The following is a 142,775-nucleotide window of genomic DNA, read 5'->3' on the forward strand; positions in this document are numbered from 1 at the left end:
TGAAAGAAGAAAAATGTAAATAAGAAATAACGGGGCTATAAGGACAAATATTCTAAAGAAGAATAAGGGGGGAAATGTAAATAATAGATTACCATTAAGCAATTGCTGTAAAAAAAAGGAGGAGTATATATTGTGTGTGTATGTGTGTTATGTTTTGCTTTTTTTTTTTTCTTGTTGGTTAAAAAAAAAAAGGAATTGCTGCTGAGCGCGCCAAAACACCCAGCCAGCAAACTTTGCACATGTAAGTTGTCTGCAGCGAAGGCTAATTGGCAGGAACTTTGCACCCCTTCCTCCTACCCAACTACACCATCTCCTAGTTAGTCCCGAAGATACCTGGAGGAGACTGGAACGGGGACGCCACGGTAACTTTCTCTTGATCTTCGGCCCTGCTAGGGCAATAATGGCTGTGGGCACAAGAGGCAGAGGGGCGGAGCTGCTGCAGGTGAGGGTATGAGGGGCAGCGGTGGCCGGCTGCTCCCCATGCTGTGGAAGCCACGGGGCCTGCTCTACATGGGGCTGCGCAGGGTGGGTGGTGGTGCTGGCGGGGTGGCTGTAGGCGGGGCAGTTGCAGGCGGGGTGTGTTGATGGGCTGCCCCTGGGGCCGGAGCTGGCGCAGCTGATGCTTTAGGAGCCGCAGGACCCACTCTACATGACGGGGCAGCAGTGCTGGCAGGGCGGCTGTGGGCGGGGGCGCAGCATGTAAGCATAATTACAATATAAAATGTTATTGTTACAAATGTTTTTATTATGCATTTATCATATTATAGCGTATTCTGTATTATTCTTGCAATGAATGACATGTTTTTTTTATTTACGATATTTTTTTCTTCAATTTATTTGTGTCCTCCTTTTCATTGTAAAAAAAGTTGGTCACCTTAACATTGGGGAATGTTCAGAATATGAACTTGCTTGCACAGGAATCTAAAGAAAATATAGGGAGTTATGAACTATAAAAAGTACAAAAGAATAATTCAGGTAAAAAAGGGTGGAATTGAAGGAAAATAAAAGTTATTCTTTTGTAAATTGTAGAAATATAATTGTAGAAATGCAATGCCAATGTATGAGACTGTATGTTTAACACAAATGTATTAATGTAGTGTAAATGTAACAATGCAATGCCAATTATGAGAAGGAATGTTTACTGCTTTCTGCTTATGTAGAGTGACCACAAATGGTAACCACAAATGGTAGTCAGCAAAGATAATGAATTATGACCTGGATGGACGGAAATTGGAAGGAAATTGTCAGGATGAACTATTAAGTGTAAAAACAACTTCAAGAATTGCTATGGAGTTGAAAGAGCTTCTTAGATGTGACGTGCACTGTAAAAAGTATAAAATGCAAAGCTTGGAAACTTGTTTGTTGCGCTCCTAGAACCCAATCCATAGGGAAGGATCCAGGAGGCTGCATTTGCAAACACCTCTTTTTATGTTATTCTCCAATAAAACTTTGTTTTGTAAACCAGACTTGTCTTCGTATTTTATCAAAATTTGGGGTTTTTACATCTCACATACTTTTTTAATTATACTTAAATAATTTAAGGTTCCAAATGACTTTCAAAACCTTGAGGGAGGCTAGATCCTTATATGCACCGACAAAGTAAAACGTGACTGTATTTTAGTGTATTCCACATTCAAATAATATAAAATAAATTGAATGTGCTTTGTTTAGTCAGTATTTCAGAGCCCACACTTGTCCGTTATTATGATAAAAGACTTCAGCAACATTTAGTCGAGCATTTGCTATTTCGTTTTCTTTTCTTTTTTTACGGTGGGACTACACTATTGTTGCAAATCAACCTCTCCTGAAACACTAAGCTCATATAAAAACGAAATAACCAATGACTTAGGAAAAAATGCAAAACCGCCGGATAGACTACGCTCACAACAGCTGAGCGACGCGAGGAAGGCCTTCAGCTCAGGGCTCGGTAAAAGCAGAGGGCGGCGTCTCCCAGTTGTTACCTCAGCCCTGTGCTGAGGATGCCCAATCACATGACTTTTCCGAAGGGCGTGGTTGGGTGCGAAAGCCCACCCTTCTCCAGCGTTGACTCGCGGTGTCCGCGAGCGGGAGGTGAGGGAGAGTTGTGGCGGCCGTTGATGAGAGAATCAAGTGGCGACGTCCTGAGCGGTAACGGCAGCGAGTGAGAGAGAGAAGCCGAGAAGAGCTGCGTGCGCGCCAGACAGACGGGGGGACGTGTGCGTGGTTTTCCACCAGCAAGGGACAAAGAACAAGCATCCTGACACGCGAACGGGATCCTCTCGACTTACAAAACCTTGTCCTTTCCTCGAGCCTCTGGCTGCTGTGGCCCTGCCCCTTTCCGGAGCCGGAGGGTCCGGAACCGGTGGATCACTCCTCCCCCTTGCCTCTGGACCCCTAGAAAGAGAGGTAAGGGGGCGGGACAAAGGGAAGCATAGCACCAATCTTGTGTCGCTACTCAGAAGGCGAAGTGTTGCCCCACCGAACTGCGTCGCAGCCCGGTCCTGTGGGGAGGTGTGGGCGGCGAGGCAGACTCGTCCCTCAGCGGAGCTTTTGGGTAGTCTTCCTGGTGTGGGTGCCGCGTTGCATGACCTTGGGCACGTCTCTCGGTTCTGCGGCTCTCATAGGTATCAAAGCGAAAAATATTTTAAGATGGTGATGATTCAAGTTGCGTTTCGTGACGGCTTGGGATGTGAACAAGAGTTTTAATAGCACAGCTCTCCTGCCTCTTCGTATAGATTGGTTTCTTTTTAATAATTTTTGGTTGTGAAAACAAAGGTGTCCCCATTATCGCCCCAGTGTTTTGATAACTATAGATACCGCAGGGTTTAATAGTTTCCGTATTAAAGATATGAGATCAGCTTTCTGCCTTTTAAAGCCTTAATACTGGGGCATTGAGTCGCCAATAAATTTAATAAAAATGTATAATTCAGAAATGGCTGTACATTAATTTGCTGCAAGAGCCGTGAGTAAGTGAACTAAGTAGGCAGATATATTGTGCTAACTCAATTGCACAAAAGCAGCAGACCATGTTCCTATTATTGCCAATACCAGATAAAATTGTCAGTCATATAATTTGACTTGCAGTACTATTTTCCTTTTTACGGTATTAATCAGTGCCCAGTTCTGCATCACAACAAATAGCTTATTCTGCCAAGATACATTGCAATATTTATAAGTCATTATGAATAGATGTAACTTGATTGCATAGAAATGTATGTAGAAGCAAATCCTTTTGTTTCTGTGCTGCTTGTTTCCATGTTTGCCATAATTTAAAGCACGTTTTTAATAGTGTTTGAAGGTATAATCTAAATCAGGGATCTGAAACTCAAATTATTCATTAGCTTGAAGGCAACAGTAATGAAGCTTTTTTATATTTCATGATAAATATGTCTACTGAATTAAATATAAAGAGCATCACACTATACGATTAAACAAAAATAAATATGTTAAATACATTTTTAAAAGAACACAGATTGATTGTTAAACAGACCTACAGTTTTGTTGTTTCACTTTGGCCACTTGTTCTAGCATTGTTTTTTTTCCTTAGCCAGAACACCAATGTTCAGCAAGAGTGTTGTTAAAAACATAAACTTGAATGTAACCATGTAAAATGTGGCAGCATTTATCCCCTCAGGAAAAACAACAAAGCCTGAATATTATATCCGGTTCCATAAAAAAATAAAAATAATATTGGGAATTTACAAAGACAGAAAAAAATATTTTGTCTTTATTTTTACTTATCACCTAATAGTGGGAAATGCAGCTCACTTTTTGATTGCTTTCAATGAAATTCAGACTAAAAGGTTACTAATAAAATACATTATAGTACACAGGGGGAAACAGCAATGGCTTTGGTATTTTTCAGTAATAATTAACAGGGATGCATGCAAGTTTGGAGGGGAGGCTATCAAGTTAAAAATTTGAGCCTAAGCCTCTGAGAGGTTTGTCATCTGTGGGAGGCGAGTATTCTAGACGAGAAACTGGGACCAGCCCCTTGAAGATTCATAGTGGTAATTTAGTGTCAGAAAAGAGAGAGGGCAGTGTTGTGCTGAGAGACTCTATCTGAGCATAGTTCCTAAATGTTGCATGAGTCTTGAAGTGATAATTTTGCAGGCTCCAAACAGCAATGGAGGGCTTGCAGAAACTGTATCAGGAGTGCATCTTCCTGCTGTTTGGGTGAGAGTGGCATTCTGTCCTCCTTCATGCAAGGAATCACACTTCCCGTCACAGTCAAGTTCTTGAAGACTTGGCGAAGATGCTGCCTTCTATCTCTTTTCTGAAGCAGCAATCTGCTCACATCCTATCTAATAGTGTAGAACAGTGGTTCTCAACCTTTTTAATGCCACGACCCCCAACCGGTCGTAAGTCGAGGACTAAACTGGTCATAAGTCGAGGACTAAACTGGTCGTAAGTCGAGGACTACCCAACCGGTCGTAAGTTGAGGACTTTCCCTGCCTGGGAGCGCTGCACATGTGTGGTGCCGCCCCCTGCGCCAGCCGAGGTGTAGCTGGCAAGCGGCAGAGACGGAGCAGGCCAACCACCGGCTGGGTCATCAGCTGTCCCAGCCCAAGGGAGGTAAGGCACCCACCGGAAAAGGGGGAAAAAATGGCGGACAGTCTTGCTTGGCGACCCCTGTGAAATGGTCGATCGACCCCAAATGGGGTCGCGACCCATAGGTTGAGAACCGCTGGTATAGAATACTGAATCTTTCCTGTCCCACGTTTTTCTCCTCTGGCTAGAATGGTTGAAGGAAGCCACCAACAGTCCCATATTTAGCTATTTGGCTAAATGCTGTTACTGTATTGTCTGGAAATGTAACAGAAAATATCTTTATTATGTATCTAGCATTTGGACTAGAAGAGCATTAAGTGAATCCAGTTTTCTTCATTGACTTTGCTTGTCAGAAGCCAGATGTAAAATACATGCTGGTTGCCAAATGCCCAAATTTTGATCACATGGCTGTGGGGATGTTGATAGGGTCATAAGTGCAAGAACCAGTTGTCACTTTTTTCAATGCTATTCTAACTGAATGATCATAAAATGAGTGATTGTAAGTTGAGGATTACCTGTACAAGGAATGACATTTTTCTATTATCTGGCAAAGATGTAGTTTTCAAAAATGAAACCAGTGCTATGAGAATGTTGAAAAACATTAAGGCAATACATATAAAAGATATATGAAAAATACTGAGCTAGGAATGTGGTTACTGTTCAGCATGTCACCATCATTCCCATACATATCTCTAAAGTAATCCATCTGCCTTTCTCTCATTTCAGTTTCATCCAAAATCATGTCATTACTTTCATTCTTATTTCTAATTTTCTTTGCTGCTTGTATAGCCCTTTTAACCTCCTTTCATACAACTCTTTTTATCATTTTAATGTCTTTGATTCTGGTTTTTCTCTATATACAAATCTTTAACACTGATCTTTTGCAGAAATAATACTCAATTTTTCTTCACCACAGGTTTTCACTCCATAGAGCCATCAAACATATATTTTTAATATGACTCCACACTTTTGTGGCACTTTGCAATATTTTCACTTTATTCCAAGAAATTTCCATATCTTTCTTTAAATCTACCTTCCCATTCATTCTAGGAAACAAATTAATGTTTTTCATACTGGACTCATACTTTTTTTTCTGACATTCATTCCTTCAGAAATTTTTAATGTGTATTCCTTCCTACATTGTCTCTAGACACTACCAAATAATGGTCTGCCCATATTCAGAGGTTCATACTTACCTCTGAATATGGGCAGACCTCCTTCATTAATTCTCTAACTTTCATAAAACAGTCAAATCATTCATGCTGTTACATTTATTTCTTTGCAATATATGTGTGTAGATTTAAATTTAAACTAGATATTCAAAGAAATCTTTTACTAAACAGATCTGAACCTATTAATATTCTTATTTATTCTTAGTTTTGTGAATTACCCAATCATTTTTTTCTATATAATCTCTGTTCCATTCATTGTTGCAATCCACATGCAAGCTAAAAGATAGTGTCCCCATCCCTGACTGCATTTATTCAGAATATTGGGCAATTTTCTTTCAATCCTTGGTTCTTTATCATTATTCATGAGAGTATAACATGTAATTATCATCAGCTTAAAAAATCTTTCTTTCCTACACACCCACTATAGTTTAGATGATACAACTTCATATATTATATTCCTTTTGCTCATAATTAAAATATACTTTCATTTTCAGGTGTATATTCTACATGATTTATGTAATATAATTTGATATAATTTAATTTATTGGATGTTGAAACCACCCAATTCCAAAAACTGGCTAGCTGACAATATTCAAAATACGTAATTTAAAAAAACATGACAAAACCACATCAATAACATTCACAGAAGATTCAGCAGGATATCCATAAGCATCCTAACTCATTCCTAGAAACAAAGCCTGGTCTCAAGAGACTTGTAGAACATTTGGAGGGTGGGAGCCATCCATATCTATGGTGGGCATGTTACTCACAGGGCAGGGGCTGTGATAGAGAATGTATCAGAATATGACAATGTTTAAAAGAGGGGGCATGGTTCACCTAATTATTCAGTTTGGTTATATTCTTCCCCTTTGACTTTCACAAACATATAAGACCTGTAAAAGCAGAAGAGAACTGAAACAAGACACTTGTGCTGCTGCTGATGTTACCTTGCCTGGTGACTAAATATTCTGGAACTGAACAACAGGCTTGGAGAACAAACACCACCAACATCTACCACCCAAGCTACAAATATTTTCTACCATGTATAATATCTATTTTTTATTTTTGTTTTTATTTGCTCATTCATTTTCAGTAGCATTTATTCCTCTTACGTGACTTAATCTTCATTTGTCAACAGATAGACCTATTAATATTAATACCATTTTACCTTTACCATATATCATGGCTTTGTTGAACCAAGCCTTTCATACAGTGTTTTTAATAAAAGGAAGAATTTACCAGACTTAGGTATATCAAAACCACCTACTATGTTTTGTGCTAACAGGAAGGACACAATGACAGTCACTTTTCTTAAATTCTGGTTAATTTTGTTAATGTCACCATAGTCCTGTCTTACTCAAAACATGCTCATTCTGTTTTCTAATTTGAAGATTATCATGCAAGCCAATATACTGTTGCCAACAACCCATCAACTAGGTGGTAATATAAGTAATAACATTGTAGCAACATATTTAAAATACTCTGGATCTCTGATTCAGTGCATAGCATACGTAATATTAATAACCTCATAATTCTATATGTTTTGTTCTACAATAAGCCTTTATCTGGTGGGCTACCTGTTCCCAATTAAAATCTATATTGAGCTCACTATTTCAGCCTCCATAAGAAGGAACCCTGCTGAATGTTTTTGTAATTATCCATAATGAAGTGAAAAGAGAAGAATGTAATGTCAAAGATTCATCTTAATCTTTCTATGGTTAATAGAAAGTCAATTCTCAGAATCTCAAGATTTCTAAGAAAGAGGAATCTGTATATTCAGGAAATATATAATGTATAGTACTAATCTTAAAATTAAACTTATTTGTTCCAAGCATACAGTATGTGTCATACATCAGATTTTAGAGAACTGTTTGTGTTTAACAGCAATATGTCAACCTGTTGTAATAAGATTGCATAAACTATAGCTATTTACTAGGGGAGTTGATGCAATCTCCTGTGCTGCTGACACTCATAAAAATGGATTTGGAATTGTTATTTTCTGATTAGGTATTGTTAATAAAAGATTTGGTCAGCAACTAGTTTGTGGTAATTATAGATATTATCTGACCTCTCAACTTCTTATTATAAAAAAACAATTTTCCCTTGTAAAATATCTATGCCCATCTCAAGATACTTTTCTTAACTTGTGAAGTAGTGATCATTAATAGAATTTATTAAGATGTAGTGATCACTAATAGAATTTATTTAAGAGATATTTCTCTTAACTTGTGATGTAGTAACCACTAATAGAATATTCAACTCTTCACTGAATATTGATTGGGTAGTCAAGCTTCTAGAATTACTGTTTGAATTGGGAATTCTGCATATACAGAGATTGGTTTTAATAGATTTTGTAATTTATCAAATTTATTATTTGCATTTTTATCAAATGTATTATTTGTTTATTTTATCAAATGTATATGGCCTTTTAAGACTATATTTATTTTAAGATTACAATGCTTAGTATCACAAGATAGCATTCTATAAATTTTCTGATTTCTGATTCTTTTTTCTTCCTGCTTTAAACAGATTTTCACAAATTTTGCAAAGTTGTACCTAAGGTATAATTTATTGAATTTTCCTTTAAGAAAAAAAATTATTTCCCAAAGTTCACATTTCCCATAGTCTTATTTCTTTAGAAAATAAACAAAATCTGGATGACTTGATGTAAATTAAAAGAAAAAAAAAAACAAGTTTCTTGCTAATTCCAAAAGAGGACTAACAAATCTGTAACTATTTTATCCAGAAAAATTATTCTAAAACAGTTTTATTGTGTGTTATAAATGAATTCCCATAATACCATTTTCTAACAATTTATTTAGGACAAAAAGTCCTAAGTTATATTTCCTGTACTGTTATAAACAATCATAAGTTTTTCTTAAATAGGAATGATAACTAGGGCTGCTTTTTAAAAATATCTGTGGTTTCTATGGAAAATGATGAGTGGTCTTCTTTATAAAGAAATGAGAGCTTAAATAAGCAGATAAGGCTCCATGCTGAAGACAGTTACTATTCAATTCACATGAAGTAGAGCTATCCATACACAATATTGTATGGGACATTTTGAATGCCTACTTTCATAAATGCGATTATTTGTTTTAGATATGTCACAAAGGTAAATCCTTGCTCATAAAGTAAATTTTTTCAGGAAAATATATACATGATTTCCCCCCCCCCACTTAATGAATACAGTGTTAGCAATTTTTATCTAAATAAAACCACTGATTAAGGCTGTGGTTTGTTTAACAAGTTTAATGACTGATCATTTGTTAATTTGTGTTTTTTCTCCCAAAATGGGATACAGTGTGCATTTTGAATTATCTGCTTCTTTACAGTATAATTCAGTTTGGTTAGCAGTTGGGAAATATAAGCACCAAGTTAACTCTGAATTAGTTGATATAGTGGAGAACTTACAGAAATGACTTGAACAGAAGACAGCTCCTAGCTATTTTATATGAGCAAATTTATATGGCCACATATTCAAAAGGCAGAAGAGAAAATATTTTCTCTTCATTTCATTGCTGTATTGGATTAAGAGGCTGACATCTCAGTTGCAACTACAGTAGTTACTTTTAGTTGGGAAGGGAATTATCTATGAAAAAAGATGCATAGTTGCATATTTATTGATCTGCTCCTTAGAAATGTTTTACCATAGTCTGTTTTTAATATACTCAATTTAATCTGCTCAGATGAGCATGCAATGTACCATGCAATGATTTCCTGCTGAGATCTGTCTTTTCACCATGATTGCCATGATGAAAGATTTTATGTAACATAATTTCCTTTGGATATTGCTTTAAAAAGTTTGGGGTGAAAATGTGCGGTAGTACTAAAATTATCAACATAGGACTCATGCAGAATATGTTTATAGTGAAGTACATTAAATGCTGTTTGGTATTACCATTGTTTGATACAGAGAATGCCATGCTTTTCAGTTTCCTATGACTGCAGATAGCACAATCAACTTTTTAAGTCAGTAAACAGGATGCTCAAAATTGAAATAGCAAGTTAACAGAGGAAGTGTTACTGAACGACTTTTTGCTCAAGGATTGTTTTGTTGCATTATGTTCTATGGAGGCGTTTATTTTATTCCTTTAAACTATAGAAATCATTCCTAGTATTAATATAACAAGGATTGAGAAGAGCATGGGAGAAATAGATAATTATTCTTGTTATGGAAAAACATAAACTTGCTTTATTTATTTCTTTTCCTTTTTATAATTAATTAATATCTAGAGACAGACTATGGGGAAAACTGGGAGTTATAAATCATGTTTTACTAAGTTTAATTGCAATATTGCATGAAAAGAAGTATATGCAAGGTACATGGATTATTCCAGGAGGTTTTCCGGTTTCTGTACTCATTTTAAAAAGAGGTAAACAAGGGTGTGTCATTGCTTTCCTTCTGTTCAATTGTTATATTTACTGTTAATATTCCAGAACAATGTTTTTCAATCTCAACAACTTTAAGATGAATGAACCAGCATGAAGTCCACACATCTTAAATTGCTAAAGATAAGGGCACCAGCAAAAAAATTTCAGAACCCCTAGTTAAAAGACAAAACACCTGCAATAGAATATTAGTAATAAAATGAAACTTCTGCTTACTTTATTTATACAAATTTATATATTAAAATTATTTAATTTTTACAGAAATGGATGCCCCAATTATAGCACCAAAATGTTTCACTTTTTTCACCTTTTGCTGTACTGTCTGCAATTACCAGCTTGTAAACGATGATCCATATTTTAAAAAATGTTATCATGACATAAATATCTGTTAGGCCTAATAAGAAAACAAGCTAAAATATGCATATGCTGAGGATGAGGACGACAGTTTAATATTATGAAGTTGAAAAATTATGCAGCAGAATCCTCATTGGTGATGTAACTTAAAAAGCATCTTTTACTTAGAAATGCTAATAGCATGGCATGCATAAACATGACATGCAGCGTAATCAGAAATAATGGATTAATATAGCGAAATTAAATTCAATTTTTACCTCACTATAACTGCCTTGCTAAAGACACTTTAGCACCCACCCTCTTCCTTCCTTCGCAAATACAGTTCTCATATATGTTTATCTCATATATGTTTATTCTGGAGGAAATCTCACTCCTATAGGATTTGAAGCACATATACACTGCAGCTGGGCTGTTGAATCCTATGTAGCAGCATTAATTCCTTCATAGCTCAATGGATTTAATCCTGAGTAAGTTTGCACAGTATGCTGCCTTAATAAGTAAGCTGACCAATCAGGACATATCATAAATATACAGAAATGGGCCTGCAACATAAAAAGAGATACTGTACATTGTTTCTAGGACTCTGTAGCTCTTGGGCTTTTAACCTTTTTTAAAGACATCCTGTCTCTTTTTATGTCTTTTAGGAAAGGTGCTAATAAGACCAAAATCAGGAAAAAGATTTAGGTGGGAAGAGGGATTCATCCTGATTTTGTGCTGCCAAGTAAATTAAAAACTCTTACTGGATTTTAAGCTCTCTCTGTGAGGTTAGGATTAGAGTTTTTCACCATCTAAACACAATAGTCCCTTTTAACTTTCTCACCTGCCCTTTAAAATAGCATTTTCTATTTAATGCCTTGGAACATATTCCTTATAGTTCCGAGGCAGGCAGGAAATTTGATGTTGTGTGTGTGCATGTAGGAAGAGAGAAAAGAGAAAATTCAAGTGGTGGTGATGGAAAGGCAACCAGCTGCCTCCTGAATGGATTGCTTGCAGTTTTGACAACAAACTTTGGTGATATGTAGGTAATCCATTTAACTAACCTAATTGGACCCTTCAATAGAGTTAGTAAGTTCTAGCATTGAAAAATTATATATGTTCCAAAACAAAGGCATGTTAATTGTCTTACCAATTAGAAAATAAATGTTATTCACATTGTCAGATCATTGCCTTTTTGAAGTAAATCTTATTATAGTCCTATATCTTTTTTGGGTGGGATCTCTTATACTATTATCCTTCAAAGCAGCTCCATTTTCTCTATCAAATACGTCATAGTTATTTACCACCACCACCACCACCCTTCTTGTTTTGATAGACTGAAGAATGGAAGTACTTTAATGGAAAGAAAAGCTGTGCCCACAGGATGGAAATTGCTTCATTTGAGGGGGACTCTGATAGAGCTTCGGTGAGTAATTTTATACAAAGTAGTTGGCAAATAATACATCTATAGAGAAGGAATTTCCTAAAATACATGCCTATATACAAAAATATATTCCTTTCCATAATTAATTTTGACCAAGGTCTACTTTTAGATAAGAAGTCTCATGCCCCACTTTAAGCCTACCATATATCCCTCAGTAATTTTAGTTAAAACTTTAAAATGAATAAAATATTAAGAAAGCTAGTTTGATATGGTAATTAAAGGAACTGATGTGGAAACCGCAAGAGTATGAGTTCTAATACTTAGGAACTTTGGGCTGATGGTGGCAAAGTGGTGTTCCCAGTGCTCCAAAAGTAGAGTAGGGAGAGCAGGCCGAGCATGCCCTGCTTGATTTCTTTGGCTCACTGAGGCTGCATGCCACTTCTGAAGTGGCGGGCAGCCTCGGGGAGTCTTTCCCCAAAGGCTTCCAGGGCGCTGTGATCTCATGCCCATGTGTGCCTGAAGTCCTGCGTGATCACAGCACCCAGAACCTTCCAGTTGCCATGCAAAAGGTTTGCAAGCCGATGGGACACTTTGAGGCAATGCAATTTTGCTGCCCTAAAGCCTCCTGTTGGCGTGCACTTTTCTTACCGAGACTGGAAGGTTTTGGGGGAAACTCACCAAGGCTGCTCATCGCTCCGGAAGCGGCATGCAGCCTTAGTGAGTCAGAGAAACTGAGCTGGGCATGTTTGTCCCACTCTCCCCGCTCTGCTTTTAGAGCGCCAGGAGCAGACACAGAAACCATGGCAGAGAGGCTGAAGAGACAGCTTGCTAGATCTTCGCATGGTGAGTCTCCTCCCAGCATGGCAGGAAGGGGGGGAAGCAATTGTGGGGAGCATGAGGTATCAGTGAGTTGAGGGAGGCCTTGGGTGTCTCAAGCAGGTGGCCTGTTCCATCACTAGGCCCCCCATGGCCTTCCTCACCCTGAGATACATTATGTGCACTTAACAACCTGCACATTTGATTAGCGAACATGTAGGGAGTTTTCACATTCATTTTACATGATTCACTCCAACGAATCCTCGGGTTACAAATGTAATTGACTGTTATGATTCCGTGCCAGCCTGTGATCCCGGTAGTTAAGTCTGGGAAATCAGAGGCGGAGGAGGAGGGGCCTGGAGAGCCATCAGAGTCGGAAGGAGGCTTTGATGAGCTGCAGGACTTACAGACTGATGAGGAGGCTGATCCTTCCACTTGTGATTGAGCTGAGAGCCAGCTGTGCTGGGAAGATGAGTCGGACTTGGAGGAAGCACAGCTGGAAGACATCAGAGACACTTGTAAACGTAGATAGGTCACATGAGTAAGACAGAGGGAGGCAATGGGGCAACTCCAGGAGAAGAGGAGAAAGCAGTGAAAAGCCACACCTTATGGGCTGCATAACAAAAAGGGAATGTGTGGGCAGGGCTGGTTGCTGAAAGCAACCGTTTGCAAAGAATGTCAGAGTCAAGAGATTATAGTATGTTTATTTTGTCTGAGTTATTTCCTGTTTGACTTGTGCTCCGTTTTTGCTTTTGGACAAGGTCTCTATTGGAAAAGTGTTCTGTTGCTTTGGTTTTCTGGGACAATTATCAGGTCTGTAACTCAAATAAAAAGGGTTTATTTTCCAGTCTACTGTTAAAAGAGGGGTTGTCTTTGTGAAGTAACAAAGATGTACGTAGGCTGGGACAGAACATTGACAGGCTCCATTACATTTGTAACTCAAGGATTACCTGTATTTATAATATTGTTTATATCTATAAATCATAATTTTTATCACATTTTTTAACTTATTATAGATCTGTATTTTTATTATAGTGCTTTCTGAACTAAAGGTCATAATAAAGGCTTTTGATTTTATACAACTGGAGGGGGAAAGTAGTTAACTGGATCTTCTCAAATGTTACTGGATTTATTTTTGGCAATGAACTCAACTTAATTCCAAAAACTCTTTTTGGAGAGCTCCTAGCAAAGGAACTATTAGTTGTAAAAGAATTCTCCATGAATTCCAAATAGAATTATTATAATAATATTTGGCAAATCAATCTGGAGGCTATGAATGTGTTCATTGAATAAACCGACTGAAGTTGAACCCATTTTAAATGGAATTTCCATTTGTTCATTGTGATTCTCAGCTGGATCCATTGCTGTGTCTGCAAATAAGAGGTTCTCCTGTATTCACAATTACTGTTATATGGCTACGTATAAGCCATGAATAGGAGATCTTTTGCCCAGCTTCGGCTAGTATGCCAATAGCGACCCTATGTAAGCAGAATAAACCTGCAAACATTGTGCTTTTATCACCTTGCAGGTGATGTGCTTGCATCACTATCGCAATGTCTACTACTGTAAAGACCCCTGGAAGACTACATTTTGTGCAAAATGTGGCAGCCCACATATTGGCAGGTAGTGACCATCAGGGACATAAAACATTTTATTGGTGGATTGCATTTATAAAATTATAAAGAATTTTACATTCATCTTTGTTAAATTTCATTTACTGTTTTTTAAAGGTCATTTTTCTAACTAATTAAGATCATCTTGAATTTTATTCGTGTGTTCTCTACGCTAGTGATCCCCAAACTTTGTGGCTTGGCCTGGCTTGGGGGGAGAGGGAAATAGGCTGCCCAATCAGGCTGGCGCGCATGTACGCAGCTTGATCTGCATAAGTTTAGCTTCGTGCAGATGTGCATGCACGCCATCCCACTGCTCATGCTGCCCAGTTCTGAATAGGCCAGTGGTCCTCAATCTTTGCAGTTTGGTGCCTGGATGAGGAGAAGCAAGCTGCACAAGTGACAGTCCAGTGCATAGTCAGCTCAACTGGCGCATGCATGCACGCCAACCCGCCGGTCATATTGCCCGGTTCCAAATACGCCACGGCCCGGTAGTGGGCTGCAGCCCAGGAATTGGGGACCCCTGCTCTGAGCTATTAGTTTTTGTGTCCTGCAGATTTGTTAAGCATTTTCTTCACCTTTTTGATCATTAGTAAGCTATATTGAAGAATGCAAGAGTCCATAGTGCCCCATTTTGCACTCCGTTTAACATCTCACTATAATAGATGGAAAATTGTTGATGAGCATAGCAACTATTTATTTGAAACTAAAGTTGAAGGCTTTAATATTTCCTTTAAATCAGATATATTTACTATGATAAGGTATTTCATATCAATGAGACAATTTCACAAAGGTCCAAACAAATTTTAAGGGTGGATAGACACAACTTCTATGGCTGATCCTGAGATCAGGTAATTCATTCAGGGAAGAGGGATCCTTCAAATAGTCAGGCTTTTAAAACTTCATTTATAAGGTATACTAGTATCTATTGTACCTGGAATTGGATCACTATTATATGCTCTAACTACCTATCTCTCTTAAGATTAGCATCTCCTGATCTGTCTTCGAGTACTGTGTTGTGTAGAATGTGTTTTAGTAGTTTAGACTAGATTAAATCTGATTATGAACTATAGGAAGTTCCACAGGTGTGTGTGTGTGTGTGTATGTGTGTGTGTGTGTGTGTGTGTGTGTGTGTGTGTGTGTGTGTGTGTATATATATATATATATATATATAGGATGGCATGGCAGCTGATAAATCATAGCTTTGTCAGTGAGGATAAAAGTTTCTAACAAATAGTGTCACTTGAGATTTGACTCAAGAAATTTCAAACCATGTACTTAGAATGCAAACTGGCAGAATTTCTTTTAAAAAAATCTTAAATCTAAAATTTGAGTATATTTTAATTGGACCCTTGAATAAGTCAAATATCTTCAATATTTATAAATAATATTTATTTCTTGATACCATCTACTACTAAATATGAAGGGAATCCACAATGGCAATTTCAATAGTCAGAATTTTTATGGGAGATTTATAAGATGGATAGGAATGGAAATTGTTGGGAAAAAGTTTAGTGAAAAGTTTTATTTACTTTTCCTTAAACAATGACAGTGATATTTAAAATATAGAGAAGGTTGACAGATAGAGCATTTCTTATGTGGAATCTCAGTCAGTGGAGCTTATAAAATTAGCTGTAACTAAGAGATCTGTTAGGCTAAAATATATATTTGAAGGCACTTGTAGATTATTTATTATTTATTTACTTATTTATTTATGCTGAATATACAGTCCTGTGAAAAAAATGCTGTTCCATTTTGGTTTTCTTTTTGTAAAATAAATGATGACATGGTGATTGGTGTAATATGTCATGTGTTGTTCATCTAAGGTTATATTTACCTACTTTTAAGAACTGCTAAGGGCCAGATGATTCTTACTATCTCCTGATAAACAAACTATAGCATTCAAAGAGGGTGTATTTTCTTTTTCACATGACTATGTATTTAGGGAAGCTGAAAGAAAGTGAGCATTGTTTTAAAACTAGAGGAAGGAACTTCAGCAAACTGTGCTCTACTCTAATAGTTGAAAATGCAAAGGATCTGCAAGTAATGAAAACCATTGAACAGAGTAAAAAACACAAGGCTAACATATTCAGAACTTGAACATACAGTATAGAAAATTCAGGTTATGTTTAACTCTCCATTATATGTTTTCAACATCACTGAAACATAAGCTGTTAAAAAATTCAGTACAGTTAGCTGTGTTTCCTATTTCTGCTCCTTGTCCTTCTTACCACTGTACTTTAGCTCTGAATTCTGGTTGTAAGTCATTGTGGCCAAAACACTCACGTGACTGAAAGTAATTTTCTGGCCTTTTAATAGTTGTTAAGTGAATATGGTAGTCGTTAAATGAACCCATTCATAAAATAACTGATCATTAAGCAAGGATTACCTGTAATCTAACTTTAGTTCACCACCTTAGCCTACTAGTTCACTATACTCCATAACTGTTTTTGCATCTTGGCAACCATCTATCCAACCATATATTCAGCCAGCCAACTGTTCTATCCCAGCCTATTGCCGTCCTTGTTAAAGGCACAAGGACCAAACCCCTGCTGATGCAATAGGCTGGAAACTTTGCAACAAAACAAAACTCTTTTAATATGGTTGACAAACCTGTAAAAAGGTCCAAAACACAAACAGCAAAAGGAAGTCCAAAAGAAACACGATGCAAACAGATGAGAAATCACAAGCAAGACGAACAGAGAAGTCACAAGCAAGACGAACAGACCAGGATTCCAAGAAGCACTTTGCAAACGGTTGCCTTCAGCAACCAGCACTGCCCACACCTCCTCTCTTTATACAGCAGTCCCAAGGCGTTGCCTCTCAGTGCCTTCTCCTTTTTCCCTGGAGTAGTTGCATTGACTGCTGCTGATTTACTCTTGCTAATTGACGACAGGAGCATGCATCAATTAGCAAGTCCATCAGATGTGATTCTTCTGAGTCTGACTCATTCTCCTCACACATCTGAGCTTCATCAGAAACACGACTGGAGGGCCCAGGCTCTGCATCAAACTGTGAGTCCTGTAATTCATCAGAGCCTCTCTCCGCCCCTGATGGCCTCCTCCTCAGACTCAGCTGTTGTGAGCACAGGCTGGCACAGAATCACAACACCAGCCAGCCATCTCTATTCTAAATTCTATGCCCTCCGTACTGTACTTCAATCTCCCAATTTCATGTTTAAAATTGAATATATTAGCAATAGAATCTTAATTCACTATTGACAATATTCTCCAAGGCACGTGAAGGGCAGGATAACTTGGAGTACAAATGAACCATGTGGCACATACATCTTCATACTTCTCAGCATTAACTGCCTAAGGTAGCTGCCTCATTTTATCCAATCTCTAGCTAGCCCTGTTTGCATTTATGGAACGTGTTGCCAAATCCTATTTTCTCTTTATGGAATACTTAAAATGAGTTACTTGAAATTTAACAAGGTTGGTTATCTTTTCCCTCAGTTATCAGTTTCTCTTTCTTTACCCTTTGACTACCCACTCAACATATATTGGAAATTCACAAGAAAATTCCTTCTCAAGTTTTGGAGGTTTGTATTTTGTGTTTGGTGTTAAATGAAAAGTGTCTATTTCTCTATACATAGGATTGTAGGGTTTGCATAATTGAAAGATTTCTGTTTAGTGACTTGTGTTTTGCTTCCATTTAGCGGTCTCTGTCTTGCTTCCAGTTTAATTATTCAATCTATAATATTTCCATCTTCACTTGCTGAATTTGGTGCAACAGAAAAATACATACAAGTAGCAACAGTGAGTTGGTTATTGTTAAACTGAAGGCAGAGTGCTTGTTTTCATTCATTCATTCATTCACCTTTAATATATATTGGATGTACTTTTAACTCAGTGGTTCTCAACCTGTGGGTCGGGACCCCATTTGGGGTCGAATGACCATTTCACGGGGGTCGCCAAACAACGGAGTCCGCCATTTTTTTCCCCTTTTCCTTAGCTGTGCTACTCCCTTTTATTCTATTGGCTTTTGAAAGCCAATAGAATAGACTCTCTTGAATAGAGTCTAATTCTATTGGCTTTCAAAAGCCAATAGGAATTGTCCAGGCTGTCTCTGCCCTGCTGAGCCCGCCAGAAGTCCCATTCTGCAAACGGTGCTGCACCAGTTGAGTAGTCCTCGACTTACAACCGGTTGAGTAGTCCTCGACTTATGACCGGTTGGGGGTCGCGGCATTAAAAAGGTTGAGAACCACTGTTTTAACTACATCTCTTGATGAAGTATTTCTCCAGCATGATGACTAAAGAATCCACCAATGGGTTATTTCAGTCCTCCTGCCCAATCAGACCAAGTTGTCGAGTTGTCACGCCTCCTCATTATCTGGGACCTCCCAGTTTTCATCTTGGTCTTTCGCCCATGAGGACGTGATATCTTGACTCTCTGTCATTTGGAGCAGGTCAGACTAGATTTTGCAGATTCATTGGTGGATTCTTAAGATTAGGAGAATTAGTAGAGATTATTTTCCTTTCTGGAACTTCTGAACTAGTTTCCTTCCCTTCAGCGATAGGGTAGGACTCCTCTCAAGGACTGGGGGGGGGGTGGCTCTTTCCCTTTTCCGAATCCAGCAGTTTGCTGAATCATTACAAGAATTCTTACTAAAAGAAGTGGGGAGAGTTTTCCTTGGTGCAGGTTATAGGGGGATTGCTTGTTTACCTTTCCAGTAAGCACGCATGCTGTTCTTTTGTCTGGTGGCTGCCATTTTAAAGCCTCATGGCTTCTTCTATGACCGGGCTCGGTCAGGGATCCTTATAGCGGCCGCCATTTTGGATCCGCGGAACACCTTTTTGACAAAATTTTGATTTGCTGCAACATCTCTGAGGGGCTTGCTAGAGCGAGCGACGGGGGAAATCCCTTTTGCTGACTTTCTTATTTGCTTGTGACTGCCGCTGAAGAGGAGGGAGCCTCGCGGTGCGGCAGTGAGCATTTTCGCGCCTAACAGCTGTTAGGTGCGATTTCCAACTCAGTTCCCTGAATAGGTAGAAAGCCTCGAATTTAGCCCCATTTGATTTTAGCTACTTTGGACTGTATTGGAGGCTCAGCTTAGTCTCCTCTTCCCGTTCCCTTCCCCCTCCCATTCTCCCTCACGAAACCTAGAACATCTGCCATTTTGGGGACATATTTCCTCTGGGCAGTGACCATTTCACACCCAGGCTAGGACGCCATTTTGTGTGCAAAAAAAGGGCTTGTTTAGCATAGTTCATAGAACTTTCATACATTGACATCATTTGTATTAATTTCATTTTGAGCCTTAGTGTTTCAGAAACTACCTCCCTATTAAAGACATCTGTTATCACAAGACTGTGGATTCAGCAGCGGCACCGGTCCTTCAGGCCTGATCGCCATATTGCCTGTCTGCCCTTCTGCATCTAGTGGCTGCTTCACGATCCTGACCATCGCCACTATTGTAGGACACGTGTGATTTCACCAATCATTGCAGAGTGACGGGCGCTTCTGCGCCAAGCGTGAGTTCAGGTTAGCCAGTGAGCCGACTCAGAACAATCCACGTGAAGTCAGTCCCCCTTCACGGGGGTCTCTGACGTCCCTTGCAGACTGAGTCAGTCCCAAAGTCACCTTTGGGTTGCATCTCGATTGAAATGGCAAAAAACACTGAGCCACATCCTTTGGACATGGACATCACCCCCGTCCAAGCTGAGCTGGCACCAGAGGCATCTTCAGGTAAGGCCAAAACCAAATCTAAGCATGGCAGGAGGGCTGGCACAGCAAGCGACAGGCAGGCCGACCGTACACACAGAACCCTGGAGAAGCAATTCTCCCGGGCCCAGTGCTTGTCTGCTGAAAGAAGTCTTGAAGTTTTGAGCCCCCCACCACCTGACACGGGAGCGCCTCAACCGTCCACTTCGAGAGCTTGGTCGCCTGAGAGTGTGCATCAGCAGGTCCTGACTCAGACCTTTGGTCAGGTAGGACCACCTGTATTTGGGGAGGATCTTAATTTGCCCGGCCCATCGGCAGCACACACCGCTGCTATCGCACCACCTGCTGCGGGGTTAAGGCCTCCGCTAGAGCAGTCTTTCTCCGGCCAGCTCCAAGAGTGGATATCACAGGCTGTGTTCCAAGCCATGGCATCAGCGGGTCACCAGCAGACGTCTCCCATTCCGGGGCCGCCTTCTGCACCAACAACTGCCACACGTCCTTCACTGGATCGGTCAGGTATGTTCTCCCCATCCCATTCTCCTGATTCCGACTCTAATGTTTCAGATTATGAGGGAGGTAAGGAAGGTTGGTCGGATTGTGAGGAACCCACTTATGAATCTCAGCCTATGTCAGAGCTGTTCAATGCTTCGCTTTTTCCTGCCTTGCTGTGCAGAGCCTGTGAAGCAAGTAAGCTTTCCTCCCACCAGGTCCCAACCCCTCAACCTTCCTCTGATCAGGAAACTCATCCCCTGTTTGCTGAACCAGTAGACAAACACCTCCAAATTCCCTGTCCCCTGTTATTCCTCAAAAATATTCAGGGACAGTGGGAGTCACCTGCTGCTCAGCCGACTCAAGGTGCGACTGAGCGCAAAATAGTAGACATGACAAAGACTTTAGCAGATCTCTTAGAGGTTCCAAAGATAGATGAATCTCTGGCCCCACTATTTTCAACTGCCAGTCTCCCGGCAGATGTATCGGAAGCCCTTAAGGCAGAAGATAAAAAATCCGAAATGGCCTTGCGCAAGGCACATTTGGCATCTGCCTGGGCATCTAAGGCAGCAACAGCCACTTCCTTCTTTGCAAGGATCTCTATTACTTGGCTTCGTCAGTTACAGGAAAGAATTCCACTGGAAGAAACCAGGATCCATCAGGATTTGACCAAATTATTAGCCACATCCGAGTATATGGCGGATGTCTCCCTGTATTCAGCCAAACATTCAGCCCGAGCAATGGCTTCCAGCGTAGTCGCTAGGAGGCTTCTGTGGCTAAAAAACTGGAGAGCCGAAAGCAAACATAAGTGGTGCACGACCACAGCCCCCTTCATGGGCGGCAGATTATTTGGGGAGGCCCTAACGCCATATCATTGAGAATAAACACAAACAAAAAGTCATTTCTCATGTAGCAAGGAGAACTACCAGATGGCTCCTCCCTTACAATCGTCGACAGTCCTTTCGGACTGGGGCCGCAACAGAGTCTGCGCAACCATCAGCTCCTAAGCCTGAGCGCTCATTTGATAGGGCAGGTTATAGGGACAGAACCAGGTACCAGCCACAAACTAAACATTCCTTTCGTGGCAGAGGGGGTCGCCCCTTCCGTTGCGGAAAATGACTCAGAGGCAACCCCTCTCATTGGCGGCAGACTCACTCTCTTCATACACCAATAGGAAAACACGACCACAGACTCCTGGGTTCTGCGCACTATCAGAGAAGGCCTGTCCCTGGAGTTCAAATCCATGCCATTAGATCACTTTGTGTCTTGCCCAGCCATGAGAAACCCTATAAAAAGGGGCTCATGGAAGACGCTATCCAACACCTACTCACCATCAAGGCAATAGAGGAGGTTCCCCCGAACCAGGCGGGGCTGGGGTATTACTCCATCCTGTTTGTAGTCCCAAAATCCTCTGGGGGATGGAGGGCAATTCTCGATCTCAAAGGACTGAACCTCCACCTTCAATACAAGAGGTTCAAAATGCAAACATTACATTCCATTTTAACCAGCATCAGACGGGGAGATCTATTGACCTCAATAGATCTAAAGGAGGCATACCTACACATTCCTATCCTCCCGGATCATCGCAGGTACCTGCGATTCTGTTACGTCAACCGACACTTTCAATATAGAATCCTTCCGTTCAGCCTCTCCTCAGCCCCCAGGGTCTTTACCAAAATCCTGGCAGTATTGGCAGCTCACTTAAGGCTGGTCCCAGTATGGGTCCAGTGTTATCTGGACGACATCCTGATCCAGTCCCTGTCAGTCTCAGCTGCCCAGTCAGATTTGGCCTTCACCATAAAGACCCTGTAGAACCACGGCTTCCTGATAAATTTCCAAAAGAGCCAGATGACTCTACCCAACTGCTTCATCTGGGAGCGGCGATAGATACAGACTTGTGCCTCATGTACTTGTCAGAGGAGAGGCACAGGAGCATCAGAGACCTGGCACGCAGGGTGAGCAGAGACAGGGCTGTGTCATTGGCTACGCTTTCACAACTCCTGGGCAAGCTAATATCATGCATAGCAATAATGCCGTGGGCCTGGCTACATGCCCGGGACCTGCAGTGGTTCCTGCTTCCATATCAGAGACAGCATACCAGTACATCCAATCGGTTGGTCAGGGTTCCTCATCAGGTACGTCTCTCACTCGGCTGGTGGACTTCATCGGCTATTCACAAGGGGACCCTGTTCAAGAAGCCCAATCGAGTTCAGGTGACCACGGACACAAGTCTCTTTGGTTGGGGGGCACATCTCCAATCCCAGATAGCTCAGGGTCGTTGGTCACAAACAGACCTCAAACACAGTATAAACTGGTTAGAGCTCAGGGCAATACATCTAGCTGTCCAAAAATTCACACTGTAGTCGGACCAGCATGTACTGGTCTGAACAGACAACGTGGCTGCAAAAGCTCACGTGAATCGGCAAGGGGGCACCCGGTCCAAATCCCTCATAATGGAGGCTTGAGCATTGAGGTCATGGGCAGAGAAACACCTGCTCTCCATCAGGGCCGAGCATATCTCGGGAGAGGCAAATCGACAGGCAGACTTTCTTAGCAGGTTGATAGTGGATCATTCAGAGTTGATGTTACATCCAGTTATCTTCAGGGAGATATCGGACAGATTTGGTCGTCTGATCGTGGACCTGTTTGCCTCCCTGGGGAACGCTCAGCTGCCCAGATTCTTTTCTCGGTTCCCCTCCTGGGGAGCAGAGGGGACAGATGCGCTGCGCAGCAAGTGGCCACAAGGTCTGTTGTATACCTTTCCTCCATTGCCTCTGCTTCCAGCAGTAATCAGGAAGATTCTGGAGGAGCAGGTGGAAGTGGTCTTCATCGTTCCTTACTGGCCCAGGAGGCAGTGAGTCTTTCATACTCAGCCTCGTGGAGGATTCCCGACAGCATCTAGACCCCCAATGGCTTCAATTGACCACCTAGCACTTGAACGCCGCACCTTGATTAGGGAGTCTTATTCGGAGGAGATGATCGCTATGATCCAGGTGGCCAGGAGGCTGACAACGAACCGTATTTATGACCATGTGTGGAAGACTCTGTCACTGGTGCGACAAGAATCATGTAAGTCTATCACAGGTGACTATTTCCAGGGTACTAGAATATTTAATGGAGGGCGTCAACAAAGGGCTGGCACCCAACACTATATGCAGACAGTTAGCCACACTTTTCTCGGTACTCTCATGGGATTCCTCAGAGTCTTTATCAAGTCATTCTACCATTCGGGCCTTCCTTAAGGGAGTCACAAATAGTAGACCGCCTGTGATTCATAGGTATCCCTCCTGGGACTTACCTCGAGTTCTTCAGGCACTAACCTCATCTCCCTTTGAACCACTCAAAATGTGCTCGTTGCGACACTTGTCACTCAAGGTCTCCTTCCTGATTGCTATCATCTTGGCTAGGCGCGTTTCAGAATTAGCTACCTTGTCGGTTAGGGAGGATCTGTGCACGTTTCATGAGGACAGAGTGGTTCTCAGGCTAGACCATTCATCCCAAAGGTTAATACGGTTTTCCATAGAGCACAGGAGGTCATCCTTCCAAATTTCTGCCCTCACCCATCACATGAGTTTGAACGGCATTGGCACACTCTTGATGTAAGGAGAGCCATACGACGTTATATCAAGCGCACAACGCCTTTCCGTAAGTCTGAAGCCCTGTTTGTGTCCTTTCAGCCTTCTTCAATGGGTCAAAAGGTGTCAGCTTCCACCATAGGTAGGTGAATCAGGACCTGTATTGCAAATGCCTATATCTCACTTGCCTTGCCTGTTCCTCCTCATGTGATGGCTCACTCCACCCGCAGTGCTGCCACAACTGCGGCGTGGGCAACCCAGGCATGCAGTGAGGACATTTGCAGGGCAGCAACATGGTCTTCGCCATCACCTTTCATTAGACATTACCATTTAGACAAATTTGTGTCGACTGAGGCCGCTTTTGGTAGGCGTATTTTACAACAAGTCTGGGGGTCCGGCCCCAACTGATTCCCACTCTTAGGGAGTCCGGATGCTTTGGTACATCCCATTGGTGGATTCTTCAGTCATCATGCTGGAGAAGGAGCATTGGCTTACCTGAACGCCTGTTCTCAGCATGATGATGAAGAATCCACGCCCTCCCCTATTAGGTGTCAGTCAGATCCGGGTAGGATACTTGTTATGTTAGTTTCTTTTAATACCTGCTTGAGAGTCATCACGTCGAACTGTTGTCATTGGCTACACCGTCGATGAAAACTGGGAGGTCCCAGATAATGAGGCGTGACAACTTGACAACTTGGTCTGATTGGGCAGGAGGACTGAAATAACCCATTGGTGGATTCTTCATCATCATGCTGAGAACAGGCGTTCAGGTAAGCCAACGCTCCTTTCTTTCAGATTTCTAAAAATAAGTATAGCCATGCTTCATTTCTCCAGCATGATGAATGTAGCATCCACTGGTGGGTTATATCAGCCTTCCTGTTCAGTTGAGACTAAGTCAGAACTTTAGCCACACCTCCCGTGGGTGGTGCCTTCCCAGTTTTTGACTTAGTCTCAGCTCAGTAGGACGCAATTTGTTTGGCTCCTCAGTTAGACTAGTTAAAATTGATATACTTCAGGTTTATTGTATGTAAATTGGATTTAGATGATAGACTTTAGTTTCTTCTAAATTATCAGATTTAAACTTGGTGTAATTTAAGGAATCCAAGGGCAACTTGGGTGTCTTCTGAGTCCCAAGGGCCTTACAGGGCTTGCGGACTGCATTTCAAGCCGCACCGGATCGCCGAGGGATTTAGCCCCGAATCAGCTGTTTAGCACTGAAAATGGAGGCTTTTCATTCATCGGAGATTCCCGGGAGCGCGGCTCGATCAGGCAGCCTCATTTTTCCAACCTCGTGGCCATGAGGTCTCGGCCAGCGTGCACAGTGATCCGGATCGCAGTGGAGGCTACGCAACTTAAACGCAAGTTGTCTGGGCTTTGTAGCAAAAAAGGGGAGAAAAGGCATTAGCGAATTAAATTCCCTCACACCTTTCTCAGTCCGGACGGTCTGTACAGATTGGTGTTGTTCTCCCTGGGGCGTCGCCATTTTGGGAGACAAGGCTCACGGCCGCCATTTTGAATTGCATCAACAGGCGTGGTCGCCATTTTGAAGGTCCTCGTGTGCCATAGTAGTACCTTCAGCCTGATCCCAGCTGAATTTGGCCTGCTGTGCCGGGCTTTCAAGGGGGATTTCTAGCACTCCTTTGTTCTTTCCTCTCCTATTCAGGGAAATAGCAGATGAAGGGGGGTGCGGCCGCCATTTTGGATTTCACTAAGTGATCACACTTATACATTACTAATCCTATTCTTTCTATATTGTCTGAGGGGGAATTAATTTAGAATCCACCTGTTCTTATTAGTTCGCGGCACTGTGCCAGCAGGGCCTAGACAGGCAGTTCTAGCGAACTGTCTGGCTGTTTGTCATCGCAGTTGATCAGACCGCGGGAACCTCTCTCTCTGATAACCAGGTCTGCGTGTTATTTTCCCCCCTTCCTGGACATCTCCTACCCGGAATATCCAGTGTGCGATGGCAGACAGTGCAACTCCTCAGACATCGCAGGGCTCTGACGTTTCCCCCATACAAAAAAGTGCAGATCTTCTGATTTGGAAGCGAGGGGGGGGGGGAAAGGCCAAGACAAAGAATATATCCATCAGGGACCCTCCAAAGCAGCTGAGCGAGAGGCCTCGAGGAGACATCAGGCGCTGGAGAAGGAGTTCTCCAGAGCTCAAAGGCTCATGTCCAGTGAGGCTGAAGTGGTTCCCCCCATCTCACTGGATCCATCCCCATTCGAGCCTCAATTGCCCCTAGGGTATGGTCTCCTTGGGGAAACTGAACAGGTTGGTCCCCCTCCTCCTCCTCTTCCTCCTCCTCTTCCTTCTTCTTCCATCGCACAACAAGCCCCTGAAGCCACATATACTCTGCAGCTGGAGTTTGTTATACAGACCAAGCGGACATATGGTCAGAGCAGTTCCAGGCGTTCATGCATCATACCTTTGGGCAGTTCATGGCCTCATCCATGGGTCAAAGGTCCCCACAGGTACCACCACCTCCGCCCATACCTTTACCTCAAACAGGGTGTGACCTGTTAACTGGCCCTGGTGATTCTGAGACATCCTCTCAGTAAGGGGAAGATGAGTCCGTGGACTTGGAGACATGCCTATGTCAGAGGATGAGGAGGCGGCGCCGGATCCGGCCCCGACATTGGGTCTTTTCAATCCTTCCCTGTTCAGGTCATTGCTTATGAAGGCCTATACTATGGCCAAATTGGCTGCTGAACCGGAACCTAAACCATCTACCTCCACTGCACAAGAGTCTAATCCCTTGTTTGCAGAGCAAGTAGTGGAAGAGAAACAAATTCCTTGCCCAAGTGTCTTCCGCACCACTGTGGAGAAATAGTGGTCCTCATTGGCCACTCTGCCTTCTCCCAATAATACGGAAAAGAAACCCTTTAATGTTTCCTCTTCACTTGCTTCCCTTCTAGAGGTACCTACTATAGATACTCCTCTTACTTCATTGTTCTCCACATCCACAATTCTGGGGGATATGGCTGAAGCCTTGAAGGCGGAGAACCAGATGTTTGAATTTTCTCTCCGCAGCATGGGCGATCAAGGTGGCAACGTCTTCGTCCTTTTTCGCAAGGGCATCCATTATGTGGCTTCGCGAAATGCAGGCCCTGATTTCTCCTGACCAGGTGCTTGCACACCAGATGTTGGGAAAATTACTTCTTGCATCAGAATATATGGCAGATGCATCTCTCCACTCTGCCAGGTACTCAGCCAGATCTATTGCGGCCACTGTCTCATCTTGCAGATTGCTGTGGTTGAAACAGTGGAAGGCAGACTTAGTGGAATTCCAAGTGGCGCCTATTAACAGACATGTACAGCGGTACAAAGCTGTTCAGTCCTGTTCTAGAACCATACCTTATAGAGGGGAAGGACAAGCGCAAAGTTCTTGCGCACCCCTCTAAGAGGTCAGATAAAAGGCCCCAGCAGGAATTCCGCAGGCAGTCCTTTCGTGCAGGAGGTTCCTGGGAGTGGAGGCAGCCCTTTCGGGCCTGGCAGTCCTGGTAATGGCCCAGAGGTTCTCGATCCTTTTCCCCCAGACAGGATCGACAGCAGGACCGCCAAAATCCTGGAACCAGGGGTCAATTCCAGTCCAGGCGTCCCTTTCGAGGGTCTGGGGGCCATCCTTACATGCGGCCCAAGTGACGCCAAGGGGGACCCTCCTATAGGTGGTCGCTTAGCGCTGTTCAGTGACATTTGGGAGGTCACCACCACCAACTCTGGGGTAAGGAAGACCATAAGATACGGTCTCGCCCTGGAATTTATATCCATCCCTCCAGACCGCTTTATTCAGTGTCCCACCTCAAGAAACACGAACAAGGCCAAATTGGTATCCACGGCCATAGCCCATCTGTTAGAGAAAGAGGCTATAGAACCAGTACCTCTGGAACAGAGAGGACGGGGTTTTTACTCCATTTTGTTTGTGGTTCCCAAGCCTCGGGAGGTTGGAGGGCCATATTGGATTTAAAGGGACTCAATTACTTCCTAACCTATAGGAGGCTCAAGATGCAGTCCCTCAAATCCATTCTGGCCAGTATCAGAAAAGGGGATTTACTCTCCTCCATAGACCTGACAGAGGCGTACCTCCACATTCCCATCCTCCCACAACACCGCAGATTCCCCCGGTTTTGTTACACGCACCGGCATTATCAGTACAAAGCTCTACCCTTCGGGCTTTCCTCGGCTCCTTGGGTATTCACATAGATATTGGCAGTTTTGGCAGCCCATCTCAGATTAATTCTGGTGTGCGTACAATGTTACCTGGACGATATAATTATCCAATCCAGTTCTTTCAGTTCCGCCCAATCAGACCTTCAACTCACAATCAATACTCTTCAGGAGCACGGATTTTCCGTGAATTTCAAGAAGAGTCACACAACTCCTTTAACTCGCCTCCTTCACCTAGGAGCAATAATAGACTCGAATCTTTGCAAGGTTTACCTCTCCCAGGAGCGCAAAAACAGTATCAGGTCACTTGTCCACCAGATCCGGAGAGAGAAGGTGGTTCCACTGGTCCAGCTGTCTCAGCTGTTGGGGAAGATGGTCTCCTGTCTGGGAATCGTTCCGTGGGCCAGACTACATTCCAGAACTCTCCAGTGGTTCCTCCTTCCCTTCCAGAAACGGAACATGAGTGCTTCCACAAGGAAGGTGAGAGTCCACATCACACACTGTTGTCCATTGTGGTGGACGTCATCAGCAATGAACAGGGGATCCCTATTCAAGGAGCCTCCCAGGCTCACCTTGACTACAGACGCCAGCCTGTTCGGCTGGGGCGCCCACCTACAGACTCACATGGCACAGGGTCAATGGTCCCAGTCAGATTTATCGCACAACATAAAATGGCTAGAACGCAGAGCAATCCATCTAGCACTCCATCAATTCTCCACCCTTGTGGCGGGAAAGCACGTCCTAATACTGACGGACAACGTAGCAGCCAAGACCCATGTCAACAGACAAGGAGGAACCCGGTCGTGTTCTCTCATGCTGGAGGCCTTGGACCTGGGTCTGTGGGCAGAGTCCAACCTGGAATCTATCAGTGCAGAGCACATATCTGGGGAAGCGAATTGTCAAGCCGACTCACTGAGCAGGGTCACGGTCGACCACTCGGAGTGGCGTCTGGACCCGGCCCTGTTCAGGGAAATCTTGGTCAGATTCAGACAACCACAAGTGGATCTGTTTGCCTCCCCGGCAAATTCCCAACTACTTAGGTACTTCACAAGGTTCCCCTCACCGGGGGCGGAGGGAACGGATGCCCTCTGCAGCAAGTGGCCCAGGGGGCTCCTTTATGCATTTCCTCCTCTCCCCCTGCGACCATCCGCAAGCTTCTTCAAGAACGGGAGGAAGTAATCTTAGTTGTCCCACACTGGCCATGGCGACCGTGGTTTGCCGACCTCGTGGATTTGTAACTCTCCCCACCGTGGAGGATTCCGCTGGGTCGCATCTCAATCAGGGGAGACTTCAACACCCAGACCCCCAGTGGCTTCAACTAGCCGCTTGGCACTTGAACGGGAGAGTTTAGCCAGGCAGTCCTATTCGTCGGGTGATCTCAATAATCCAAGCCTCAAGGCGACCCTCGACCAATAGGATTTATGATGCCACGTGGAGGAACTTCTGCATGTGGTGCACCAAACAGAACCTTAGACTATTGGCGGTCAACATTCCTTACATATTAGATTACCTCTTGGAGGGCCTGAATAAGGGTCTATCGCATAGTATCATCTGCAGACAGGTTGCGGCCTTATCAACAGTCATCACGTGCGACAATTCAGTCCCATTATCATAGCACCCTGCAGTTGGCGCCTTTCTAAAAGGGCCGGCTAACGCTAAGCCTCCCTCGGTGCATCGCTATCCCTCTTGGGACTTACCTAAGGTGTTACAGCCCCTCATGACGTCACCGTTCTAACCCATCCGGTCTTGCTCACTTCGCTTCCTTTCTTTGAAGGTTGCCTTTCTGGTAGTCATCACATTGGCAAGACGTATTTCAGAACTGGCTGCGCTCTCGGTCAGAAGCAACCTGTGTATATTTCTGGATGACAGAGTGGTCCTTAGATTGGACCCTTTTTTCATTCCGAAAGTCAATACCTGGTTCCATAGATCCCAAGATTTGGTTCTTCCAGACTTTTGTCCCAATCCGTCACATCGTCTGGAGAGGCTGTGGCATAAATTGGACATGCGCAGGGCTCTGCACCATTATGTTAAGAGGACCGCTACTTTTCGCAAGTCGGAGGCCCTGTTTGTGTCCTTCCAGCCCTCTTCCATGGGAAAGAAGGTGTCATCTTCAACCATTGGAAGATGGATTAGGACATGCATTACTGACACCTATAGATCCCAGTGTCTCCCGGTACCTGCAAACATTACCGTTCATTCTACACGTAGTGTGGCCACATCAGCGGCTTGGTCTACCCAGGCTTCTGTTGAGATATGTAGAGCAGCGACCTGGTCTTCTCCTTCCTTTATAAGGCATTACAAACTTGATAAGTTCGCTGCGGCGGATGCCTCATTTGGTAAAAGGGTTTTGCAGCAGGTTGTTTCCTCACAGGGGACACATGCCTAGACTTCCCTCCCTTGGGGACATGGGGGCTTTGGTATATCTCACCGGTGGATGCTACATTCATCATGCTGGAGAAGGGGCGTTGTCTTACCTGAACGCCTTTTCTCAGCATGATGATGTAGCATCCACACCCACCCTTAATGACAGTCTAGACAGGTGTAGTTGTAGGAGGACCATTGCATCAAACTTCGTCATGGATGCTTCGCCTCGTCAAAACTAGGAAGGCACCGCCCAGGGGAGGCGTGGCTAAAGTTCTGACTTAATCTCAACTAAGCAGGAAGGCTGATATAACCCACCGGTGGATGCTACATCATCATGCTGAGAAAAGGCTTTCAGGTAAGACAACGCCCCTTCTAATTTATTCTGCCAGGTAACACTTGCAGCAGGAATATTGATGAATAAATTAAAAGAACTTTAGGAAAAATATGACTTTCCAGATAGTATTAGCCTTACTGTTACAATAACAAGCTAATAATTACTGTTGCTTTGCTAAATATACTTGCCTATGCTTTTTTAAAAAAAAATTAGTTCTGTATTTTGAAGCTACTAAGTATTTTTTAAAAAAACTATCAAATTTGATATGCATGTTACATTTTTAGTTTCAAACTAAACTATTTTCCTTGTTCTTTTCTTTTTGTTATATCTGCTGTGTTCCTCCTCCGTCTCTTTTCCTTTTGGCCTGGATACTTTTGTTTGCCATTCTTCGTACTCAATTGCCCTGTACCTCCAGCATCATAGTGAGATCAAAGAATGTCAGGGAACTTCAAGTAAGTAAATAGTTTCTGCAGGAACATTGAGAGAACTATGCTTTCATAGGGCCATACCTTCATTTTGTTTTATTAGTAAATTCTGAGTATTTAGTAAATTTAGAAACAATGGAAGAAAACGCATAAAATAGGAGACGGGAATGTTAAGTATACTGCCTTGAATTGTATAAAAGGCAGGATGAAATAATAATAGTGATAATAGAATTAGTAATAATAAACAATAATTGTAAAGTCTATTATGACAAATATATGCTTTCTTCAAGCACATATGGAATGTCCAAAGAAACAGCAAATGTTAATGTTTTTATCAACTTTCAGAAAATGTGCTTGCAAACACAGCTTTGTTATGCAACTGTAAGCATAACTGTTAAACCCTGAACAGATTTGTAATAAAGGACTGACATCACATCTAGGATGATATTATTGCAGCCACACCAGAAACAGTTAGATGGTTAACATTCTTAAATATTGAATTATGACATCTATCCTATTGTGACACTATTGTGCCATATTGTAGTGATTTTATTATGGTTTTATCTTAATTTAATATTTTATCTCATATATTGTACTGTCCACATACTTTACACGTATACAATATATAGATATTTGCTGGTGCTTTTAAAAAAACTATTCTTGTGTCTGTAGATATAATGTTTTTATTAGTGTTGTATATCAGTGATTGCATGACTTCTATAGATGTCATACACTAAATAAATAAAATAAATAAAGTTATCTGCTAGGAAGGGAAGGGAGATTTCCAGTGCTCCTTGCCAGATTCCCACAAGAAAAGAAACTGGCTCCTGCTCCCACTGCTTTTTTTAACCCACTGTCGTTCATTCCCTTTCTCAGTTTAGGTAAGGAAATATCTCTGAAACAATGACCCAACAGGGTAGGGTTGTCTAGTTATTGTTAAAATGCTTCATAAAAAATTACTTTTAAAAATGAAAATCCTATTGAACTGAATTAAACTGTTTTCCGTAGTTTGGTTCAGACACATTGCTCATCCAGTGATGTCCAGGTATAGAGATTACATTTAAATTGCTTGAAAATGAATAGATAATACATAAAGAAAGTTCTTTTATATGTATCTCCAAATTATTGCAGTTACCTAATTCACTTCCTGTAACTTAGGGTTCTTCTATTTCTCAGCTTTAACATTCCAATTACTTGTTAGTCATTCTATTCCCATTTTGTTTGCTTGTCTTACAGTTTGCCATAGATTTTTGCTGACTGTTTAAATTATTCTAACAGGTATGATCCTGTCATACTCATTAGAATTAGTTAATGTTCAGCAAAAATCTATGTCAGTTAGTGTTCTTCATTTCTACTTGATAGTTTCAAGTTTTCTTGATTCATATTTAATTTTAAGGTTCCAATTAATCCTCGAGTTACAACAGTTCACTTAGCGACCATTCAAAGTTACGACATCACCCCTAAAAGTACTTACGGCAGAATCCTAAAGTTACAAATGTTGCAGCATCACGGCAGTAGTTCACCCTTATCACCAACCCCAGAGACACTGCAACATTCCCCATGCCTATTTATACACACATCCCACATAGGGACCTAACAGGCACTGGGCCTGTGGAGACTCACTTACCTTGCAAAGATCTCCATGATCAAGTGAGCTGTCTCCTCCCCTGCCTCTCTGCTGCAGTTTCTTTGTCTGCTTCTGGAGCTCCAATCAGCAGAGTAATGAGACCAGAAGCAGAATGGGATGAGCGCGCCCTGCTCAGCTTGGCTGACTTACAGTGAGGGAAAAAATTATTTGATCTCCTCTGATTTTGTACATTTGTCCACTGACAAAGAAATGATCAGTCTATAATTTTAATGGTAGATTTATTTTAACAGTGAGAGACAGAATAACAACAAAAATCATCCAGAAAAATGCATTTCAAAAAAATTATAAAATGATTTGCATTTTAATGAGTGAATTAAGTATTTGATCCACTATCAATCAGCAAGATTTCTGCCTCCCAGGTGTCTTTTATACAGGTAACGAGCTGAGATTAGGAGCGCTCTCTTAAAGGAAATGTTCCTAATCTCAGCTTGTTACCTGTATAGACATCTGTCCATAGAAGCGATCAATCAGATTCCAAACTCTCCACCATGACCAAAGAGCTGTCCAAGAATGTCAGGGACAAGATTATAGACCTACATAAGGCTGGAATGGGCTACAAGACTATTGCCAAGCAGCTTGGTGAGAAGGTAACAACAGTTGGTGCGATTATTCGCAAATGGAAGAAACACAAAATAACTGACAATCTCCCTTGGTCTGGGACTCCATGCAAGTTCTCACTTCATGGAATTTCAATGATCATGAGAACTGTGAGGAATCAGCCCAGAAGTACACAGGATGATCTTGTCAATGATCTCAAGGCAGCTGGACCTTAGTCACCAACAAAACAGTTGGTAACACATTACGCCATGAAGAACTGAAATCCTGCAGCACCCACAAGGTCCCCCTGCTCAAGAAAACACATGTACAGGCCCGTATGAAGTTTGCCAATGAACATCTGAATGATTCAGAGGACAACTGGGTGAAAGTGTTGTGGTCAGATGAGACCAAAATTGAGCTCTTTGGCATCAACTCAACTTGTCGTATTTGGAGGAGGAGGAGGAATGCTGCCTATGACCCCAAGAACACCATCCCCACCGTCAAACATGGAGGTGGAAACATTATGCTTTGGGGATGTTTTTATGTTAAGGGGACAGGACAACTTCACCGCATCAGAGGGATGACAGACGGAGCCATGTACCATCAAATCTTGGGTGAGAACCTCCTTTCTTCAGCCATAGCATTGAAAATGCATCATGGATGGGTATTCCAGCATGGCAATGACCCAAAACACATGGCCAAAGCAACAAAAGAGTGGCTCAAGAAGAAGCACATTGAAGTCCTGGAGTGGCCTAGCCAATCTCCATACCTTAATCCCATAGAAAATCTGTGGAGAGAGGTGAAATGTCAGCCTCAAAACCTTAATGACTTGGAAAGGATCTGCAAAGAGGAGTAAGACAAAATCGCCCCCCCCCCCCAGATGTGTGTAGAAACCTGGTGGCTAACTACAAGTAACATATGACCTCTGTAATTGCCAACAAGGGTTTTGCCATCATATACTAAGTCATGTTTTGCGAAGAGATCAAATACTTATTTCATTCATTAAAATGCAAATCAATTTATAACTTTTTTGAAGTGCATTTTTCTGGATTTTTTTTGTTGTTATTCTGTCTCTCACTGTTAAAATAAACCTACCATTAAAATTATAGACTGATCATTTCTTTGTCAGTGGGCAAACGTACAAAATCAGCAGGGGATCAAATAGTTTTTCCCTCACTTTACCAAGGCTGCCTACACAGAATATGCAATCTGCTTTTGGAGTACCGGGCAGCCTCGGTAAATCTGAAGAAATACAAGATTGCATTCCTGAAGGCTTCCAAGATCTCACGCTACGTCAAGCCTCCATTCTCTGCAACAAAAACTTCTGCAAAAGGAATGAAGGCTGACGTAGCGCAAGATTGGGTCCCCAACATCTTCCATCTACTTTGCAAAAGGTTGTGGAGCAGACAACAGAGAGTTCCCCTGCATGCCTCCATTTTCCATGACAAAGGCTTTTGGCACGGAAACTGGAAGCCTTAGGGGATGCAATGTCACACTTCTTCAGACTCAATGAGGCTGCCTGGTGCTCCAAAACAGATGTTGTGTCCTGCGCAGGTAGCCTCAGTGTGTCAGCCAAGCTGAGCAGGGCATGCTCATCCCATTCTGCCTCTGGTCTCATCACTCTGCTATTGGAGCTCCAGGAGCAGGCAAAGAAACCACAACAGAGAGGTTGGAGAAGAGACAACTCACTTGATCTTGGAGATGTTCTCAAGGTAAATGAGCCTCCACATGCCCAGTGCCTGTGGGGACCTGACAGGGCAGGATAAGGGGGAAGCAATTGTGGGGTATTTCAGTGAGTCAGGGGAAGTCTTGGGTGTCTAAGCAGGAGGCCTGTTCCAGCACTAGGCTGCCCATGTTCTTTTCCACCCAAGATACCTCTTGTTCACTTAACAACCTGTACATTCAATTAACGAATGTGTTGGGGAAAGCAGGGAGGGAATCCTCAGATTATGAATGTAATTGGCAGGTTCTATTACATTATCTACTTGAGGATTACCTGTATATTTATCTTTGTAAAATGAAATATAATGAACAAATGCATACTATATAAATGCATACCTGTATATATGTAAAATGAAATGTAAAGTTCCTTTAGTCCTGGCAGCATCATTGATAGTACAGGTTGTGCTCAACTTACAACCACAGTTGAGCCCAACATTTCTTTTATTGAGACATTTGTTAAGTGAATTTTGCCCCATTTTACAACCTTTCTTACCACTGTTATTAAGTGAATCACTGCAGTCATTAAGTTAGTGACACGGTTGTTAAATGAGTCTGGCTTCCCCATTGACTTCTCTTGTCAGAAGGTCACAAAAGGTGATCACATGATCCCAGGATGCTGTGATCATCATAAATATGAGTCCATTGTCAAGTGTCTGAATTTTGATCACGACCATGGAGATACTGCAACAGCTGTAAATGTGAAAAACAGTCATAAATCACTTTTTTCAGTGCCATTGTAACTTTGAATGGTCACTAACTAAACTGTTTTAAGTAGAAGACTACATGAACTCTGATCATGGCATCACCTAGAAGTATATTCATGGAAGTACTTTCCCAGTAGAGAGGCATCTGGCACCCAAACATGACTAAATTCTTCAGCCTTGCCCATATATTTCCCTCACAGGACTATAAGTTTATCACTGCCTTCTTGTGAGTTTTTGGATTTGGAATTTCTATTTCTAAAAGAGCTGACTTCCTTGACTGACTCACTTCAGAGCCTTACCTCCCAGCATACTGTGCATTACTCTTAGCTGTATCTACTATTTTGTCCATTTGTAAAAAGAAATATTATAAATCACACACACTTTAGTTTTGTGCAAATGTTGACATTTCAAGACTTGTAATTTTTCTGATATCTGAAATACAAAGAGCAATATAAGAATGAAGAATAATGTGGTCTGGTTAGTCCTTTTCTTTAATCATTGCCTCCCTGGAATAATTTGTTTCATAGACTCCCAAAATTATTATACATACTCTGCTTTCGCTACTTTGCAACGAGAGGATGAGATTGAAAAGAAAGAGGAAAGGCAATGCAAAATAAACTGATAACATGTTGCTTTTTCTGAAAATACTATTTCCACTCTAGTATTTAATTTGTTAGTTATTGTTATACATAGGGCTTCTGGATTATATTCGGCATGACAGCTTCAAGAGCTGTGAGATTTTCCATCTGTGGAGCCCAATCTAGTAATTGAGAATTTAGGAAACTTACATTTTTTTGTAATGTCTCTAGAGGGCACTGTGACTGTAAAATCAGAAGAAGGAAAAATTATCAAACAGTTGTATTGAGAGAAAAAGAGGATTGACATCTCAAAAAATTCAAAAATATGTGTTTGGGAATTAGATTTTGGATTGATAAATCTATACAATTTATAGCTTTTTAGTTTAGAATCTCAAACACATTGCTTAAGGAATTTTATGTATGGAATTGGTAATTAGAAGGGAGGGGTGTTGATTATTGAGTATGCATGCTGACTATACATTATGTACATACAGTTTGATAATTTTCATAAATTCAGTTTTAGGAAACTTCAGTTTTAAAGATAACAGAAAATAATGATATGAAGCAATATTAAAATGCTATGTTTTTGTAATGATTTAAATTGGACCTGCAGATCAAGGAAAAGTTACTACTATAATATGAAAAGAAATCACCTTGCAATTACTTCATTCATGTTACCCCATGCTTCTTTCATGCCCTCCAGATATATTAGACCAAAGATATCATGTCCAGTTAATCAGGCCTTTGTAACATTGATTTAAAAAGAAGGAAGAGGAGCTGAATTTAGAAACAAAGCATGTAACCCTTATGTTGAACATTTTTCAATCAAATAATTTAAAATTATCTCACTTTTTCACTTTAAGTATTCAAAAGCACAGATATGCCACCATTCAATTTTCTAAATTTTCTGAGTGGATATCAGTGGGTAATATTTCTATGTAACTTTTTTTACCATTGTCGAACATAAATCAATGTCCTATGGTTTCTAAAACAATGTTTTCCCTTCTTTCTATTTACATATTTCCTGATGGAGCTCCAGCACCATTTTAACAGTCTACTACTTCTTTATTCACCCTTATACATCCTCAAATCCTGCTTAAACTATGATCTTTAAAACTGATAGTTTACAGTGAAACTTTTTTCTCAATATGCCTTATTACAAATCAGTTTTACAATATGTATCTGAGGGATTCACATATTACTTGCCTTTTTACTTCAGCTTTCATTTCCTTCCTTTTTCTGTGTTGCATTTTAGCACTTAAATTCCTTAGGGTGGAGACAATTTCTACTGTATTCAGTGAAATATCACTCATCATTTTTATGTTTATTTTACAGCTGCAGTAGCAAGCAGTGATGAATCTCATACTTCTACTCCAGGAAAAATGAGCCAGCGTCACGGGAAAGAAGGGTATCTTACTCCAACCAAAGAATTACACCAACTTTCTTTCAGTCTAGGCCAAGGCCATGGTAAGAGCCATTTTGTTGAATACAGTATCAAATAAAATATCCTATAACACTTGCTGTATGGCGACCAGTTCAAGGGGGCTGATTTTATGTTATATAAACCATGTTTTGTATCTTGTCCAGAAATCAGCCCAGATATTTCTCTAATTTAAAAAAAATGTGGTTAAAGATTTCTTGGTTTAATTGTGTAATAAAGGAGATGTGAAAATGCTGAATGTGTGGGTAAGTCCTTTTTCATACATCAGTTCATTAAGTCATCAGCAGGCTTTCATGTACTTCATATATGTATTTCATTGGGAGGTGGCAATGTATTGGTTGAACTAGGAAATAGATATGTTGTACCTTTAAGACTGTTATTACAAAATTACATTCCATTTGTTACTTCTGAGGAGATACCACAAGATACATAACTCCTAAAGCTTATAGGAAATTCAATAAATGAGGAAAAAGTAGGAAAATATTATTTATAAGAGTTGAATTCAGATATCAAAAAATCATACATTATTGAATTCAACCTTGTCTCATCTGCTCTAGTATGTGCTTAAGAAAGACTTCAGAAGCATTCACTTTTGTGTGTGATTAAATATGACTTATCATGTTGTCTGAATCCACACTGGTAACCATTTATAAACTTAGCTTATTTCAATGCATCACAATCTAAAGTTTATATTATATAAAACTGATTTAAAAATATAAATGTGTTAAACCTTCTCACAGCCTGCTGTATAGGGCAAATTAGTCTATTATATGCTGAAGGAAATTAGCCTCGTTAAGTCATAAATTTGGTTTCAGTATATGCAAAAATACTGAACATTTTGTTTTCTGAATATTTTGTTTGTTGTTCAGTGCAACACTTGCTTTGCAGCTGTCTTTCGCAGTACCCTTTTCAAACTTGGAAACTGTCCTATCTGTAAACAAATCACTAGCCTACAAGGACAGATCATTTACCTAGGGTCTGTAATCCGTGCTCTTCGGGCAGAAATTAGGCGTCCAGTTCAGCCCCTCTACTCTAGTAAGCCTCCGTGCTATCAGCCCCCTTTACCACAAAGATCCTGCAGGAGAAGGGCAGTGTGGACAACCGTGGGTTCTGGCAGGGTGAGAGCTGTGAACCATAAACACCAAGCTTTCGCTATGTCCCTGCACAAGAGTTACAGTGCCCTTGCTGACCTTAATAGGGATATTAAGGAGACCGGTAAAGGTATTTGTGAAGATAACTCAAATAAGCAGGGGATTGTGGTCCAAGATGAAGAACTAGATTTCGACAGGGAGAAGTGTGAATCAGGTATTGCACATCAGTCATGCAAGAACAGAAAGGCAACCAAAAAGAGAAGCTACCTTCTGGTTGGTGATTCAATTATAAGGGATGTAAATTTAGGAAAGGACACAGAGGCTTCGAAAGAGGTCAGGTGTCTTCCAGGTGCTACTGCTAGTAGGGACAAGAAGCATATTTCTAAAATAATTAAGAATGGCAGCAAGGACTGTGATGTGGAGGCTATTGTACATCTTGGCACTAACGATCTGTCCCAAAAAGATGTACTCTCTGTGCAGAACGATTTCCAGAGCTTGGGGAAGGAACTTAGCAGAATAGGCTGTAGGCTTACTTTCTCAGAGGTTTTACCAGTGTATAAGGAGCAAAACGGAAAAGGCCAGCGCATAGCACAATTCAATATGTGGCTAAAGGAGTGGTGTAAAGGGGAAGGCTTTGGATATATTAGTCACGATGTCAGTAGCTGGTCCAATCAAAAGATGTCCAAAAGAGATGGTTTGCATCCATCAAAAAAAGGGACTGAGTTACTCGGCTATAAATTCACAGATTTTCTGGAGGGAAATTTAAACTAAACAGCGGGGACAGGGAGTTAATTGATACGGAACAACCCTGTCCCCGGCAATCTAAAAATTATAGGGCTATCAGTGCATGTAGCATAGATGTGTGTGTGGACAAGAATACCAACCTTGCTATCAAGCAAAATGAAGCCTCTAATAGCGAGTGCCACACAAAGTGCACTAACCAAATAGGTGGTAAGACAATAGGGGAACTCAGGCACCACACAGGTTATGTAGAAAGGAAACACAGGGCCACTCACAAAGGACTCAAATGTTTATACACCAATGCATAGAGTATGAACAGCAAACAGGGTGAACTAGAAATTCAGGTTAATGAGGGCAGATACGATATTGTTGCCATTACGGAAACATGGTGGGATGAAACCCACACATGGAACACACAGCTAGAGGGATTTAAATTATTTAAAAGAAGCAGACCAAATAAAAGAGGAGGTGGAGTTGCTCTCTATATAAGAAATAACTACATCTCTACAGAAATAGAGCACAACAATGATAAAAACTGTCTTGAATGTATTTGGGTCAATATAAAAGGGGGGGGGGAATGACATTGCCATAGGTGTATACTACAGACCACCCAACCAAACAGAGGAAATAGATGAACTTTTTGCTAGTCAGCTAACTAAGGTATATAGGAAGCACATCACAATAGTAATGGGGGACTTTAACTACCCTGACATCAACTGGGAGACAAACTCCGCACCAAGTAGAAGATCAAACAGGTTCCTGGCAAACCTAGCAGACAACTTTGTCTCCCAAAAAGTAGAGAAGGGAACTAGGGGATTAGCCATTTTGGATCTAATTCTCACTAACAGAGATGAAATGATAGAAGGTGTTGAAGCCATAGGAACCCTGGGAGGAAGTGATCATGCAATATTAGAATTCAACATTATAGAAGCACAAGCAATAGAACACAGCCAAACTAGAGTCTTGGACTTCAAGAGAGCTAATTTCAATAAACTTAGAGAGGGCTTGGGAAGGATTCAATGGATGAGAATCCTCAAGGGGAAAACAACTCAAGAAGCTTGGGAAATTTTGAAAAATGAGATAATAAAAGTACAGTCTAGCACAATACCAACAAAGAGGAAAAACAACAGCTCTCAAAAGAAACCAGCATGGCTGCATAAAGAACTCTCTGACAAATTGAAAGATAAAAAGGACAAGTATAGAAAGTGGAAAGAGGGGAACATAACTAAGTCAGAATATCAGCAAATAGCCCGAGCCTGCAAAGATGAAGTGAAGAAAGCCAAGGCTCAAAATGAACTAAGGCTTGCGACCAAAGTCAAAAATAACAAAAAAGCTTCTTTCAACATGTAAAAAACAAGAAAAAATTGAAGGAAATGATTGGTCCACTAGTGGGTGGAAGTGGCAAGAAGGTGACAAGCAACAGGGAGAAAGCAGAACTATTTAACTCATTTTTTGTATTTGTCTTTACACAAAGGGAAAAAACAGACCAACCTATCAAAAATAGTGCCATAAAAAACAAAATAGAAACACAAGTTAAGATAGGCAAGAAAATGGTAAGTGAGCACCTGTCCAGCCTAGATGAGTTCAAATCGCCAGGACCAGATGGATTACACCCCAAGGTTCTCAAGGAACTGGCAGATGTGATATTGGAACCACTGAACTATATTTTTCAAAGATCCTGGAACACAGGGGAACTACCAGAGGACTGGAAAAGAGCTGATGTAGTTCCCATCCTCAAAAAAGGAAAAAAAATGGATCCAGGAAATTACAGACCTATCAGCCTGACCTCAATACCTGGGAAGATCCTGGAAAAGATAATCAAACAACGAATCAACGAACACCTAGAGGCAAACAAAGTCATTACTAAAAGCCAACATGGGTTTGTCAAAAATAGATCATGCCAATCAAATCTTATTGCATTCTTTGACCAAGTGACAAAATTAGTGGATCAGAGGAATGCTGTGGACATAATTTACTTGGACTTCAGTAAGGCATTTGATAAAGCAGATCACAATCTACTACTTGATAAGATAGAAAAATGTGGGGTAGACAGAATCACCACCAGATGGATCCGTAGCTGGCTGACCGGCCGTACTCAGCGAGTGGTCCTCAATGGAACTGCATCTATATAGAGGGAAGTGTGTAGTGGGGTACCCCAGGGCTCTGTTCTGGGCCCAGTGCTCTTCAACACCTTCATCAACTATTTGGACAAGGGGATAGATGGGGAATTCATCAAATTTACAGACGACACCAAGCTGGCAGGAATAGCCAACACTCCAGAAGACAGGCTTAAGATACAGAAGGATCTGGACAGACTTGAACACTGGGCACTAACTAACAAAATGAAATTCAATGGTGAAAAAAGCAAAGTTCTACATTTAGGCAAGAAAAACCAAATGCACAAGTACAGCATAGGTGGCACCATGCTCAATAGTAGTAACTTGAGAGGGACCTCGGAGTCCTAGTAGACAATCACCTAAATATGAGCCAGCAGTGTGATGCAGCTGCCAAAAAGGCCAACACAGTGCTAGGCTGCATTAACAAAAGGATAGAATCAAGATCACGTGAAGTATTAATACCACTCTACAATGCCTTGGTAAGGCCACACTTGGAATACTGCATTCAGTTTTGGTCACCACGATGTAAAAAAGATGTTGAGACTCTAGAAAGAGTACAGAGAAGAGCAACAAAGATGATTAGGGGACTGGAGGCTAAAACATATAAGGAACGGTTGCTAGAATTGGGTATGTCTAGTTTAACGAAGAGAAGGACAAGGGGGGACATGATAGCAGTATTCCAATATCTCAGGGGCTGCCATAAAGAAGAGGGAATCAAGCTATTTTCCAAAGCACCTGAAGGCAGGGCAAGAAGCAACGGGTGGAAATTAATCAAGGAGAGAAGCAACCTAGAACTAAGGAGAAACTTCCTGAAGTGAGAACAATTAATCAGTGGAACAGCCTGCCTCCAGAAGCAGTAAATGCTCCAACACTGGAAGTTTTTAAGAAGAGATGGACAGCCATTTGTCCAAAATAGTGTAGGGTTTCCTGCCTGAGCAGGGGGTTGGACTAGATGACCTTCCAACTTTACTACTATTATTACTAAATGGAAATTTTGTTGCTTAAGTGATCATATCTAATTAATTCCAGTTCATTTGGAACTTTTTGGCATAAATGAAGATTAACAGGTTTCAGCAAATAATTTGGAGCAACATTTTATTTAAGTGTTGTTGTGACTGATAAACCATGTGAAGCCAATCATTGAATTGTTTGGGCAACCTCATCCTCCTGAAGGCTTGGCTGCTTCGAATGCTTTCAGAGTCTTCTGCATTTGTGTGAATATCCTCTTAGGAACACTTCTGCAAATTTATATTATTTATTTTTATTTATTTTATTTATTAAATTTTTATACTATATTTTCCCTACAAGGTGACTCTGGGTGGCTTTTAAGTTACAAAACAAATAAAAATAATAAAAATATTAAAACTACATAGATTAAAATATAATTAAAACTGTATTAAACCTAAACTAAGAGAGCTTAGAGATGGACAGGACAGGGATGATGTCTTCTTACCCCAGCAGCTACCTCCAGCTGCAAGCTCCCCCTCTTGGGGCACCAGGCCAATCAGGAAAGCTAATTTTAATACCCTTCCGGAAAGCCAAAAGGGCAGAGGCAGTTCTAACCTCCAGTGGTAGAATGTTTGCATAACTCAAAAAAAATGAATGTGCTTTGGAAAAGCATTTCCTATGCTTTTCCAAAGACAGTATTTATAAAAAGAGAAATGCTACACTAGATTTTATAAAATAAATAAATAAATAAATTGTATGATATATGTAGATTTTTGAAGTTGCCATGGTTGCTGGTAAAAAAAAAAATCTTACCAAGAATAGAGAGAAAAATTAACTTTAAAATTGCATTTCTCTTCAAATTACAGTGAGATTTTGATACTGAAGAAGCTTTACTCCATGCCCTTCAGTGAATATTTCATCATATGAATATGTTTGACATCTTAACTTGTGGCTTATTCCTATCATACCTTGCTTCCTTCATTACAGTTTAACTTTTCTAGTAAAAAAGCTTTATTCTTATATTTTTAACATTTTCAAATGTAAATATTTAATCTTAACAATTTTTACATTCTTTAAAAACCTGAGGCAAAAATCAATTGTTATGTCTGTCTAAGCTGCCTAAGAAGTGGGTGTACCATTTCCCTAGCAACTTGTCACTGTCTTTTAAAATACAACCAAATACATTCCATATCTCACTCTATTTTATAAAAACTCATCTCTAAGTCTTCAGTTCTCTTTATTAATCCACAAAGATGCAGTAAAAATTAACAAGAATACATAACATAAGAATATAATCCCTCTTTCTTTTTAGTCTAAATTCTCAGCTCTCTCTTAACAGTTGAACATTGCAAAAAAAAAAAAAAATAATAACTACTAAGCATTACCAGAAAGAATAACTCCTTATTTACATATCAAAAACTAATCCATTATACCATTAAATGTTCCAAAAGAATAATTGCTCAATTCAGATAACTTCCCTTCTCTCATCCAACTGCCAAAAGCAGCCATAAAGCCCCTACAAAAAATATGGGTGTTGGTTCTCCTCACCTCACTGGAAGTCATCTAAGCTGTACAATTTCTGACTGTAAAGTGAGGAGGATTATACAATGTAGTCCTATTACATAACATGCTAAAGAAATATTACAGTAATGAAGATTTATACTCTATATACAGTAGATATATCATGTGTTACATGATTGCAGATATGGCAGTCTATGACCATAGTAAGATTTGGTTTGATGATTGTATAAAATACTAGTAATGCTTACAAAAGTAACAATTCTATACTTATTACTCAATGTAATTTATTCTAGTGCTGTGTCTTCAGCCCAGTGCCTTTTGTAGATAGTTGATTTTGTTATTTGTTGAACATGTCCTTTTGAATTGTTGATCACGCTATTGAAGTATGTTTAAGTATGTTTACCAGAAAAACCAGAATGAAATGGGGACATTTGGTGGGCATAGTCTAGGGCTGTCAAACTCAATTCCATTGAGGGCTGAATCAGCATTATGGTTGCTCTCAAAGGGCCAGTTGCATGTAAAACTATGCATCATATTAGTTCAGGAGTGCATTATGTCTAAGAAGTGGGCCAAACAGGATTAACATTTCAAATATGAACAAATATTTCAAATCTGCAAAAACAAATTTAAAACAAAGAAAACACATAAGCTATTTAGTTCTCTCTCTCTCATGCCATTTTGTCTGAGCCAGATGCTTGGCATCTTTTCTCGTCTACAAGTTCATTCATGTTTGAAGTAAGGTTTTAAGCCAGACATGACATCGCACGACGTCTTGGAACGTTTTCCCCATTGCCAGCAATGGGGTGGGCGCAGTTTTGTCGTGATGTGTCTGGCCCGCAGGCCGGCAGTTTGACACCCCTGTTCTAAGCTGTGGAAATTCTCAGGATAGAGTGGAGATACGCATCAGTGAGAAGATTTCTGTGTGTGCTTTTGTTCACTTTCATTACAGAAGTGTTGCTCGCGCAGCTATGTACTACCAGACATGCAGAGCATTCGAGCAGCTTATAGGTGGAATTGGGGCATTGTTTTAGGGATGAATCTGGTGAACTGTACGGGCTCAACAAAATCATACTTTGCCTTAAATGTGCTGTTACATTAGAGTTCTATCAGCTCCATCTGGATGTTTACAGGTGCTTTGTCCACGTCAACTGCAAATGGATTACTGAGCAGTCCAAAATTGAATTTTTGTGCTTTAAAGTTAACAAAGTGACGTGTAAACTCCATATGAAGTATGCTCAGTTTATCAGCAAAATGAGCATCTGAGTACACAGTGGTGGAGATTTGATTTATGATTGTTTGACAACAGAAAGTGACTCAAGTTTCTTTGCTGCATTTGAGTCTCCCACAATTGCAGCTTAACCTGAAAGGCTTTCACTGCATCATACGTGTCCGTGATCATACGGTCCCGTCCCTAAAGCTGAAGGTTTAGCACAGTGAGATGCTTAGTTATATCTCATAGAAAAGCTAACTTACACAGCCACTTTTCATCCCCTAATATTGTGGAGTCTTTTCCTTTACTTTCCATGAACTGACAGATTTCCTTATGCAATTCAAAAACTCTATTGAGCACTTTTTCTCGACTTAGCCATCGCATCTCTGTATGATAGGGGAGATCACCAAGTTCAGAATATATTTCTTCTAGAAAAGACTTAAATTGATGGTGATTTAAACCTTCGGTTCTTATAAAGTTAACTGTCCGTCTTACAGTGCTCATTACATGTTCCATCTTCAGGGCTTTGCCACATAGTTTTTCCTGGTATATGATGCAGTGATATGCTGTCAGCAAACCTGTGCTTTTCTTGCTCTTTTTTTAAATAAAAACAGGTTTTATTGGTTTTTTCATTTTACAAACAAGTGCTTAAGAAACAACGTGGTGGCAGGGCAATCAATTGTCCACAAAACAGAGTCATACTCATAAAGTTCAGATTGAATCATTAAAAAACACCTCTCTTTTCTTGCTCTTCATCTTCTCTCACATCCTTCCCACTAATCCACTTTTTTCCCCACACATCAAAGGTGTTCCATCTGTTGTCAGGTTTGTCCCAGGGCTAGTTTCATGTCATTTACACATTTAGATACTGCTTCAAATATGTCTTTCCCTGTGGTAGTTCCATGCATTGATTTCATATCCAAAAATTCCTCTTTAATGCATAAACCTGAATCTACTCCATGGATGAAGATTGTCAGCTGTGCTGTGCCAGTGATGTCAGTATTCTCATCCACAGCAAGTGAATACGCAATGAAATCTTTTCCCTTTTCAATCAACTGTACTTTTAAATCAGTGACAAACTCACATATCCAATTAGCAACAGTATTTCTGCTTAGGCTTACATTAAAAAATGCTTGATTTTGGTCTGGACGCAAGACTTTGCACACTTTAATCATGAGCGCTTCAAAAACTCCCCCTCTGTAAATGGCCGGGCTGATTTAGCTATCTCTTCTGTCACTATAAAACTAGCTTTCATAGTAGTTTCACTTTATGATTTTGCTTTTCTGAACATACGCTGCCGTGACATCAGACTCTTTTTAAACTCTTCCACCTTCTTTAGCTTCTGCTGTATGTCCAAGTTTTTGTACTTGTCCTGATGTTTCGTCTCATAGTGCCGTCTCATGTTATATTCTTTAAGTGCAGCCACATTAGCTTCTCAAGGTACACTCCTTATCTTCAATGTCAACAAACAGGTACTCTGCTTCTCACCTCTTTTTAAAGCATCTGTTTTCAAACTCCACTTTCTGTTTGGCCACTTTTTGGTGTTTAAATATCAGTATAGGCATACAGATCTTCTTCACAGCAGATGTTGTATATATGGAGTATGAGACTGCACAGAAAGCTCAAAGTCCCAGGTGCTGCATGAGGCGAGTGCTGTAGGTATCCACTCTGGAAGCTCAGTAGGATGAGTCCAGATCTTCTGGCATATAAGGGGGCTGCACTCTTAAGGTCCCAGTAACCTGAGACGGAAGAGTCTGAGCAGTAAAGAGACTGAACTGCAGATCTCTCCCCTGGAGGGGCAGCAGCAGCTTCAAGGGAAGCACATGCACTTCAGCAGTACATGGCTCAGGTTTCTCAACTAGTTTTGGCCTGGGCCATCGTGTGCGAGCCTCCTGTCTTGCGTTTCCTTATGTCTTTTGGGGAAGAGTCTGCGAGGGGAGCGGCTACTTATGGGAAAGTGCAGCACAGCCGAAGGAAAGGTGGCAAGGCAAGGAGGGGTGAGAACTGAAGAAACATACGGCCTGAGCACCTTCCGACCTTTCTCTTTCCTTCCCTCACCAGCCACTTGCTCTCAGGCAGAGGGCGCTTTAGCCATGCCCACCTGCCCCTGCAGTTACCATTGCCACACAGCTCCATGCATTGGAGAGGCTCCTGCTGCCTGTTCTGTGCTAGCACTGCTGCCAGTGATAAGACACTCAAAGAAGCAAGGAGGTAACTACTCAATCACCTCCTTCTACTAGTCTGCTTGCGGGCCAGATCTAAACACACCATGGGCCAGATCTGGCCCACAGGTTTTGAGTTTGACATGTCTGGCATTGTCAAGGCGCTTAACCAGCACTGCCACCATTTCTCCTTATATTCATTACATACTTTCTGATAGATTCCATTTTCTTTTAGATGAATTTTCAGTTTCTCAGATTGCCTGGGGAAATACTAATGAAAGTGACTAGGATAATCAAAGTTGTAATTTAAATAAATAAAGACTATATTGAGTGTTACTGCTCCAATACTACTCACAGATTCTTTTCTGAAGTTATTAACCCACCCTGCTTCAATGTTACTAGGGAAACCATTGTTTCCATTGTAACATCTAGCACAACCCTTGGATTCCTATTCTAAAGAACAGGTTCTCTCTTTGTGTTATAATGTATGTCATCATAATAATGGCAAAGCTGAAATTTGTGAACTTTCTCAAATAGTATTTTTCCCCATTACAGACCATCCCTGAGAACATTGGTGGTATGAAAGTTACATGCAAAAGAAGTGAGATTTACCATAGCTCCACTTAGTGTTTATAGTGCTTTAACCTCTGACAACAGTTTAGTTTATAGAAATAATATAAGAAATGAAGTGTAAAACAGGAATAAAAGCAAGTTTTGATGGGGAATTCTTAGCACTGTCCTGTATGCTTTTTATATTGCAATTATAGAAGGAAAGGAAGAGGCTGAATTTGGCCTTCCTTTGTAATTTGAAATTATGCTACATTTTCATGATGCCAGGAAATGTGAATTATGTTCCTTGTTTTAAAACAATTGTTCATTTCTAATAAATGGAATATATCAACATATAAGAAAAACAGTGATATTCTAAACTTCATAACTGAAGTAACACTATGTATTATGGTAGTTAAAAAACTAAAAGCAAGAGTTTTATTTGAATTATGAAATAACTGAATAGAAAAAAATCTGGTAGCTCAGTTTTACCTTGGACAAGTTTTTAGATATTTTGCTGACTTTTTTTTGAGCATACAGATAATGTGTGTGTGTGCGCACGCACATTCTTTTAAACCATCTAATCTCAGAATATTAAGAACTTGCCCTTTGTCCAAAATCTCTGGCAGAAAAAAACAATGGTTATGGAAGACAGAGTTTTTAAAAATTCTAGAAAACTTATTGCGTCATTTTTTCAGAGACATTTCCTTACCAGATTCCTCAATGTCTTCAACAATGGCAGAACTTCTAATTTACTGCCTTCACTGCAAAAGTTCATAAAAGTTTAGGAAGACATTCAGGGATGTATCCACCTTGAAAATAGTCCATATTGAACTGTATAGCATAACATCAGAAGGGACCACAAGAAATGTTTTATGACATTTTGCATTATGTCATAAAATGCTTTATGGTTATTTTTATGTCATAAAATGTTTTATAAAGTTTGCCAAGTTTCAATTCCATGGGACTCATGGGTCCCAGATTTTGAACACATTCTGTAAGTTTGCATGTTTGAGGTACCTCGATTCAAAATTTGTTGCCCTATGATACACAAAATATTTTGCCAGTTAAAGGTTGCATACAGACATGAGAATTTTAGTAATATACAGATGATGTATATTCAGCTGATCCACTGAAAATATCATGGTTTGCATGAAAAGTAGGCAAAATTGACTACCCAACACATATTAAAAGGGGGCAAATCTTCAGTTGTTTGTAGTCAGCCCACATTCTTACATTTTTTTTACTCTTCACTACTCCATACATTCTTGCCACTTAAATACGTAATTTAGATGATCAGCATCTAAATCAGTTAAATTATCAGATATTTAAACTTTCAATCAGAAATTATACCTATATAGTGCTGTAGTTACACTTCTGTTAAAATATAGTTGATTTGTATTTATTGAACAAATAATATAGTTAACTTTTAGTGATTACCTTCATGTTGAAAATATATCAGACTTTTTAATGGGGAAAAAAAACCCTCCTAAAGCTGAAAGATTCTGTATTTTCTTCAGGCTAATTATTCCAGTCTGAAATCTTCATGTAAAAGCCATGTCTTTTTATTTGAAATAAGTTTAGAAAGGAACTTTATTATTGAATAATAATTGTTTTAGTAATAAAGCACTTGTTTTCTAAAACATAAATTTTAATGTGCATTATTAATATTTGTGTAATATTGTTTTAAGAAGCAATGGATCCTTTTCCATCAAGCCTTTTTGTGGAGCTAGAATTTTTAGACATTTTGCTGGCGGGTGCTATTTGTTTTGCTTTATTAAGACTTTCTTTGATTGAGAAATTCATTTTATTTAGAAACTGTAATTTTCTGCTTTCTTTCACAATGTTGGAAATATACCCATGATAGATTATTGTTTGTGCTTTAAAGATTAGGAATAGAAGAATTATTTTGATGTATTTGATCATGCCAATTCTCTGTAATTTCCAAACAGTGTAGAATAACAGCTTGTCTTAGAACATACTAAAATAGGAAATATTACTGATAGAGAAATGGTAACAACTTGACATTATTACCAACATACTTAGTATATCTTCCTTTTTCAAATGCATACATGACTCTCTTACTTGCGGGTTGCTAACAATGGCAACTGCTTTCTCTGCAACGTTCTCATTACCACCAGCCTTTTGAATGACAAGAATAATTATATAGAGCATCTAGCTCATAAAGGAAGAAGGTCCTATGAGGCGTAGGTTTTCTCTAGGTGCTGGGGTTTTACTTCCTCCACAAACTGATGGCCGAAAGCTTGTTCGGAATGCTTCATTTGGAGGATGCAGTGAACTCTCACCAGTCTTTCAAGGTTTGTTTTCTATTTTTTATACTGTCACAAAAGTAGATTGCATTACTAGATGCAATATTAACAAATAAAAACAATACCTTTGAGGTAGATGTTGACTCACATAATGTTTATTGCTAAACAATATTTTAGAGGTTTAAAATTGTTGTGATACTCTAGGAATATTTGAATGTCGTTTCTAATACATTTAGTCAGAATTTAATGGTTTTGCCTTTAAAGAAAGTATACTTGGTATTTATAATTTTATTCTGTAGAAATTATTGTAAGCTCATATATTTCTTTTTAAGGTTTTGATAGAGGGAAAGATGATGCTTCGCAAAATAAAGATGATCCTTCACAATCAATGTCAAAAAGTAAGGTAAGTACAATTACTGTATGTATCTTTATCCTACCAATTTAGATGTATTTATTCCTTCTGAATTAAAAATTGGACTTAGTTACAGCATGTGACACATTTACTTGTCTATACATATCTCTCTCTTGAGCTTCACTCAGTGATCAAAAAAGGGAGATCCAGGATACAAAACAAATTAATATTTATACTTATTTTGTATTATTTGTACACTGCCTTGTACTGAAATCATATGGTAGTTTACTGATTAAAAAGATTTTCCATTTGTAAATAAAAGGATTCTCTGTCTTCATTTACACAGAGAAATTGTTCCCGGTCATATACAAAGGCATACCAAGTATGCATGCTATTATATAGGTCCCTCAGGTAGAAAGAGCAAAGAAGAAGTAAACAAGATGTTTATGGAACAAATGGAAGCAATAACAGTACTGGATAAAGGGAGAAAGAAAGGGTTGGGGGAAAATATGATGAAGAAGAGTGGAAGGGATGTTGTATCTAATCAGAAAAAATTAAAAGGAAAAAGACAATAGAATTATTAAATTCAGAAATAGCATATTCCTGTTTAGAGAATAATATTAGATCTTTTTCAATTCTTTTCATGTATAGAGAGTACTTGCCATAAACTGGGGGTGGGGGGGGAGAGATTTGGTACTACAGTGGAACCTGGGTACGCATGCTTAATTGGTTCCAGGAGCCACGATGAGTACTAAAAAGGATAAATAGCAAACAAATCATGTGACATACCACAAAACAGTTTGTTTGGGCTGGGAAGAACTATTTGTCCCTTTTCCTATGTTAGTGACCTTCTTAGCATGGCCGACTTCCTGTCTGTCCTCTGCGGCTGTCCCCCATTTCCTTTTGCAGCATGTTGAGTACCAAATAAAGATGAATATCGGGACAACATTTTCACATCAAAATGTATTAACTACCAAATTTGATGTGTTTTGAAGCAATTGAATACCAAGATACCAATATATTTCTGATTCTTATAGCAATGACTAGAAAAATGCATGTACTCTTATGCATTTTTCTAGAATTGTAGTGAGGCAGAAGTGAGGATAAATGACCTCCTATCTACCTTTCTTTCTTTCTTTCTTTCTTTCTTTCTTTCTTTCTTTCCTTCCTTCCTTCCTTCCTTCCTTCCTTCCTTCCTTCCTCCCTCCTTTCTTTCTTTCTTTCTTTCTCTCTCTCTTTCTCTCTCTTCTTCCTTCCTTCCTTCCTTCCCCACGTGTCTTGACTTCCTACCTATTCCCCTCATTTTTACTAGTATCTGCCTCTATTCAGTAATGGGAAGGAAGTTACTTATGGAAGCTTTCAGTAGTAGTTTAATCTTAAACCTGGTTTAGATTGCTACCTTTAATTATTTTATTCAGTTGGGTTTAATTTTTTTTCAAAAGTTATTGGTTTAAAATTAAAATTTTGTACTCTGTTAACCCACAGTAAGTTGAGTATTCTGCATATCGCAGGTAATTTTGTTAAATAGCAAGTTGAATTACATCTGTGTTTAGGTTTTAGCAGACAAGGTTTATTGGTATGTTTATATATAATTATTTAAAGACAAATGTAGAAGTCATTTGGTATAGACTGCTAAACTGTTCAGAAGTACTAGTTTTTGTTTAATAACTCTAATTAGCGTCTCTGAAATAAATAATGATGGATTTCTTATTTGAAATGTATTCCATTTTCATATAAAATTAACCAAGTGGAAACATGGCAGTTTTGGAATTGAGATATTGAAATCACCATTATCTCTTCTTTTATTTTAAAAATATGAAGATTTACAGAAGATTTCATGTTAATGGTGAAAGAAAGCATTTTCATAGTTTTCTTGTGTAATTTGTATTTTCAGTCAGAATCTAAGATATATAATGGATCAGAAAAGGACATCCCTGCTTCCTCTCCCACTACCAAACTCACAAAGAAGGAGTCCCTTAAGGTGAGTTATTTTCAGTATTAGAATACCTAAATCTTCTTTGGGAACATATTTCCTCAGTAGCTTCATAATTTTTTTCCAGTATGAGTTTACAGTTGAATTGTGAGTATGATTTCTCCATTTCAATAGTAACACAAACAAAAAACAGTTACAGTTAAATTTCTCCACAAGATGTCCTCAGTAAACTATCTAAGTCTCTTCCAGACATCAAGAATGAGATTAGCAAAGTCAGAGCTATGGAGTCTCTTTTCCGGCTTCTCATAGAGTTGTTGTTTTTTTTTCAGACAATAAAGATTTATCCCTTTAAAAAAGTAAGTCCAAGACATAGGAAGACACTATTCTCCAGCTTAGAAGATATAATAATAAAGTTTTATAACAAGGATTTTCCAGGGCCCCCAAGTAGCCAAAAGGAAAAATAGTCAATAAGTAGTTTTTTCCTTTGTTATGGAAAGCTCTTTTCCTCAGATAAATAAAGGCAGCTCTTTCAAAGCAGGGAAGTAATTCCAAAAGGCTTTTGACAGGAGAGTAGTTAGACAGAAGGAGAGAGGGAAAACTGCAGAAATAATAAACAGAAATTCTACTGTGAATTTACAAACTGACCTTCAGGCTCTACTTGATCATTCTACAGACCAAAAAGCAATACTAAAAGAATTAATTTACATACAACCTATGGAGACTTTGGATGACCAAAAAATGATTGTAACTAAACTATCTACAATTGCAAAACTAACAGAAATGGACTTGAAATTACAGCTGTTGGAGAATTATGACAACCTTGATAATCAACTATTAATTATAAAATTGGACATGATTGAGTGTTTTATTCAGCAGACAGGAACCAGGCGTCAAAAACAGAGGATGGGAGGTCTTTTACTGACTCAAATGATATTACAAGCAATAATGGGAGATCTATTTGCTGAAATAGAGGCTTTGTTATAGAAGCCTGTTTGGCATAGGAAGAAAGCCAGAATAAGACTAAAAAGAAAAATTTAAAATTATATGTAATGGATTAAAAAGGTTTTGAGAAATATGGACTGATTTAAGGATTAAGATTTAGAGTTGAAAATTTGTGATTATTAGAATATATACCGTAAATGCCGGCGTACAAGGCGACCCGGCGTATAAGACGACCCCCGTCTTTATAGCTGGGCCGCATTCCTAGAACGTCGTCTTATATGCCGGAAACTACCAGTATTTCCGGCATATAAGACGACTCGGCGTATAAGACGACCCCCGTCTTTGGCGCCGATTTCAGCGCTCGCGGAAGTCGCCTTATACGCCGGCATTTACGGTATGTTAAACAGAGTAAGAATGTATTTTCTTGAATAATATGTTTATTTGTATGAAGATTATTTCGTAATGGAATGAGAATAAGAATATGAAAGAGGCTTTTAGAAATTCAGATCGCTTTAACAACTAATTGAGTGTGTTAAGTTAGTAAGACGATGTTTTGTGTAATAATAGGTGTGTTCTTTTTTTAGATATAATTATTTGAATGAGATTTAAATGCTATTTGAAGTAATAAGAGAGATCTGTGATAAAATCAATGGTTTATGAGATCATGAATTAAAATATATCTGGATTAGTATTTTAAAAGGGATTCCCGAAGTGATAATACATTTTTCTAAGGTTAAATTGGACTATGGTAACTGTAAATTAATAAAGCTCAAAACAGGATTAGGATTTATAGATATATAATGTAGAAATGGATTATGTTAAATGGGTTATATCATTTGAGTGAAATAGAGAGGGAACATTTAATGTATTTACTTGAGCTATTATATGATTTTGTTTTTGGATGATTGACCACCTAACCACCACGTTGTGTCTTGAGCTGTTGTAAAAGTTAAAAAACCAATAAAATTTGTTATAGAATACTTAAATCTTCATATTAAATTTGTCCCATAACACAATTAGTTGTAGATTTGGAAACTGTGCTATGATGCTTCAGAAAATATTACTTATTTGTTTGTATCCAAACTTTATTATTTGTAACTCAAGGCAGCAAATGTATCCAACACACCTTCCTCCTCCTATTTTCCCTACAACAATAACTGCCCTGTGAGGTGAGTTCGGCTGAAAGAAAATATCTAAAGTCGCCCAGCTGTCTTTTACGGCTAAGGCAGCACTTCAGCTTATGTTCTCCTGCTTTCCAGCCTCATGCCTTAACCAATAAACCAAACTGTTTTGCACATAATTATAGCATATAAAAGTTGTGCAACATAGTCTTAGCCATTTTTTTCATTACAGAAAGGTGTATCAAATCAAATATCAAATTTATTACAGTCAAGGACAATATAATTAAAAATACTCAGAATATATAAAAATTTTAGAATAAAATAATAAAATCTATGTTGAAATCATTTGGCAGCCTATCTCTCAGTTGGACATAAACAAGATGGCAGCCTAAGCTATAATGTAATATTAATCAAATTATGAAAGCCTATACCCTGTTTTCCCCAAAATAAGCCCTAGTTTTAGGGCGAGGCACATACCTAAAAATCAAGCTAGGGCGGAGCAGGGGTGTGGATCTGCACCACGCGCCCCCTACCCATTTACTTTGCAGCCAGGGCTCTCCTCACTGGCCCACTTCTTCTGCCGCATCTTCTGCAGCCAGGTGTGATGACCCAGAGCACAGCACAGAGGCAAAACAATCAACTGGCAATTCAAACTGCCCTTTATTTGCTCCAATTTTCCCCAAATGCTCCCACGTTTCTGGCAAGCCTCAGAACAAAGTAAGACACACACACCTTAAGCAGCCTCTGGCTGCAAGTAGTTTCACATACAGTTAGATTAGAAGAGTAATTTACTCAATGCCACGTAGATAACAAGGAATGAAACATACATCCCAAATCTAACGAGTCTTTGGAAATACAAGCTAGCCTGAGCAGTTTCAAAAGAGAAGCCAAAATTCAGTCCGAGGTCTTTGAACACCAAATCAAGTTTGTCAGCTAGTCCAATGGTCAGAGTTTTAGGGTTTCCAAGCAGAAATCCAACACAGAACAAGAGATCAGCGAGTTGTTTCCAAGATTAGCAATGGCACACAAAACTCCAAGCATTCAGCGTCTGTTCCCAACAAATGCCCCTTCCCACAGCGTCTCCTTAAGTCTCAGTCTCCAGGTGTGCCTTGTGGAGAAGGGCGCGGCGCTCTCCTCCTGAGTAGTTGAGCCTGCCTGCGTTGTTCCCTCCTTCTCTCCACTCTCCGTGCTCTAGGTTCAGGAGAGGGTGGCCCTTCCCCATCGCCTGAGCTCTGTCTCTCATGTTCATCCTGTCCCAATCCTGAAAGGCCCTGGCCTGCCTCGGCCTGCTCTTCCCCACATTACTGTGAAGCCACAGACACCTCTCCCTCGACCTCCATAGGGTCCAGTTCCAGCTCATTTTCCTCAGCAGATTCAGGCTCCAGCGGAGGCACAACACCAGGCCTGCATTTCTCAGTCACAGGCTTTTCCGGAAGGCCACTGCAGCCAATAATCGAGTTATGGATTCAATCTATAGCTCCATTCTGGAAGACCTCTGCAGCTGAGAATTGAGCTATAGATTGAATCCATTGCTCAGTTGTCGGCTGCATAGGCCTTCCTGCAGAATGAAGCTGCTCCTTTGGCCATAGGAGTGGACCGTCTGGGTGGGGCTGTGGGTGCCGGAGGTGAGTATAAAAGACATCCCCTGAAAATAAGACCTGGTACCTATTTTGGAAGCAAAAAATAATAATAATAATAAGACCTGGTCTTATTTTCGGGGAAACACAGTAGTTATTAGATACTAAAATACAACGGAGTGATGATATCAAAAGATTTGATGCATTATTAGTTATTTAAAATGGTTATAATAGATTATTCATCAAGTTCCGATGAATCTTTAGTGCTACTGTGCAGAATCTAGCTACCTGCACCATGACTACGTCTTTAAGCAAGCTCTGAAGATAAATGGTATCCGAATAGCCAGGGATAGCTATTAATTATTGGGAAAATATATTTTGTTTGAATGTCTTTATAAAAAGAACAGTGAAGAAGGACATGTCCAGAGGTTTCCACCTCTCCAGAATCACAGGGATAGAATCTTTTAGCCAGTGGTATCCTTTTATATTTGCCCTCCAGGACAGTTGAGGGGAGCACATGACAGCATACAAGCGAAAAGGCTTTCTGATGATTCACTATTTCTAACTGGCTAAGATAACTGGCAGGGATGACAGTATATCTATTAGAATCTGGAGTCAGACACAATGGAGCTTTGTCTAAGTCCACTTGCCCCTCTATATTCTCTATCCTTTGTCTCAGGGTTTGTTTGCCTGGTCATAGTCCAGTTAAGGATGGAGAAAACCGAGTTTAGCAAGATTGAACTCAACAATCCACGAAGAAAAGAATTTATCTTGGAGGATGAATGGTGCAAGGCCTTAAGGAAAGAAATTAAGTTTTAACCAAATATTTAAAGAAGCCATACAGATTCAACTTATATCAATCTTGTTCTCGATGTTTTGATCCCCTATTTTTTTTTGGGGGGGGGGTGTAGAAACCTGGTAATATATGAACTAGCTTTATAAGCCTACAGATAGGATATGTACCAATTTTATTCATTAGATTAAACTTGTGAGATCTGTTGTCTGAAGTAGTATCAGGTATGGTTTTTTTTCACCTCAGAAGGGCTACAAACAAAGTTGTATGGTCAGCTGCTAATTTAGCCATAGAAGCCTATAGTTTTAAAGGGACCAAATTTATGAAAAGCATTCTATTTTCACTCGTAGATAATATTAATACCACAGATGAATAGGTTATGATGTGTTAAGAATATAAAATAATTCATCCTCTGTCTATAGATGTAGAAACAATTGTTATAAGTGTCTTGCTCGGTATAGCACAATCACATAAGTACAGTTGAGGACCATAGTTTTCCTTTGAATTTTGACTTTTTAAAGTATTTGCTTTTGTAATCTAATTGCTAGAATCATCTATGAGATTAGATTTCATAATTCAGAGAGGGATATCCCTTGATTAAAAAGAGGAAATAAGAGGGATAAGCAAACAGTTTTGGAACCAGCAGTAAACTGGTTGTAGAGGCTATTCAAGGAGTGATTCTCAAACTTACAGAAGGTACGGCGAACAAATTCTGATGAATTCAAATATACTTAAATTGTATGCGCTTATTAATTTTTGATAAAATGTGTAATGTAAGTAAATCTATATGTTTATATAAACAATTGCAGGTAGATACAGTAGATTTCTCACCTTGAGTTAACCATGCTTTAGAGTCCAGGTAAATGGATCTTTGTGTTCTTGATAAGTTGTAAACATAGCTGAAAATTAAAACCATGTATTCTTTTATATGAAATTGTCCAAAAAAGAACTTCTAGTAAGTTCGTTTGTTAGACTTTTTAAAAAACTATTTTTTCTGTATGTTATGTGCTCCTGGCTACTTTCCTTCGTGACCAAAGGCAAGCTCATCTGACCAATAACCAGCCAAGACACAGTGAAGGCCTTTTGTTTCGTTTATTGCAATAAGTGGGGAGAGAAGCTATCAAAGCTTGGTTCTCTCCAAAGTTTTAACCCAAAATATCTCCTTCTTTTATTCATCCCTATCACCGGCCGCTACAGCCCTCCTCTTTCCCCATTGGCTGAGGTACTATGAGGTTACACTCTTTCTGTCTGCTTATACATATTTCCTGATAACATATTAAATCATATTCATATATACAATAAGAATAAGAAAAATTAGACATTTAAATGGTTATTTTAAACTCAGTATATATTTATGTCGCCATTTTAAACAATAAGTTCTTTTCTTGCTTTTCAATTCAGTGTGCCTCTTTTCTTATCTTATTTGGCTTAGTTTCCTATTTTCCCCTTCAACCTGTCCTTCCTGGCTAGCCATTTCCTTTTAAAACTATATATATTTTTTATGGCTTCTCTTCTTCCTTTCTCAGACCCAGCTATTTTTGCCTATATGGTTTATCTTACTTCCTTTATGTTATCTTTTCCTGACTCTCACCATTTGCATTTTATTCTTCTATTCAGTTAATTTCTATTGTATTGTAGGTTTAACTGATTTTGAAGATTTATCACATTGATGCATATTTATTATGTATTATAACAATTTTCAGCTGGACATTTTATTTTCAAATTGATTGGATTCGCTGACTTCTTTCCATTTATCTACTTTCTTTTCTCATTTCTTATTCATTCTTTACAGGTTCAAAAGAAAAATTACAGGGAAGAAAAGAAAAGAGCCACTAAAGAATTACTCAGCACTATCACAGACCCATCAGACATTGTTATGGCTGATTGGCTGAAGGTAAGAAACTGAGATGAATAACGAGCTGTAATTGCTGAATGTTTAATCTATAAGAAAGCAAAAGAATTGAAATTGTATTTAACTGCTACTGTTTACCAGTGGCATGGAATATATTGTATCCCAGAGGTTTAATATTCAATACATAGAAACCCAGGGGGAGATTTAGTTTAGTTTAACATGGTTGCTATAGTTACAACAAATCTATAATGATTATTTGTGTTGTTAATTTCCCTATGTTAAATATGATATTAACAGAAAGATATTCCCCTTAATAACAAGCATATGAAATATCACTGATGTATTGAAATTTAAAAATAGTTTCCTTATTGCAAATTTTCTTTTTTTCCCTCTTCTACACGTGATGATGTAAAATGTTATGATTTTCACTATCTAAAAATCAATGATGGTATCAGATCTGCCATCTTCAGCATATTCTGCCTTGCTGGCATCCTGCCATAAAATGCGGGAAGGAGGAGGAGGAGGAAGGGAGATTGGAGAGGTAGGAAGGGGGAAAGACAGGGTGACAGGAACCAGAGGTGTCAGTCTGGAACAGACCAACCAATCAAGGGCGGAGCAGTGAGAATGGAATGTGAAACTCCACTAGAGAGGCGACAGATTTCAAGGCCATTCCCAAAACATATAATTTGAATATAATCGAACGCTGATGGACTGGTTAAGGGGGGGAGGGCCAAGGAAGAGAGAAAAATGCAAGCTTTGCATGGGAATATTCAGATCCAGTTTTCCTTATGCTGTAACCACTTGACTTTGGTAAAAATAAACCTTTCACTTCAAAAATGGAGTCGAGAATCTTCCTTTCCTAAATGCTCAAGTCAGAACAAACCTGACAGATGATATGAACAAACAAGAGAAGATTGTGAATGGAATGTGGGGATCAGATAACCAAAGCTGTTTAATATTAATGTTTTTTCATATCATAGAAATATTAAGTAACACTGGTCAATGATATATGTAACATGAGATGCTACTATTCAAAATTTCCTACGAAGATTAAAATCAAAAGGCATTTACATTTCTACTCTACTCTTTGTTCAGATCACTCAGGGCACCATTTTATTTCTAGAGCAGTACTCAGAATTAGAATAAGAGAGAGAGAGATTTGCTCAGGGCAATCATTCAGGAGTTACCAGAAACCTGAAAAAGGAAAGGAAGACATGGACAATTGCAAAGTAGAGTAAATGGGAGGGAAAAGGAGGACACACACTGTTTAATGTTTGTATTTACATTCATTGGAGAGGAAAGGAATACAAGTAAGTAAACAGGCACCCAGTGGTAAATACACATTGAGGGGAATGTGCTAGCAGCTGCTGTTAACCTAGTGTGCTCACAGTTGTGAGTCATGAGCCATTTATTTATTTATTTATTTTTATTTATAATACAATTAAAACAAAAATGGACAAGCGTGACATTCCAGAGTAAGTATTCCTAACAGTTTGTTTTTCATGGTACAAAAACTTAATATATCATTCTTAACCTCTATATAAGCCTCATCCTTCTATGTAATACAATTAAATATACAATTATATGTACAGTGATATATATATTTCAATCCTATCATTAACTTGAGATCTAAGCAGTTCTCCTTAATTCATACCAATGATAAAATTTGTCCCAGATTTCGAAGTATTCGAGTTCTGTCTTGTCCTTCATAATCATTGTAAGCCTGTCCATCTCAGCACATGAAAGGATTTTATACAGGATCTCTTCTTCCGTTGGAATTCCTTTATTCCTCCAATTTTGAACAAAAACCAGTCTGGAAGCCGTTAGAATGTGTAACATTAAATAAAGTACGCCTTTGTTGTACTTTTGCGGGGTTATACCTAATAGAAAAAGTTCTGGTTTTGGCTCTACCGCTCGCTCTAATATTTCTTCCAACCATTCTTTGATCCTATTCCAAAAATCACGAGCTCGTGTGCACTCCCACCACATATGATAGTATGTTCCAATTGTCAGATTACATTCCCAACATTTAGAGGAGACATTGGAACACATTTTAGCTAATCTTATGGGTGAGAGATGCCATCTATAGAAACATTTTGTAGAGGTTTTCTTTATAAGAGGTGGCCAACGTACGCTTCTTGTTTCTTGCCCATAGTTCTTGCCAGATGTGCAGATCAAAATCCTTGCTCCATTTTAACATAGTCACTTTTACTTGTTCCTCATACATTGCCTGATTTAACAAATAGTGGTATAATTTTTTAATCATTTTATCCTCCGATCCCAATGTTATTTTATCCAGTTCTATTGGTTCTAATTTAATGCCTAACTCTTTTTTATCTTTCCAATATCTCGCCTGCAGTTGTAGGTATGCCCACCATTCTAATTCTATCCCTTCATCCTGGAGGGTTTTCCTGGATTTCAATTCCTCTTTTTCATCTAAAATGTTTTTATATGTTATGATCTTATCTAATTGGGCACATTTTGGGTGTACATATATTTCTAATGGTGAGATCCAACTAGGTACTTGGGTATAATTTGGTTACCAAATTTTTGCCCATACATCGATAAGAGCTTGTCTAATATAGTGTCTTCAAAAATATTTATGTATTTTATATTTATGATCCCATAATATAGCATGCCACCCTATTTGTTCCTGTTCTTTAATAATATCCAATTTCTTACCCATACTAGTGCTATAGCCTGGTAGTATTTCTCCAAGTCTGGAAGGCCAAATCCCCCCCTTTCCTTTGAGTCCTGCAATAATTTTAATTTAATCTTTGTCATGAGCCATTTATGAGGCAAATGCCTTCACCTTGTTACTGATTAAGGTCTTCTCAAATTCAGGAAGAGCTTGTTAATTTGTAGTTAGCACTTATTAGGGAGGCACAACTCCATGAAGAAAAGCTGCTCAGTTAGATATTTAAAAAGCCAGACTAGATGAAGGAACTGAGGACGAAAAGGAGGACATATCCTCCTTTTGCCTGACATCTGGCAATCCTGAAATTAAATCAGAATTCACATTTACTCTTCCATTGATTGCCTGGCCCCTCTTTTCAGACATTGGAGTTACCCAAATATTTACACTTACTGTATGTAATTAATATAATCTAGTATCTGAGGGTAGCTTTATGAGCATTGCTATTTCACTAGAATTTAAAATAATTTTATAATACTGAACTTGTTACATATTTTGTAAAATCAGGTTTTTGCCTGGAAGTAAGAGACTGAAAAATACTTGAAATAATAATTAGATATATTTTTATTTCTCTCCTTTTTTTTATGGGAAGATTCGTGGTACATTGAAAAGTTGGACCAAACTTTGGTGCGTGTTGAAACCAGGAGTATTGCTAATTTATAAAACACCTAAAAATGGCCAGTGGGTGGGAACAGTACTTCTGAATGCTTGTGAACTCATTGAGCGGCCTTCCAAAAAGGATGGATTCTGTTTCAAACTTTTCCATCCTTTGGAACAGTCTATCTGGGCTGTTAAGGTAAGTGAGCTTGTATTCTTAATGGAGTTGGTGCCAACAGAATATTATACCAATGTCATATTAAAACTTATCATTAATGAATTCAAAATGCTTTTTAGTCGTCACAGATTGGTCCAAATGAATATTTCTTTTATAAAGTTGTTTGATTAGTATAAAATTCTAAAGTTCAGCTGTTCAGTTGGTTTGGATAGTTAATGAAGATTGAAAAGGAAGCTCTGACTTTTGATTATGGATGGCATGCAGATAATTGTTAGCATTTCTTATTTCCATTAACCTATGATTCCAATTATAGCACAATTACAGGTTTTCACAGTACATGACTTCCAGTTTTAAACTGTTTAGTATTGCTTTATTAAATTTCCATCAAGCTGCTTATATCACATTGTATCTGATTTTTAAAAACAAAATTGGCTCTTTCTGCTTATTGGACAATAGATAGTAGAATTGCCTTTTGCTCCTATGGCTTCCTTTCTATGCATCCTTATTTATTTGGGTGCAAGTATCTGTAAATGCAAACTCACTTTTGCTAATTCCGTTATGGTTGAGCTGCTTCTCAATTTCTATGGGGAAATAGGCATTCAGATGGATGCTTCTTTCCATCAGCTTGATTATTTAAATGTATTATTGCTAATACATTTTGCTTGTTTTTCATCCAAAACTGAATGGGCCATGTAGAGTTCCTTAAAGCCTCCTTCTTAAAAGAGAAAGATATTTTTAAAATGTTTATACTTGCTTTTGGGGATGCAGTGAATGGGAAAGTAAAGACAAAATACTCTCAGATTGAGCTCAAGTCTTCTTGACTATATCCATGCAGCTTTTTTTTTTTTTTTTTAGCAACATGGAATAAATACCACAGTTTACTGTGTTTTTTGATTTCCCTGTCTGGTGAGCAGTCACAAGTGGTTTATTTATGCATTTATTAATCTGAGTATAATTTGTTTAACATTGAATTACATCCACAGTTGGCTTGTACTGCCATGTGATGAACTAGGAAAAGGCAGTTGTAAGATCTAGTCTAGTGAAAGCTATTGCTTGCTGGTAAAATCATTTTTTTTTAAAAAAAAAAGATAATTTATGAATAGATTGAATGCAAGTTGATCTACAATACAATCAAATTAATATTGTTTTGTATTTTAAGGGTCCTAAAGGTGAAGCTGTTGGCTCTATAACACAGCCATTACCCGGTAGTTATTTAATCATTCGAGCAGCTTCAGAATCAGATGGTAAGGATTTATTTTGTCTTTCATGATCAATTTTTTAAATGAGGTTACTTGAGCCAAGTACCATTGACAATGGAATTTTAAAGTTTTGAATAATGTGTACATATTAGGAATATTGTTTTAAGTTTTTTTAAGTGATATGTTTTATTTCAAATGGAGAAACAAATAAACCATTTTTCAATTCCAACAAATTACTGAAATTGAGAGATGATAAAGATAGCATATCAGATCACTATTTGTATCCATGTTTTGGAGTATAAGCTAATTAGATAGCACATAAGCGCAACTCAATACCTCCTCCTAACACAGGATCATTTTAGGCAATTGGATATATTTGACTTTATTTTCCTGAAGCAATCTTATAGCCATACTTTGTTTTATTGCACTTCACTTTGCTTTGCAAATATTTTTTCCTAGTGTTAATCCCGCGCTATTATATATACATACATTCATACATACATATGTACATACGTATATGTATAAAAGATCCTCCACCAGCAAAAATATTATGACCCACTGAAAACTCAGATTATGATTAGCATTTTTAGCAATAAAGTAGTTTTTTAATTAAGGTATGTACATTTTTAGATGTAATATTAGAGCACATTTAATAGACTTCAGTAATAGTGTAAGCATAACTTTTATATGCACTGGAAAAATTCCCAAAATTGTGTGACTCACTTTATTGCAATATTCACATTATTATGGTGGTCTGGAACAGCACTGGTAATATCTCTGAGGTATGCCTCAGTGTTGAACAGTTTTTATTATTAGGATTTTTTTTCTAATATTCAGCCAAGGTCTGCTTCCTTCCCATTTAAACCCATTGTTTCTTTTCCCCTCTAACTCACCCAACACTTTTCATTTCAAAATCTATTATCATCTTGATTTACTCCATTTTGTCAGTAGTCTTCCTAAAATGTGGAATTAGAAACAAAGTTGATTCTGACCAATCATAATAGAAAAGAATTATGACTTTCTCTTCATCTTGACATTATACTTCGGTTAATACAGTCTAAAATTGCTATTTGGTTGTTTTAAGCTGTATTACATAAGCAACTCATGATCCATCAAGACACTCAGATACTTTTGGCATATATTCCTTCTCCCTGCCCCTCATGTATTGTATACTCATGACTTTGATATTTCCTAGAACATGGGTTGGCAACCCGCGGCTCCGGAGCCACATGTGGCTCTTTGAGCCTTCCCCTGCGGCTTCCAGCCTCCTCCGCCATTTGCAGAGAGAGAGACAGAGACAGAGAGAGGCACTTGCGCTTACTTTCTCTCTCTCTCTCTGTCTCTCTCAGTGTAAAAAAGAGAGTGGCCTCACGCTGTTCTCGGATAAGCTAATAAGCTTATTGGGCAAGACTCCTGCCTTTGCTGCATCTCAGCAGGAAGCAGCAGCTCTCTCTCTCTCTCTCACACACACACACAAACACACACACACTGTCTGTCTCTCTCTCACACACACACACACACTAAGTGGGGAAAGAGGACTGGCAGACCAAGGGCAGGAGAGAGCCAGCCCAATAAGAATGTGTGTCAGCTTGTTGGAGAACAGCGTGAAGCCAGCTTGCCAGGTGAGCAGAAGATCGGAGAGACGGAGAGAGAGGGGGAGAGAGAGAGAAAGAGAGGGAGGGAGACAAAAAGAGGGAGGGAGAGGGAGGGGGAGAGAGAGAGAACTCATGCATAGCAGCCTCTATTTCTTTTTAATTAAACTCTTCAATCAAGCTCCCTCCCCCTCGCGCGCACTCGGAGGTTTTGCAGCTCCCAGTGTTTTCTTTTCTCTGAGAAACTGGTCCAATTGGCTCTTTGAGTGTTTAAGGTTGCCGACCCCGTCCTAGGATAATGCCTTTGTTGAAATTAAATTTCCTACTTTTTGCTCTGTTCAGCCTTATGAACATTGATAATGTTTCCAAAGGGATTGCAGTCACTCTATGTTTCTTTATCTGCAAACTTGATATTTCTACTTTCTATCCGTTTTAACCATTTATAAATATTTTGAATTGCATAGGGTATAGAATAGAATTACTTGACACTCCTCTAGCTTGATGAGAGGTTTTTGACATATTCTGCTTAGGTTCACTTTAGGAAGAAGACTAAAGCAAAGTAGGAGTTATTCTGTCCTCTTTGTCACATATTACTGTCCTACCATGCTCTCCAAGAAGTAAGCCTATCTTTACATTTTCCTTCATTTTACTACTGTGATAGTCAGAAAACCATTTTTTGTTGCTTTTAGTTTTTCTTGCAAGTTGTTTCTCTGATTTTTTTTTTTTTTTTTTAGCCTTCCTGCAGTACTAATTATTGCTGATAAATTACCTTGGTGTTATATCTATCATTCTTTTCCCCCCAATTCATTATTTTATTGATACAATAAATCTCTGTTTTCTGCAACTATAACCTCAATTTTATTATATTTTATTTTAATATATATTTGAAAGAACAAACAATAAAAAAGAATGAAAAAACACAAATTTCTGCATATGTTCCTTTTAGTTTTTAGCCTAGTGGAAAAATTCCTACATATCCACAATGATTTCCTAACCCCCCCCCCTTTTTTTTTCTCTCCCCTCTCTAGAATATTCTGCAATTTACTGATTTTTAAAATATTCCCAACTTTTCAGTGCTAACTTTGACTTGAGGATTTATCTCTATGGGATCCTACCTACTGTTACTTAAAGCTTGTTGAAATTGGTTCTTGTGAAATATAATGTGCATATATGATTATGCTCTAATTTCTGTAACACAAGCAGGGTTAAGAATGAGTCATATTACTAAGTCAGTCCAACTTGAATTAAAAAATCTTTTCTAGTATTAAAAAGCTTTGCTCAGTATTATACATCAGCGTACCACAACCTTTCCAGATTGGCAGCCCGGCACAGAGGGAGAGATGGTTTTGTGTGAGGGGCAGGCATGTGCGCATGTGCTCGTGCACAGATTCACTTGTGTGAACAGTGGGGCTGCAAGTGCCGTGGCCCACTACCAGGCTGCCCTATTCACAACAGGCTGCTGTGTGCGCTCGCAGCCCCACTTGTGCGAGATTGAGGACACCTATTATACATAAAAGTGACAAATACTTGAAATGCAAATAACTCTAACTCTAACCCTGTTGTGCTTGTACTGTTTTGAATATTATACTCTAAAACATATTTATCTTTAGGTAGATGTTGGATGGATGCATTGGAGCTAGCTTTAAAGTGTTCAAGTTTGCTCAAGCGTACAATGATTAGAGAAGGTAAAGAACATGAACTGAATTTAGCAGATAGTACACATGTTTCATTCTACGGTCTGCTGCGTGCAAACAACGTTCACAGCACTGAAAGTTTCCCGTAAGTCCATAATTTTTGTTTGTTTATTAAACCATAGCTTGTCCTTCATGGTTCATAGGAATTATCTTTTAAGGGTAGGAGTTATGTATTGTTTTTTTGTCTTCAATTTCCAAATTAGAACATTTTTGTTCTAAAAATCACACAAGAGGGTTTAAACCCTACACCAAGGATACAACTCCATCTGTTTCTATGTGCTACCTAATATCTTATATTGCCCTATCCTTTTTAGTTATACTTAATGTATAGAATACACATTTTAAAATGGTATGGTTAGTGCAACTTTTCTTAAGTTGTCATAGCAGAGAGTTATTGATATTACATTAAATCATGTTCTCATGTATGAGGTTTATATGACTTCTCTACCCCCTCCCTGGAGTTGAAGTGAGGTATTGTTTTTAGTCAATTTAAATCCTGTGGGATATTTCTACATATATTGACCACCAAGAGGCAATATGTGACCAGTTTTGCCTTATTTAAGACTCATCCAAATAATATCTGATGAGTCTCAAATAAGAACAGAAAAAGTCATGAATTATCTCCTAGGTATTCAGTATAAGTAGATATTTAACTTCTACCACTGCTATTTCCTATAGATCTAAGCACTATTTCATTCTCTATCCTATGCTGATAACCAATAATTTTATACTTATTCTGTAGTATAGCTATAGCTTTTTATGATATACTAATTTCTTTATCCTTCCCAGAAAGTCCTAACTCAGAGTTACTTGCATTGTGCCAAGTACATATCTAATATTATCCTCTTTTTCCATGATGAAAAGAGAGCAGAATAGGCACCAAAAGCTGATTGAATGAAAATGGAGGGGTTCCTCTACCTGAAATCTGCCCATGTAGCTCTTGGGGGATTTGAAGTAGTCTTAACATCAAGAGCAATGAAAAGGCCTAGCAATGATGTTTTATGAGAATTTGATGAGAGCCAGATAAATTGTTTCATAGGTAGCCTGAAGTAAGGGACAGTATTTTATGTTGAGTTCTCTGAACAAACTCAGTGTACTAATGAGGTAGTTCATCCATCACCTCTCACCTCCTGCAGATTCTCTGTGCTGAAGGATCTCCACTCCTTGGGCATGTAGTCTAAACAGATTGGGAATTAGGGCTGCTATGACAAACATGCTTTTACCCCAAGCCAAACATGTATTTGAAACATACTAGGGACAGTGTCTTACATCTGTTTTTGGCCTCCAAGCAATTAATATATGATCTGAAGTGGAAGACAATAGCATTCCTTTGTTATAGTCAGATCACTTATAGTCACTTCTATTAACCTCTGTATGGTAGATGATCTGCCAAAGGCATCCTGTGGATTAAATTGAGGAGATTCTGTGCAGTCAGAGGGGTGTCTACATTAGACACTTAGTCATGTTCTGGAATACAGAGGAAATACAAGCATTGCTAGTTACTAGTGTTTAGTAACATAGATTGTGTTCATTTTTTTTTTTTTTTTTTTTTGAGAATCTATGATGCTTGTGGTGGGGCAGGAAAAATAGACCCCAGTGTGGAATACTCCAAATTTGGCTTGCTTCCATATTCTCCAGCATGAGGATGGATAATCCACGGATTGGGTTTCCTGAAGTCCCTTCTACCCAATAGATTAAGTCTGAGAGTTAGCCACGCCTCCCGCTGGGCCGTGCTGTCCCAGTTCCGACTTAGTCTTATACCCAGGAGGATGTGTTGGTTCCCTCTCAGATCATTTCAGGTTTTGCCTTTTCAATCTGTGTATTATCCTTCCTATTTCTGGAGTAGTTGGAGTTTGTTCTACCTATTTCTTTGATTCTGTCCTTTCTTTTTCAAAACTCTCCCCCCCCCCCGCCTTCTGAGCTTTTGAACTCACGAGGCACTTCTTGTGCAGCCAGCTGAGCCGTGACTCCGCCACTCATGATTTACGATCGGCGGACCTCCGGAGCCTCTTAATCTTGCAGCCGGCAACCGGCTGTGTAAATCAAGGGGCTTATTTTCTTTCTCAAGCAGTTTTTGTTTCCTCTGGCTAAAATCTCTCTGTGAAAATTTTGTCTGGATTGTGCAGCGGCAGCTGTGACTGTCTGTTGATCGGCTGGGCTCTGGTTACCAGACTCCCTGGCTCGCCATGTGGCTGGTGGCCGCCATTTTGAATAGGTTTTCCACAGGTTCTCTGTATCCAGGATTGTTCTCCTAGATCAGTGGTTCTCAACCTGTGGGTCGGGACCCCATTTGGGGTCAAACGACCATTTCACGGGGGTCGCCAAACCACGCTGTCCGCCATTTTTTCCCTTTTCCCTAGCTGTCCTACTCTCTCTTATTGGTGGCCACACCCACTTGGGGGTCACCACAACATGGTGAACTGTATTATGGGGTCACGGCATTAGAAAGGTTGAGAACCACTGTCCTAGATGATTAGTTGTATTCTGGTGGTTTAACTGTGGGAGAAAATATAATTCTTTCCAAGATCCAATCTAGTGTGCCTTCAGCCTACAGTGTGGTGACTTCACACGTGGACGGCCGCCATTTTGAGCAGTATTCAGTTAGTGCTGCTGGCACCCTGGGGCCTTCCCATTATTTATCCAGCCACATCTAATTGACATTGCCTCTGGCAATATTTTTGGCACCTTGGAAGTTTCTCCACTTCCTCGCTTGATATTGTTGCTTCGCAATTACTACTCTAAAGGATTGCTGGCCTCCAACAACAGCATTATCAGTAGCTCACACTGGTTTTACCAGTTTACAGCAATCATCAAATCAGGCCTTACACTGTGGTTCACAGTAGCATTCTCAGGAGCACACACTGGTTTTACCAGTTTCCAGCAATCATCAAATCAGGCTTTACACTGTGGTTCACAGTAGTATTCTCAGGAGCACACACTGGTTTTACCAGTTTCCAGCAGTCATCAAATCAAGCCTTACACTGTGATTCACTAGTAATCTCAGGAGCACACACTGGTTTTACCAGTTTCCAGCAGTCATCAAATCAGGCCTTACACTGTGGTTCTCAGTAGCATTCTCAGGAGATCACACTGGTTTTACCAATTTTGTTTCAACAGTCTCCTTTCTTTGCTCCTATTTCTCCTTGAGATCCATCCTCAGTCCTGCACTGAAGGATCTCCATTGTAATGGCAGAAGATAAACAACCTCAGGTTGTCCTGTCTCTTACCAGCTTTCCAAGTAAAAAGAAATGTAAATCCTCCAAATTGGAGGCAGCGGGGAAGCTGAGAGCAAGGGCCAAAACTTTGGCTATCAAAGCTCCATCCAAAGCGGCTGAAAAGGAAGCCACCAGGAGACATTTGGCCCTAGAGAGGCAATTTTCAAAGGCCCAGAGAGAAACTCCGAGGGAGGTTCCCCCACCTCCCATTACCACGTCTGAGGGCAGCCTGTTTGGCCCACAACTAACCACAACTGTTCAGGTTCATAGACCATTTCCCCCTGACGTGGAGGCCCAGCAGAGGTCCATCAGTCCTATGGTTCCAGATCCAAATGTCAGCTGGGCGGCCTCACCACCCAGTTCTCAACCAGGGCCCTCTGCCACATTCACACCCACTGCAGCTGGTCTCCGTCCCAAAGTTCCTCAGACTGTCTGGCCAGAAAAGCTTCAATCAATGCTCACTCAGGTCTTGGCACAGAGTATTGCCTCCTTACAGAGGCCTAAGCCTTTATCCTCCACCTGGTATTACTCTGAGCCTCTGGAATATGCCTACTCTATCACCTCTGAGCATTCATCTCACGACAGAGGGTCATATTCGGATCTTGAAGACACACGGGATCCGCCTTTGTCTGAAGATGAAGAAACGTATCAGTAACCCTCTCCCTTCGTGGGATTATTTGATCCCACATTGTTCACGTCCATTCTAGCTAAGGCCTCCGCAGCATCTAAGGTTGTGCCCGAGCAAGAACCACAACCCACCCCTTCCACCAGTAATATACCTGACCCACTGTTTTCTGAGCGAACCATGACCCAAAAACATATATTGTGTCCCCCTTTTTCATCAATACGGTAAAGAAGCAATGGGCTAGTCTTAGTGCTCCCCCTGCTCCAGGGGCCGCTGATTAAAAACTTTTCAATGTGGCCCCGTCACTGTCGGATGTATTAGAGGTACCGGTGGTAGACACATCATTGACCCCTATCTTCTCTCCCTCCACCATACCAGGTGATATGGCGGAGGCATTGAAGCCAGAGGAAAGGAAATCAGAATTTTCTTTGCGCAGATCACATCAGGCACCCGGATGGGCAGTGAAGGCTTCCACTTCAGCGTCCTTCTTTTCCAGGTTTTCTATCATTTGGCTTCGGGAGCTTCAAGCCATGATTCCCCAGGAACAGGTGCGGGCCCACCAGACCTTGGGTAAGTTATTTGCTACGGCAGAGTACACGGCGGATACCACCCTTCACGCAGCCAGATTTTCGGCCAGGGCAATAGCCGCAAACGTATCAATCGCAAGTTGCTCTGGCTGAAACAATGGCGTGCGGATTTAAAGTCCAAATGGCATCTGGCCACTGCACCTTACACTGGGGGTCATCTATTTGGGGAAGCTCTCGATCCCTACTTGGTAGAGAATCAGGACAAGAAGAAAGTGTTAGTGCACCAGGCTAGACATGCGGACAGGAAAGCTACTCCCTATTATCGGAAGCAAACCTTTCATGCTACTTCAGGGACGGAGTGGTCACAACCACCCCGCTCTTTCCCCCCCAGGGGCAAGTGTCAATCGGACCACTTTGGGGCCAGGGCCAGGCAGCAGGTTCAATCAAAGTGGTCCTTTTGAGGCACGGGGGGGGATCTATTTAGGAGGAATAAATGACTCCAGGGAGGGTCCCCCCATAGGTGGCAGGCTTTCCCTCTTCATTCACAGCTGGGAAGCCACCACCACAGACCTTTGGATTCTATCCACCATAGAACATGGTCTGTCATTGGAGTTCCTATCCAGACCACCAGATCGGTTCATCCAGTGTCCAGTTTCCTTAAACCCAACCAAGAGGAACCTCATGAATGAGGCGATAAATCATCTTTTGGACATAAAGGCCATAGAGCCGGTCCCGACCGAACAGATAGGGAAGGGCTTTTACTCCATCCTCTTCGTAGTGCCGAAGGCCTCAGGAGGATGGAGAGCCATTCTCGATCTGAAAAGGCTAAATACTTACCTACTGTACAAAAAGTTCAAGATGCAGACTCTACAATCCATCCTGGCCAGCATCAGGAGGCACGACTTCCTGACGTCAATAGACTCACAGAAGCATACCTACACATACTAATCTTTCTCCAACATCACAATTTTCTCAGATTTTGTTACAACTCCTGTCATTATCAGTACAGAGCTCTACCATTTGGCCTGTCATCCGCTCCGAGGGTGTTCACAAAGATCTTGATGGTTCTAGCTGCACACCTGAGACTGGTTCCAATACGGATCCAGTGCTATCTGGACGACATTCTCATACAGTCTTTGTCAGTTCAGACAGCAAGGGTGGATGTAGCACTCATCGTCAAAGTACTTCAGAACCACGGGTTCTCTGTGAACTTCCTCAAGAGCCAGTTGGTTCCCTCTACTTGTCTTCTCCATTTGGGGGTGGTCATAGATAAGGAACAGTGCATGGTCTACCTGTCTCCGGACCGCCAGGTCAGTCTCAGGTCACTGGTACGTCAGGTTCAACACGACCGTGTGGTTTCCCTGATGACTGTCTCCCAACTATTAGGGAAAATGATTTTGTGCATCTCCATAGTGCCTTGGGCCAGACTGCACTCCAGAGCTCTGCAGTGGTTCCTCCTCCCCTTTCAAAGGCGGAAACTCACATCTTCCAACAGGAAAGTGAGGGTGCCACCCGTAATTTTGAAGTCTCTCCGCTGGTGGACTTCCCAGACAATAGCCGGAGGTGCACATTTCAAAGAATCGGACCGACTCACTCTCACCACCAATGCCAGCCTCTTTGGTTGGGGAGCTCATCTCCAGTCCCAGTTGGCTCAAGGACAGTGGTCCCCATGAGACCTGAAACACAACATAAACTGGCTGGAGCTCAGAGCCATACATCTAGCTTTACGACACTTCAGACACAGGGTGAAGGGGCAGCACATTCTAGTCCTCACGGACAACATAGCGGCAAAAGCCCACGTGAACCGGCAGGGAGGCACCCGGTCCCAGTCTCTCATGACAGAGGCCAGCTACTATGCTCCTGGGCAGAGACCAACCTCTTTTCCATCAAGCAGCTCACATTTTGGGGGAGACAGGCGGATACCTTGAGCAGAGTGATGATAGACCACTCGGAGTGGTGTCTGCTTCCAGCTCTATTCGCAGAGATAGCGGAGAGGTTTGGCTGCCCGGCTCTGGACCTGTTCGCGTCTCTGGAGAATTCACAACTCCCGCGGTTCTTCTCCCGTTTCCTGTCTCCAGGGGCGGAAGGAGTGGACGCACTTCGCAGTCCTTGGCCCAGAGGTCTACTATACGCCTTTCCCCCTCTTCCACTAATGCCGGCGGTCATATGCAAAATATTGCAGGAGAGGGCAGAGGTCATCCTCATTGTCCACACTGGCCGGGGCGTCCGTGGTTTGCCGACCTTGTGAGCCTTTCCATCTCGTCATCGTGGAGGATAACTCCGGATCGCATTGTGCTCAGCCAGGGGACTCTTCAACACCCGGACCTGCAATGGCTCCAGCTAGCTTCCTGGCACTTGGGCGGCAACGCCTGACTCAGCAGTCTTACCCACCAAGGGTGATCAACATGATTCAGGCCTCCAGGCGCCAGTCTATCAACAAAATTTATGATTCTACTTGGAGGAAGTTTTCCACCTGGTGTACCAGGAATAAAATTGGCATGTCATCTGTCACTGTCCCAAACATTTTGGAATATTTGCTGGAGGGGCTTGACAAAGGTCTTTCGCCGAATACCATCAAGAGACAAGTACTGACATGCGACGATTCTTCCTCCCTAGCACATCACCCGATGATTTGCTCCTTCATTAAGGAGGCGACCAATACAAAGACATCCACGGTCCATCAATACCCCTCGTGGGATCTTTCATGTGTTTTACAGGCTCTTACCAAGCCACCATTTGAGCCACTTAAGTCTTGTGAATTGAGTTTTTTGTCAATGAAAGTGGCCTTTTTAGTGGCAGTAACATCAGCCAGATGCATTTCCGAGCTGGCAGCACTCTCTGTCAGGGAGGACCTGTCGTTTTTCTTGACGATTGTGTAGTCCTTAGAACGGACCCAACATTCATTCCTAAGGTAAATCCTTGTTCCATCGATCACAAGAACTCATACTACCGAGTTTTTGTCCCCGTCCAACTCACGACCTGGAGCGCCAGTGGCACACCTTGGATGTGCGCAGAGCATTGAGACGATACTTTGAGCTGACGTCTGCCTTCCGCAAATCAGAGACGCTTTTCATTTCCTTCCAGCCCTCTTCCATGGGGCAGAAGGTCTCTTCGACCACCTTGGTAGGTTGATCAAGGCCTGTATAGCCAATGCTTACCAATCCCAGTCCTTGTCCATTCCTTGCTGTATCACTGCTCATTCCACCCGCAGTGCGGCAACATCAGCAGCTTGGGCGACTCAAGCGCCCATTGGCGAGATTTGTAGGGCGGCGACATGGTTGTCTCCCTCCCCATTTATTAGACATTACAAGATCGATCAGTTTGCATCCGCTGATGCCTCTTTTGGCCAGAGGGTGCTAAAACGTGTGGTGCCGTCCGGAGGGACACATGCCCTGACTGTTTCCCCTCCATAGGGACAGTGTAGGCTTTGGTATGTCCCAATCTGTGGATTATCCATCCTCATGCTGGAGAAAGGGCGTTGTCTTAACTTGAACGCCTTTTCTCACCATGGTGATGGATAATCCACTCCCACCCCTTTGATGCCTGTCAGGTCCTGTGTCAGGTAGGGGAACCAACGCGTCGGACTTTGTCTGCTGCTTTGCCTTCGTCGGAACTGGGACAGCATGGCCCAGCGGGAGGCATGGCTAACTCTCAGACTTAGTCTATTGGGTAGTAGGGACTTCAGGAAACCCAATCCGTGGATTATCCATTATCATGTTGAGAAAAGGCGTTCAGGTAAGACAAAGCCCGTTCTCTTCAGTCTGTGTGTGTTTTCTAGAGTCTTGGATGGGGTAGAACAAATAGACTGAATCCCAACAAAACAGAATTGCTTTTGGTAAAATGGCACTTAGGACCATTAATGTTCCATCTGTGATCTTAATAGATTACCTAAAAGACTAGTGATAAATCAGAAAATTCTGTTGGGCTCTAGGCCTGTGATGGCAAACCTATGGCACGCGTGCCACAGGTGGCATGCAGAGTCCTCTCTGTGGGCATGCACGCAGTCGCCCCAGTCCTAGGCCTTCAGCTGGGTTTTATAAAACCTTTTTGCTTTAGGCCTCCGCCACCGTGTGCAAAAAAAAAAGGTTCAATCAATCAATCAATTTCAACTTCTTGCAGGAAAAAAAAAAGATCTTGCAAAGTTGGAATTGATTGATTGAACTTTTTAGTCCCACCTAGTCTGCCATTACCACCGCAGCTACCCCCAGCCAATGGGCCATGCCCACCCAATGGGCTATGCCCACCCAGCACCCAACAATACATAAGTGGGTTTTGGGTTGCAGTTTGGGCACTCAGTCTCTAAAAGGTTTGCCATTATTGCTCTAGGCTCTTACTATAATAGCAGGTACTAACTGTGGCCATAAAACTGGCCTGCCATTGTGATCTCTTGGACAAGAAAGCTTTGTAGACAGTAACTCAACAGACTACTGCAATTGAATCTTCAAGGGGCTTTCTTTGAAAATAATTTAGAAGCTGCAGCTGAAATGGAATATGGCTCCCTGAATGCTGACTAATAACCAGTTTAGCAGAATAATAACTATGCTGAGGGATTGTGTTGATGACCACTAAGTTTTCAGTTCCATCTCAAAGTATATAAAGCCTACCATAAATGCCGGCGTATAAGGCGACTTCCGCGAGCGCTGAAATCGGCGCCAAAGACGGGGGTCGTCTTATACGCCGAGTCGTCTTATACGCCGGAAATACTGGTAGTTTCTGGCGTATAAGACGATGTTCTAGGAATGCGGCCCGGCTATAAAGACGGGGGTCATCTTATACGCCGGGTCGCCTTGTACGCCGGCATTTATGGTATATAGTTTGGATCCTTGCTGCCTTCAAGACCATCTTCTTTAGTTGAAATTTGTCTGACAAAAATCAGCTGAAAGGGAGAACTATAGGTCCCTAAGTTAAGGAATCAAGAGACGGGCCTGGAGGATGACATTCTCAGTAGCAGCTGCAGCAGCTTGCCCCTTATTAAAATGGTGTTGTTCTACAGAGTCTTTGTGGAGAGCCCAATTAAATGGAAAATAATGCTAGATTTTTAGTTAGGGTTTTAATTGTAGTTCTATAATAACCTGCATAGAATCTTGCAAATAGGTGACATAAAAATGAATGAATGAATGAATAGTATATAGCCTTGGCCTTCAACATGTTGCACAGCAATAATCTAAACTAAGACTGCAGCTATGGTGTCTTTCAATGGTAGAACGATGGTTAGAATTGGAGGCATTGTAAAATAGTTTAATTGTTCCCTGTAAAATGATTCTAGGAATATGTCTTATAGCATCACTGCACTGATGTATGGTAAAGAGGCTTCAAATTTATTCCAGATTTTTTTTTAGCTTAAGCTTAAAGTTATTTTTTCTTGTTTCTTTTCTTTTTCATTTTTTTTTTATTTTGGTAAACTTGGAATGAAAATGATTAAAACTATGATAATACTTCAGAAACTAAGGTGAATAATTATGACTCAGGGTATATAAATAATAATTCACTATTGTTTTCCAAATACGTTATCAAACAAAGGCAAACAAACTTGGCCTACTCTATATATTCATGCACTCTCAGCTTTTTATTTCAATCTGGACAATAGCCGTGATGATTGGTTATGTTAACTTTTGTGTCACAATGCAAGTACTTTCTAGTCATTTGATCTGCTACACTATGCTTGTATCATTCAGTTCAAAGAGAAATTATCACAGTGGTTTCTTTAAATACTCTGTTATCTCTATAAATACTTGAATGTTCACCAATATTGATGTATGTAGGAAGAAATGTTGTTTACTAATCATTAAACTAAGGGCATCCCTAGGTAAATTACTTGTATATAGTGCATATAAAATGTACGTGTGTTTTAACATCTGAGACTGGGAATATAGCTTGTTTTCCTAAATCTTGGAAAGATTCACTCTGTGAAATAGGGTATGGTGAAAATCTAAGAAAGAAATTCATAGTTGATTGCATTTAGGCAGTAGTTCTTGCATTCTTTAGTATATATATTCAACTTAATTGAGTGCTATAAGATGCTGTTCAAAATAGGGATAAAGATACAAACAAGAATGTAAAATAATATGAATTAAGTTCAAGGATTCTTCTAATTAAATTGAATAATTAAATTGAATTGTAAGTCCTAGTGATTTCATTGTGTTTAAATTTTCCCAATAAAATTAATTTGAATGAAAAGTGCTTAAATTTAATTTTATTGACATTTGGTTTGACATTTGATATGAGTTTCAGTAAACAAAAATTCAATAAAGTAACAAATTAAATGTACTGTTCCTTACTATATAAAAGATTAACATGTTTCTTTTTAATAGGTTAAATGACAGTGAAATTGAAAGACATTTTAAAGATTCAGATATGTACTCTGATAAATCAGATAGAGAAAACGACCATGATCGTGATGAGTCAGATAATGATGGTTTGGTAGAAAGTGACACAGATACATCAGAGAGACAGGATGATTCATATATTGATCCTGAACCTGATCATGTAAAGGAAACAATTTACATAGAAGAAGGCAGTGAAGAACTGGGGGAGGTAACGAGTTATATTTTTACTTCACAATATTTGAATTGTAAAATGGTTTGTCTTCCTTTCATTTTTTTATCCACTATTACGTGGTATGTCCATTTTAGAACTTCTGGTAAAACTGAAAGAATTAAATTAATATGACTATAAAGAGATAGTATAAGATGTTTTATCATTGTTATGTTACCCTGGATTGATGTCACATCCAAAATTTGGATTTATTTATATAGAATTTCTATTTCAATGTTACGAGATACCTAGCTTACTACAGGTTAATCTGTTAATTGATTTATATTATATTAGTCATGATTTTTACTACTCATTTTAGCTTAAGTTCAATAATTCTTAGTTCTTTAACGTTTATCTCTCTGTGTGTGTGTGTGTATGGATAGATAGATAGACAGACAGATATAGATATATTGATATATGAATAATATAGAATTGATAGAGACCAATCTAAGGACGCAACTGAAATAAAATCATAAATATTTCCTGAGGCAGTAATAAAGCAAAATGAAAAACCCTCTATTTCTTAAATTCAAGATTGGCCTGGAAGTTGTAATATTTGGTTTAGTGCAGGAATCTCCAATCCTCCAGTCTGTGATCCAGTGCCAGTCCACTGCCTGGTGTAGGAACTGGGCTACCCAAATGGCGGGCGAGTATGCATGTATGCGAAGCTGCATGTGCACAAGTGGTGCACGTGCATGGAAAACCATCCCCTTCCCCCGCTGCTGCCATTGCCAGTTTGCAGAGCCGAAAAGGTTGGGGACCACTGGTCTATGATTAGACTAGGAAGCGAGAGACCGTGAATTCAAGTCCTACCTTAGCCATGAAAGCCAGCTGGATGACTTTGGACCAACTACACACACTCAGCCCAACCCACTTTACAGGGTGATGTTGTGAAGAAAATAAGAAGAGGAAGGTGTGTTGAATATGTTCACCACCTTGAGTTATATGTAAAAATAATAAAAGCAGGAAATAAGTAAATAATAAATGTTATTATATGGCTGTTACATTTTCATCCCATTTTTTCTTAATATGCATTGTTTCACATGCTACATATTGAGCCACAATCAACTATAGGGCCAGAGTGCTGTATGGAGACACTGTTTGTTTCTTCAATATTAAAGTCACATGGATTTACATATTGTCCCATGTTTAGAAAATGGGTGGGTAAGACAAACAGATGGACATATATGGCTTTGCAGCCATGAAGAATCTTTAAATCCTATATCAGAGTGGCATGGGCAAATGTTTGGGCTGCTATATACCAAACTAAAAAAAAATCTGCAATTTATCTAAATGCATTAATATATTTTAATATCTGCTCTTACTTCATTCTATTTGCACTTTGCTGAAGGCAGGAGAAGCTTCTCAAACAGAAATAGTTTCAGAAGAAAATAAGAGTTTGATCTGGACGTTGTTGAAACAAGTACGCCCTGGAATGGATCTCTCCAAAGTGGTACTACCTACATTTATATTGGAAACACGTTCTTTCTTGGATAAACTCTCTGATTACTACTATCACGCAGACTTCTTATCTGAGTGAGTTGTTTGTATTCATCTGCAGTAAGAACTATCTTGATGCATCATGTCATTACTATTTCAAAAGCATTTTCAAGAGAAGTTAAGTGATTTAATAGTGGCAGATCTGAATTTCTTTTAGTTTTGGGTTTTTAGAGAAAATAATGCCTCACACCATAAATGGGACTTAGAGCCACATGCTTCCTAGCCTAATTTCAATAGTTGACTGCAAATGATGAATTCATATACTCTGGTGTACACTGCATATCCTTTCCTGGCAACCTATTGCTTGGGAAAAGTAAACTGTTTAAAAATGAAAAAGGGAAGCACATAAGAGCTTATGTACATGGAACACTTTTAGCTATGCAGGTAAAAATAAGTTAGGAATTGTACAATTAATAGAAAAACATGGAAATATCTAGAGTTATACCAGCACAGTTAGGCGAAGTGTATAGCAGGATGTTTAAAACTATACTCCTTGGAACCTTAGGATTTTGCAAGAATTTGATAATTTCCATAAGAGACTAAGGGTGGGGGTAATCATTCCTACACAACTATTTTTCTATCTCATTGATATGTCTGATTTTTCAAAGAAAATGTTGCTTCTGATTTTCGAATAGACTGATCGGCAATCCATCTACTTTGACTTGTTTTTCTAAGTGAAGACCAAACTCTCTTCTCCGATATACACATAGGGTTGATTCTGTGAAAAGTAACATCACAAATGATGCTCTTATCTTTTCCCTTCGTAGAGAAAAATACATGTCCCCTTCGTGTTTCAGGATGAAATACAATTTTTTTGCTTCTATGTTAGCAGTTTAGATTCTTTAATATAGTGTTGTATAACTTTTAAATTAGTTGATGTTCTCTTACCCAATTTTATTTTATTAGCTACTTTTTCCTTTTATTTTACTATACAGTATATTTTCAGTACAGCACACCATTTGTTTTTAAACACATTTTAGTATGAATATAGGGGTTCCTGCCCAATGGACACATTAGTTCCTGAATCTGAAAAAAGTGACAAGCAAAAAGTTGCCTCTTAAAGCATTCATTATCAAATGTTCTTATAAGGAACTGCTTACTCATCTTTGAGCTTCTCTATGGGAACACAATCTTCACACTTTTTATGAAATGGATTCTGATGTAGTTCAATCAACTCTTGATGTCATTTCCTTGAGATTCTATTTTTAAACTATCTCAAATTGCAAAATAAAACAAAGAGTATGATTGCAGAAATAAAACTCTGAATCAAACTGACAGCATTGGCTATAGAGAATTGGAGAAATCACCCTGAATATAGGCAAGAACCATTGTATAAGCAAGGAGGACTGAAACATTCCTTAAGTCTATTCCTTAACAAGTATTTGAAAGGGACTGAGGTAGGCTCATCCACGATTAACTGAAATGAAGTGAAAGGGAGGTAAAGCATAATTGAGCTTGCACATCTCTATTATTATAGCCCATTTCAAGAAGTATAGTTCTAATCTGTCAGTGGAGTCTGTTTCCCAGATCTACCCTGAAGGGCTGACATTGGCAAACAAATTTAATAAAGGTTAAGTAAAATAAATATATAGTGCAGATTTGAATTGTGAAAATCAAGATAAAAGAATAATTTATGTAAAAAAAATGCGCCCTTATTCAAATGTTTTCTCTAAAGTAGTCACAGCTGCATCAGTTAGAAACAGTTATTTCAGTATCCATTTGATTTATACATTTTACTAGTCAAGGTTTTTTATTTTGGCTTCTCACATTGTTTGGATTCCCAAACGTGTAACCATACTTTAAACAGTCTTTGATAGATTGCAGTAATTCTTGAAACTTCTCTCCCAATAGTTAACTTTTTTTTAGAGGAATTAAGAATACTATTTCCTTCATTTCTCAAATAATTTTCTACTTGCATAGATTTCATAATTGCTATTGGTTCATATCCACAAGGGGAGAAACAGTGGAGCAGTCTTCCTAGCCTTTACAATTATTAAAGGATGTCACTTTTCCTGATCTTGGGATATTTCGCAGATGTAAACTGGCTGAGTTTGGTGGTTTGGCAACCAAGGTCTAGACAGGAGACATGAGACCACTCAGTTGCTTGTAGTCTGCATAGCAGGTCACCTTGCCTCTGAAAATGCCAACCACAGTTGCCAATGAAGCCTCAGAAAATCTGTTGTCTAAGTTGGTCACTTTAAATGTTGATGATTAGGGTTAAACAAGAATGGTTTAGGGGGCTGGAGGCTAAAACATACAAAGAATGGTTACAGGAATTGGGTATGTCTAGTCTAACAAAAATAAGGACTAAGGGAGACATGATAGCAGTGTTCCAATATTTGAGGGGCTCCTACAAACACAAGGGGTCAAACGTCCAAAGCATTAAAAGACAAGATGAGAAACAATGAATGGAAACTAAGCAAGGAAAGAAGCAACCTAGAACTAAGGAGAAATTTCCTAATGGTGAGAGCAATCAACCAATGGAATAGCTTGCCTTCAGAAGTTGTAGGTGTTCCATCACTGTAGGCTTTCAAAAAGAGACTGGACAACCATTTATTTGAAATAGTATAGAGACTCCTCTTTGAGCAGAGGGTTGACTAGAAGATCTCCAAGGTCCCTTCCAACTCTGTTATTTTATGTTATATGATGTATACATTTCTTATCACTCTGTTTGAATATGAAACTCTTATATGGTTTGTTACATTGATATGGATAAAATTTAATTTACTTTGATTATAAGTCTGTATAATCTTTTTCTAGAGCTGCCCTTGAAGAGAATGCTTACAATCGAATGAAAAAAGTTGTGAAGTGGTACTTGTCAGGATTCTACAAAAAACCAAAAGTAATACTTTGGCATTTTTTTATCTAGTTCTTAATTTTCAGCAGCTTTTCTTCTATTTATATTTGCAGAGTAAAATGCTCCCATTCCGTTTAAAATTAATGGGAGGGAGGCAGTTTCCCATTAAGTAAATACAATAATCGTAAGCATTTCGTTACAGAGTCTTCAGAAAGTTTTTGCTTATTAAAACGTGTTATGCTTATTAAACTTTTTTGGAATTGCAATGTATTTGCTATGTATTTACAAATATTGTCTATCTTTCAGGGACTTAAAAAACCTTACAATCCTATACTTGGTGAGACTTTTCGTTGTTTGTGGATTCATCCAAAAACAAATAGCAAAACTTTTTATATTGCTGAACAGGTAATGTGAAAATGTAATAAAAATCCGTGAAATACATATCTGTGGAATTTGTGTGAAAAACTATAACAGCATTTTTCAACATTTACATTTGATTACATTAACTCAGAGACAATACCATAATGATTTTAAAAAACTTTATTCCTGCCCTATTCTAAAATTATTAATTAGAATGGAGTAACCATTAGGTATACTGCATTTTCATGTTACCGGAATTATAAAAAAGGCAAGGAATTCACTTTGATTCCAATTACAGGTGATCCTCAACTTACAAGCACAATTAGGACCAGAAATTCCATTGCTAAGCAAGGCAGTTGTTAAGTGAGTCATGTGCAATTTTATGACCTTTTTTCCATGGCAGTTAAGTAAATTACTGCAGTTGTTAAATAAATCATGCAATCATTAAGCAAATCTGGTTTCCCCGTTGACTTTACTTGTCAAAAGCCAGCTAGATTGCAAATGGTAATGGCATGACGCTAGGATGGTGCATCTGTTGTAAATACATGCTGCTTGCCAAGTGCTTGAATTTTGACCATGGCGATGATACAAAGGTTGTAAGTACGAGGATCAGTTGTAACTCATTTTTTTTTCAGTGCCATTGTAACTTCAAATACGTGTATAATGAGTGTACCATAAGTATATATACCAGATTTTTAAAAAATCCATTCCCACCCTTATGGGTGGTCTATGTCTCAGGTCCTCTACCAGAGGCATGGTAATTTGAGGGTTCTGCTCAGGATTTTAGCTGTCCCAGCACTGCATTTTTCTGGACAAAGAGTTCTGTTGTCATTCTGGGATCTGTTGGAGTCATTCCAACTTAGCTTAGGAATGACAATGCTCTACCACCACTGGGACCACTTTGGCCTTTACTTTCCACATGCTCTCCAGTTCTTCCTTTAGGCCTTGATACTTCTCCAGTTTCTCATACTCCTTCCTGATATTGCTGTCATTTGGCACTGCTGCATCTGTCATCTCCACTGCCTTTTGGTTTTGTCTGCTACAACAATATCTGGTTGATTGGCCAGTGCCTGTTTGTTAGTGTGGATATGGAAGGGTTTTATTTTGGAACCTATGTTGCATGATTTGGATGTTATGCATAAACTAGCTCTTTTTGCATCTGGAACACAATCATTTCAGTAATTTGAACAGCATTGTGGTCATCCTGTTGCCTCTCAGTTATTTTCATATTTTACTTGTGTCTGTTCAGAATATTCTTGTATATAACATTACTAGCTGGATATGTATTGAAGAGAAGATACTTATTTCAAAGAATAGTACTGCTTTATACACATAAGCTCATTATTCTGCTATCGATGTTTTACACCAAGACCACAGGATAACAGAAAGTTGCCTGCCAATCACTGTGATTATTTCAGCAGTTACCAGTGTGACCTCACATCCCCTCCTGTCTTTGTCACAACAGGTTGTTTTACTATAATCACATAGAGACAAATGGTAATGGAGATGAGCAGATTTTGGTGTGCTGATGTTTATATAATTGAAAATGAGTTGCAGCCATCTCAGCTAATCTAGAAAAGATTTTGTAATGTTATCTGGCATAAGTGTAAATGCATGGATGGCTACTGGAATAGATTTAACACTCTCTGAATTCATTTGGGGTTTTTCCCATATCATCTGCTAACAATGCCATTTGAAAACATGCAAAGATAGCTCAAAAGTTGATCCTGTTATTTTTAATGCATTCTGCCCACATCCAAATTAGCCTCTTGATAGCTTGGCAAGTGCGAGTTATGAAGACACATGAGGATCACCGAAACATAATATTGCATGTAACATTTCAAATTAGTTGAACAATATATTCAGTCAGTTAATATTTACACAAACATGAGCATATTCTTTGGTTTTGACAAAATATTTTATGGGTCTTTCTGATGTGATTTTGCATTTAGCTCGCAAAGAGTCAAAACTAAAATAATAGAAAAATTATCCAAGATCTTCTTGAATAAACATCAGGTTTTTGGATATTACATGAGGGGAGCAAATCTGGGTGGTAAAAATCAGACAGGCGTAGTAGCACCTTTTCCAAATGCAGGATCAGATTTGTACAGGATCATAAATAAGCAAAAGGAACCAATCAAACGGAGAACCAGCATGGGAATAGTATAAATATTGTGTACAAGAAACAAAGATACCCCAAAATAACAAGCTCACAGGGGAAGAGCAGGAAACTATTATCATCTTAGATATATATCAGGACTTACGTGCACAGTTAATACTTACTCAGCATATTTAAGACAGATTCTGCCTTCATGTGCTGTAATACAAGAACTAATTTGAAAACTGCTTTTAGACATCAGTTTGTTTGCCTTCAGAAAATCTGTAAATACTTCTGTTTAGCCAGCACAGTATTTTAAAGATTTGTATTTACTTCTGTGTTTGTGCTTTGTTTTAAATTGTAAACTATGTTGAACATTCAGTTTAAACTGAGAAAAAGGACTTGTTTACTGAAATGCATGAATAAATACAGATATTAGTTGGTGTTTTAATTGAAGATGGTAGCAAACAGTTAAGTATGCCTGAAATGGAGAGCACAATTAGGTATGTGAGAATCCCAACTAACTACCTGCAGTCAAGGAAAATGTTTTAAACAAAGTAACTTTCATCAATATTTTGGGGACATGTGTTTCGTTGACCTCAATGAGTATTTGTTGAATTACAATAGAATTTACATCTTTTGCTAATTTCTGCTAATATTCACAGCAGGTCACTTACACTATTGCTTTTAACAGGTGTCTCATCATCCTCCAATATCTGCCTTCTATGTAAGCAATCGAAAAGATGGGTTTTGCCTTAGTGCTAATATTTTGGCCAAATCCAAGTTTTATGGTAAGTGCTTAAAAGCTTTCATTACGTTTAAGAAATACAAAAATAAGTTCTTTGTGAAGGATTTTTGATGAATGCAGTTGATATTTTTTCACTACTAAAATAGGTGGTATTTGTTTTTAATTAATCTTAGTCTTGAGTACATAATTTGTGAGATGACAGTTCTTTAGTCTGGCAAGTCTTTTCATTTTCTAGGATGTAATTTTTTGAGTCTTTCACTTCTGTATTTCAGGAAATTCATTATCTGCCATTCTGGATGGTGAAGGCCGACTGATGTTCCTAAACAGAGGAGAAGACTATGTAATGACTATGCCATATGCACACTGTAAAGGTATTTAATTTTATTAAGTGTTTTTAAATACCAGTTTGGCTTACCAATCAGGCATCTGGCATACTTGGGACCAAGTTCCTACTTGTTAAACATCAATGACTTAAAAAAGACAAAGTGTTCTTGCACAAGTGGTTTAGTATAACAAGCAGAAGAAATAACTTTTGTTTTCAGTGCCAGATCATCAAATAATAAAGTTGAAATCATACACTGCAATCATGCATGTGAGAGCTGACCTGGATTGTATAATAGACCTGGTTGGATTAGACTCTACGCTCAAAATGGGCTCAGCTTTTCCCAACTCTGTATTCAGTTGTGGAATAGACTAGAGCAGGAATGTCAAACACAAGGCCTGGGGGCCGGATGTGACCCGCCAAGTGGTTTCATGTGGCCCGCGAAGCCATCCTGGAAACAGGGAACGGCTCCCACTGCCCAGGCCGGCCGGGAGCCAATGTACAATTTTGTGCTGGCCATCTAGGCTGAAATGCATTCAGTCTTAGCTCCACAAGGCCATCTGGAAACAGTGAGGAACCAGCCCCTGCCACGTTGGCCCCACCCCCTGGGTGCATGCTGGGGAGGTGTCACCCTTTGTGAGGAATGAAGAAATGCACCATCGCCTAGAAGTGGCCAGAAAATGGTCCTCGCCTACATATCCAGCTTGGTGGGCTCTGGGAGAGGGGTTTCAGCAGGCAGCGAGGCATTCTCCTCACAGCGCCGAGAGGCTGAGCAAGGCGGCACAAATCCAAAAAGAAATGTGAGGCTGCCCAGCTCCCAGACTGCCTGGTTTCAGCAGGCAGCGGGACGCTCTCCTCACAGTGTCAAGAGCTGAGCCGGGTGGCACGAATCTGATGAGAAGTGCAATGCTGCCTAGCCCCCAGCCTGCCCAGTTTCAGCAGGCAGCAAGGTGTAAAGCTGGTGAGCTTCGCACCTCCTGGCTCAACCTCTCGGCACTGTGAGGAGAGCGCCCCGCTGCCTGCTGAAACTAGGCAGGCTGGGGACTAGGTGGCATCACGCTTCTTTTTGGATTTGCACCGCCCGGTTCAGCCTCTTGGCTCTATGAGGAAAGCACCCCTCTGCCTGCTGAAACCGGGCAGGCTGAGGGCTGGGCGGCATTGCGCAAGTAACGTTGACTCTCACACTGCTCATGGCATCCTCTCCCCCAGAGCCCACCAAGCCAGATATGTGAAGTAGGTGAGGGCCATGTGCTGGCCACTTCCAGGCAATGGTGCATTTCTTCATTCCTCACGACACCTCCCCAGCTGTGTTTCTTACCAGTTTTTCTCCCTCCCTCATCTCAAATATTTTTCTACCACTCTGTACTTAGGAAGGAAAAAAGGAAAGAAGGAGAGGGAGGGTCTGAGGGAAGTCCTGCCTTAGTCCTGTCCTGCTGCCTTTTCATCATCCCCTTGCCCCCTCCTCCTGTCCTATCCTGGGGGGTCTCCCATCCTATTGATAAGAAAGCTTTGGATGGAGAGGGAATGGGCCTTCCTCTGACTTTGCCCTCATACTCATCATGAGCAACCTGGGTAAGGAGACCAAGCACAGCAGTAGCAGCCTTGAAGAGGAGGTAAGTGCAGCTGGGCACCACCTTGGGGAAGTGGGGCTGGGCTTGGTGCCACAGGTGCTTGAGGGCCAGGTTGGGCATTTGACCTCTGCTGTCCAGGGCTTCCGGCAGCCCGCACCACCATCCAGGCCCCCCCCACATGGTCTGAGAGGAACAGTGAGGCTCCTCCAGTGGACCATGTCTTGGCACTTGCCCCGGTCCCACCCACCTCTGCCAGAGACCCTCAGATCTGTCTCACTCCTGCCCAGGCCTCCATAGGTACCCTTGATGCGAAATGTAGAGCTGCCATGCCCACCCAGTAGGCCACACCCACTCCATCCACATCCACCCAGTAGGCCACACCCACCCGGCCCCCCGAGGGCAACCGCAATGAAATTGAGTTGCACACCCCTGGACTAGAGGGAGAGAGATGACTACATTGCATTTGCCTGAATTCTGAATACAGATCTGGCCTATATTGAGGGTATATAATCTTGAGTTAGGAGTAATGGATGGATTCTGCTTGTCTACTGAGTACTTCAGTGTCTTGCAGGCTCTCTGACCATGGCAAATCTGGGCTATCCAAATTGATTTCAGAGTCAGCGTACGTTGTTGGTCACACATTTGATTTGGTCTTTTGTTTTGGGCAGAATAGTGTTTAATGGGAGAATTCCAACTCCATTATATGGACTGACCTCTATTTAGTTAAGGTCAGATTTATAATCACCCCTTAGCCCCTAGAAGTAGAGGACCAGTTCACTCAAAAGAAGAACTTATTTGTTGTCCATTTGGGCAGTGATTTGTAAGCTAAACATTACTAAATATTATGGATTTCTGAAGAGTTCCTTAGGAGTGTTTATTCTACAGATGATTGTCACAACCCTAATTTATTCCTATATGCTGTATGGGCTATAGAGGCAGAAAAATTGCTAGCGTGCCCTTGCAGACGACTTGTTTTCACGCTGATAAGGTAGAAAATAGAGCCACATTGGGTCAGTACATACACAGAAAAAGCCATTGTTTTCTCACTGACTGCATTTGCAATTATTCATTTAGCTGAGTTATTAGAGCTGTCCCTCCGTCAGAATTAGAGGAAAAATATTAAACCCCTGTGGTGCTTTCAACTAGTTCTTTGCTGGTAAAATCTGTAGGGTTTGAGGTGACTTGGATAACTATAGAGTCAGATAGAAATTGAGTGTCCTCATATGTGATTAGAAATGATTGGTTTGAGTTGATAACTCCTGAGGATATGGATAGAATGCTTGGGTGAATGTGATTTACCAGCTGTCCTTTTGACCCCTGAAGGAGATTAAGGGAACAACCTTGGTAAATATTATTAATTGCCTTTTTCACAGAGCCAACGTTTATTTATCTTTAAAGAGGGATTTTAAAGACTCCTACTAAAAGAGTCCTTCCTTGAGCCTTACACAATTGGAGGCCCGGGAGCATCCACGAAGGGGGCAAAGAAGATGATGAACATCATGTTCACCATCATCACATAAGTTCAAGCTATTTTCTATATGTGTTACAATGTTCCATGCATGCCCAAAAGAAATGGAGTTTGCACTGCAATACCACAACACTGTTTTCATAATTCTGACAAAAAGCTACAAAAGTTATTGGGCAGATTCTATCCTACCATAGTTGGACAAAATATTCAAAAGGATTATGGCTTTTCAGCTTCATGTAGCCCTATAATATAATTATTAGCTAAAGCCATTTCAAACTAGCTTTAGGGAAGGGTTGAGACTAAGTCAGATGGTCTTTGTTATACCATTCACCAAGGCGTTCTTCTAGACCAGGCATGTCAAACTCGCGATGTCACGTGAAATGCGATGTATCGCGACTTTTCCCCCATTGCCAGCAATGGGGTGGGCGTGGTTTCAGTATGATGCATCCGGCCTGCGGACGTTGAGAACATTGCTATGGTTCCACTCCTGTGTCAGAAAGATTCCAAAGAGTCACATATGCTAGAATTTACTAAATAATAAATACAATTTGTGTGGCTTAGAAAATATTTTTGAGAGGCAAATGAACACATCTTTTATTTCTACATATACTTCATACAGCTCTAAAAGTTAAACTTATTTCCCATAACCTCTCTCCTCAATGACATCCAACAAGCTGACTGAATTGTTTTTGCATTGTATTCCAGTAAAGGTTATTCCCCTCAGACAGATTAGAGTTTGTTTAAACTATATGATTTGGAAAATACTTTTACCTTTCTTTTCTTTTTTTTAATGTTTTATTGATTTTTTAAAATTACAGTCTTTAGTGCAGTGGTTCTCAACCTTTCTAATGCCGCGACCCCATAATACAGTTCCCCATGTTGTGGTGACCCCCAACCACTTATACATCACCGGGTGCCAGGGGCGTGGCCAAAGAAAAGGGGGAAAAATGGTGGACAGCCTTGTTTGGCGACCCCCGTAAAATGGTCATTCGACCCCAAATGGGGTCCCGACCCATAGGTTGAGAACCACTGCTTTAGTGCTTAGTGAACAACGTGTTGTCTGGGTTCACATTTTTAACATTAACTTCTTCAATATAAATCTGTAAAATACTGCACAAGCCAGTATTTTTTCCCTGATCCTTCTTTCTTATCCATATTTTTTCCATTTTCCCCTCATTACACAGTTACAATTCTTGTTACTATTAATGTATACAAAGTTATATATAAACATCATATTTTACTAATATTATACAAATAACAATAATATAAATTCATAAATCAATATACTGTTTTTCATGCTCTTGTTAAGGTTTGATTTCCCATCAATATTCAAAATATCTTTGTCAGTTATGATTTTCTCAATATTAGTTACATTTATATAGCTAAAATATTTATTCATACAAGCCATATTTCCCATATCAAAAAAAAGAAAAGATGCTATTTTAATTCTAAATCATATCTTTCACTATAAAAGTCTAATTATATCTTAAGGATCATCTGCTCTTTTAATCATATTCAAACAAATATTTAAACATGTAATGCCCCCTCTAATAGGTCAAATCTTCTGTTTTTTAAATCTCTTGCTTTTTTTTCTTTGCCAAGTAGCTTTCCAAGCCAAGGCAATTAAATCGCCCAGGAATTTTCTTTTATTTTTGTAAAAGTTGCTTGGCATGAGGAAGACAATTTAGGTAGGGTATTTGGGGGGGGGGGATTCAGCCCATTTATATTCCTTAAGCAATTCTCACTTTCTTTCTCCCTCAATTACTCTTTTCACTTTTTGTCTCCCAAGTTGTGACATTTCCCCTGACAGCTCTATATTCCATTTTTTAAAATCTTCTTCCTTATCATCAGGTATATTTTGTAGACCTAAGGGGTAATGCATCTTTTCAATTTTTGTTGTTATGGCTAAGTCTTGCAGTATTGTATATGTATATGGTAGTTTATATTTTTCTTCTTTTATCTCTTCCAACTCTAGGTGCATTTCCTCTGCTTCATCTTCTGATTTCTCATTTATTTGTTCATACCTTGTAGTCATTGTCTGGGAATTTTCTAGTTGTAGATTTAATTTGGAGATTTGCTCATTTATATTATCTAAATTATTCTTAGTCTCATTATGGTTTCTTTTTGTGTCATCCTTGTGTGTGATAATTGTTTGGTGAATTAGCATTAGTTCTAATTAGCATAGAGTATATTTGTTTCTGAAAGGGATTTATTTTTTCTTGAGGCATCATTTCTGGAGATCCCCTAGAGTGCAGGGGTGTCAAACTCAATTTCACTGAGGGCCGCATCAGCATTGAGATTGCCCTCAGTGGGCGGGGGTGTGTGGCCAGGGTGTGTGTGGCCTACTGGGTGGGCATGGCCAGCTCTATATCATTTGCATCAAGGGGTACCTGTGGGGGCCGGGCAGGAGTGGGACAGATCTGAGGGGCTCTGGCAGAAGGGGGTGGGACCAGGGCAAGTGCCAAGGCATGGTTCACTGGAGGAACCTCACTGTTCCTCTCAGGCCATGTAAGGGGTGGCTGATGGTGTTGCGGGCTGCCAGGAGCCCTGGACAGCAGAGGTCAAATGCCCAGCCTGGCCTTCAAGCACCTGTGGCACCAAGCCCAGCCCCAGTTCCCCAAGGGGATGCCCAGCTGCACTTACCTCCTCCTCAAGGCTGCTGCTGCTGTGCTTGCTCTCTTTAGCCAGGTTGCTCATGATGGGTACGAGGGCAAAGTCAGAGGGAGGCCCATTCCCTCTCCATGGGAGGAGACCCGGCTTTGTATCCAAAACTTCCTTAGCAATAGGATGGGAGACCCCCAGGATAGGCCAGGAGGAGGGGGCAAGGGGATGGTGAATGGGCAGCAGGGCAGGACTAAGGCAGGACTTCCCTCAGACCCTCACTCTCCTTCCTTCCTTCCTAAGTACAGAGAAGAAGTGTGCCGCCGCCCAGCCCCCAGCCTGCCCGGTCTCAGCAGGCAGCAGGGTGCTCTTCTCACAGTACCGAGAGGTTGAGCCGGGAGGTGCGAAGCTCACCAGCTTTGCACCTTGCTATGTGCTGAAACTGGGCAGGCTGGGAGCTGGGCAGCATTGCACTTCTCATCAGATTCGCACCACCTCTCGGCGTTGTGAGGAGAGTGCCCCGCTGCCTGCCAAAACCCCTCCCCTGGAGCCCATCAGGCCGGATATGTGAAGTAGGCCAGGGTCATTTGCTGGCCAATTCCAGGTGATGGTTTCACAAAGGGTGAAACCTCCCCAGCATGCACCCAGGGGGTGAGGCCAACACGGCAGGGGCTGGTTCCTCACTGTTTCCAGACGGCCTTGTGGAGGTAAGATTGAATGCGTTTCAGCCTAGATGACCACCACAAAATTGTACATTGGCGCCCTCCCGGCCGGCCAGGGCCAAGGCAGTGGGGGCCTTTCCCTTACTGTTTCCAGGATGGCTTTGCGGGCCACATGAAACCACTTCGCAGGCCGCATCCAGCCCCCGGGCCTTGTGTTGGGGACCTCTGTTTTAGTCAATATTTAATTTTATTGCAGAAAAGGAATTTCCTGCTTTAAGTATGACTTCTATTATTTGAAGGTTTTACTAATGTACATGGAAAAATTTCATTATTTGAAATTATCATAACATGGCCCTTTTTGTGAATGTCTTATTTCATCCTTATTTCTTTAGTAGAATGTCCTGATTTTACTACCATTTCAGGTATTTTCAAAGAGAAGGGATGTGTTGGTGCTATGTTGGCAAACTTTTCTATAGTAATTTTACTTGCAATTAATTATGTCTTCTTCCATAGTAATTGATGGTTTGGGAGTTTGGTATATCATAGTCATTTATTTGTAGAAAAAGGAAATACTTAACATAAGAACACTTTCCAACAAAATAAACTGATCTTATAGGGATTCTATACGGCACAATGACTTTGGAACTTGGGGGAACTGTTAGCATCACATGTGAGAAAACTGGCTACAGTGCAGTCCTTGAATTCAAGCTAAAGGTTAGTAGAATCTTTTTAGATGCACTAGAGGTTCTTAAATTAAAAAAATGAGCAGATGCTTACTGTTCAAAATTTTGTTCTTTAAACTCTTTGTGCTTTGCCTTACTATATAAAATGAATACTATCAAGTTTTGAAGTAGAGTAATAACCTAAGATTTTGCTGATTAAAATAATATAAAATAAATCAATAAAAATATTAGTACTAATTCATATAATCATGTTATTTTTATATAGTACTCTGCAGCTAAGCAGCTCATTATGGTCTGCACTAACTCCATGAGGCAAATGAAATACATTATTTGTTGTCATAATTTCTTTTTACAATGTTGGCAGTACTACAGATAGTCCAAAACCTCCCTTTGGAGGACCCCTGGACATTCTGATAACACTGATCTGATTCAAAGAACTGATTTCCAGAAAACTACCAGACCATTTCCAGAAACGATGTTTTCACCAATTCCTCCTTTCATGGCCTCTCTGGATTGTCCCACAAACTTGTGGAGTACCTGTGACGAAATGAGTAATTGAATAAAATGATGTTCTTTCAACTTTAATATTATGTGGCTTCAATGCAGTAGTTTATAAACGTTCAGTAATTAAGACGGCTTGCTTGTTCTTTTTATAAAAGGAACATTGGGAAATTATTAATTTTAAGTTCCGTGAATATTATATAACTTTTTTTAAAAAAAAATCTCACCTTTTTTCAGCCATTTTTGGGGAACAATGAAAATGTTAATCAAATAATGGGGAAAATTAAACTGGGAAAAGAAGTTCTAGCCACTCTAGAAGGCCATTGGGTAAGTAAAACGAGTTTGGCTTTGTTTCGCTTTTTAAATGTTCGGTACACAATGGTATCTTAGTACTTGATGTTTTGAAACGTTGAATTTGGTAATCGATGCATTTTGACGTGAAATTTTTGTCTCAGTACTCCTTTTTGGTACTTGATGCATAAGCTAGAACTTGTCATTGTTGGCTCCCTTGTGACTCACTACCCTTTCCAGCCAAAACAAAGGTGATGATACATTAGATATGTGGCTTGTTTGATACGTTGTTTTTAGTACTGTTGTGCCTCCCAGAATCAATTACTGACAAGTACTCAGGTAGCATTGTATTTTGATATATACAGTATTTTATATCTGAATTGTTTGATATATATTGTTATTGATTATGACATATGCATCAACCTTTTCTTTATTTTGCTATAGTTTTTTCAGGAATCTGATCAGACTAGCACTAAACTTCCAAAGTCAAATTTGCATGTTTACTGTAGGTCTGCCATATGGATAAATAAATGGAAATGCTTCCTAGCTTTCTTGTTCTTGCTTTGCAATAAGGCTAATATAATATCATATATAGAAACATAAAACTGAGTATAATGGTTTGACATTGGACACACAATAAATAACAATAGCACTTAGACTTATATACTGCTTCATAGTGCTTTACAGCACTCTGGATGGCTTACATTAAATATTACAATGTGAACCCAGGAGAGAGTGGAAACTTGACATGACTTGCCATTGGCAAGCCTGTTCTCTTGAAATACATAATTCTACCCTTCAAATCAGCTAAAATGGTTTTTATTGTAAGACCAAAGCAAAACAAATAATTTTTGACATTAATCGCTATTTTTTTTTTATGCCTGGATTCTTACTAAACCAAATTTCAGTTGGAAAGAAAAATAGACATGAAAGTAGAGGGGAAATCTAGAAATACACTATGTGAGGATGAGCAATGCGATAAGAAGGATGTTCTGAAGAACATGGAAGATTCTGAAAAAAACTCATTTTAATATGGAAACATAATAAGAAGAACATGGGTGAAGCACTAATAATTTTTTAATTCCACTCATCTTGAAGTGATAAAGCATTCTGATTATTATTAGTATTAATTGCTAGGCAGTAGCTGACTGATGGGCTTTTATTTATGTTGCATTATGTTATGTTATTTACACTATATCAGTTAAGGAACAGATTTTCTTAATGTTTCAATTAGGTAATACTTCAGTCCAGAATTATTACTCCAGAATGTTATAATTCCAATCTGAATTCATGCAGTTGTTTTTGCAATAAGACAAAAATGTTTTTCTATTAGTTTGTCAAAAATTTATACAGCCCTGATATTCATTAGCGTACTTCCATCCAATTACTAATCAGATCTCATTCTGTTAGCAAAGTATTACTATATTTGATAGAACACAGTTAACTGAAATACAATTTTTACAATGCTTAAACTACAGTATATGTTAAATGTATAGTAATTTCACATGCAGTCATTCATATATTTCCTTGTAGCCCAATACATTTGAGAAATGTATTGAGATTCACATGCAAAAATTCCACTGGAAAAAAATAATTAAAGCACAAAATGTTACTGAGAATGAATACATGCATTGCTTTAATTCAAATGATTGGAACTAAAATAAGGAAATAGAATATCAAGTATGACTTTCAGCTGTCCCCGACTATTTTTGCCAAACTAGTACAAATCTTTTAATTGTGAAAAGTGACTTTCTGAAGGAAGTCTTGTTTTTCCTGACTTCGAAAAATGCTTTGCCTACTCAAGTAATCTAATATGTTAACATTATAGGACAGTGAAGTTATTATTAGGGATAAGAAAACAGATGCTTCAGAGACATTCTGGAATCCAACACCTGAGATCAGACAGCACAGATTAAGAAGATACACAGTGAAGTTTGAGGAACAAGGTGACTTTGAATCAGAAAAGTAAGTTCATTCTAAAACTTTTTTTCTGATTGAATATGCAAAAGTTCTTAAGCTTTTCCCGGGCACATTTAGAAAGTTGAGAGCACTTTATGGGCACCCTCATAAAAATGGCTAGTAGATATATTTGAACTAAGGTGTTGTTCCATTCTATTCCCTCTAGCCTCCTAAGATGCTGTTTATTGGGTTGAAGAGTAAAGCAGAAAGGATAAGTTTGGAAGCCATAGCCTACCTTTTCCTTTGGAGAAAGAATCCTTATTTTAAGTTTAATTAGTTTTTATAGCATTCTTCAATTGTTATTTTTAATTTGGGGCTTTTTGTGTTTGTTTAGATGTACAATCAATTTTGTTGATATCTTTGTATATCTGTCCTAGGATTGTATTGATGTGTATTAACTGAAAAAAAAAATTCCAGGAAAGTAAGGTGCTAATGGAGAAATATTATAATTGTATTAGATTCTTATTTTAACGATATAACAAAAGAAATTTTTCAGCAAAGCTCTTCTCCCCAGTATCTGACCTTTTTATTGCTGTTATTCTTACCGGTTAGACTTTGGCAACATGTGACTCGAGCTATAAATAATAAAGACCAAATAGAAGCAACTCAAGAAAAATATATTCTGGAAGAAGCTCAAAGGAAAGCTGCCAAGGAAAGGAAGGCACTAGATGAAGTGTGGGTCTGCAGACTATTTGAGCCAGATCCACTTACAGGAGAATGGAATTACAGATATGCAGAGTAAGTCTTGGAGGAGGAGAGCTTTTTTCCCTTTTCTGCAAATATTACCAAATGTGTGTTTGTGTGTGTATGTATGTATTTGATTACACACATACATTACCACTTGGCTCATATATATCTTCTGTCACATTTTTTCTGTAATATTTATTTTACCTGTATCATGAATCAAAATGCCAAGCTATAGCTCTATATTGTGATTAGAATGGTTCTTCTTAATATAATATAAATTAAGTGTGTAATTTGCCTGTGGTTTAGGGAGAAGTAGCTGTTACTCCTTCAAGAAAATTTTATCACTGTATGTGTAGCACTTTTCTATTTCCACAGTTCTAGTCGAAGAGAATATATGTAGCTCAGGTTTGAACTCTGGAGTCTTTGTTGCACTCTGATCCAATTTGCCAGTTATAATAACTGATGGTAACATTCCCCAATTCCAGATTGTGTCATCATTGCGTAGATCTAATGTGTGACCTCAAACTGAGTTGGGCCAGAAATAACTTGTATCAGGTCCATGTTCATCATAGTGGCCATGAATTCTTGAACTGCTCTCCATTCCACATGCATGAAAGGTAGATTGATGTTCTCAAGTACCATAAATGCCAACCTGGCCATGTGTTACCAACCTGTGCCACAGGTTCAAACAGTTCAAATAGGGACATTTCTTTGCATCAGGGAGGTGAGGTTGGTAACTGCCACAGATTCAAGCAGCTCAGGCAGGGAGATTTCTAGCTACAATCTCCTCTGATCCCTACAGCCCAACTTCACAAATAGACCTCACAACTTGTTATCTGCAGAAGAGCACCCCGTGGAAGACATCAGAGCTTCTCAGATAACATAGCTAAATCTTTGCCCCAGCTGTGGGTTTGTGCTTGTGCTAAACATGGAACCCAGCTGGGTGCACCTCTGTGAAGATATATACATGCACGTGCTTCAGTAATGCACATAAGATTGACTGTCTCATTCATAATTCATGGATGAGGGAAGGTTTATTACAGGCTGACCAACAACAAGTAGCAACAGCCAGATACCTGTATAAGATGCTAATGCTATACATTTTAAAAATATTATAAATATTGTTTTGCTGAAAGTAATGGGTGTGATATGTTAATCCTGATAAGATAAGATAAGATAAGATAACCTTTATTGTCATTTTTGTTACTGTGGGCACAGTGGCACACATCAAAAATAAAATTTAGTTGCCCGCTTTCAAAGAGAAACACATACATGACATACACCTAAACATACTATATACAACTTATGTACAGACCCACACCCCTACCTATACATAACAAATAAATATTAAATGCTGTCCATCTTGGATATATAATGGAAGAAGGAAGCTTGAGAGTTCACAAGGTTAATGCTGTATGGAATAAAACTATGGCTGAATCTGGATGTTCTGCTTCAGATACCACGAAGCCTCCTCCCAGAAGGTAACAGGAAAAACAGGTCGTGAAGAGGATGTGTAGTGTCCCAGATAACCTTACGGATCCTGCTCAAGCAACGCTTCTGTGCTGTCCTGGATGGGAGGGAGGGAACTACCAATGATCTTTTTGGCCATCCTCACCACTCTCTGCACTGCCTTCCTGTCTGAAGCAGTGATGCTTCCAAACCAGACTGTGATGCTGTATGACAGGATGCTCTCAATCGTCCCCCTATAGAAAGTGGTAAGGATAGGAGAAGGAAGATGTGCTTTTCTCATACGACGCAGAAAATGCAGGCGCTGCTGTGGCTGCTTCACCAGTGTCTTATTGTTGAGCAACCAAGCCAGCCTATTCGTTAGCTGCACATCCAGGAATTTGATGTTGGTAACCATCTCCACAGGTGAACCCTTAGTGCACAGAGAAGTGTGGCTGTGCCTGCCTTTTCTGAAATTGACAATGATCTCTTTGGTTTTTCCAGTATTTAAAACTAGGCTGTTTTCCTTACACCAGTTCACCACCCCCTCAACCTCCTTGCGGTAAGCATCCACATTGTCATCACGAATAAGGCCCACGACTGTTGTATCATCTGCAAACTTCACAATATGGTTGGTGGCAAACCTAGCACAACAGTCATGAGTCAACAGGGTGAACAGCAGCAGACTTAGGACACAGCCCTGAGGAGAACCTGTGCTCAAGAAAATGGTATTAGAGGTATTTGCTCCAACTTGCACATATTGGGGCCTGTTGGTAAGAAAATCAAGAATCCAGTTGCACAAAGGAGTGTTTAAGCCTAAAAGGCCCAGTTTGTCTACTAGATGCTGGGGAATGATTGTGTTAAATGTTGAACTGAAGTCGACAAACAACAAACGCACATGAGTATTTCTTTCTTCTAAGTGCTTCAAGCTCAGATGGAGAATGGAAGAAATAGCATCCTCCATAGAGCAATTTGGTCGGTAGGCAAACTGAAGCAGGTCAAATGCTGGCGGGAGGCTAGATATAATAATGTCCTTTATCAACTTCTCAAAGCATTTCAAAATGGTGGATGTCAGTGCAACCAGATCATTGAGGCCTGTAATTGTGGACTTTTTTGGCACTGGCAAGATGATGGCTGTCTTAAAACACGATGGGACCACTGCCTGCTGCAATGAGAGATTGAAAATATCAGTGAGAATACAAGCTAGCTCATCTGAGCATTCCCTAAGGACATGTCCAGGGATGTTATCTGGGCCTGCTGCTTTCCAAATGTTAACTTTCTGCAGTGTTTTCCGGACAGAGGTGACATCAAAGCTTAGCACTTGCTCATCAGGATGGAGCACAGCTTTCCTAGCAGGAGTGCTATTTGATGCCTCAAATCTACCAAAAAATGTATTCAGTTTGTTTAGGAAGTCTGTGTCATCCTTGCATCTCGATGGAGTCACCTTGTAATCTGTAATGGCCTGGATTCCTTGCCACATTCACCTGGTGTTCATTGGGTCCTGAAAAAAGTTCTAAATTTTCTGGCAACGGGCTTGCTTTGCACTTTTTATGGCACTTTTCAAATTTGTTCTGGCTGTTCTAAGTGCCAGCATGTCACCAGATTTAAAAGCCACATTCTGTGCTTTCAACATCTTGCGGACCTCATAAGTCAGCCACGGTTTTTCATTCACCCTCACAACAATGCTTTTCAGGACACAGATATCTTCTATGCACTTTTGGATATATGCAGACACCGTGGTGGCATACTCCTCAACATTTGTATGTTGGTTATCAGTAGGTGCTTCCTTAAACATGCCCCAATCTGTGCACTCAAAGCAGTCTTGTAATGCTTCTATCGCTCCTTCTGTCCAAACCCTCACGTGCTTTACTGTAGGTTTCACTCTGACTAATAAAGGTTTATATGCAGGAATAAGCAGCACTGAGAGATGGTCAGAGGGACCCAGGTGAGGGTGGGGGATAGCTTTGAATGCCTTCTTGATGTTGGAATAAGCAAGATCCAGTGTATTGTCCCCTCTGGTTGCAAAGTCCACATATTGATGGAAATGTGGCAAGGTAGCTTTCAAATCCACTTGATTAAAATCTCCGACTGCAATAAATGCACCCTCTGGGTGAGTAGTTTGTAAGTCACTGATGGTATGACAGAGAACCTTCAGAGTCTCTTCTCTCTTTGCATCGGGGAATATACACAGCTGTGATAATGGTAACAGAGAATTCCCTAGGCAGATAGAAGGGTCTGCATTTGATGATTAGAAGCTCCACATCTGGAGAGCACAGACTTGAAACCACCTTGGCATTATTACACCATCTGTCATTTATATAAAAACAGACACCCCCTCCCCGGGATTTGCCACTAAGAGCAAAACTCCAGTCCATCCGAAATGTTGTAAATCCCATCAAGCTAACAGCACTATCTGAGACAGAGGGCTTTAACCAAGTTTAATTACTTTATCTAAAGTATGTTCACATTTTTTTGTGTATAGTACAAGACCATGGGATCCACTGAATGACATGATACAGTTTGAAAAAGATGGCATTATTCAAACCAAAGTGAGACATCGGACACCAATGGTATGTTCTTGGCCTTATTTTTATTACTACATTATTAAGTTGAGATTTCTCTAGGGACAAGAGAATTCCCTTGAAACAGCCTCTTTCTGCTTTTACTTCTCTGACAAGTGAAGTATATCATTATGAGGACTACAACCTCTGGCCTGCTTGCAGCAGTTATTTTAAAGCTTATGCCTTTTTATTTTTCTCACAGACTTTTCCTTCTGGGCTCTGCACTTTATATTTGTAAAATATATATACCATTCACACTTTAGACAGTTGGAAATGACAAAGTAATAATTTGTTACTTAGAATTTAATCTGATATTTAGATATAACCATTTTAGCTGTGCCCACTTTTTTCTTATATAGCTTTTTTCTCTGACTAAGACTCTGAACTCAATCAAAAAGTTGTCCACCTTGAATATAACAGATTAAGGAAACCATATGACACTAGTTGTATTCTGAAGCAAAGCTTTTCAACTGGTGATACGCGTACCACCTGTGGTACATTAGCACATGGCAGGTGGTACACAGCCCTGCCCAGCCAAGTGTAGTGGGGGAGGGAATGAGCCAGGGCAGCGCAGGACTTACTGTGAGAGAGTCCTCCAGAGCTGCAGAGTGGCTGGGGCGAGGTAACGGCCCCAGGCTTACTTCCGGCTCACCCGGAAGAGAAAGGAGGAAGAGGGGGCAGAGACAGGAGAGTTTATAAAAGGAGGCAGTTTGGGCGGGAGAGAGAGAAAAAGATGCAGCCTTGGGAGGAGGCAGATTCAGCTGTAGCTGCACTGAAGGGAAAGAAGGAGGAGGATGGGGGAGAGGAGAGGAGATCAAGCAGGCCGGCCATGAGCCAATCTACAACTTCTGTGGCAGCCATCTGTGCTGGCAGCAACAAACATGCAAGAAACGCAGTGGGGGAGGGGTCGCCCTCCATGAGGAATGAAGAAAGGCAGCATCTGCTGGAGGTGAGGCACGGAGGGAGGGAGAGAGGGAGGAGCAGGAGGGAGGGAGTGTTGGAAGGAAAAGCCCGGGGCTTGCTTTCAAGATGGGAGGCTATAGCTTTAAGAGAAAAGAAAAAATAGACCAGAGGAAACAAACCTCTGTCTGCTGCTGCTCCGGCAGAAGCGAAGTGCCATTTCAGCTGAACAACAAACCGGGAGAGTGGAAGGATTCTTACGTGCTTTTGTGACTTTGAAGTTCTGGAATTTGTGCAATGTGGGCTTTGTGTTCTTAAGGAGTGTTTGGCAATTTCTATTTGGCTGATGGCTGATGTCTCCCATTAGCTTCTATTGCTCTGCTATAGTTAGCTGCAAGTTTTGCTGCAAGGGATTTTGAAGCATTTTTCTCCTGAATGGATTTTGCCTGTAGTATTCCTTTACTTATGAATGGAGCCATTTGGGGAGGCTGCCTTAGCCAGCAACCAGTACTTACTACATTTTTTTTCTGTGACCATCATAAATATGAATCAGTTGCCAAGCATCCAAATATAAATCACATGACCCTGGGCGTGCTGCAATGATCGTAAGTGTGAAAAATGGTCATAAGTCATTTCAGTGCAATTGCAACTTTGAACAGGTTTTTTGTTGTTGTTTTTTTTGGTCATCAAGTTTTTGACATCTTGCTAGGTGGTACTCGAATATTGCCATATCCTAAAAGTGGTACAGTCGGTAAAAAGGTTGAAACGCCCTGTTCTAAAGCATTATAGATTTATCAAAAATCCTGTAGGATCTATTTATTTCATATTTAGCTTTTAAAACAGAAAGTTGAACGGCATATCCTTTAGGATAGTGTTAATTTGGGTGATCTGGGTTTGCTGTTCATGATTATGAGAGAAGACAAAGCATATACTGAATAGTGTGTGACAACGCAAAGAAAATGGGAGATTGCCTTGAAATGGGTAGGACCATATCAAATGTGTGGGTTAAAACCAGGATTTTCTTCTTTATTTTTTTCTAATTTTGATGGGATATTGTGGGAGGGAGGAATCTGTCAATTAACTTACATAAGACTTTTAGTGTGTTTTCCAATTAAAAATATAATATTTTATTAAAAGTTTTTTAAAGAAGATAAAACTAATACAAAGTAAAGAAACAAAAAAGGAGAAAAAAAGGAAAAAGACAAAAAGTACCAAAAGAAATAGAAGCTTCTGATTTCCTTTGTAGCAAATATAAGTATGATTACACATTGCACATATACACATCTCTTTATAACCATCTCTGTGGTTATAAAAATTCATTTTTCTAATATCTACTGTTTATAATCATCACAAATCAAAAGTTCATTTTTTCTGTTTCATGAAAAATGTCTAAAACGGGTTTCCTATCAGCAATAAATATAGATGTCTTTTCTCTAAAAATATTTATCTGCATGTTCCATCGGCTTTATCAACCATTATTTTATTGTAGATGGTATTGAATCTTTCCACATTTGAGCATTTAATTGCATTGCAGTTACCATATCTAAAAGCAAAGTTCCATGACTTTTTTCCACCTGTTGATCTATTGGTCCCAAAATAAAAGCCTCTGGTTTCAATAGTACATTTACCTTTAAAATCTTCTGAATTAGAGAATGTATTTGTATCCAACATTTTCTAGCTTTTTTTACATTCACCAAATACGATAAAATGTTCTTTCATTTTTACATTTTCAACATAAATTTGAAGCATTTTTATACATTCTAGACAATTTCTCTGGCATATACCAATAGCACATCCTTTTATGCAGGTTGTCTTTAAGATTATAGTACTAAGCAAACTTCAGTCCTTTCAAACACTTATTTCCCCATTGATCCATTTTATATTATAACCAAAGTTTTTAGCCCTTATACATTCTTTCACTTTTTCTGTCTCAAATTTCAACAGAAGTTTATTTTAGCAATTGCATATTCAACATTTGTACACAATTCTATTTCAAACATTGTCTTACATTCTTAAAACCCTAAAATCGACTTTAAACCTTGAAGATAATTGTAGATAGGAAAATAATTGACAAGTATACCCTTCCATTTTTATATTTTCTCTTGATTTTATTTTACATTTCTCTTGAGAAAATTCTATTATAACATGATAAGACAACCATTTATGTTTACTGATATTTCTCTTCTATAAAATGTTTCTTGTTCTGAAAGAAACAAAGTGGTTTTCGGACACAACCTAGATTCATATTTATTCAATATTCTCAGTGTCACATCTAAAATAATGACTTTTATTACCTTAGCTTTATTGTACCACAAACATACATGCCACCCAAATCTCAAATTGTATCCGTTTAACTCCAATAACCTTTTATTTCTCAGCAATACCCACTTTTTCATCCAAGCTAAATAACAAGCAGCAAAGTATAATTTCAAATCAGATATACACAGTCCTGCCAATTTCTTCGCATTTTGTAATATCTTATATTTAACTAGTGGTTTTTTTCCTTAAATATATTCTTCTTAAACAAGGTATCAGTTATCAAAACAGCTATTGTCTGAAACAAAAATAAAGTTCTTGGTAAAACATTCATTTGAATCACAAAAATTCTCCCCAGCAATGACCATTCTATTTTTGCCAACCTTAACATAACTTCTTTAACATCAATCTATTCTTCACATAATTATTTTATAACAATTATAACATATAGTTTTATAATATACAGTTCATATTTGTCATAGTAATACCCAAATATTTGACCTTCTTTTCAATATTAAAACACGTTTTATTCATCAGTTCTGTTTGATCTTATATTTCCATGTTTTTGATAAACATATCTTCCTTCAGTTTATTAATCGTAAAACCTGCTAATTCACCATATTCTTCAATTTATTCATTAATAATTCAGTTCCCTTTAAAGGGGCTTTCCAAGCCAACACTAGATCATCTGCAAAAGCTCTTAATTTATGTCACCCCTTTAATCTTTACCACTACCATATTTTAAGAGCTAAAGTAAAGAAAAAGGAGGACAATAGGCATAGTTTGACTAAATATGACATAGTTTGGCTAAATATCCATTAAGAATTATTTGTGCTGTCTATGAAGTATATATTGATTTCACCCATTTTATAAAACTATATCTAAAAATTCCTGTCTTTTGGAGAAGAATGTTCATATCCTTTATGCAAATTAGAATAATATTGATAAAAAATAAAATAGCCACATTATCCATTAATATAATGTCTCCCATTTATAATTTCAATATCATTTTCTTTTCTCTTTCTCTTCACAATTGACAAACCAACAATTTCCTTGGTTTATTCACAAATTCAAAATTACTTTGTTTTTCATAATTCAGTTTTATATTGATTTTTTTTATTGTAAACATGTAAATTCCTCCCAGAACATAAATTAATTTGGAAAAAATATTCATTTTAGATATTCATCTTTCCTCAAAGATTGAGTTTTAATGACTCTCATCTAGCCATATCTAAAGAAACCTCTATTGAATTTATGTCTAATGTTACTAATTGAGCCATTTCTTTCAGCATGAATGTATTTAAATATTTAATGATTGATACAAATATGGTATTTATATTCCTTTAATGGATCGATAACCACATCTTCACCTACTGGCATCAGTCTCTGTTTGGAGCAGTTAATAGAACATCCTGCTATCTTATTAGGCTTCTGTCATTTGCACCGGTTGGGGGTCGCGGCATTAAAACGGTTGAGAACCACCGATATAGGCTATATTGCAATTGTCACTGTGGATGGAATCCCAAGATTCCCAGCAGCTCAGATCCTAAACCAGTGGTTCGAGGACTACCTAACTGGTCGTAAGTCGAGGACTAGCCAACAGGTCATAAGTCGAGGACTTTCCCTGCCCGGGAGCACCGCACATGCATGGTGCCGCCCCCTGTGACGGCCGAGGTGTAGCTGGCAAGCGGCAGAGACAGAGCAGGCCGACCACCAGCTGGGCCACCAGCTGGCCCAGCCCAAGGGAGGTAAGGCATCCGCCGGGCCCCACGCGCACCAGCAACCCTCCCTGCGCCTGCCGGCCTCCCACCTCCCACCCCTGGCCCTCCTTTACTTACATTTTTAGTAGTTGTTCAGCAGGGAGGGGTGGAAACTTCCAGACAGCTCGCCTTCGCTGCAGACAACTTGCAGCACCATTTGCAGAATGGGGCTTTTGGCAGGCTCAGCAGGGCAGAGACAGCCTGGACAATTCCTATTGGCTTTTGAAAGCCAATAGAATTAGACTCTATTCAAGAGAGTCTATTCTATTGGCTTTCAAAAGCCAATAGAATAAAAGGGAGTAGCACATCTAAGGAAAAGGGGAAAAAAATGGCAGACTGCGTTGTTTGGTGACCCCGTGAAATGGTCGTTCGACCCCAAATGGGGTCCCGACCCACAGGTTGAGAACCGCTGTCCTAAACCAATTGCAAAAAACTTTGTTTCTACACGTTTTTACGCAGAAAGAGCTGCAGTTTGGAGTCCATATGGGTTATTTTAGGATCTCCCTTTGATTCAGGGAGATTGTGACATCCAGAATCCACCATCCAGCCAGAGTTCTCAGCTGCTATTTCTCTCGGCTTTTTCAGTCCATCATAATTCCCTACCAAAAGTTTCCTTTTCCCAACTAAAAATAGAGGAAAGTTTTGTTGCTGATTTTCAGTTGTAAATTGCACTACTGAAATTAACCAAGGCCACAAATAATACTACTTTGGGATTCATTATAATTATGAAAGGTGGCTTAATTATTTATAAATGAATAATTTTAAAAACTGATTTGCAAGTCCTGCCCACCCTTGCTGTATAGGATTGGAATCATATTTGCATTTCTGGAACCAGTAGATAATCAAATTCTTTATGCTGAAAGAAATGGCCAGAATGTTTTTTTTCTCAATTATCTTTCCTCTCAGTGTCATCTTTTGTCCTCCAGTATGGCAAGTGAAGTGGGGTTGCAAGAAGATAGGGTAAACAAAGATTTCTACCACTCATTTCTTGTACACCAGCAGAAGGCTGCTAAGCATAACTACCTTTTTGTTTCTGATCAGTAAAACTGATAAAAATGTGTATTACAGGTTACTGTTGCAAAAATAAAACGGTCTGCTAAGTCTAAGAAAGAAGAATGTGGCTTCTCCTCACCAGAGCCTGATAATCCAGACTCATCAGGAAGTGAAGGTAAATGCTACATTGATTTGCTTTGCCCTTCTTTTTAAAACTATGATGAATAAAGTACAAGCATGCCTAAATTTCATTATCTGTAAACTAAAGATACTATTTTTGATTTTTTGTTTTGGTGGCTTCAAATCATTGTTGATTCCTGTCAGTTGCCTGGTTTAGACCCTGCAGGTTTCATGATAAGATTTTTCGGGGTGATTTGCTGTTGCCCCCTTCCTAGGGCTTAGAGAGATGGGCTGGCTGCAATCACTCAGCTAGCTTCTTGTCCAAGACAGAAATAGACCCTCAGTGTCCAGTTTTCTAACCCAGTGCCTTAAACTACTACATCAAACGGGGTTTCCATGTTAAATTTATTTAGTATTTAATATCATTTTCTGTCAGATCATTGTCTGACAGAAGAAGAAATCAACAATATCAAGAGATCATGGTCGATTTCAGAAAGGGCAGGCATAGCCACACTCTTCTGTGTATTAATAATTCACCTGTGGAGTAGGCTGGCTTGGTCACTCAACAGTGAGACACTGGTGAAGTGGGCACAGCAGCATCTGCATTTTCTGCATGAGAAAAGTACATCTTCCTTCCCCTATCCTTACCACTTTCTACAGAGGGATGATCGAGAGCATCCTGTCACATTGCATTAGAGTCTGGTTTGGAAGCATCACTGCTTCAGACAGAAAGGTGGTACAGAGAGTGGTGAGGATGGCAGAAAAGATTATTTGCAGTTCACTCCCTTCTGTCCAGGACATAGCATATAAATGTTGCTTGAGCAGGGTCCACAGGATTGCCTGGACACTACATATCATCTTCACCACCTGTTTTCCTTGTTAACATCTGGGAGGAGGCTCTGTGGTATCTGAAGCAGAACATCCAGATTCAGCCATAGTTTTGTTCCATACAGTATCAACCTTGTGAACTCTCAAGCTTCCTCTTCCTGCTATGTATTCAAGATGGACAGTGATTAATATTTATATGTAAGGGTATAGGTATACATATGTGTGTATGCAGCATGTTTATATGTGTGTTATGTATGTGTACACTTTTGAGAGCAGGCAACAATTTCATTTTTAATGTGTCCCAGTTTGCCCTCAGTTAAAAAAAAATGACAATAAAGGCTACCTGTCTGTCTTCCTGTCTATCCTGGCTTGTAAAATCATTTTTAAAATGAGAAAAAATTGAGTTTTAATTCATATCTGGTAAACTAAAATAATTTGGTTTCTACATGGTTTATATATTTTACCTGTTTGACTAATTTTGAATTACTTCTGAAGCACAACTCAAACATAACACAAGAATCCGAAAGAAAACAGTAGATCTTGCTGAACTGCAAAGTGCCATTGAATCTATAAAGTTAACACAGGAAGATATTCGGAGGTATGTTTGCAGTACTTTTTAAAAATCACATTCCTAATGTAAACATGACGGGACTGTTAATGTTGCTCCATTAATGTTGCTCCGTACTCTCTAAATTCCCATAATGCTCCATACTACTTCAGCATAACTTGTATTGGGCACATATCCAAAAAGCACTAGGCTACACTCATCTCTCATGTTATACTCAAAGCATACATCTCTAGGTTCTAGAGATATTATTGAAAACATAGATTGCGCTTGACACTGTTGCTTTGCTGCATGGTAGCCTCCATTTTATTTAAGTAAAATAAAATCAGATGGGGCAGAAAATTGTGGGCATTAAGGGGGAAATATAACTAAGTACATAAAAACCTAAAGATGCCAATTTATTGACCTGGGATTTAGAGCAAATCTTGACCCTTTAAATGTCTAGATAACTAAATAAACTCTGGTGAGAGATAATGCTACAGTTATGTTCTCTTAATCAGTATATGATCTGACTAAAGTACACATTTTCATATGATAATTTTTTAAGTTACTGCTTAAAACATTTCTATCATGCCTTTCAGTTCCAAAATGCAAAACTACTGAAAATCAGAGATCAATGCAAAAAAAAAAGGTAACATTTTAATAAAAAAAAAATATATGGGGACATACATACTAATATCTTGGTTGTGAAAGCAAAGACTTTTCCAAGATTTTCCCTAAGAGCACTAAGGAACATAACTAGCCTTTTAGTTGATCATGCCTTAAAGTAGTCCCTTGATGATGTTGCTAGTTGTCTTCTCTTTTCTTTCATTTTTCTTAGCATTATAGATTTCTTAAGATAGCTAGGCCTTTGCATAAGGTGTCCAAAGTATAATATTTTAATCCTGCTCATTCGTCCGTCAAGTGAGAATTACAGATTGATTTGTTTAATAATCCATTGTTTGTTTGTTTGGCTAACCATTCACAGAATTATTTTCCAACACTAAATTTCAAAATTCTGTTTCTTCAAAAGTCAAATTTTGCTTCCATAAAGCATCACAGAATACCATTGTCTATATTATTCTGATCTTTGTAGGCAAAGATACATCCCAGCTTTTTCCAAGGCTTTCGCTGCTGGTTCCTTTACTGTTGGTACTACAGGAGAAGCTATTCTTCAATATCTTTACTGTCATTTACAAGACTGGTTGCTATACCTGTTGCTATTACAATTTTATTTAACATTAGATCCATTTTTTCATCCTGTTCCTTGACTTTCATTACTACAGCTTGCAGATTCTTTGCATTTTCTGCTATCAAAAAAATGTTATCAGCATAACACAGGTTATTGATTTCTCTTCCTCAAGTTTTAAAACATCTTCTTCCCATGCAGCTTCCCCCAATATATAGTCAGCATATAGTTGAATAAATAAAGGGGGACTAGCCAGCCTTGTCTTAATCATTTGCTGATTTTCTGTCTTTTGCCATATTCTGTCCTTCATGGCTGTATATAGGTTTCTCATGAGATATTCTGGGATTCCCATTTATTTTAATAAGTAAATGGGAATCCCAGAACATGAGGTGAGCATTTGCCTACTTACAGAAAATGATACATATTTTTCTAAGTGCATATACCTTTTTTTAGTAAGAGTTAAACTTTCAGATTCAGTAAACCATTCAGAAGCTTTGTGGGACATCATGTCATCCTGAAGCTGAGCTTATAATGAGTACTTTTTCTGCCAGAAATTGTGCTTTGTAAGCTTCAGAAGTAGATCCAAATGTCTTGTACTGACCCAACGAAGAACAATATGAATTTGTTTATTTAAATATACTTACAATAGACATAAAACATAATTACAACAGTAAGAGAGTTTGTGAATTCTCCAATAACTACCCATAATCTTGCAATACTGTGACCTACATTATGACCTGAACTTCACTAAAATCCTGTTAATAGATAAAAAGATCCTTGTTAAACAATCAAACACTGTACTACCATGGTGCCCACATCAGGGATGAAAATAGTCAAAATTGGAGGTCTTGATTTAAACTCTTCTTAATTTGTATGTTATGATGTGTAGAATGGAGCAGGGGTTTGATCATAACTGCTGCTATGCTATCTTGACTGTTTTCACACACACATTCCCCTGGAGAAACTATTGGTATGCTTGTCAAGTCTTTATTCAATACGCTGTGAATCAATATTCAGTTCCTTCTCTGTCATTTGGAGTATTTCATCCCTTCAAAATGGTTTAGTGTACTTTAAATGTTATCATGCTCTAATGAAAAAAAACAAGGTAGATATTTAAATTTATCATGCTAACTAATAGGAAAAAAGATTATTTTTTAAAATCTGAATTTGCTTCTGATCTGGGAGCCAAGTCAGAATGTAGTACACTTGTAGTGATATGAATTATAGGGGGTTATTTCTGGAATCCAGACCAGGCAACCTTCCAGAATGCTTATTGGATTTTCTGATAGGTGAAGTGAATCTCCATTCATATAACTCTCACAATTGTGATGCTGATTGGCAAGGGTTTAATGAATTTGTGGATTTTTTAGGAAATACAAGCCGATAGCTATTTATTGGCTACATTTATTTCTATGTTACCTTTAGTATATTTAATATTTATATACTTAAATATTTAAAATTTGATCCTCTAATGTCAAACCCTATTAAGCCACTTGGAATTGAGGGTCAAAATATGCACTATCATCTATTCATGTGATACTTAATAAATATGTGACTGTACAGTACATGTATGATAGTAAAACATAAATTATTGCAAGGAACGTAAGTCATAGGTTAAAAATTAATTCAGAGGTAGTTAAAAAAAATATTGAATATATGGAGAGAAGAATTGAATGAATATGTTTTTTTAAATGTAATAAATGCTACAATTAAAAGATGGAAGAGACTGCCTAGCTTTCTAAAGAAGCAATCAGTCCAATGTGAGTTTTTTTTTTAACAAAACTCTTTTGAAATGTATAAGAGCAATGCTTCAATAACTTTGTTTCAGTATTCCATTATCCAGTCATCCTCCTTTTACTTTACACATATCTATATCAACTATATAGCATGTCTTATACCTTGCTAGCATAATGTTGTACCAGAATTTCCCCATTATTTTAATTTAGAAATTGATAAATTACTACAAAGTCCAATTAACTTGAGAACTAAGCATTTTAAAATTCTAGTGTATTACCCTGCTTGAGAAATCATTGTTATGAAATTAAAGTTGTCTGTCCAATCATTTTTTCAAATTTTTGATGGGTCTATAATGCTTACTTAAGAATTGGCAATCTGTGGATTTAACTAAATTCATTGTTTTTTTAAATAGGGACATTACAGCATTAAGAACACGAATGACTTCAAGTTTGCCAACGCCAGATAATAACTTCTTTCAATTCAAGCACTATGTCTTCATTTTGCTGATGGTTCTTCTGCAACTTATAATCAATTACTTATTCAAATAGAATATCTGGACAGAAGAATATCTATGAAATAGAATTATTACAGGATTATTATCTTCATGGGACCATCTTTAAAGCTTGGTTTGGCTTCAAATAAGGCAATATTATCTAGGGGCCCAGAAGATTCAGACCTTTGACTCAAAAGATTGGACTCATATGGAAAATAGTTTATTATTCCATCCTAGCCAGATGACATGGACAATGCTTATGTGCCAGTACTTCCTCTTCACATCTTCCAAATGCTGGATAACTGCCTTGCATGTTCTAAGGTGTCATAAACTATTATAAATACCAGTATAGTATATACCAGTTTGGAATTTGAGGACCCTGTTTTGTTATAATCAATCCCTATTGGACATGCTAGCAAAAGAAGTAAATTTTGACCTAAGACTTTTCTTCCTAAGTTTAATCAACCTTACTTCAATAAGAAAATAATGCCAAGGGATAACTGCAGAAAAATTAAACTACTCAGCTGTTCGTGGTCATTAAGAACATGTGAGCTATTAATCATCAACATCACATTAACTGCATCAATTTTCAGGGATAGTTAATGACAGTTTTTCCCTTAGTTTGTAACAGTGGATCTTTGCTAATAGTATTAGTCAGTTTAAGAGAAAAAACATCTCAGCTGTCCAGAGAAGTAAACAACTTTTGTGCCAAGCAGTATTTTGATTCCTTTCTTCCCAAATTGAAACTCTTATTGACTGTTACTGTTTATTTAACTTTAGGGATGCTAATAATGAGATGCAGAGGAATAGAAACTACATTATTTAGACAATGTAAAAAAGAAAGCTATTTTAAGTTAATCATAAAATTCTTAGGATTTACATATAAGATCCTATCTGTATTTTAAAAGTATGTTAATATTTGTTTTGTCCTTTCACGTTACATAATTTGAACATAACTGCATCTGAATATTTATACTGTAAAAATAAATTTTGGGTAGCAACATTTTAGTTCCAAGAATAAGTGACTCTGGAAAGTTCATCTGCTACTCAGTTCCTGTTTAAGAAATATTTGGCTTTAAATGGTTCAGAATATAGCACATTTACCCTTACTTTCTGTATGCTAAAATATTGAGCTGTTTTACTGAGTCTCTGTAAGTAAATTCAGCAAATCTGGATTGGGCTGCATTAAATTTAAAAAGATAGATCAAATTACAACTACATTACTCCCACTATTCTATTTTTTTATATTTTACATAGTATTTACTGAATACTTATAGTCAATTTACAGAACAGCAAGAAGCATATATCTTACATGATTTATATATTTATAGCAAATATAAAGTTTTCATTTAGAGATACATAATTTACATTTGGTCAGTTCAGGATTCTAGTACATCCATCCCAAACCTACCTGTTTTAAAGATGTTGGAATACTTCAAAATGGAGTTTTATAACATCTGGGAATTACTTTTCCAACATCTTCTGAGAATACCAGAATGAAAAAAGTAGCTGTAGCCCACAGTTACAGTTTCCTGCCTGCCTTAAATTATTATGTTTTAAAAGTGCTACAGTTTAGAATGAAAAATGTATTACAATTGGAGTAAACTGGTTGAATGCAGCCATAATTCAGATGCTTTATAAATTGATTGAAATGCAGTTACTGGTATGTATGATTTTATAAAAGAATAGCATAAAGTACAAATACATATGTTCTGATTTATATTTATTTATATGCATTTGGAGCAACTACCTATCTGTACATAAATGTTCAGTGATTGTAACTGTTGGATTTATTTGGTTTCCACTGTTTTGATTGTGTCTCCTAATATAAATACCATATTACATCTATTTCTGTGTGCTAATATGTCTTCAGTTATAGCTGAACTATTATTCAGATGCTTTCTTTTAAACATTTCTCTTCTAATTTCCCAAATCAGTTACATTTTCAGTTACATTGTTCGTATTACTGGAGTCTAAAGCACTCCTGTGTCAAGCACAGCTTAAAAGTTTAACATTTTTTTTGCATCTTCAAGTAAGTTCCTGATGTGAACTGAGGAATCTGTTGCCTAACTACTTTTTGTACAATATGTCTGGTTATAACCCAGTCAATACAATGTTTATATGATATTTAGTTTTATGAATATGATTCTACATTCTTTCATCTAGATTTTTTCCTGCATATACTAATAAGGAAACTGTGACCTGAAAGTTTGTAGACCTCTAAGGCAATAGTTTCCTTATGACGTTTAGTACTTAAAAGTAAAAAATAATCAGAATTGTGTGTTGACTTGTTTGTGTGTTTGTTTAAAAGAAATGCACTATTAGCCTTCAATGTGCCATGTAATCATCAATATAACTACAATGAAATATGTTGTGTAAAATAATAAGTACACTACTTGCAATATATAATTCTTGTATCCTACGCTGGGCTGCTTTTTAACTTTTAGTTATCGCTTAAGAGTATAATATACTCATTTTTCATGAAAAAGTTTCTTTTGACAACTATTCTGTAAAATATATCAAATGATTTTACAGCTCACTGCCCTCCTGTGCCTTCAGGAAGATCTTCTTGCCAACTCAACATTAATGAAATGGGATGAGAGTAAAAGTTGTTTTATTCACCATGATGTTATTTCTTGTCTGGATGGATGTTTCTTCTTTAAATTTTTAATGCTATTATATATATATAGGATACCTAACTGTGAACTAAGTGATTACTGTGTTTCTTTCCTAATTTTTTGGGCATCTTTTGAGAGTGGGTGATAAGATACTTGATTTATAACAGTGCCTTGATGGAGTTCGCACAGCAATGAGGTATGTATATATAAGTATATTTTCAAAGTTGTACCATATCTATTCAGAAATGTTGTGGTATCTGTTACTTTCAATTTTAATTTGGGGAAAATGTAAAAGGATGTATAATTACAGACAAATACATCAGTTTTTTTTCTTTTGATAACTATGAAGGACCCAATATTGGAGTACATATTCTTGTACAATGAAACTGCAATGTTGTTTGTTAATATTAAAAAATAGCCATAATAAAATTCTAACCACTGACAACCAGCTTCATTTTTTTTGTTTTAACAAAGTGTAGATTTCTGAGCAAAATGACTTGAGGATTAAAATAAAAATATGTACAATGTTTCAATGGGAAAGACCTGTTCTAATATTTCCTTGTATAGATTAAGTATCCACTTGTGTAATGATGTAAATCTTGGCTATTTAAATGAGTAGCCTTCCACCCTTCTTGAAATCTTCATTTTTTTCCCCTAGTTTCTGGAATAAACTTGTTAGCATTTTTAATTCTCTTGCCCTTTTTATTTTAACACTCTGGAGTTTTATACTGCTTTACATTTTTTAAATTGAAAATAGGCTGTTGTATGTTAAGGACCAGTGTTTAATCCAATGCATATAATACATGTAATGAAAAAAATATGAAAACATTTACTCATATGTATGTATGCAGGAAACTCCTATTTCTGTAAGTTTCCTATTTTTGCCTATCATGTAAAATACCATTATTATCGCACTGTTTTCTTTGCAAATCATGCTGCATGCAGTGTGATGGAGGAAATTAATTCCTTTGAATGTACTGTGTGTTTCATGCATAATTATATAGCTGAGTTCAAAAATTTGTTTAGAAGTATATTTGTAAATTTAAAATTCTACCACTGGTCAGTAGTTTTGTACAATTATAGAATAAAAAGCTGTAATCAATAATAATACATTGTGTTTGAACTTTACTTGTAAAACTTTTAAGTACAATTTCTTGATAATGCAGTACTGCCGGAGGGCATGTAATGAAGATATATATAAAAAAAAACAGTCTACTTCTATTTAGCATAATAACTGAATTTGATAAGGTCAAATGGAAAGATTGAAACAGACTTATTTAAGCAACATAAGCAATACCATGTTATTCTGTTCAATCCAAATCTATAGCATCCCTGCATAGAACAGAATACAGATCTGTTTGGAGACACTTAGTAGATGAATAGATTGAACATCACCTGAATATGCACAGCCCTTCCAGACATCAATTCTTATCTTCTATCACCTAGTCAAATTTTCTTGATTTTTGAAACAGCTAAAGAAATCAGATTCAACTGATATTGGAGAGGATACCAGAAAATTCCAGGGTTATATAAGATAGATATTGAAGTAAAAAAACCACCCTAAAAGAAAGCAATAAAAAATTAATTCCATCATATTGCCAAGAGTCACTTCAAGATAATGTATACATTTTTATTAAAAATTAATAGTTTAAATATACATTATATATGGTTGGATTAATGCTTATATTTTCTCTTGCAATAATTGTTATCTGAAAGCAAAATATCCTTTTATATAGCAGACGTTATTTCTATTCCTGAAGAATATAGTTTCTTAGGCAAAATTGGCAGTTATGTTTTGTCAGTTACATACACACACGTGTGTGTGCACATACACACAGAAGGGGAGAGAGCTTCTGATAATGGACTCAAAAGTTTTATTGGAGTCATAAATCTTTCAAAAAGTAACACAAAACATGCAGCAAACTCAGAAACTCATTTCTCAGAAATCAACAAGGGAGAAAACAGTACAGAAGCAGTTTCTAAATGCCATTATATGGCTTCATAGTCTTAAAATTACTTCAGAGATAAGGGACAGGGATAGACTTTGTCATTGTAGCTCCCATTTCATAATTAATTGTCCCTTTCCATCTCATTCAAAAGTGGCTGTTTATAATACTTCTTAATATTCACCCTCATCTGGAGTATGTGATGAGGCTGGAACATCCAGAATTCCCAGCTACTATACCCATACACCTGAAGGAAGGCTGCAAAATCATCCTCTATTTAAAATGAAAGGTGATCAAGGGAGTGTCTTCAAAAGACTTATTATGTAGTACCATTTCTTCAATTAAAAATATCCAAAGCTGGTGAGATACAGTATACAGGTAATCCCCGAGTTATGACAGTTCAGTTAATGACCATTCAAAGTTACGACCTAACCCCCAAGTACTTATGATGCAGTCACAAAATTATGAATGTTGCAGCACCACGGCAATTGTTCACACCAATGCCCGCAGAGCTCTGCAACATTCAGCCTACCTATTCCCTCCCCCCCCCTGAGTTTTTACAGGCACTAGGCTGATGGATATTCACCTTGTGAAGATCCAGGGAGCCTTCTGTTTCTTGACCTGTTCAGTGCTTCGGGCCTTTGGTGCATTTGCAGAAAATGGAGACCTAATTTACCACAAGATCATGCGAGATCAGTAGCGTGAGATTTTGCACATTAAACTCACCTGATCTCAAGGTACTTTAGGCCTGTGTTCTCTGCAAATGGAGGCCTGGATGAGATCTGTGACAAAAGGCTTTGCAAATGGAAGGAAGGCCTGAAACATCGAAGCCATCTTTGCAAAAAGCCTTTGCCAATGAGAACAGAGGCCAGGAAGGATACAATCTGGGACTCCGTTTATGTCAGCAAAGCCTTTTCCTCAGGCACTTTGCTAACAAGAGCAGAGGCCAGAACTGCTGTGTGCGTCCTTCTGGGCCTCCATTCTCATCAGCAAAAGGCTCTTCAGGGCTCTGTTTTCATTAGCAAAGAGCTTGAGGCCTTTCCGATGAGGATGGAGGCCCAGAGGGACATGCACACCTCTCCGGGGCTCCATTGTCACCAGCAAAGTGCTTGAGGCCTTTGCTGATGAGAACAGAGGCCTGGAGAGGTGCAGGCATCCCTCCAGGCCTTCTTCAAGCACTTTGCCTACGAAAATGGAGACCCATAGGGGAGCATGCATCCCTTCGGTCCTCCTTTTTCATTGACAAAAGCCTCCTCAAGCTTTATGGGGCTTTTTGTTGCACTTTTCAGCCAAAGGCCAAAAGCTTCTGGGAGCCATGATCTAGTGCGACTTCAAGCACCCATCTGCTTTTGCAAAAAGTGGGTGCCTGAAGTCCCACAAGATTAGGGCACCCAGAAGCTTTCAGTCTGTGCACAAAAAGTGTTTGCATGCCAATGGGAGGCTTTAAGCCACACGATTTTGCAGTCCCAAAAGCATATAAATGCTTTTCTGGGGCGAGCCTGGAAGCCTTTGGAGGAGACTCATCGAGGCTGCCTGCTGTTCCCCAACCTGAGATGCCTCATGTGCACTTAACGACCCATGCATTTGATTAGCGAATGCGTGGGTGAAGAGGGAGTGATCGCGGTCAAGTTACGAATCCTTGGATTTCGAATGTAACTGGCAGGCTCCATTACATTTGTAGCTCGAGGACTACTTGTATTGCATTTGTAATCTCATGTTTTCCCAGCTTTTCTTCCACCTTTTCCCCCTAATCAGATTGACTTCTTAGAAGGAAATATAAATAATCTGTCTTGTGAATGGGAGGGCAATCTGGAAGCTCTCTATCATATTCATTCTTTGTTGCTGACAAAAGGGAACCCTGGAATTCTTACGAAAGAACACAAAAAACAACAACAATACAATCCTGCTAGTATCTTTTATTCACACACTGTTTAGTTGCTAAAGGCAGAAAAAAAAATATTACTGTTTCCCTGAAAATAAGACCCGGTCTTATACTGGTTTTGCCTCCAAAAGAGGCACCAGGCCTTATTTTTAGGAGGTGTCTTATTTTTTTCTCGACACCTGCTTTGCCTCGTGGCGGCGGCACTGACAGCAACATCCACTAGGAGCCCGATGCCATTACTGCCACAAGGCGAGGCAGGTGGGGGAGAGCTGTCCCATGTGCACCGCACCCACTTACTGCAGGACCGCAGCAGCCAGGCCTTCCACGCCCCAAAACCTGTCACGCCACCACTCTACTTCAGCTGCTTGTGGCAGAATGCCATGTGGCAAGTCGCGCCAGCGCTGCCGCCACCACAAGCAATAGCAGAATCCCCTGGAAATGGCCTTGTCGGTGCCAGCTATGCTCTATTTAACTCTAAGTGCCTAGACCAGAGCCTCGGCGGGCTTAAAGAAGACTGCTTCGAGGTTGCAGCTCTGAGGGGGAAACAGCAGTGGAGCGCTTCACTCGTTACCTGGCCTGCCCCATTGCAGCCACCATCCCTGCATGGAGCCACCGCCTCCTTACCAGTCCAAGGCTCAGGTCTTGGTGCTTAGGTTTAAATAGCTGGTGCTGGTGGGACCATCCCAGGGGGGTTCTGCTGTTGTGTTGCTGCTAGTGCTGCTGCTGCTGCTGGGCTGGGCTGGGCTGGGCTGGGCTGGGCTGGGCTGGGCTGGGCTGGGCTGGGCTGGGCCGTGCCTGCCACTGCCTCCCAAGCCAGCCGATGCGCATGAAAATCCTGGGCAGCAGGTGAAGGTGGAGCTTAGGAGGCAGCAGCAGGGCATGGCCCAGGCCAGCCAAGCAGCAGCAGCAACAGCAGAATCCTCCCCCTTGGGACGGAGCACTCTGCCACTGCTGCTGCTTCCCAAGCAGCTAACGCACATGAAAATCCTGAGCAGCAAGTGAAGATGGAGCTTGGGAGACAGCAGCAGGGCACTGCCCAGGCCAGCCCAGCAGCAGCAGCAACAGCAGAATCTCTCCTTGGGACAGAGTGCTCTGCTGTTGCCTGGGATGGAGATCACACAGAGACTGGAAGCTCCGTCTCTTTGCGAAGGGGGCGTTTTGAAATGGAGTGATTAGCTCTGTCTCCAAACGTCCCATTTGCAAGAGACAAAGCTGCCAGTCTCCATCAGATCTCCGTTCAGGGGGAAAGTGTTTGGGCACCTATAGGGTGCTTTGGAACTGACCGAATCACTTCATTGCAAAGCACCCCATAGGCGTACAAATAATTCCTCCTGCCTCTACTTCTGTGCATGGACTTTCCTGCTCTTTGCTAAGGGGCCAGTGGGCTGCAACTGCTGCCAGACACAGATGGCCCCTGCGCACTCGCCACCACTTGTGTTGGCCATGCCCACCCCTCAGACTTATTTTTGGGGTAGGGCTTATATTAGGCCCACCCCAAAAAAATCAGGCTGAGGCTTATATTCGGGGTGGGTCTTATTTCAGGGAAACACGGTATATAATCACAAAGCTAAGATCAAGACATTGACTACTGTCAATGATTCCTGTTAACAGGATGAGAGATTCTAAGTTTCATAAATAAAATGCCTTAGAAGCAAACTGAAAAGAAGTATCTAAATATTCTGATATAGCATTTAGCATTTTCACATGCCACTAAAAATAGATATTCTGTTTTTAATAAAGATTTCCTTGCATTAACTATATCTTTCCATTGACCTTCAAATATTTTAGCAAGTAACCTTTTTTCCAGTATCAACTATCATTTATCATTTTTTTCTTCCGCTGCCTGAGCATATTTCGAGTCATTAATATTCATGGCTCTCTCTTTTATGTAGCCTCTTATTTGTTTCTTTACCTTTGCTAGAACAGTTAACCTGGCTCTTGAAATCTAGGCAGTTCACAATCAGCTGTGATGACAATATTTGGCACAAACAGGTTCTTAGGAGGAACACTCCCATCAGTTATTATTTCATTCAGATTGCTTTTGAAATATAAACAGTTGCCCTTGAACCTACTATCACTGGTATAAAATGAGGAATGAAAACAAAGCCCCAGATTCCTTGACTACAAAAAAGCCTCAAAACTGTATTATAAATAACACAGTTTTATGAGCTGAATGCATGCAGCACAATAATGTGAAAATACAGCAAGATCAAAAGGATAAAATCCCTTTGTACTGAAGTATTACAATACTTAGATCAATACCATTGGACTAACTAGATATATGGTTTCATCATTTTATGAAAATCAAGATAATACTGTTAACTCAGGGACTAAGGGATGAAAAAAGTGGGTTCAGGGATACTAAGGCTGAGAGCCCCAGCTGCCCATTGTTGATATGTAGGTCAGGGGCCAGCTTCTTAACATATTCTTACCCTATAATATAAATCATCATTTATGGACAATTTGGAAAAATAAATACTAATTAATCAGTAAAGCAACAAAGTGCTTAGCAAATGAGTCAAATTACCTGTTAATTATCAGCAAAGATAAAAGAAGCTACTATTAAGGTATTACAGAGTTGGCAATTTATGTTTATTTATAAAGTCTTCTGTGAAACTTTAGAGCAGACCTGGGCAGTCGGGCCCAGGGCATCGACAGTATCAGGGGTTGGGCAGTGGGGAGGACAGGGCATCAGTGCAACAGTGGTGGCAGAACAGCGGTGACCCTCCACAACAGTCCAGTTTCTTATGTAGCCTTTGGGAAAATTAATTGCCCACCTCTGCCTTAGATGGATTATTAAATTCACATTCTAGTTTAAGTGGTGTATGAACCAGGCAAACTTTTTTCTGCACTTTGAGATTATGTCTTCCTTCCTTCCTTCCTCCCTCCCTCCCTCCCTCCCTCCTTCTCTATAAACAGTTCTCCAAGTTTGAAGCTACATTGAACTTTACCTTTCTTCAACCCAGACGTTTAAAATCAATCATAATTCCTACTCCACATTCTGAGTAATAAATCTAGGAGCTGCAGTACAAATATATATAAGGGCACCAGGTTGGTGTATTCTATTGACACTTGCAGTTGTCTGTTAAAATAGAAAAGTGGGGCAAGTTCCCATCAACAATATGATAGGTGTTTTTGCAGTCATTTCAGGAGCTGAGTTGCCAGAGGTCCTGAGATACCATCTACACTCCTAACTACAGTCTAATCTTTATAGACATTAAGCCTCCTTTCTTAATCATGTTGGGAAACAATTAATTTATAGATATAGAGAGATTTTCTTTACAGCAAAGATAAGATTCCTTGCAGAGAATTTAAAAACAAAAAAGAGAAACTTTGATTTAAAGATTCAGGAATCTTTTGCAAAAAGAGTAAGAAAGAGAATATTTAAGAAAGTTTTAAAAGAGATAAGGGGAGAGTCTCTTTTATTTTTTTTTAATATTTATCATTTTCTTTTAACAAAAATGCTTTGGTTTAATTTTAATTTGCACTAAACCAATTAAAGAGATCAGTCCTTTATGGGAATGCTTGCCATTACAAATGCACCTAATTGGTGGACTTTACATAACAAAAGATATGGTAATGAATTAGACTGTGATGTTTCATTGTCATGGAGATATTTTGTGTGCTATGGCTTGAAGTTATGGAGAGTTACTAAAAAAAAGTGCAAAAACCAAGAAAATACAGGAGGGGGTCACTAAAGCAACTGCTAGAAAAAAATATTTACATCAGATATTCTTCATATATTATTTGAACAGATGGAAGATAAATGAGAAGCTTTTGAAAAAAATGTATGAAAGATTTGTAAAATTGAGATAGGAGATAAAAGAAGATACTAAAAATATGGAAATTTCTGTAAAACAAATGGGGAAAAATAGTGACAAACTGAACGAATCAAGATGCTCTATGGTAATAACATCAAAAGTCTGGATGAAGACAATCACTTCAAGCTGACAACATCAAGTATACTGAAGTCAAGATAAAGGTTAGAAGTGAGGTGAAAGCTGACAGGCTCGTCAAAAGGTTAACTGGTCATTAACATATGCTTTGTCTACATTACAGGATCTGTCCTTTTTGTAAGGGGGGCCGGATGTCAACGCTGCTAATATTGAATATTCTTGCTTTGACAATATATGCAGAACTGTCTGGTATTTTTAGAGTTAAATCAGGTGACAGGGAAAGAGGAGGAGAATATAAGGAAAGCCTGGGAAAAAGAAACGGAAGTGAATCTTTGCTCTCCAAGTTAATTGGAAGATGTGAATCATGACCCCAAAATAGGGGAGGGGAAATGCCTGGAATGTTATGTGCAAAGGAAGGGAAATTCAGATCTTAGCATCCACCATGCTGTGCTGACACTCTGTAATACTAATAAAGGCTTTTTAGGTTAAAAAAATGCCTGAAAGTTCTTTGAAGTGTTTTGTTAATCAGACACATGATATACGAGGTCAAAGTCAGAGGGAGGCCCATTCCCTCTCCATGGGAGGAGACCCGGCTTTGTATCCAAAGTTTCCTTAGCAATAGAATGGGAGACCCCCAGGATAGGACAGGAGGAGGGGACAAGGGGATGATGAAAAGACAGCAGGGCAGGACTAAGGCAGGACTTCCCTCAGACCCTCCCTCTCCTTCTTTTCTTCTTTCTAAGTACAGAGTGATGGGAAAATATTTGAGATGAGGAGGGAGAAAAACAGGTAAGAAACACAGCTGGGGAGGTGTCGTGAGGAATGAAGAAATGCACCATTGCCTGGAAGTGGCCAGCACATGGCCCTCATCTACTTCACATATCTGGCTCGGTGGGCTCTGGGAGAGGGGATGCCATGAGCAGTGTGAGAGTCAACGTTACTTGCGCAATGCTGCCCAACCCTCAGCCTGCCCGGTTTCCGCAGGCAGTGGTGTGCTTTCCTCATAGCGCCAAGAGGCTGAACTGGGCAGCGCAAATCCAAAAAAAAGTGTGATGCCGCCTAGTCCCCAGCCTGCCTAGTTTCAGCAGGCAGTGGGGCACTCTCGTCACAGCACCGAGATGTTGAGCCAGGAGGTGCGAAGCTCGCCAGCTTTGCACCTTGCTGCCTGCTGAAACTGAGCAGGCTGGGGGCTAGGCAGCATTGCACTTCTTATCAGATTTGCGTCACCCGTCTCAGCTCTTGGCACTGTGAGTAGAGGGTCCCGCTGCCTGCCGAAACCCTTCCCCCAGAGCCCATCAAGCTGGATATGTGAAGTAGGCGAGGACCATTTTCTGGCCACTTCAAGCGATGGTGCATTTCTTCATTCCTCACAAAGGGTGACACCTCCCCAGCATGCACCCAGGGGGTGGGACCAACACGGCAGGGGCTGGTTTCTCGCTGTTTCCAGATGGCCTTGTGGAGCTAAGACTGAATGCATTTCAGCATAGATTGCCACCACAAAATTGTACATTGGCTCCCGGCAGCCTGGGCCAGGGCCAAGGCAGCGGGGGCCGTTCCCTGTTTCCAGGATGGCTTTGGGGACCACATGAAACCACTTTGCGGGCCGTATCCGGCCCCCGGGCCTTGTGTTTGACATGTCTGTGTTATGGTGTTTCAAAGTATAGATGCCATGACAGAAAGGACAAATCCCTGTGTCCTGCTAGATTGCATTCTTTAATGGACAGGACCCAGCGCATATCCCTTCTGCGGATCTAATGGGGTGGGAAGACACCATGAAAGAGATATGATCTGTCCAGTATCCTGCTCCATATCATTAGGGGTTTCATAAATGACAGCCAGTATGTTGAATTCACCTGAAGATCTAATAGGAAACCATGTAACTCACAAAGCTAGAACATAGCATGGATGAAGTAAGATGCGTACATAATAGCCTGCACCACTGCTTTCTGGATCATTAGTAGCTTTTGGATATTTTTTAAGGCAGCTCCTTGGAGAAGACAGTGAATAATATATTTGGGCAATAACTAAAACATTAGGGATCATGCACAGACCTTCCCGGTCCAGGAAAGGGTGCAATATGCATCCAACATGATTGCGCAAAGCCTCCCCAGCTATGGCAAACACTTCTCTAAGAGAAGCTATGACATGAGGAGGACTCCGAGATTCTGTTGGGGTAATGCAACCCCATCCAAAATTAAGTATGGAAAATCACAAGGTCCAAGAGCTGATAAATCTACAGCTACTTAGTCTTCTCTGGGCAAAACTGAAGTCAGATCTTCTCTATCCACACTTTCACATCTCCCAGGCATAAGGATAAAACTTCCCTAATATTACTTGGTTGACCTGGAATAGAAATGCACAGGTAAACATCAGCATGCCCCACATCACTGAATGACTTCACCCAGCAATTTCATGTAGATGTTAAATTGGAAAAGGGAGAGAATTGAGTCCTGAAGCATCCTACAAAGCAGGAGCTTTTAGAACCGTATCTAAATCCACTCTAGCTGTGTTTGGCATGAAAATCTTCCACAGGGTTTTACATACACACTCCAGATCTAGCAATGTCTAAATATCTAGCAAGAGTCGGTTCAATTGAGATGAGCAGCTATAGAAATTGATTGAATGAATGAAAAAAAAAATCATCATCATGATGTCATCTCTCTTTTATCATTGTTCCCTCTTAACAGGAATAATCCATAGAGGCAGAAAGATTAAGAAGCACAAAAATATAAAAAAGTGCCTTAATGGTTTACTTTTGTTTTAAATTGAAAGGTATTGTTGATATCTAGAGTAAAGGCAGATGTATCTCCATGTTCGCTATCTTCCTCTTTCCCTTCTCCGATTATCAAAAGTAGTCTAAGCATGCTTTTCAAGTAATTTAAATATGTATGCTTGGATCTTTAATTTTTTAAACAGGAATTGTGCAATTTTAAAAGGCATTTCAAAACTATTTTAGCTTTCTATCTTTTCATTGTCTGATTTTAGAAGAAAAAAATACCTTTCATGTGCTCAAGAATCAGCAATATATTTGAAATAAACAGTCTTTATCAAGAAAACAAACCACAGATATTGTCTGAATCACTGATTTCCAGGGACAATGCTTTTACATAATAATCTTTCTTTGCTGATTTCAGGAATCCTTCTGTTAAAGATTGCATTGAAAATAGTAGTTTTCATTCTTTAAAATTTCAGAAACATTGTTACAATAAGTGCTTATCTTGAAACATCACAACATCCATAAATATTCTATTCAGAAGGAGTGAACCAAAAACTGGTGGGAAGCAAAATGGCTAAGGTGCAAAATTATGAGCACATTTAATGCAGAATCATAAAAATGAAAGGTCACTTAGATCAGGGGTCCCCAATCTCTGAGCCGTGGCCCACTAGTGGGCTGTGAGCTGTTTGCATCCAGGCCGCAGAAATGGTGGGTGAACGTGCATGTGCTCACACAAGCCCCCCACTTGCGTGAGTAGCAGATGAGCTCATGCATTTCTGCACCATTTGCATGAGTGGTGAGTGCGCATGTATGCCACTCGCATAAATGGAGCTGCGTGTGCGCACTTACCAGCCACTCACACAGAACCATCCCCTCCTCCCACCAGTCCACAAAGCTGGAAAGGTTGGGGAACTCTGACTTAGATCATCAAATCCAACTGCCTACCCAGTGCAGGAATCAAAATTAAATCATTTCAAACAGTATCTGCATAGTAACACATCCAGGTGCTGCGACAAAGAAGATACAATTCCTAAATCTGGAAAGATGTCACAGTTTGATTGAATAGACCCCAAAAAAGACATGCTATGTAGGTCTTTATAGGTGATAACCAGCATCTTGAATTCCACCCAGAAGCACAATGGCAATCTATGCAGATCAGAAAGAAAGGGTGTCATATAGGCATAATGAGGCACATCCAGTACTGTTTAGTTTACACTGCTGCATACAGACTAGTTGCAGCTTCCAAGTGGTCTTCAAGGACAGTCCTATGTTGAATACATTGCAATACTCAAGCTGTGAGGTGACAAGGGCATTAGTGACTATCTAGAGGACTGCATGATCCAGGAAGGGGTGCAACTGGTGCACCAGATAGAGTTATGCAAAGACTGTCTTTTTTGCTATACTACTACTTACTTTTCCAGCAGAACTTGAATCCAAATAGATTGAGCACCATTCCTCAGTAGAAAACTGCAACCTCAAGCAGGAGAAAAGATGGAGGATGCAGCCTAAAATTGCATTTGTTTTCCTCAGACTTACATCATACCATGCATGTGTGCATGTGTATGTGCGCATGCTTTTGAGTCAGTGTTGACTTCTGGTGGCCACCTGGGCAAATCCCTGCAGTTTTCTTGACAAGATATCAGATGTGGTTTTCTATTGTTTCTTTCCTAGGGCTGAGAAAGAGTGACTGGCCCAAGGCTTTGTCCCCAAGACAAGACTCATAGTCTCCTGATTGCTATCCTGGTGCCCTAACCACTATATCAAATTAACTCTCATTAGATCATATATTCATATTTTATTTATAATTCTAAGAACTTTTTCACAAGTACAATTAACAAGCAAAGCCTTTTTGTTCTATATCTATAAATTTCATTTTTGTTTCCTAGGTAAAAAACGTAGCACTTGTATCCATTAAATTTCCTTCTGTTGCTCTCAGCCTATTTTGTCAACATATCAAGGTTTCAATGTAATTGTCCACTAACATATTAGTTGTCTCACCAAATTTTGTATCATTTACAAATTTTCTCCACATTTTCATCTATATCCTTAAAAAGAATTTGAAAAGTTGAGGGTCATTACTAATCCTTGTGTATATGATACTGTACTTGATATTGCTGTCCAATTTGATCAGCACCCAGTAATGAGAATGTTTTTTTTCTTTTTACCAAACACCTATCCACTTAATTCTCATGCTATACAGCTAGCTAATCAGCATGTCATGGGGTACTCTGCCAAATGTTTTAATAAGCTCAAGTATTTTATGCCTTCAGCATTCCCACAATCTATTAAGGAAGTTACCCAATCAGAAAACTAGAAAATATTTGTCTGGGAAACATTTGTCCTTGAAATACTCACTGATGTCTATGGAGAGTCCCTTTAACAGAAATGAATTCCACACTGGTGAACGCATCCATGAACACCAAAAGGCATGACGAAAATTCTTTAATTTCACAACATATAGACAGATTTAACCATAGTTTCAGTTGGGAAAATGTGACAATCCTAGACCACACCAAATCCAAAAATGCCAGGGAATTTCTAGAAGTCTGACATTCTGACAAATCAGCCATCAATAGACACATAGACATTAACAACAGCTATAGACTATGCGAAAGAGACAATCAACCAGCCCAAAAGAAAAAAAGACTTCAGCACCTCTCCACCAGTAATCTGTACTCAGATCAGCGAAGATGAGCTCCAAGATCAACTTCAGACCAACAATCAAGTAAGCAATATCGCAATCAAGAAACTGCCAAAGAGCCATTAGTAAACAGCCCAGCCAAAGAATCTCTAAGACCGCCCCCCACCCACACAGACAGGCAAGACACCAGAATATAAACTGACAGAAAACAGCACTCCATACTAGCACTGATGATGTTACCTAGTTTGGGTAATGAAACGTCTGCAAGAAAACAAGCAAGCTCAGAGAGCACCAATGACCCCACACTGCAGAGTACCTAACTTATTACCCAACATAACAATTAAAGAATTATAGAACTATAGAACTAATGAAAAAAAGAATTATGGAAAATCAGGCTTATGTGGCATTCTTATTAAATGGTGGAAATGGACATATGCTTGACCATGCTGGCTGGATATGATGGGAGTTAAAATCTATATGTTATATAGAAAACATCTGGATGGAGAATCACTAGTGTCACAATAACATTAAAGGAATAGCTTGTATTCTCTCTTTCTGAAAATAGAAGCTATAAAAATATATAAAAGTTGGAACAGTATTATTTCTGCAATAGTATGATTACTATTGACCAAAGAACAAAATATTATGGTACCATTAAGTAATTACAGATGGAGAATGAATAATTATACTATTACTTTGCTATTAATTCCATTTCTAAATATGGTAAAAGATAAAATTTCAAAATCAATGTTTCAGACTGAAGCCTGAGAATAGATATGGCCATTCAGTGTTGAAGGAGAGATAATCAGCACATTTTATTTATTTATTTATTAAATTTATATCTCACCCATTTCCCTGATGTTATGTGCCATCCATCTCCTTGATGAGGCATATGTCAGAGCCACTTTGATCTTTGCTATTTTTAGATACAGTTATTAGTAAATTGCTTTTTCACAAACTGTAGACCAAACCCTGAAATTAAGCCAGTTCTAGAGCTCAGCTTTACCACAAACTAAGAGTTGATATAATAGATCAATAGGTATTTTCAGTTCTTAATTGTGTTAATGATAAAGAGTGGCTTTCAAGCTTTCTTTAAAAGCAAGATACTGGCTAGTTCTTATGCTTCTAATTCACCAAAAGAGACGCTGGTTGTAAGAATATGAAGGATAGCATTTTGCATGCTCATTAGGCACTCAGTAATGGGAATTTGAAACGTGCAAGGTACATTTATAATAAATAGGCTGATACGAAATCTAAATTTATAAAATTTAGATTTAATAAATTTTAAGATAATTTGTTTATTACAAAAATCTAGTGTCAAGCCCCATGGGCTCGACATTCAAGGGAGGGGGGGGACCGAGAGCAGCAGCGCACTGCCGAACAGCTGGGAAGCCCACCGGACAGCTGGGAGGCCAGTTGGGCTGTTTCTGGGGCCACCAATCAGCTGGCAGTCTCATATAGCCTCCACGCTACTGACAGCCATCTGCAGCACCGCCGAACAGCCAGGAGGCCAGCCGGCCTGTTTCCAGGGCCCCAATCAGCTGGTGGTCCCGGATCGCTTCCGCACTGCTGACGGCCATCCGCAGCACTGCCAGGCAGCTGGGAGGCCTCCAATTGGCTGAGGGCTGCGAGGCAAGGGCAACAATGCCAGCAAGGACCATTGGGGTGCCCGGGGGTGAAGCAGAGGCTTACCTAGACAGAGAACAGCTCCAACGCTCCACTGTGCAACGCCAACCGGCAGAGACTGGATAGCAGGCCAGGGGGAACCTGATTGCCTTTAAGAACAAACACTGGATGCTGGTCTGCTATGTGTGTGTGGGGATGGAGCTGCAGGGAGGGAAGGTATTTAATGTGCTGGGAGCAAAATACTCCCAGCACTGACTTTGTTTGCGAATTGTTTGATTAAAGCATTTGTTGAAGCGTTCCTGTGTGCCAGTCACCCTGTCCTTCTTCTTTCATGTCTGAGGAGGCTAGGGACCAGTAAGGACGCTGACAGGAAAATCAGCACTCATCCTTTTTGTTACCCTTCCCAATACCTTTGTGTGCTCTCAAAGGAATGGCTGAGGGAATGCAGGAGGCAGCACTGGTGGCTGAAGGAGAAGAGCCAGCCAAGGCTACCGAGCCAACGCCTGATGCAGAAGGTGGGGAGGCCCAGCTTGTAAGACCCAAGGTACGGGAAGCACGACCAGCAGTTCCAGTGAGTGAGGCCCAGGATGCAGGGGGCCGAGGCCCTTCGGGGGAATGGTGGCACAGCTCAGCGCTTACCAACCTGGATGCTGGTTGTGCACACATCGAGGGCTGCAGGAATTCTGATGGAGTGGAGGGAAAGCCATCTCACAGACAAGAATGATGGGGAATGGAACTACTCCACAGCACCCGGACAAACCACCAGGGACATTCTGAGGGATAGATATGATTAGGCTGGGTTCCAGGACCCACCCCCATGGTCAAGATGGGAAGTGGACCATGAGACAACCTTATGGTCCCGGACAGAGATACAGCCATCCAGGGCAGGCCCATCTTGGTTCCGTTTAGCCAGCCCTAGGTTCAGAGTGGCTCCCCATGTCGAGGTTCTGATCTGGGAGGACCAGCAGACCAAACATGGCCTCTTTGGGAAGGCAGGTCAGTAATGGACACAGGCAGATTGCCCACTAGACCAATGGCTAGGCCACTTGGGCCCTCGGTACGGCAAGTGGTGGGGTCCGGGGACCAATGCTCTGCTCCTATGGGGGATACTCTACGGGGATCAGGGGTGCCTGGGGGCCCATGGGGTATGGGGATGGTGTGGGGCCCACTGCTGCTACCAGCAACGTTCGACGGAAACCCGGACCGATCGGCGATGTTCCTCAGCCAGGTCATAAACCATCTGGACCGGTATGCCCGCTTCTACCCATCCCAGTGGGCTATGGAGGTAGCAACAATGGCAGGTTTGCAGGGTGAAGCAGTGGAATGGGCGGCGGACCTTTACAATGACCACACCAGGGAGCTAACTGACACCGGTCTGTTCTTGGACATTCGGCGGTCCCGGTTTGAGGACATCTCCCAGGTTCAGCGGGCTGAAGCAGAGATCCTGATGCTGAAGCAGCAAGGCTGGCCTGCGACAGAATGCGTTTGGGAATTCAGGTGGGTGGCTCGTTGACTTCGCTTCTGGCTAGAACGTCTGTTGGTTCACCAGTTCTGAGCCGGCCTGGACTAGGATCTGCGCCAGGTGTGTGTTTTCCGGGGTGTCCCAAGTTAGCTCCAGGAGTGGTTCCATGTGGTGGTGGATCTGGACGCAGGGCTGCAGGAGTTCCAAAAAAGGGGGAGGATCTTGCAGTACCACGTAGGTGTGTGGAGAAGCCAAGGGACAAAGGACGCAGGACCCAGGTTCCGGGTTCAGGTTCCTTTGGGCCTCCTTTTCGGACGTCTTTCAAGTGTTTCTGGTGCAACCAGCCAGGGCATTGGGCAGTGGAGTGTCCCATCCCCATTCCATGGGAACCCCTCTGACCCTTGAGAAGGGCGGACCCACATCCAAGAAGGCACCGGAGAGGTTGAGGGCAGTGCATCAATCGGAAGGGACCACCCCAACGAAGGCCTCAGGAGGAGGAAGAGGCAACAACAGCCACCAGATACCAGCTGGTGGTGTACGACAGTGAGGATGAGTCAGTGGAAGATCCTATGGTGAGTGAGCCGATATGCCCATTCGCCATCCCCATCATACTGACAAGCCCACAGACAGGGCATCAGGGGGAATACAGGGCCCTGATTGATTCCGGCTGCACCTGCTACCTGATTAGTAAGGGCATGGTGGCTGAGGCTGGGATTGACAGCTGGTCAACCCTATTAAATTCAAACAGATAGATGGATCCCTTCTGAGTGGGTGGATACCCTTGTAACAGAGCCTGTCAGACTAGAGATGCGGGCCCATTGGGAGATCCTCCGGTTTATCATGGTTCCTTCCATGACTGAGGCCGTGATCCTAGGACTAGTGTGGTTGAACAAGTGGGGCCCTACAAATTGGTGGGAAGAGGGATACCGAAAACTGTGGATTGGGATCGGTCCCCAGCCACCAAACCTGGAACCAGTCAAAGGAGGTGGAGAAGAGAGTAGGGTGGCAACTGCAAGTCAAGAGAGCACCTTTCCAGCTGTGTATGCCAACCTTGCTGAGGTGTTCAGCGAGCAGGAGTGCGACATCCTGCCTCCTCACTGGCCAACCGACTGCCCAATTGACATCGTGCCAGGCATCAAACTGCCCAAACCCTGGATGTACACAATGACACCCAGGGAGATGGAGGAGCTGCATCGATATATTGACTGGAACCTAGCAAGGGGCTTTATCCAGCCAGCCCATTCACAGATAGCAGTTCCCGTTCTGTTCAAAGAGAAGAAAGACAGCTCCTTGAGGTTATGTGTTGACTTCCATGGCATCAACGGGGTTTGTGTGGAGAACATGTATCCCCTGCCGCTCATGAAAGACCTGTTAGCCCATCTGGTGAAGGGAAAGGTGTTCTACAAGCTGGACTTACGGGAGGCGTATTACAGTCCGCATCAAACGAGGGGATGAGTGGAAGACAGCCTTCAACTGCCCACTTGGTAACTACCAGTTGAGGGTGATGCCATTTGGGTTGCAGGGAGGCTCCGCAGTATTTATGCAGCTCATCAATGAGGGGCTGCATGAATACCTGTACCGTGGGGTGCTAGTATACCTGGATGACATCTTAATATATACTGCCACCATGGAGGAACACATCCGATTGGTGAGACAGGTGTTGGAGAAACTGTTGAAAGCACACCTGTTTGTAAAACTCTCTAAGTATGACTTCCACCAAACCCAGCTGGACTATCTGGGCTACAGGATATCGGGGGGAGGAATGGAAATGGACCCTAACAAAGTCAGGGCCAGGCTGGAGTGGCAAGCGCCACGGACCCGCTGTCGACTGCAGAGCTTCCTGGGATTTGCCAACTTTTATAGGCAGTTCATCCCCTCATTTGCAGCAGTAGCTCTACCCCTGACAGACCTGCTCTGCACACAACAAACTGCGATGAAGCCATGGCCCGGTCACCACTAACATGGACCATGGCATGCCAAAAGGCCTTTGAGGACCTAAAGGTCCTGTTCGCCAGGGAGCTGGTCTTGTTCCACCCAAATCCCAACATGCCATTCATGGTACAGGCTGACACCAGTGACATCGTGGTGGGAGCAGTGTTACTGCAAAAGAACAGCCAGGGGAGCGTTACAGCCCTGTGCCTATACATCACAGAAACTGACGGAAACCGAGAGGGCATGGTCTATTTGGAAGAAGGAGGTGTTTGCCGTATGGTGGGCATTGTCCACATGGTGACACTTACTAGAGGGGGCGAAGGAACTGTTTGAAGTCTGGACAGACCATAAGAATCTTGAGGTGTTGCAGTCGCCAAGGCGCTTGTCCCCCAAACATATCCATTGGGCTCAGTACTTCCAACGCTTCCGTTTCTGGTTGAGGGGGGAAAGAACTTTCTTGCTGATGCTCTGTCGCGAATGCCTCAATACAATAGTAAGCAGGAGGAGGTAGCACAGGCAATCATGTCCCCCTACCAGCAAGCCGCAGCGCGGGCGATACCGCACAACCTGGCTGTCGACCTGGTCCAGGAGCTGCACAAGGCAGTCCAGGATGACCCCTGGTTACAGGAACAACCAGGCCTACTGACCTAGAGGGATGACTTAGTGTGGAAAGGTGACAAGCTGTACATCCCATAGGCTCTATGGCAGGGAGTGTAACTTCGAATAGTCACTAAGCAAACTGTTGTAAGTCGAGGACTACCTATACTTTATCACTTTTTTCCTTTTTTTTTTTGTTCAAGATTTTGACACCTTGCTAGGCGACTGGTGGTACTCGGATATTGCCATATCCTAAAAGTGGTACAATGGGTGAAAAGGTTGAAAAGCCCTGACCTAGGGGCATTCCGAGTCATACAGGTCATCAGCCTGGTGACCGTACGGTTACAGCTACCCCGGTTCTTGGGCAAGATACACACGGTCTTTCACTGTAGCTTGTTGAAGCCGGTGGAGGGTTCATCCTGTAGGCCCATGGGAGAGGCACTAGGGCCTGTCGAAGGGGACCAGTACGAGGTACAGGAGATTCTAAACTCCCGGATCCGACAGGGACAATTACAGTACTTAGTGCAGTAGACGGGATATCCTATCACGAAGGTATCCTGGGTAGGGGAATCAGACGTCCAGGCCCCCCGATAAATGTGGAGGTTCCGACAGTGCCCTAGTAAGCCGGGTGGGATGTCAGCTGAACAGTCAGCAATAGCGGGTAAGTGCTTACATGTTTCTCCTTGCCTTCCAGGTGGAGCCCTAGTAGAGGGAGCTGCCTATCAAGCCCTGTGGGCTCGACATTCAAGGGAGGGGCGATCGAAAGCAGCAGTGCACTGCCAAACAGCCGGGAGGCCTGCCAAACAGCCAGGAACCCCCCCGAACAGCTGGGAGGCCCGTCAAACAGCCAGGAAGCCCGCCGAACAGATGGGAAATCATTTCTTCATATATATTATTTTCTTTACCATATTCTTATTTTTTTCCTTTTCTGCACTCTTTTTTAATTTTTTTAGTTTGTATTAATTTATTTAATATTTAATAATTATTATTGTTATTGCGATGTAGTTAACTATATAAAAAGTTTTTAAATGAATGAAACACTGAGTAAAATTTACTTAGCAGAAATTCTGAGAACAAATAATTATTTAAATGAGCTGCTTCATAGAAAATCCAATCTTTACAAAGGAATATTTCATAAAGATATTTGTATGATGGAATGGCTAACTCAGCAAGTGAGATGAGGAATAATAATACAAATTGATCAATCAGGAATCTGAGAGGACCAGATCACCTAATTCCTGAATGATTTTGATTTAATAAAAGGCTGAGTCATGGGTCATGAAGATTGGATTAAATATGAAGAAATCTATATTTTGAGTCATGTCCAGGAAAGGTACCTGGTCATGGGTATAGAAAAGGACAGAGAGACTAAATTTTAGTCCAAATATTTATAATGTATATAAATGTCATTTATAATAGTAACTGAAGATATGAAGCATGAATATGCACAGGGAGGCAAATGACAAGTTACACTATTATTTTAGATGCTGGGATGCAAATACATAATTGCTAAATTTAGTTGATAACATCATTCTGCACTCTTTGTCATTTTGCACCACAGATAAAATCGTTGTCATATATTTACCAACTGCCAATGTGTCACCTTGATTCCATTACATCTATCTAGTAGTGTATTCTGCTGCCAGCATAATTACTCATATTTCTTATGGCTTTCATCGTAACATTTCTGTCAATCTAGGTCCGTTGTCGTCCCGACTGAAGAAACCAGGAACGCAGAAACGTAGTGCAAGTTAGGTTCGGCCAAGGCATGGCTGTCTGCGTCTGCCTCGCGTTTCGGCTCCTTTGACTTCAGTAAGTCCTTTTGTGCTCCCAGTGCTTCTTGTCGTCCCGACTGAAGAAACCAGGAATGCAGGAACGTAGTGCAAATTAGGTTTACTAATGCCTAACAAACAAAGTCAGCACTGGGAGTGGATTGCTCCCAGTGCTTCTTATAATGATACCACGCCCAAACCCCACCCCCCACCCAGAAACCACCACCCGCCCAGCTGCTTGTATAAAATTACATGTTTGACCCAGACCCTCCTTCCAGAAGACTCCACCCCCTTGTTTCTCTCTGTTCGGCCAAGGCATGGCTGTCTGTGTCTGCCTCGCGTTTCGGCTCCTTTGACTTCAGTAAGTGCTTTTGTGCCTTGCAACTCTCTATAGAGAGCAGTCTTTGTTGTAACCGACTCCCCCTGCTGGCCTGGAGAGTGTCGGGAGGGGTGTAGGTGGTTTCATGGCCGGGCTGCCTGTATTCACCGTTCAGCTGGATGGTGGCCCTTCTGGCCCCAGTCTCTATGGTGGTCGGCAGGGGGCAGGGCGTTGGAGCTTGATTCGGGTGGCTGCCAGCCCTCCGCAGCTCAGCTGGCTGGCGAGGCACCCGGTACTGGCTTCCTCACTCTCTACAGTGGCTGACTGGGAGGCAGGAGGTGGGGGCTTGTTTCGGGCCCTCGCCAGCCTTCCGCAGCTCAGCTGGTTGGCGAGGCACCCGGCATCGGCTTCCGCGGCTGCACCGTCGGCTGGCTGGGAGGTAGGGCGTTGGAGCTTGCTTCGGGCGGCCACCAGCTGATCCGCGCTGCTCAGCTGGCTGGCGGAGCGCCCACCACCGGATGGCAAGCCCCATAGGGCTTGACATGCGGCCCCCTCTACCACATCTTCACCTGAAAGGTAAAAGTGATACGGTGAGTGCACCTGTCCACACCTCGTACCTCCTGGCTTCTCTGGATACTGCCGGTGGAATGCTCGTATGAGCCGAGGAGCATGGACATCCGCCAACCCCACCCAGGAAACCTCTGAAAGCGGATATCCTTTCCACTGTATGAGGTATTGTAGTCGACCATGCCGTACCCGTGAATCGACCACTCCCTGTACCTCATACTCTGCTCCGGTAACTGGCCCTGGGCCCTTACTGCCTATCGGGGTTCCGTGCACTAGTTTCAGCAGACTGCTGTGGAACACGGGATGTACCTTTCCCAGCAACCGTAACCGTACTGTTACCGGATTGATTGCCTGTACTATAGGGAATGGGCCTATATACTTTGGCCCTAATTTCCTACTGGAAACTGGTAAGCGGAGGTATTTAGTAGAGAGATACACCTAGTCCCCCACTCTGAAAGGCTTGTGGTCGGCTCTCTTTTTATCAGTCTGTGTCTTAGCTGCTGCTTCGGCCTGTGCTAGAGCGTTCTTTATATACCCCCACAGCCCTTTTACTCGTGTCATCCATGCCTGGGGTGTGTGTATGCTACCCGTTTCCTCGGACCATTCTGGGATGGGCGCAAACTCCACTCCGTTCACCACTCGAAAAGGGGCAAACCTGGTACTGTTATGAACTGTATTATTGTACGCCACCTCGGCAAACAGCAATAGGTCTACCCAGTCCGTTTGTTGGAAGGTGATGTAGCTACACAGGTAGCGTTCTATCATGGCATTCGCTCATTCTGCGGCTCCATTGGTACAAGGGTGATAGGCGGAGCTGAGGCCTTGGGACGATCCTACCAGCTGGAGGAATCTACACCAGAATTGAGCTGTGAACTGCACCCCTCGATCAGAGGTTATTCGTCGCAGCACTCCATGCAAATGGTAGACATGTTGTATGAAGAGTCTGGCCAGCCGCTGTGCTGATGGCAACCCCTTGCAAGGAATGAAGTGAGCTTGTTTTGAAAAGAGATCAATGACTGTCCATATCACCGTGTAGCCTCGGCTCGGGGGCAACTCGACTATAAAGTCCATCGCGATCTCCTCCCAAGGCTGGCTTGGATCAGCAACTTTCTGTAGGAGGCCCATCAGCTTTCCCACTCGGGGTTTTGTGGTGGCACAGACATGGCAGTTCTTGACATAGGCCTCCATGTCTGGTTTCATTCGGGGGCCACCAAAATTGCCGCCTTATGTAATGCAGGGTTTTTAAAAAAACGAAATGCCCAGCTTGCTTGGAGTCATGGCCTCTCCGGAGGATGTGTTGTCGTAGTTCCTCGGGGACATACAGTTTGTCACCTTTCCAAGCCAGCCCGTCCCTCTGTGTCAGCAAGCCCAGATGTTCTCGTAACCACTTATCCCTTGTTATAGCGTCTCTTAACTCAGGTAGCGTAGCATCGGCCGATCGGTCTGCTGTCATGTGTGCCACCCTATGAGTGCAGGGAGGCATAATTGCCTGTACCACCTCCTCCCTGTCGCTGTGGTATTGAGGTAGGTGAGACAACGCGTCCGCAAGGAAATTCTTACCTCCCGGCACGTACTTTAGGGTGAAATGGAAACGTGCGAAATACTGGGCCCAACGAACATGTTTTGGCGACAGACGCCAGGGTCTCTGTAACGCCTCCAAGTTCCGATGATCGGTCCATACTTCGAATGGGTGTGTAGCGCCCTCCAACAAATGGCGCCATTGTACCAGCGCCCATTTCACGACAAAGGCTTCTTTTTCCCAGATAGCCCACCCTCTTTCTGTTGGGGTGAACTTCTGGGACGTATATGCACAGGGTTGTAATACCCCCTGTTGGTTCTGCTGCAGCAATACAGCTCCCACAGCCATGTCACTTGCGTCAGCCTGGTCTATAAAAGGGGCGTCAGAATTTGGATGGATCAATACTGGTTCTTTGGCGAAAAGGGCCTTAAGTTCTTCAAAGGCTTTTTGGCAGGCCATGGTCCACCCCACTGGCTGGCCAGGCCGTGGTTTACTTTTGAGGTATTTCGTCCGCAACAATTCTGTCAGAGGGTGGTCTACAGCGGCAAACGAAGGAATGAATTGCCGATAAAAATTGGCGAACCTGAGAAAACTTTGCAATTGTCGTCGGGTGCTGGGCGCCTGCCAATCCAGAACTGCCTGTACTTTAAGAGGGTCCATCTCCACCCCAGCAGCTGATATACGATACCCAAGGTAATCCAACTGGTCACAATTTTATTCGCACTTAGACAGCTTTACGAACAATTTTGCTGCAAGTAGCTTTTGCAATACCTGCCGTACCAGGCTAATATGTTCTTCTAAGGTGGTGGTATAAATGAGAATATCATTGAGATACACGAGGACCCCCCGATACAGGTGTTCATGCAATACCTGGTTGATCAATTGCATGAACACTGCGGGGGCTCCCTGTAAGCCGAACGGCATGACTCGGTATTGAAAGCTACCTAATGGGGCAGTTGAACACTGTCTTCCACTCATCCCCACGTCGTATGCATACATGATAATATGCCTCCCGAAGGTCCAGTTTGGTGAATATTCGCCCTTTTCCCAATTGGGCCAGTAGGTCCTTCATGAGCGGGAGGGGGTACTGATGTTCAACACAGACAGCGTTCAGACCCCGGAAGTCAACGCAGAGACGAAGCGACCCGTCCTTCTTTTCCCAGAATAGCACGGGCGCAGCCACTCGGGAATGGGCCAGCTGGATGAATCCTCTCGCCAGGTTTAAATCAATGAATCGCCGTAACTCTTCCAACTCCCTGGGTGCTATGGCATACATCCGGGGCTTTGGCAGTTTAGCCCCCTGCTCAATTTCTATAGCGCAGTCCGTCACCCGATGAGGCGGTAGCTGGTGGGATTCTTCTTCACTAAACACCTCAGCCAAATCCTTGTATTCTGCAGGAAAGGGTCCGTCCCCCCTCCTACAATCCCACACACTGGGGCTTGGGAGAGCCTGGTGCTGGTGTCTGATCTGTTGGCCGCTGTTCAGGGGGCCGGGGTCCCACACCTAGGCATACCTTGCGGTACCCACCCTCCCACCAAATGGTGGGCTCCCATCTATCCAACCACGCCAGGCCGAGAATTACTGCCTCCGTCATGGCCGGGGCCACTACAAAGCGGAGGACTTCCCAATGGCTCCCAAGCTCCAGCCACACCGGTTCTGTGATATGGGTAGCCAGAGCCCCGCCCAACAGGGAACCATCTACCTGCTCAAACCGTACAGGCTGGGCCAGTTTATGTAACTTGATGCCACTTTCCAGAGCCACCTCCCGACTTATTAAGCACCTGGTGCATCCCGTATCTATAAGCGCACGACACTCCCTTCATGCCCCGGTCCGTGGACTCGTTAGTACTCTAGGCAAAACGAAGGGTGCTATGGGCTCACTTACCATCGGGTCGTCAACTGGGTCATCATCACTCTCATCGTCAGCCGGGTTATACCGCACCACAGCCATGGCGTCTTGATCCATTGGCGACACCCATGGAATTGCTGGGGGTTTCGGTTGCTTTGCTGCCTTTGATGCTTCGGCACCTTTCCTTGGTGTTGGGGCAGGTGGCCTCGGTGTCCCAGAACCCCATGGAGTAGGAGCCGGGTACTCAGCCGCCCGATGCCCCGGTTGATTACACCGGAAACAATGGAAGGAGGAACCGCTGGAGGGACCAGTAGCTGTGGGGTAACCAGCCGAACCGACCGGCTGGCCTTGTCCCCCCCTCCCATGGCTTCCTCACAAGTGGCCGTGCCCGACCAGCGTCCCGGCTCTTCTGGAACTCTCTAAGGTTAGTATCGAGGTCTGCCGTTCCCGGGAACCATTCTCGCAGGTGGTTGGGAACACCCCGGTAGATGCAGGCTTGACGTAACTCTTGGTCAAGCCTGGCCCGGAAGTAATGAATCAACAGCCGTTCCAGCCATGATGAACTGAGTCAGCCCGCCAACCAGCGAAAGGTGCAGATATACTCCGCCACTGTCCGCCCTTGTTGTTTCAAAGCAAGGAGTTCCGCTTCGGCCCGTTGGAGGCGGGAGGCATCCTTGACTCGTCCATGTAGTGCTTCTAGGAACAGCCCTACATTACCAAGCTCCCTGGCATGGTCGCTATAGAGGTTGGCGGCCCATGCCGCCGCCTCCCCCTGCAGCGCCATGACTGCCACCACCATAGCCCACTGGGATGGGTACAGGTGGGCATACCGATCAAGGTGGCTGACCACATGGCTCAGGAACATAGCTATCCTGTCAGGGTCCCCATCAAAGGAGATGGGAATAGATGGCGGACCCCATGTGTGCTCCAGACCCCATTGAGCAGGTGGTACCACACCACCGCTCCCAGCAGGCGTGGTTGCGCCAGGCGCTGCAGCCCAGCTTTGTGTCATCCTGCCTGGGGGTTGGGCCCACGCGTCGGCCCCTGGACCACTGAACCACACTGCCTGGCCCGCTGTCCCTGCAGAACCTTGCCCAGAGGTCGAAGCTCCTGTTGCTGCTGCACCCGCCAGCTGGGGAAGTCGAAGCCTGGGACTGCTCAACCAGAACTGTGAGGTGTCTGGGCGTCCAGAAAGAGCGTCCGTCCGTTGTCTAGTCAAGAAACCCTGATAGCTGCCTTCGCCAAAGCGCTCTCGAGAACATCCATTGTATACTCCCCTGGAGCAGTGGAGTAACTCCACTCATCCTCCTCATCGCCAGTCAATTGCCTTTCCCTCCACCCAGAAGCGATGACCTGCCTGGGGGGTTGCGAGGCCGACCAGCATCCAGAGACATCAAGGCTGGACTCTGCCACCATTCCTCCCTTGGCTTGGCAGCCACAGCCTCCTGAGACTGAACCAGGGGTCCAAGTGCCTGGGAGGCCTTTGGTCTTACCACTGGCTGCTCCTCCCCTGTTACGGCAGCCTCGAGGGGATCCGCAGGCGCAGCCACTGTAGAACCAGCCACTGCAAGGTCCTCCACCTGAGGAGCATCTTGCATACCCTCCGCCATTCCCTATGGCTGGGGTAAAGGCAGAGAGCAGCAAATGGAGAGGGAGTGCTGACTTACTGTCAATCTAGATCCATTGTCATCCCGACTGAAGAAACCAGGAACGCAGGAACGTAGTGCAAGTTAGGTTTATTAATGCCTAACAAACAAAGTCAGCACTGGGAGTGGATTGCTTCCAGTGCTTCTTATAATGATACCACCCCCAAACCCCACCCCCCACCCAGAAACCACCACCCGCCCAGCTGCTTGTATAAAATTACATGTTTGACCCAGACACTCCTTCCAGAAGACTCCGCCCCCTTGTTTCTCTGTCTGTTCGGCCAAGGCATGGCTGTCTGCGTCTGCCTCGTGTTTCGGCTCCTTTGACTTCAGTAAGTACTTTTGTGCCTTGCAACTCTCTATAGAGAGCAGTCTTTGTTGTAACCGACTCCCCCTGCTGGCCTGGAGAGTGTCGGGAGGGGTGTAGGTGGTTTCATGGCCGGGCTGCCTGTATTCACCGTTCAGCTGGATAGTGGCCCTTCTGGCCCCAGTCTCTATGGTGGCCGGCAGGGGGCAGGGCGTTGGAGCTTGATTCGGGAGGCTGCCAGCCCTCCGCAGTTCAGCTGGCTGGCGAGGCGCCCGGTACCGGCTTTCGCACTCTCTACGGTGGCCGGCTGGGAGGCAGGAGGTGGGGGCTTGTTTCGGGCGGCCGCCAGCCTTCCGCAGCTCAGCTGGTTGGTGAGGCACCCGGCACCGGCTTCCGCGGCTGCACCGTCGGCTGGCTGGGAGGTAGGGTGTTGGAGCTTGCTTCGGGTGGCCACCAGCTGATCCGCGCTGCTCAGCTGGCTGGCGGAGCACCCACCACTGGATGGCAAGCCCCGTAGGGCTTGACATTTCCATAACACCCTCCACAATCTTCCTGTCTACTCCAAGTTTTCTTTTCAAAGCTCTTCAGATCTTTATACTTCATTCTTTCTTGACCCTTACACCATTCTGTATCCCAATTTCACTTTTGTTCCTGCAGTTCTGTCATCGTGGAGCGGGTGAAGGAACAGACCTCTGTTCCTAAATCCCTAAAAATCTTTGCTAAGAGCCCGGCAAGGGCTTTACCGATCCCAAAGAGATTGATAAATTAAAGAGGAAGCTTCAGAGCAGCCGTGTGGAAAACAAACACCCGAGCAGACAGGAGCAGCACTTTTAAAATTGGCGGAGAAGCCGGTCTCTAAGGCCGGCTGGAGCAATGGTGGTAGTCTGAGAGGGAAGTGAAAAGTAGAACTGACAGTTTCGTACGGGAGACAAGGTAAACCCCTGAAGGAGGTGAGGAATATTTGGCAGAGAGAAGGCGCGGAAAAAGCAAAGCAATAAGGAGAGAGACACAGCGGCAACTGAAACGGAATAGAGCGGAGACGGGAGCGATAGAGCAGAACGAGAGCAGCGAGAAGAAGCAGAGAGGCCACAGTAAAGTTTATAAAATGTGAAAGACCGGAATTTAAGAGCTGCAAGAAGTAGAGATTGAAACTAAAGAAAGGACTGGAGAAAGGACGGCCGGAGGTAACAAAGGGTGATTAAGAGACTTTTAAAAAATTAACATAAGGATTAAAAGTTGAAGTGAGACAATGGAGAAATTTAATACTAATTAGTGGAACTTATTTTTGAAGAGCAAATAGCATTGAAATTTGGACTTTAACTGACATATATCTTGGTAAAGTGACTAGTGGACGTTTTGGAAATTTTGGATATATAGAAGAAGAAATTATACATGGAACAGAAATAAAATTAGTTAGAAATTTATACAAATACTTATTGAGATACAAAATGCAAGACAAGGTTGTCAAAGACACAATGATTAGATGGGCAAAAAATTTCGGATATAATATAGAATTGGAGAAATGGGAAAAAATTATGGGAAACAAACATAAAATTGACTATGTCTGCGGCATTCTAGGAAAACCAATTGAAGATGTTTTACAAGTGGCATCTTCCTACCAGCAAAGCTTGCCAAGATGTTGCAGAACAATTTGCCAACATGTTGGAAGTGTAAAAAAGTACATGGAACATATTATCATATATGGTGGACATTCCCAGTTGTGAAAAAATACTGGACTAAAATAAGAAGATGGATGGAAGAAATAATAGACCAACCTGTAGACTGGAAACCAGATATCTTTCTGCTGGGTATTTTAAACAGAAAATATAGTAAAGAAATACAGTACTTAATTCTACATATAACAACGGCAGCAAGAATAGTATATGCACAGTTCTGGAAAAATGAGAATATACCATCAGAGGAAGAAATGATAAGAAAAATCCTGGACTGTGCTGAGATGGACAAATTAACAAAAGAGATAAAAGAAAAGGAAGACACAGAGTACTATCTAATATGGAATAAGTGGTATGATTGGTTGGAGATTAGAAATAATAAATGAGAATAAATGTGGAAAGGTCAAAAATGGAAAATATGTGTATAATAATGTATAGTAATAATAATATGTATTATTTTTAGTATGAAGTATAGTATGAAGGAAGAAAAATGCAAACAAGAAATAACGGGACAACAAGGACAAATATATCTAAAGAAGAATAAGGGGGGGAAATGAAAATAATAGAAGATTACTGTTACGAAATTGCTGTTAAAAAAAGGAGGAGTATACACTGTGTGTGTATGTGTGTTATGTTTTGTTGTTTTAAAAAATAATTTTAAAAAAATAATAATCCAAAGGTCTTTTCTCTCTCAAATGAGTCAGTCCTTTCCCTCTTGTGCTCAGCAGAGCTATTTAAACATATTAGTGATTGTCTTCAAAAAGCCATTTTATTAGATCTTTCACATAATCCATTGTAGCTAACTGTAGTT

General features: G+C 40.6%; 1 protein-coding gene across 6 annotated transcripts; it reads left to right on the top strand.

Annotated features, from left to right (window-relative positions):
• Window positions 1-1,967: 1,967 nt before the first annotated feature.
• Window positions 1,968-114,721, top strand: OSBPL8 (oxysterol binding protein like 8). 6 transcript variants are annotated; one of them, XM_039343294.1, is made up of 24 exons: window positions 1,968-2,385; window positions 11,761-11,850; window positions 31,246-31,282; window positions 37,780-37,911; window positions 50,827-50,897; window positions 52,741-52,827; window positions 59,005-59,106; window positions 62,352-62,555; window positions 63,694-63,778; window positions 66,936-67,104; window positions 77,698-77,920; window positions 79,272-79,456; window positions 82,181-82,262; window positions 82,524-82,622; window positions 85,370-85,466; window positions 85,696-85,794; window positions 92,664-92,761; window positions 93,469-93,558; window positions 95,351-95,487; window positions 96,034-96,219; window positions 100,097-100,184; window positions 106,160-106,259; window positions 107,528-107,630; window positions 110,915-114,721. In XM_039343294.1, exons 2-24 carry the CDS (start codon window positions 11,809-11,811, stop codon window positions 111,048-111,050), a joined length of 2,652 nt encoding a protein of 883 aa, XP_039199228.1. In that variant the 5' UTR covers window positions 1,968-2,385; window positions 11,761-11,808; the 3' UTR covers window positions 111,051-114,721. The 6 variants fall into 6 exon arrangements, with proteins under 6 accessions (XP_039199228.1, XP_039199229.1, XP_039199232.1 ...); XM_039343295.1 differs by lacking the exon at window positions 1,968-2,385 and adding an exon at window positions 2,410-2,603; XM_039343297.1 differs by lacking the exons at window positions 1,968-2,385; window positions 11,761-11,850; window positions 110,915-114,721 and adding exons at window positions 18,521-23,459; window positions 108,179-110,890.
• The last annotated feature ends 28,054 nt before the right edge of the window (window positions 114,722-142,775 follow it).

Source organism: Crotalus tigris, unplaced genomic scaffold (assembly GCF_016545835.1).
Source record: "Crotalus tigris isolate CLP2741 ecotype Arizona unplaced genomic scaffold, ASM1654583v1 scf7180000017836.1595184, whole genome shotgun sequence".
Classification (NCBI taxonomy): Eukaryota; Metazoa; Chordata; class Lepidosauria; order Squamata; family Viperidae; genus Crotalus; species Crotalus tigris.

What these genes read in the sequence shown, in the direction of transcription:
- OSBPL8 (XM_039343293.1), top strand. Translation starts at nt 23,415, where the DNA reads ATGACCATGTGTGGAAGACTCTGTCACTGGTGCGACAAGAATCAT. An exon ending in CTTTTTATATTGCTGAACAG is followed by an intron (nt 82,623 to 85,369) that starts GTAATGTGAAAA and finishes TGCTTTTAACAG; the next exon opens with GTGTCTCATCATCCTCCAAT. An exon ending in GCCATATGCACACTGTAAAG is followed by an intron (nt 85,795 to 92,663) that starts GTATTTAATTTT and finishes CTGATCTTATAG; the next exon opens with GGATTCTATACGGCACAATG.